Source organism: Falco punctatus (assembly GCF_963210335.1).
Source record: "Falco punctatus genome assembly, chromosome: Z".
NCBI lineage: Eukaryota > Metazoa > Chordata > Aves > Falconiformes > Falconidae > Falco > Falco punctatus.
This window is the reverse complement of record NC_137586.1, coordinates 80,371,429-80,496,374: the sequence shown is the minus strand read 5'-3', so window position 1 is coordinate 80,496,374 and position 124,946 is coordinate 80,371,429. Positions and strand designations below refer to the sequence as shown.

The window sequence follows — 124,946 nt, the reverse complement described above, 5'->3', positions numbered from 1 at the left end:
ATAAACAGCAAATCTTAATGGCAAGTGACAAGACTGAAAATGCCTCTCTCTCTCTTCAGTGGTTAACACTTGCAAGAGCCTGAGTAAGGGGTTTCATTGCTTCTTGCTGCCTGCATAGTTGTGGCATTTGGGAGAACTGTAATAAGCTTAGTCTGTCTCTTTTCTATCTTTATCAATTATCATTGTCATAATTCCGCAAGAATTTCCATTTGTATGTGGTATTCAGTGTCCAGTAAGCACCAGAATTTCATGTGTAAACGCTGGGGTTCATTAAAGAATTCACAATACAAATACTATTTCGCAAAACTCTCTTTCTGCTAATGGTTTAATGTGACATCCTTCACTAATTATCTCTTTAATGTGACAGATGAATGGCAAATGATTCTTTATGCATATTCAGAGCTGCTTGAATTATATTGGTTAGTTGTAATCAGCAGATAAATCTCATGGCATGGTTTCTGTCCCTTATTGCCTAAAGACATTTGCTATTAAGTATTTTTACAAACACCTTTGATACTCAGATTCAAGAGTCATATTCACTTGACTTTAAATACCTTTTTTCTGGAATAAAACTCACTGTACATCCAAAGAAGAAAAAACCTCCATGTTAAAAGGGAATTATTTGCTATCGTTTACTTGTGCTTCTGTAATGCAAAGCACACTTTTGAATGGGCTTATCTGAAGACCATCAAAATCATTAGAATTCATCTAGTTAACTGCACATTCGCTATTCAGAACATTAATCCTCCATGCTAGCTGCAAGATCAAGATGCAGTTGTACTCATTTTGGTAAGACTTTAATATCACTCCGGCCACACCATTGGCGAGTTTATTTAGGCTCTCTCAAGAGAATGAGGGTGAAGTTATGCTATAGGACAGATATTATATTTTAGCTGAGGACAACATGATGATTCCACCCCAATCTTGTAAGACCATGTACAGCTGTTTGCTTTATTAATGTAATTTATGGTTCATTCATAAACATTCAAGTTGCCTATTGCACAGATAACAATGTTTACCAAAGTCTCCTTCATCACTTTCCAGTTGAATTAAAATTCTTATTTTAAAGTTTCATGCTACTTGATCTATAATAACTGATTTAGAGTAAGGTTTCTATTAGAGGAAAATTTAAACATGATGTTTAGTTTAATGTAAAGTTAAATTATGTTTTTACTGCATTACTATATATGGAAAAAGCATACATTACATCTGGCTATAACAACTTCTGCCAGTTCTTTTTTTTTTCCTTTACATTTCCTGTCAGTACTGTGCCTAATATAAGTATAAAATAGATAGACACACAGAAGGATGGATAGGTAGACAGAAGGATTTTGGTGAATAATATTTGGACTCATATTGTCTGGAGGAAAAGAGGATTTCTGCAAATTTAAAATTAGTTCCCTCCATTTATCAACGACTACAGTTTTTGGTGGGATTGTTTGGGGAGAGGGTGTTGTACATATTCTCATGTAAGAGAAAGAAAAGACAGATGCAGAAAGGGCAGAAGGCCATGAAATATCAATGTGCTAGAGAACAAAAACAGGAAGAAAAAAAAAAGGAATTTTGCAGGACTTAGAAAATTCCCAAGGAATTTCATTAACTGTTCAGAGTTTTAGCAAGTAGATGTTGCAGAGGTGTGGCCAACTGTGAGCAGGGTAGGCTGAGGTTACTCTTGACCATGGTAAACTAGGAGTGAGATGACTGCAGTAGGAATTACACAAAGACAGCTAGCTACCTAGTTATTAAAAGGAATGATTATTTATTCTTGTTCAGACAATCCTTTAAAAAGTATGTGTGAAACCAAAATACTGATGAAGAGCTATTTTCCATATTTGATTTACATTTTTGATGCAAAAAGAGTCATAGTTAAAAATTAAAAATCCCTTTAGGAACAATTGCAAGCAGCCCCATTTACAAGTTTGGTTTATTTTCTTTTAAATTTTGTTTTTAAACCAGATCATGCACTAGTCTTTGCTAAGAATTAAAGGTGTATCCAAATTCCCCAAAGTAAAATGTTGATTAAATCTTCCTAATGATTAGTGGCTTTGTTGTCCCCCATCATCTGTGCTGTAGATTCAGCAGGCCTTTGGGATAGCAAATAATAGGTTTTCTTTAGTACCCCCTGCAAAACAACAGGACAAAAAGGCAATTAAATCCCTAGTTCCAGATTCTGCTTAGGCTACTAGATCAAATGGGAACTTCTTAGCTTGTGATAAAAAGAATTAGGCTTTCTTAGGTATACAGTCAAAAAGCTAGAAAGAACCCCAGAAATATATACTGTTCCTAAATTCTCACATGTCATTTGACCACAAAACAACATGACCTAAAATGAAAACCATGGTACAGCTACTAAAACACATTAAGAAAAAAAAAAAAAGGCAAAAAAAGCTTAAGTTCTACACTACCTTAGCTTACATACTAATCAAAACATAGCAATATATTGGGGAAGAGAAGATTTCTTTTTCTTCTGTCATTAAAGTAGAAGGCTAAATTAAAAAGAACAGTTTGCTTTTAAGGGAAAAAAAAAAAAATATCAAGGCTTTTCCTTTAAAAAGCCACTGAACTCAGCAGCTCAGTGTGTCCTTTGGAAGGCAGAGGAGAAAGTCTTCTTGTAGCTGTTTAAACTCAAGGGTCAGATGACTGATAGAGTGCATTGTCTGGAGACTTTCACAGTTCAGGTTAATGCTATCAAACCCTTTAATTACACCAATATACAGCTGATAAGAGGCCCTAATGGCCCTTTCATATCTGTATGGTAACTAGGACGTACACCATATATGGGTGTAAGATTGATACCTATACCGCTTTGTTCTGATAACTTGACTTCCTGTCAAATGATGCATTGCAGAAGCTTCTTCCAGCTTCTCATCTCTTTTCCTTCAGTGTTTCACGCTGCTGAGAAAAGTTCCAGATCGTTAGGGTTGTCTGTAAGCATGAAAATATAACAAAGATCTGCAGGGAATTTAGGGGAAAATGTGGCTTACTGAGGCATTCTTCTCAGCAACATATTAATCCTTAATCCTTTGTCAACATAGCTACAAGACTGCCTAGTCTTTTGTTTCACTTTTTGCAATTAGTTGCAAATTACAGTGCAGAAATTAATATTTCTAAGGATTTTAGCAGAAACAAGTGGTGGCTGTGATGCTGTACTGTCAACTGCACTGTTTACTGCGGTCATGCAATTCCTTAGTGCAGAAGACTGGCCCTATATATACATACTTAATGCCAGTTATCTTGTAGTTCCAGAGAAACTTGCAAAAGCAGATTCAGTATGTTAATTAGATTGTTTCCCACCTTGGAAAAGCAGCGGAAACAAGTGCTGGACTGAAATTTGCCCTATGAATATAAAGACAGCAGGATCATCTCCTACTCGGCATTTATGGGATGTGTGGCTGGGTAGGTAGGAGTGCCGCACCCTGCTGGGTATATTGACATTGGGCCAGAGAAATTGTGTCTTTCACCCAAGCAGGGATTTTCACTCACAGACAGGAAAAAAAAAAAAAAGAAAAAAGTGTGCTTTGAAAAATGGAGATGTTTCTCTGCATATCACAGATGCCACTTGTAGGAATACGTTGTGGGGTATGAATGCTTTTGGAAGAGAAGAAAATCAGTTCTGTAGGAAACGCTATTAACACTTCCCATTGCACCTCACTTGCAAACCAGTGTGAAATGGCATGTCCTGCACCTTCAGACTTTGGTCCATCAAAACACATTCAGCCTCTGGCTTCAATGGAGCTGTTTGCATTACTTCAACGAGCAATACTAGTGTCCTTAAAGTTAAATGTGTGCTGAAGTGCTCCCCTGGTTGGGGTCTTACAGAAGTATAAAAGCAGACCTGGCATAGTGAGTTGTTGCCATTGTGCACATGCAACAATTCAGAGGAAATATCCCTGTAAAGATATGCGAAATGGAAGATCTCATCCCCTGCTGAATGATTGTAAGGCTTCTTGCTGGTTGGGGAAGTAGCATGCAAAGCTGCTGGCATGCACATGTAAAGTGAATTATTATTGTATTAAAAACTACTTTCCCCCAAACATTTGTTTCTCATCTGGCATCAAATAGAGTTTAATTGCAAGTTGTTTTATGTCATTTTCAAAAAGATGCACAGGAGGTTCCTAAACTTCCCATGTATACACATCTCATTATATCTCAGTAGGGTTCGTGTTTGTACCACCTGCTCACAATTGGGAACACTTACCCTAATGTCTCTGTAACAAATTTTAGCACTGGGCTCCTTTTGACAATGCAGTTGTAATCTTCACTACATGGTTGTGTAAGGCATTTCCAGAAGGTTATGTTAAGAGGAGAAATATGTGAATTTCAATATTTTCTTTGATTTAAGAAAAAACAGCCCAACAATTTTGCTATTTTTATCTAATGAGCAAGAGAAGTAAAGTTATCAGGTTCAAATTTGAATTGCAGTTGGTGACCAGCTGTTTACAAAACTGAAAAGCAGAAGCATAAACCCCAGATTATATATGGGTAAAATATCAACTTTCATGGGCTGGCTGCCTCTTTCATGAATATTTTCTAGTGCTAATATGAGAGGGGTATATGTTTTGTATTTTTAGGACAGTTTTGGATACTATGCATGTTAATAATTCCAGGATTTATGTCTGTTTAGCCCATTTACACTGTATTGCCAGGATTACTTGTTTGCCTGTGGGCCAGAATAGTGAGTTAAATCCCATGTCAGGATTTGGGCTCAGATCCAATGCTAATATTGCAGTGTAATACTAGGAGAGCTGTGCTGTTAGAAGAGCTGTGCCTTGGCTAAGTCGTTGAATGAATGTATCTCCTGCTTGTCTCTGTTGACCAACCAAATGGCAGTTGAGGCCTTCCAAGCCCTTCGCAGGAGGACAGTGAGATGGCTCTCTGGGTCTGTGGACACCCAGATTGAGAGGACCCCTGCAACATTAATTCTGTTTCATACACTGAACACAGAAGCTGTCTGGTGGAAAAAATATATCATTATAGTGCAACCAAAGGCTGTATTATAGTGCACATGCGTATGCTGATGAAGAACATGACACTTCTTTCTCCTTCTTCCAGTTCCTTACCATAGGGAACCTGCCTGTGGGTGTTTCCTCCTTTCTCTTTGCCAAAGCCAGAGCAGCAGCATTGGAGAGGTGAGCGTTGAATCCAGACCAGTTTCTGGAATGTGTCTATACAGAGCACACAAGCTCTGCCTACTCTCCAAGCAAGTGTTCCAGTGTGGCATCCTCTAAAAGATAGTAATCTGTCCAGAGTGTGGTTTGAGCAGCTCTGGACCTGTTTGCTTTTGTCATCCCACCCCAGCTAGAGCATCCAGGCCGTATCTATGCTTTTCCGTTGCAGTGTGTAGTGCTGCTGCTACTGCTCTGACGCTGTTAGAGGTCTGGACTTTGATGAGCATATTCATATGCAGTTTTTCTTTTGACAGGCTGCCCATATTTTCTTGAGGGAGACAAACCACAGCAGATATTTATATCTCAGATATTTATATCTGGGACAAAGGCTCTTCTCCAGCCCAGAGGCTTTCTCCTTGCCAAACTCCAAATGTTTGTTTCCAAAAGAGGTGTTAAAACTTTTCAAACGTCTCAGGAAAGCTCACACGTATCTTTCATAATGGGAAACACTAAACAACCAAAGTGCAGGAACTGGGACTGGCTGCCCCAATAGCAAGCCCATTAGTCACCAGCTTGTCACAGACAGAGCACTCCTCAGTCTCCAAACAAAAGACTTCTATGGAAAGTCTTGAAAAATCCTGTGGAAGACAAATGCATTACCCATGTTCATACAGCCTGGAGAGACCGAAATAAAAATAAAGCGTAACCCTACGTTTTATTTATTTTGCAGGTGTTTAAATTCTTTTAGTTGCTTTGTAGATGCCTTGAATATGTTTTTGATAAGAAGCATGTTTTTGAAAGGGATTGCATCCTGGAGCAGCTCACTTGCAGACCACTCTTACAGCTGTTGTAGTCCACTGAGATTGCCATGGCAGCTATGGAGCTGTTTGCACTGAATCAGGAATATTTGTGCAGTTTTGAAGGGTTTTCGGCATTGTAGCAACTCAAAATGAGAGTTTCCTATCCAGCTTTCCCCATACAGCCATCAGCTGCTTCCTGAGCTGATTTACAGCCCAGTGCTGTGCTGTATCCAGAAAACAGCACAAAATCCTCTCTAACAAGGGCTTGCGCTAATCTAGGCTTTTCTTCAGCTTTGCTGGATGACCCTTTCTTTAACATAAAGATGAGTAGTCCCACTAACGTAGAATATATTGGATCATCGCTATCAGAAAAAAAAAATAAATTGCTAAGGTTCCCTGAAATTAGTTTATTCTTCTCGGTGTCATGTTATCAACTCTCCTTATTACTGTCACCAGAGTTATCTCACGGCCCATGCATTTGTTTTTTTCTCTCCCTTCCACCCACTTGATACTGGAGCTGTTACCTATCACCCTTCCTCAAGTGAGGAGTAAGTGGCTGCTGCTTCATGACCAGCTGGCAGGGATCAGAAGAGAAATGCAATAGTCCTCTGCATGGAAACTGTTCAGGTCATCCCACCTCAGAGGTGCTGTTTGAATTAAAGTTCTACGTTCACTGTCATGTGTAAAAAATCTTGGTGACATAAGAGAAACATATTGTTAATTAATTGCAGTCTGAAACACATGTCAATCAAATGCATTTGTGGCTAGTAGTCTTCGTGCTAATCACTTTCTCAAACACCCTGGTCCATCTGAATTATGTCTAAATTAATCTAAGCAAATCTGTACATCTTCTTTTAACCTAAAGTAGTAGTAGCCTGTGTTCGACCGTACACAGACAAACTGTCTTAGACAATTAAAGAATTGTTTGAGATTTTTCACTAAATCAAAAGTTTTTGGCTTTGGACAAGTGTGAAAAATTCCTTTACCAATATTGGTTTTTAAAATTTCGTGCATCTTTGTATATATCTGGATGATAAAAAATACAAAATTAGCATTACATGGGGTGATCCTTATAGTAACCCTAAAGGAAGTTTTTAAAATTACAAGAAAAATCTTCTGTTGATGATTACAGAAATGGGTGCCGGAGAACTTTCAGAACCATGAGATTTATTGTTTTGTGAGCTCTGATATATGTCAGCATAGAAATTCTGGATTTCCAAAATCCATCTTCTAGCTATTAATGATTCTCCCACTACTAACTATATGGGCCCAAAATGAACTGTGAACCACCCATTGTCCAATGTACAAGTTTTAAGTCATTACTAATGCCAAGAAACCTGTTGAATGCAGGGCTTAGCCCTGACATAATTAAGAAGTAATTATTATAAAGCATCAACTTGATGAAATGGTGAAGAAACACATAGAAATAATCATCTGGACATCGGTTCCACCATTAATTTGAGTAAATAAATTTTGTGCTTCATTGCAGTAGAGCTACAGATTTTTCTGCATAGGTGATCCGTATGCCACGATGCTTCCTGATAAATCCTCCCTTTCACTGAAAGTGTCACGTATACAATACAGTTCCTACAGAACGACTGAAAAGAGACCTCTGCATTTATGAGAAGTAAAAGTAAGCAAATCAGATCTCTTTAAAAATAAGAAATGCATGCAAAGAGAATATTGGGTAGAGATTTCTTTAGCTTTTCCATTATTACTATGGATCAGGCCCAGTCAACCTAGGATGTGCTTGCTCTTTCTCATGGTCTAGATGGGCTCGTGGGTTTGCAAATCGGTCTCTGAAGACACCAGGCTCGGCATTCATCTGAAGTTAAATATTCTTCACTTGAGGATCTAGTTTATCTGAACTAGAAAAACAAATTGTATTTGACTTCAGGACCAATATGGCAGAAATCCCAGAGCTCTCCACCCATATGGTAGGAACATATGTGTTCACTCCAGCTACACTCCCTTATTCTGACTCCACTCGGAAACAACTCCCTTTTCCCCATTCACTCTCTCCAGGACTGAGCCAAAGCCTATTAAAGTCTTTAGAAATGTTTTCACTGATTTCAACAAGCTCTGGATGGTGCCTTCCAGCTTCCAGTCGTTTCTGTTGTCGTTGCTATAATGACCAGCAGCAGCTTGATATTCCTCCCATTGACATCTTCAGGAGATGGCTATTCCAGTTTGTCCAGACTCCAAAAATGGATTTCTACAGGACTTTTCAACTTACAAACCTTCTTGCTCGTGATATCACATACTGGCAGTGGGTTCATTTGCTTGAAGATCTGCATGTAATTTTGGCTTAGCTCCTTTCCTGCATGCGTGGAGTGATGCAAACAGGGATCGACTCTCCACTGGTATAGACGAATGACATGTGTTGGCTGTGATACCAGTGGCTTTGTACTGTAATGCAACACACTGCGCAGCAGTGGTCCCCTAATTGCTGGCTCCCTCCATGCCTAAATGCAGTAGAACCATTGCTGGACATGCCTAGTCCTGCAAAGTAATAACTGAAAAAACCCTCCGTCTGTCTGTCCATCTGTCCCTCCCTCCTTCCCTCCCTCAGATTTGTTAATAGTGAGTGAAGACAGCTAAACTGCAGACATTGTACACCATGTAGAGGAAAGAGTTTCTGCATCTGAAGGAGGACTATTAAGAAACACCCACTCCTGGTCCTAGAAACCTCGCTTACAGGGTCAGCATCAAGAGCTTCTGCAAGACCTCAGCAACCTTGCTGGGCTGTACAGGACTATGCTGCCCTCAGTGAGTACTATTCCTTTACCTGCACAGAGAAGAGGAATTCACCTGTACTTTGTATCTAGCCTCTGGAGCTTTATGTCAATATGCTCTGCCAAATTAGTAAGTGAAACATTTCACTAAGCAGCACACTCAAAATTAATGAACTCTCTTTTTTTCTGTTTAAACAGGAGATCCCAGAGAGTCTTCCTCCACAGTCCTTTCCAACAATGCAGTACTTAGTCCTCATACAAAAACAAAATGAGAAATTTCATCCTTCTCTGTAAGTGCCTTCCTGGTTTTCCAACATAGCGATGACTTGCAAAAGCAATTGCCTCTTTTCCCGGCATGAAATGTCCAAACTGTCCAGCTCACCTTTGCAGAGACTTCTGTCTAGCAGGGACCTGAGAGGCAGCTGCATGGTGAGGGATGGTTAGCAGTGTTGTGTTACTGAGGCAGCTCAAAAACCCACACTGCAACAAGAGGAAACTTCCCTACAGCGTTTATAGCAATGCTGTTAGAGTGGTTTCTGTTTCCAGAGGAAAAGGGACACAATCTGCGAATGAGATTAATTTTTTTTTCCATGCTATGTATTTCAAGTATTTGGTACCTGGGCTTTGGATTTCTCTTTTTTAATAAAAAGCATAATATTTCCATAACTCGTATTTGGAATCATTCCTGGGCTTTGGAAGCAAATTATTAAAATCGAGCATATGGAGGTCTTAAAGTAGAACCTTATGGGAGGGGGAAAAAAACGGTTGATCAAGACTATTTTGTAACATCTTAAACTAAAATAAAATGCGGCAAAATCCTGATGAAATAAGATTTGTTCTCTGTGGAGCTCTTTTCCATCCTCCATTTTCAAGTTTATTTCACAAAGTAAGCTGAAGATTATATTGGAACTAAATTCTCCCACCTTCAAACAAGCACTTTCATGCCATTTGCATCTTTTTTTTCCCCCACTATATTACTTTAGAATATGGAAGATGTAGCTATTTATGATATTCAGAAAAGCCTACAATGATAGTGATATATAAAAATTATTTTTATGTCTTTTACCTTCCCATAGGACTGAGGATACGGTGTTGAACATTAATAGCAGACCAACCGGCTGTGTGGACCTTATCTCAGCCCATAAGCAACAGCTATTAATTTTAAGTGCTGCGAGCTTGGACCACTATAAAGGATTATGTGCTAGGCATCATGTCCAGTTCCTCAGGCTATTTAGGCATGCTCAGGTCCCAGTGTGCTCTTGAGGATAGCTGCATTACAAATGCTCCCTCTAAGCATATGTTCTAGTTTTTTTGTTTTTTTTTTTTTGCAAGCTGTGAACATGCACTGATCAAATGCTGTGTGATAGTATCAATATTGCTAAGCACAGGCAAAGAAACAATAGCTTCCGTGGTCTGAATAAACACTCTCCTCTCCCCCAAGCCCGGTTTAAGTTCAGTCTGAGGCTCCCATTTAAATGTCAATTGCCTTTGTGGCAGGTTTGTCTGCTCCAAGTCAGCAACCTCGAACCCACCACGATGTTCTCAATGTAGCTTGTTCTATCTGTGCTTCAGTAGGATCACATACGATTTACTGAACATGAACGGAGTTTGCAATGAATAAAATTTCTCAGGAAAAAAAGGAAAGGCTATGTATATTGACAGTAGCTTTACAAACTTTGGCCTTTAAAGACCCATTTTCCATCTACGTGCAGATTCTTAGGTGATGTAACATGTATCACACTGAAACCCTTTGAGTTAACACCCACTCTATCAGTGATCCTGATGGATGATGAAAAACTTTGTGCTGCACTGCTATTATCACAGTAATGTGGCAAAATGTTTCTGTGACAGAAGGAAACACTGCGGTCTGCAGTGCAGGCTGCTCGTAATCCATGTCACTCCTTAGACTTCATTGGATCTAGAGAAGCTTGGATGAACAGAAAACCTAGAGGATGTCTGGAAAAAAACTCCATATTCTGTTAGGGAGGGAAGAGTCCTGAATTCTTTGTCCACCCTAATTTCTGTGTGAAATCCATCTCTGTCTAAAAAGTGTAGGGAGAGGTCTTTAACATGGCCTTAAGTGAGCATTTATTTTATTTTTTGTTATTGGTGACAATTGGAACGTATATTTTAGTCATGCATTTCCCATTTCTTTAGCAAAAATGTTCATATAACAGAAAAAAAAAATTGGCAGATCAGTATGTAAGTGTTTGATTATTCACCTATGCTCATTTATGTAACTGAGTCAAACCTTCGCAGCATTTTGAAGGGTTCAGTTGTCAGTTACACAACTGTCAGTATGTAAGCCTTGGTTAAATTTACGTTATGAATTTGTGATCCTGTGAATAATCAGATGTGCACATACATTCGTGTTGTAGGACATAAATGCAATTCCCTCCCCTCCCCAACAGTTCTTTGTGACATCTTTCCAATTTTAATTGATATCACAGCAATCAAAGAAAGACCACAGTGAATCAGCAGTGTTGACAATGTGCCAGGGTGTTTAGAAAATAGGCATAGCTAGGGAAGAAGAACATGTCAAAATACATTTTGAACATATTGGAATATGTTATGAAATAAAATGTGTTTACCTTTTTGAATGACGGTGTTGGGTAGTGCTGGCGACGCTGAGGAGGAGGAGGGGGTGGGTGATGGAGCCCTAGAACTGGACCACGTTCCCGTTTTGTTATGCAAGGTACAAATACGCGGAGAAGGAATATGACACTATATGACAAATTGCTTCTCTAATTCATTGGACTTGTCAAACAAATTAACTTCAGCAAATCTACTCTGGTGGTAGTGGTGGTGGGAACATTAGTACGATCAAAACGCTGGTGGCTGCTTAAGTTCTGCCATGACATAGTTTATCCAGGCTTAGACAAGTTTAGACATCCGAGTGCTAAAAATACAGGAAGTTAGTAACATCTGCTGTAAAACAAAACACGTGATGCTGTTACCACTGGTAGCAATGAACTAAGACATTTGGCATGGTGCGAGAAAAGGCATCCCAGGCCCACATTTAAACATCTGAATGCAGAAGCAAAGGAAGCCCACCATAAAACAAAAACAAAACCAAAAAAACCCCAACAAAAAACCCAACAACAAAACCAGAAACTGATGAAAGGAATAACGTCCTGAGATACTTCCCAAAGAAATGCAGTTATAATGTCATTTCTCCACCCGTAAAGTGTTTTAACAGTGCCTGAGCCACCACGGCAATTAAGAATGTTGCCTTCAGGAATTCTTTGACATGAAACACTTGTCATATTTTCTACCCATCTACATCAAGGCTTGATCTTTACCATCAGAGGTAGAACAGAAGGAAGAAGTTTGTAAAATTCTTATGTTTTTGGCTCCCCTTAAATAACCAGCAATGCCAGCCATTTTATAGCCCAGATAGTCTTTTCCTACGTGGAGCAAGCATTAAAACCATCTCTTTAAACTTCCTGGCATTTTCGGCAGTTTTCCTGCAGCTTCCTCATGCATTCATCGACATAATTTGTCTAGACTGAGTCTGGTTTTAAGACCTCTTAACCTTTTAATAAACTATTGTCTTGTTATTGTCCCATCTCCCTAATTCATCATCTGTCATATTCTGTAATCTGATCCCCGATTTGGAGACACGAACACATTGGAATACATGCACCGTCTAACTGGTTGAAAATAGATATGCTAAATAAAACCCATTATTTCTGTAAACAGTGATACATGCTATTACTTCTCACTGTCTCTTTGTCACAGCTATGTTACAGCCATTGTAATTTTTTTTCTTGCTGTTCTATTTATAAAGCTCATGGAAATAATTATATTTTAAAATATTTTGACATTTACATCAGTTTCAGGTATTTTTCACATGATTCTCTCCTGCATCTTGATCCATAGTTTCCTGATGTTTGGCAAGACATGCAGATCATTCATATCCATATGCCCATTTCTGCACGTCAAAAGCGTTCAGAGCTGCTTGGCGAGACGGGCAGCATCTGCTGGAGAGAGGACGAGGTCTGGAGCAACAAGGGCAGTGTGGAGGGCAGGCTGTCGCTTCGCTGGCTGAGCGCTGGCTGAGATCTGCTGCGACACCCCTTTGGGTCAGGCTCAGAAAATCGCCTCTCGCTTTCAAGTGAATTAAAATAGCTGTTTGCCTGCCTTGTGAATGCTCCCAAGCAATGCACAAATGGGTGAGTGTGGTGTACAAGCGTGGCCAATAATGCTTAATACTGGTTAACTGCACACCTCTGGGACCCCAGAAGTCATATGTGGATCCCACCAGCTTCATTCATCCCAGCTGGGACCACAAAAGGTGAATCTTGCTCTTGCAGTATCAGACATACCGATTACCAACTGTTGTTTTCCTGGGAACAAAAACTCGAGTGTGCACCTTCTCACAGACTTAAATACAAATCTCTTCCTGAACAATGAAGGGAAAAAAAAAAAAATACCACTTTGCTCTGGAGAAACAGAACAAGGCAGGGATGAAAAGGTGGCACTGAGGCAGGGAATGGAGATAGGGAAGTGAGCCCGTTTTCAGCATCAGAATATGTTGCTGGGGGAAGAGGAGATGCCACAAAATTTGCTACTACACTTGTGAAAATCCCGAGTATTCACTTTATTTCAGTGAGTTTAAATTTGGGCACAAACGACTGATATCTGGGACTAAGCGGGGCGGGGGGCGGGGGGGGTGTGTGGGGTGGGGATTACCGGTACTGGTATCCACATCCAACCCTCTCTGCCTCTGACAAACCACTCAGGGCATTTAAATACTGGAGTACAAATAACCAAAATAAGTAATGGTATAATTATTTTAGACAAATTAAAAACGTTGCTTTCCCCCTTAGAGCAGCCTGAAAATAGGACGATTCATTGGTTAAATTTTAATGGAACAATCAAAGAGCAGTTAATTCCCCAGCATGGGGTACCCTCAGTGGGCAATTATAGGGTTAGGAATGCTCTGTCTCTGCATTGACCTGATTGGTGTAAAGTCCCTCGATGGTTCTCAATGTTTGTTAAATTGGCGATAGTCTGTACTCGGATAGATCATATTAGCCAAAAATAATAGACAGTTTGGTTGCCAGTTTTAAGTTCATATGTTGCAATCAGCAGGGTTTTTTTTTCCTTTTTATATCAGTGTTTCGGAGGTTAATCTCTGTTATCATCGCTTTAAACTCACTCTTATTCTTATCAGTTATATTTAGTGGCAGATTGCAAGCTTTCCTTATTATCTTGTTAAATCAGTAGGTGAAAGCCTTTCAAGGCATTTCTTTTTAAACATCTTTTATTAATGTTAATATGCCAGATGGGACAAATTAAAATGGTTCTGTTCTTCATGCTGCCACTACCCACAATTTTACCACATCATTTGCTGGTTAAGGAAGCATATGAAAACGATAGGTACAGAACTCCTGTAATAAAAGTTCAGAAATTGATAGTATAGCCTCTCTGGATTTTTTTTTTCCCTTCAGTTAGGTTCATACATTAAAGAGATATGATTTCTATACATGCAGCAGCTTTGATTTTATCATAGCTGAGAAATTCAAGACACTTGATCAGAGCAGTGTGGCAATACACCTTTTCTGCACTTGTGTAGGGGTCAACAAAAAACTTCAATACCTTTATCACCACAATAGCACTTGTTATTGGTGCTGTTGCCCTGGCGATCTCTGTGAGGGCTGTGGTGTCATGTGCTGGATGTTGGCATTACCATGGACCACAATGAAAATGAACCTGGCCATGGTCTCCTAGGCTGTGTCCCTAAGAAGGACAAAAGTAAAAATGTTTTTAGAAGCTGTCAGTGCACGAATGAATGTTTGTCACAGGGCAGCCTCATTTGGTTTTCTCGGTTGGTAAGGTACTTTGTGGACAAAACTCTTTGCGATGTGTGTTTTTAGTACCCAGCCAGCGATGAAAGCCCAAGGTCTCCCCAGAAATAACATTAGCACTTTTAGTAGCGGTGGCAGTAAAACTATCCATACAAACAAAAGCAACTTGTTGATAGGCAGATGCTGCCTCTTTTTTTATCTCCTGATGTAATGTCCTTATGGGGTATATGGTTCCCTTCTCTGATTTCAGTGAAATGAGCCTTTTAGCACTAGGGATCCTGTATCCCAGCAGCGGAACAGCAGAGCCCTTATATTTGTGCTTTTCACTGTCATGATTTCATCCAACTCTTTTATGACGCAATATTCCAGAACAGTGGGGCTTCCTTAGTTTGCATGGAGAGCTCAAGAATTGCTTTGCATACTCCAATGGTAACATCTGCTATAAAACCACAGACCTGGGCCTGGATATAGCAAAATTTGTGTCATAAAGATGTTTGGGTATTCCCTGTCATTAGTCAATTCATGATATTTCCTGCACTTGATCAAATTTTGCTTAGACTGATAAGCTGAGGAGACAACACTTTAAATGAACATATGCAAAGACTAGAGAAAAGAGCTCTTTCTATGAAGGGAATGTGGATAGTGTCTAGGGATTAGCCCGTCATCTAATTTTACCATAAATCTACTTCTAATATTAAAACAACTCAGTTTCTTTATCTCTCAGTACCAGCTAGAAGGATTTTAGTTTTCTCTATCCACTGCTACTTCAGGCTGCATACTGAATCTGATGTGCATGAAAATCACTTAGCATGAATATAATAGAAAATTAAAGTAGTGCTGAATTACACTTTGCTGCTAGAATTCAAGTAGGCAATGTTAGGATTTGCCCACTTAAAACATATCTGCATATTATAATCTGCTGTAAACAATTCGTATTTTTGTAACAAAACATTGTGTTGTTTAACTTTTGTTCTGGCAATTTCTGGGCTGTTTTCCCCTGTAGTCTTCTTTGTGAGCAACAGCAGGAAAAAATAAAAGCTGCTATACTTGGTATCACTGGTGATAAATGTTATATACATATATAAAAATATAAATAAAAATGTATATATATGTGTTTGTGTGTGTGCATGTGTGCCCACATAATTACATATATATTGTATCTAGCTATGTGCATGATCTTTGTTTTGGATGATAAGGTCTGTGACTTAACACGGGGTGAGAACTGAGGCTGAAGGAAGCCACAGATATAACAGGGTGACTGCAGTTTTAAATACGGGAGATGACGATTGTGCGAGATTCTGTGCAGGCTTCGTGTTTGCCGCATGCTTCAGGACTGCAGGTGGAAGCATGCAGGGTGGACTAGAAGAGCAAAAGTTCCAGTCCTGGAAATGCCTCCAGCACTTGGACATCGTGGCCTTCTCTGTCTTGCATGATGGAAGGACAGCTGAAGGGGAAATAGGCATTTATATGATTTATCTGAATTAATTCTTCAGAGCAGACTCTGTACCATTAATGAATAAGACAACAGAGAAAGATAAACGTTTCCAAATGAAATATTTTTTTTTCTTTAGTACTTCCCAATAAATAATTTTTCCCACAGCGTGCCTCTTGATACTTACGAAAAGCTTTCTTTCTTCATTTACTTCTACTGTTTTCTTTCCCTATATATTTGTCTCCATAAGAAACAGAACTAGTAAAGTATCCTAAATGGATTTTTTTTATATTGGTGTGATCTGTACAAGTTCAGACATATTCACAATTACATGGGAATTCCTGTCAACCTCCACCAGTTCTAACTAATCCTGAAGCATTTATCTGAGGAAATGGGACTTCTAAAACTGGTGAAATTTGCTAGCCAGAGCCAAACAGTTTTAGAGTTAGTACTAGTTTGTGCTCTGCTGCAAAAGTCTATGGAGATATTACCATAAACTTCAAGAATAAGATAAAATGTATAACTTTGGTTAGGCAGGTGGTTTTTTGTTACCATGAACAGGTAATATATGGATATGCATAATTTAGCTTGCCTGTTTCATCATTAGAGACCCAAAAATGATTTTGAAAGATGAGCTATCAAATTTGTTTCTACATATTATATTATCGAGATTATAGTTAAAATACGGAAATGTTTCAGACAGAGCACAGACCACTTCTTTAGGTATCAGAGTATTTGTATATTACATAGAACACCTAACACTGCAAATAAACTGTACATAGATTTCAGCTAGAGACGACCACTATGGCCATCTAATCTGCCTGGAGGTTATGAAGTTTCACCACAAAACCCATTCCAAAAGCATACAAAAGACTTGGCAAATATCTTTCAAAATATATCCATTTTGACTCAGAAACATCATATGACAGTGAATATTTAATTTGCTGTACCTATGGTTAAATAAATGGAAAACAACAACAAAAAAAGCAGCGTCTTCTACCCTGAGCAGGTTTTAGTGACAGGGGTCTTCTCATGTCTTTGCTGGATTAAAAAAACCTTCCTGGCTTTTTTTTTAATGGACTTTGCTCCTAAATTTTTTTTTTTTTTTTTTTTTTTTTTTTTTTTAAGCCGGATAGACTAAGATTCTTCAGCCTTTCATTGCGAGGCAGGTTTGCGTATGTTCGTTTCTAAATGACAGCGGTGCAGAAATGAATGTTTCTTCTAGGAATCCTCCCACTGAGGCAGACACATCTCAAAATTCAGCGCCTCGGCGGCTTGACTGCTATGACAGTACAGATGACTTAGCTTGTTGCTGGCTGAGAAGATCTATCTTAATTAAGATAAAAATAGTAAATTGCCTAAATATTGAGCACATGTAGAAGAATATATAAGTCAATGACTAATACGTGCTTTTGAAAGCCTGGATAAATGTTTAAAATGTTTCTTCAATTAAAATCGGCACAAAGTCTTGAACCTATAAATAACATGATCAGGATGGGCCTTTGTTTTCTTTTCCCTTTTTTTTCCTCCCCCCTTCTTTTTTCCAACAGTGGATCTGTTCTGTTTGGGTCTGTTCTGGCAAATACAATCACCTGATGCCCAGCATCATGCTCAAGAGAAGAAGAGCCTTTGGGAGGGCAGCGAGAGATGGTGCGCAGGGTTGGCTTACTGGAGGCATCTGGGCTCTGCAAAGGCCTGGGGAGGCAGTCTGTTTCCAGGACATCTCACTCCTATAGGTTTATATAGGACATGCATACTACCGCAGGCCATAACATGAGGAACTCTGTTACCCTCTGGTTTTAACAGCCTTCCAGTGCCTTTCCCCTCTGTTCAGCCCACCCCTCACCTTATGCTTCGCCAATGTTAACGGCAGACAGGTTTTCAATTGATGTGTGATTTAGCCAAATGCAAACCCTTATGAGCTTCTTAGGGCTGTTGTAATATGAATCATAATAAATCAGGAAATCAGTGGGAGGAGCAAGAATAGCTAGTGCCTTAACCAGTGAGAGAAATTAGGGCGGTATATGGAGGTGGATGGAGTGGTGAGAGGAATTATTATTATTATTATTACAAACATTCACCCTCTCTTGTCATTTTCACATATCCACTGAAAGTGTATCAGACAAATTGCCTCTAAATGTACTTGGAAGTGTGTGTGAGGAAAACAGGCTTGCACTTTTAAGTAGCACATCACTTCCAAGCTTGTGAAACTGCTAGCTTCACAGCATGGCAGAGTCGTTTCCCTCATGGATAAATGCCACGGAGGTGTTTACGAGATGTCCAGAGCTCACACCTAGGAGGTGAATGGAATCCTACCTAATTTTTTGCACAGGTGGTCACCAAAAAGATAAGGGGATCAGAGTAGTTTCCCCTCTCCCTTGCTGTATGCACACAGGTAAAAGCGAAGCATTACCCTTCATGTTTGTGATGACACAGCCGTTCTGCAAGTGACATGCTGTCTAAAGCTGTGTGCATTTTTTTCCAGTTTCGGTTCACACAATCGTGAGTTTCATTTTGAGTTTCATATGAAGTAAGAAACTCAAAGCAAAACTCAGCTGGAACACTCTTTTCTTGGTTTATGGTGGAAGGTATGCAAAAACAGAGACAGACATCATTTCTGCTCTAACGTTCCAGGTTTGAAATAAATTTAGCTTGGATCAAAATTTAGCACTCAGGTTCAATATAGCTTTTCAGTGAATCTAATTTGATTTTCCTGTGGTTTTTTTTTTCTTTTTTAATTTATTTTATTTTTTAAGCTGAGGGCACTCAATTAATGACCTGTTAACATCCATATAAGGCTAAAATTCACTTGGATAGCTTCTCAGTGTTTCTCTAATATGGCTGTTAAGTAGAACAATAGATACGTGAGAGAATTTTCTTGTACATAGAGAAGAAACCACATCTATTGTAAATGCATGGACTCTAACTTGTTTTGTTCACTTTGAGGAACTGGGATTTTTCCTTTGTTCTGACCTCTTCTTCACAATGTACTTAATCTCCGCATGCAGAAAATTCAGAAGGAACACCAAATTTCAGCAGCTCATTGTGCAACAAGGATTTTTAAGCCATGTTTGTGACATGAATCATGGTTGTGCTGCCAGCCTTCATGATCCACACAGTAAAAATGGAACAAAAGGTATGTCTCTACTGATACCTTGATAAATTTGAAAAGCTGCCTAATTGGTTTATCGCTTACTGGAGTATAAGAATATAAGAGAAAGTAATTACATTGGATGGACATAATACCTCCTAAACACAAGTGTACTCTAACTTGCATTGCTACAAACTCTAATTAAGGGACTTCTAGCATTCGTGTATTAAAATTCCATTTGCAGGAGCATATAATGCAACATTCAAACTTTGCTCTTTGAAGAAACCCGTATTCAAAGCGTTGGCTAGGAAACAATTCTCTTAAGTTTTTTTCAGCAATAGTTTTCCTTTACCACTACTTTATAGAAATTGTAAAGCTTCTTTAATATATAGAATTACTACTCTGATCTAAATCTCAGTGCTTTTAGTGGAATTACTCTCATCTTACACCAATGCAATATTCAGTGAGAGTCAAAATCCAGGCCATCTTGTGTATGCATAGAGGCCAAACAGAGATGTTAACTGGGGAATAAAACCAGCACATAGTATAGCTTTAATTAGGGTATAAACACAGGAAAACGCCCTAAACCCAGAGACTGATGCATGTATGGCTTCCTGGTTGCCATTGCTTTTTCTAGCTCTTCTTACTCCTTCGATCAGTTAGATCCTTATATAAAAAAGCCTTTAAGAAGCACTTTTTGAATTTGTATCTCAGCTTGCTTTTAAGTACAAAAATAACTAAAAAGTCAGGTTCAAAGGACCCCCCCCCCCAAATATTTTCTTCCTTTACCGTGTTCTTGGGAAATTATCAAAGTTGATGTGTTTCTATGTACATTTTCCAGTTTCAATTAATGTTTCCTCTCCTCCCTAAATGATTTCAGCAGCTCTGAAATATCTGGGCAATATTAGGCACAAATGGCAACCCATGGAACAATTCTGGATTTCCAGAAAAAAGAGGATTTTACCCGGGTCAGATGAAGAATCACATACTAAAGACTCATCCTGAGGAGCTTTGGTCCTGATGTTACAACACTGAAACAAAATTATAACTGTCTGGAAACAAAGAGTAACTAGTCATCATACCTTATAAAAAACCCTTAAAGCTCTGGTGGTAACATCAGGACATGTTAGAGTCTGCTAATGGCCTGAAACTGTAGCCTCTGGGAGAAGTTTATTGCCCAGTGTCTTCTCCAGCATTCACAGCCTCAACACCTAGTATCTCAGCAATGACTAAGAACACTCACCCTTCCAGAATGGTAACAACATTTTGATTTTATATTGTAGTTAAGGAAAAAAACAAAAATGAACAAACTCCTCCAAAATCAATAATCCCTCCCCCCAAAACAAACAAACAAACAAACAAACCAACCAACCAACAAAAACCCAACCCACAAAACCACAAACCAACAAAACAAAACAAAAGAGGAGAAAAACCCAACAGAAAACCAGGTTGTGGTCATAGGTGTTATGACAGTGCTGCCAGTGAGGACAGCTGAATTCAGGGACCTGAATCCCAAGCTGGCAAAGGCTTGAAGTCTGTGGGAGCAGTGCATTGAGCATCTGACAGAAAGAGCACTTTCCTAGCATGATTTCATCAACAATTGGAGCAGATTGGCAGAACGAGCCAAGCACAATCAAGCAGATCCTCTGGGTACACAAGCACATGTGTATTAGAATGACAGGCTCCAATAAACCCTAAATAATCAATATCCATTAATCTTTAATTATCTCATCCTGCTGATACAGTAAGAAAGATATATCAAGAAAGTGCCTTCCACACGCGTTCATTAGGAATTCAAAGATTTAGTAGCTGGTGGTGGTGTTAGGATAATTAGCAGCAAAAAAATGGAAGAAATGTAGGTTGCTATAGCAACACATTCATCATGATCTACAGCATAAACACCCAGATTAATTTACAAGATGCCAGGTAGATATCTGCTTGGCTGACTGTGGTACACACAGACACCACCTTATTTGCTTTTATTAAGGCTTAATCATCAACATTAGAGCTTTCAAAGTACGTGTGCTATCACTGTCAATCACAGAGGAGCTAGATGCTTTTAGGGGCAAATCCACCAGCACAGGATGTTTGTTCCTCTATCTGCTCTGCAGGGAAAAGGGAGGAAGAATAATCTTCCTCCGGAGGCACCCTGAAGCCACTGCAGTGGCCCTAGAGCTGTGGTTGCTCCTATGGGCCATCCAAGTGGTATAGGTTATATTCTCCCTCTGTAGAAAGCCAAACCCAATCCCACGAATCTTAATAATATTTTTCTCTGGCACACTGTTGGGGAAAAAAACCCTCTCCAGGAAGCAGCCTTTGGTGGTGTTCAGCAAGACAGGATGGACAAGACAGGATCCCTGTCTTGGTACGAGTGAGGATACACACTTTGAAAAATCTGAGACTCCATAAGGCCACCGCCTCATTGAAAAAGTGCATTGTCTTTGGAAAAAAACGTAAAATAGACCTTTGAAGCACCAAAGCTTCAAAGAGCTCGGTGGGACAAACAGCTAACGTGGTGCCATAATGACGTAAGCAACAAATGCAATGGAAAAGTGAAAGGAGGAGAGTCAGTACACACTGGAAAACCACAGCAGAGCTGTCCCTCCAAATAAGTAGTTCGATGAAGGTAAATTTTACAGACATGCTGCGGATAACACGGAAAAAAGTGTTCTCTATCACTGCTTTTCTTCTGCTGGTAAAGGCAAATCCTCATGTCCCAACTTGTTACCTCTTGACAGTAAAGACCCTCTGTTTCCACACTGAATTTCCAACATTATTCTATCTTGTTCTCCAAAAAATTTTGAGTATATTTTTATTATATTTTAATATATATTTGAGTATATTCTCCAATTGAGAGTATATTTTGGTCAGTGGTAAAACTGTGCTTAAGGAGCAACACCAAAGGTGCCAAGACTTGTTAGGAGGAAGCTGGTAAGACCCAAGAGTTCAGTTAGAGTTAAATGCACATCCTCGGCAAAGTTATGTGTAAAATTCCCCAGAACTGGCATTTGCTGACAGATTGTGTCCACGATAGTTACGTTAAATCATGCTCATCCCTCCTTTCACACTATGTTGCCTTACCTCCTTCACCACGAGTTGCAAGCTGCATCAACCACGCTGCCTCCCAAACAAGGATGTGTGTTTCTGCTGGTGGCCCTGGCCACCATCCCACGCTGACCCGCACCACTGCCTTCCCTGTGGCAGGTGCAGCTGTTCGTGCAGCTGTGTGGGGAGCCGTATTGAGGAACTAGTTCAGCTGCATGACTGCGTGGCTGCACAGAGCTGCAGGGGATGGAGTCAAAGCTCTCCTTATTGACCCCATGGTCCCCCCTCCCACCTGTCCATCCACAGGAGGTACGTACAGCCCTTCCTTTTAGGGGCTGTTTTCTGACACAACCCCCAAAACCCCCAAGCTCCAGTCCACTAAAGGCAATCAAAAAATACTTTCAACCAGCTGGGAAAGACATAGGAAAGCTAAAAAGTAAGGACACCCATCACGGAAATGAAGAATAAAAATAACAGGTAGTAGAATATGAGGTAGGTAAATACCATTTAGTTGCTAAAAGAACGGAAAAAATAGAGAACATGTATTTCTGAGTCATTCTCTGTGTTACAAAGCACACAGCTCACTCTGCACTGACCCCAAAGCTGGTGACACCATGAGGGCAATTTGACCATGTTGAAATGAAGAGAGTGTTTGCCTTTTACGTCAATGGTCTTATGATTTAAAGAGAAAAGGCACCAAAGGACAACAAAAAAGCCCAACAAACAACAATCACAGAAAGCAGATAACTTGATTGGCTGGGAGCATCTTTCCTCATCATCAGCCATTGCGACGTGTGAGCCTCAAGCAACACATGGCATACCCCCACATAAGTTGCTGAAAAAATGCCATATACATACACAAGCTCCCTTTGTAAAAATATGTAAACATGTCTATCTCTCTAGCATAAGCAACTAGCTGTATTAAGTTGGCTGCAGTTTACTTTAACTGTCAATATATTGTGTAGTACCTACTGGGTCCCTTTTTTTCTGGCTATTCTGAATTAAATAAACCAAGACTCAACACATGTCTTAAAACCGCTGTAGTTTATTTGTAAGGAGAAAGACAGGCCATCAAACTTTCCACAGGAATTTAAAAAATTCATCAGGGAGTCAAAGTCTTTACTTTCTTTCCATTCATATAATTTTGGTTTTGGCTTAACACTTAACACAATATTCAGTTCAAAAGAATATCCTTTGCATTTAAAGTAAACAATGGTTGTTATACAAAGACTTTTAATTTTTCTTCTCCTGCCTTTTACCATTTTATTTCCTTATTCCAAAGCTCTGCTCAAATAACATTATGCCCACTCCATGCCAGAAACAGAATCTGCTTTTCTAATTCAGCTTTTTTTTCAAACCAGCCAGTTCAAGTCATTCCATTTCAACCCTTTGCTGCTAAAGTTTCCCAAACATTTTACTATCTTAAATGGAGTTTTAAATTAGATTAAAAAAATAAGGAATTAGGAGAAAAAATAAATATAATTAAAAACTGATGTGTTCTGGTTTGAAAAATGAAAATAAAACAGGCACAGCTCACAGAAAATGAAGGAATGCTTCTCAAGTCCTGGTTCTAATCTGAGTCAGGTTCGTAGTACAAAAGTGAGTTTGATATTTTCTGTCTAATTAATAGTAGAACTTAGCCCACAAGACACCACCCCACCCTCGACCCCCCTAATTAGGAAACATTTTACTTAGCTCTTATTTAGCATTTCATAAACATTGGGCCAATTTCATCTTTGGGGTAACTTTATTGAAGCCAATGAATAAAGCCAAATATCTAATTAACTGTAAAAATTTGGCAAGTGTACAAGTATTTGGCAAGAAAATATATATTCATCAAACAGTGCTGTGCATATGATGAATTACAGAATTATGTGATAAACTGCCTTTATTATGCCAATAAAACTTTTAGAAAAAACTTTTCTTTAAGACAAATTACACTTTTGGAGAATAGATGACACAGCCGCCTGGTAAAAAGGTATTTCTGACATCTGGTCAAAGGGACCTGCCTTATTATGGCTCTGACATCTATATGAAAACAGCAAATGCAAAGTCCTCCAGCAGATTATTTCTGTCCTATGAGAGCAATTTAGCTGCAACTACACCACCAATTTGAATCCAGGCCCTATAAAAGTCAGTAAAAGTATTTATGATTTCTCTCCTAATGGTACAGATGACTACGAACAGAACAAGCTTCTACTATGACAGTTTTTGGCAATACACATAACTGAAGGCTGGGTAATAGAATATCTGTATATACTTATTGATTGAAAGGATGTAACTTAGAAGTGAAGCATATGATGAAGATAATTTGGCTAGTCTATGTTAGGTCACTGTATGGGGAGCTACTGTATATCCTGTAAGAAATTTGTTTCTAAAGCATGCCTTCCATTACCTACCCTGCAAGACCAACATCTTGAAGCAGACTTCACAGGCAGACCAAAAAAGCTGCACTGAGCTGTGAGACCGTGCCTGGGAAGCTGCCTACTGAGCCGTGGAGAAGGTCTTGTGAAGTTGCTATTCCTCCACCCAACAAAAACTGCAATGGCCATCAAAAACAGAGAAACGGTGGGCAGAGATATTTGCCTTTCCTGAAATCTGACCTGCAGAACAGCTAACGTAAAGAACTCAGTGCTATAGTGAATACAGTAATACAAACCTCTTCGCATTTATAAGCACTAATAAATCTTCTGCGTCCAGACAGACTACAAAATCTGTGGTTACTATTTTTAAAGGACTAGTGAAAAGAAAACATATACATTAAAAAGTATTAGAAGAGATTTTCCTTCTTTAAACATTTGACATAAATATTTGACAATATTTATTCCATATCTCATGCTTTTAAATAGAGTACAGCAATGTTCTTTTGGTGAGTACGTAGGGACAAACTAATATTTTATTGCCTCAGCTCAATTTTATATCATAATTTGGGCTTTATTCTGGACTATATTTACTTATTTTAAAATATTGTTTCTATGCATAAGTACTACTTTTTACTGCTGAAAGGGCTGACTTACGTACAGATGAGATGGTGGACATCCGTGTGCTGGAACTAAGTTAGGCCCCAGAGGGTCTTTCCATTGACTCCTCAGGTCTACCGATGAAAACCTTCTCGTACAGCAGGCAAATATTTTATTTCCAGCCATCACAAAGGAATATTCTAGGGTATAGAAAAGCTCCATACCTAATAAATATATGGGATTTGCATCTGTTCTGACATACAGTAATGAGACATTCCAAGGGATTCCCGTTGCCAGACACCTGCTGCTGCTTCCAACTGCTTTTTGTGCCACCCTTCAGTGGGGAAAAGGCTGAAAACGCTTGTCTGTATTGGCCTGTAGCGTCCTGATGCTTGTTCAGAGGATCCTAAACAGCGAACTGTGCTCTGTGTACCTGTGTAATGGATGCTCTTCTGTCTCCCACTAGCCCCACACAGCCACTGCAAGTCAGGGAGCCAGGAATTGTCTCTAGCAGGGATTATAGAGCTGTGCATCTCCTCATCTTTCAGGACGGGATGTGTGCTGCTTTTTTTTTTGAAGCCCTCATGTAAAATAGAATTAGGTGCTACTCAGCAGGTGCAAGGATTACACAAGCATGTCCTCACTACCCAGCCAAGGAGCAGGTCTTCACAGGAGCTGTGGAGTGAGGTGAGATCATTACACAAAAGATAATAATACGTAATGCTCTTATCACCCCCTCTAAGTGCTGTAGCTGGGCTGTAGCTCTGAAAACTCTCACAGAAGTCTTAGATCAGAAAATAAGTTACTGTGGTATCACTTTGGTAGAGCTTTTGTCTTCCCAGACATCACCTGCCATAAACCAGTTGATTTTCTTTTTTATCTAATAAGATGATACTGGTTTAGGCTTGCTATATATTTTTTCTAGTGCAATTTAAATTCCAACTTAACATAATAGTTAATAGCAACATTTTTACAATAGTAACATTCTTTGCATATAGATTCCAATATCGAGTGTATATAGCTAAGAGGTATATATAGATAAGAAGTAAAATGGTGGTAATTTAAACTGTCAGCCAGAAAACTGCATTTGAGATTCAGAAGATAAGGATTTGGCTTTTTTTTTTTTTTTTTTTTTTTTTTTTTTGTGTGTGTGAGGCAGTCCCATTCTGGAGGCAGTAAGAAAGGAAAAGTAATAATAGCATTGTGCTGCAACTATGGTATCTTTTAAATACGTTGCACAAGAATAACTGATTATGACTTGAGTGTCACAAATTGTGTTGATGAGGCACAGAAAACCAAAGCAAAACAGAACACAATGCCCAAATCCCTAATAGAAGAAAAAATCATCAGAATCGATAGGTTAGATCCTATAGATCAACAGCAAGTCCTGTGAGTGGGCATGTACCCATGTTCTGGTACTTTCTCACAGAGGTTAAAATAATTTGCTGAGTGGGGTTTCTCCCTGTCCCTTGGGTTGAACTGTGTCTGTGCTGTGGGTCTCAGGGAAGGGACTTGACCTGGTCCTGTTGCTGAAGGACACAGCAGGAGCTAGTTTGCAACTAGCGAGATGTAATTTGGATGGTATTTCAGCATTTTGGACCGATGGGAAGAGAATTGCAGCAGCCCACAAACTACGTGTCATCCTGAGATAAATCAGGTTCCTTAGCAATGCCTGGGGTAGCAGAATCAGTGCTTCACTCTCTTCTCACCTCCCTGTGCTGATTCATTTTTTTTGGCGTTGGGACCAGTGCCCATGGCTAAACTTGCTTTTTTATGCAGTTGAGTTGAGCAACTATCCACCTCACCCTTAAACAACAACACTTTTAAAAATTCAGTTCAAACAATGTATTTTGTGTCTAAGAAGTGATTAAACATTAGGTCTAGTTCTGAGCTCTTTGTTCTTTCCTCTAAATGCTAATTATTAAGGTGTTTGTCTGCAAAGAGACAAACAGTTTCTGACTCAACCATACCTCACCTTTTTCTTCTTCCTTGTCTGAAATCTTAATTCAATGTTTATGATGTTTGAAATTTTACCTAATGGCACACAGTAACTACAGACACTGCCTTGTGGAATAATTTAAAAAATAATAACAGAGTAGAAAAACAGCGTGTTATCTAGGGCAGATAATGTGCATTTCACCCACATGTAAAGTGCCTAGCAAGCTGAAGAGCTGTACAAATAAATAATTGATACTGGTAAGACTGATAATAATAATAGCAATAATGAGATAAGAGTTTAAGTACAGATATCTCTATTTTGAATTGAAAGAGGAAGCAAAAGACTTTCTTTGCAGTTTGCAATTGTAATATTTCACTCACACAGTCCCGCTTTTCAACAATCCTGGGCTTTGACAGTAGTAGATCTGTAGCCCTCTTTTAAACAGGTGACTCACTGTGTTGTATTTTCTTAATGAAAGACAAATACAAATGTTCTAAGACTGAGAGTACCTTTTCAAAATGGTACATAGGAGGCATGCACAAATCTTATTCACAAACAGGAATTGATACAGTACCACCCATGCATCACTTTGAAAGAAGCTAACTTCTTAAACCTTAAGTACCTTATTTTGCATTCTTTATTTTCTTTGACATTTTCCTACTGCTTACTTTAAAGTTAATGTATGAAAAAAGAAAGAGCTCAAAGGTTTCCTCATGTATAAAATTCATGTGTATCAGATCAGCTACAATTGAGCATTCAAGTCCCACACTGCTTTTGTAATATGTATTTGATGAATCCATGTTAAAGCCTCATAGGCAAACTTACTCAGAAAGGCAATGGAGAATTTAACAAATTCATTCATCCATACCATCATCAGCTATTACAATGCCGCTGGCTAATCCAGACTACTGAGTAATGTGAACTTTGGCAAACGGGCAGATGAAATACATAGTATACTTTTAGCTAGAATCCCAAAGCTGTTTGGGTACTGGAAAATTTGTGTGCTTGGCAGTGAGGCAGTGAACAGACAACCTGTATTTGTTCAGCTTGCATTCTGTTACTTCTGTTACAATATTAACTTTTCAAGTACTCGTAGATCCCAACTGTGTTACAGTAAGTACTTTGTACAATAGGTAAAACATTTATGCTTCCTAAGTTTTTTTTCCTTCTGATATGGACTACAAACTACCTTAAACTGAATGTTAGCCTGCCTGAATCTCATACCTGTTTTTAGTAGCTGGCTTCAGTGTCCCTCGCACAAAATTCTGGATAGGCAAATCTCAGACATCAAAGCCTTTGAAAACACACACAGAAAGGAAGCGTTTCATATCTGGGAACTTGTATGAGTGACAAGCTCTAACAGTTCCTGCTGTAACTAAGTATATTCAAGTACTGTCATTCTTGCATTTGACACTGATGTAAAGTGAAAAAACCCCCAAATACCAAAACACCACAGACACATAAAATCTATTTGTTAGAGATTCAGACCCAGGGATCTGGGAAGGTCAAAGGACCTTGCTTCCCTTAATGAATCAGAGGGATACTCCACTGAAAATGTCCCTATTTTCTGCAGAAATGCATTATACATTTGTAGGTGGCCAGCAATATTTGTAATGCCACAAGTGATTCGTTCTAGCCAATGGGCTGTAATGAAATACACTCTTTCTCTTGAAACTGTCTCTCTCAGCCAAAATGAAAATGTAAATAATCCAACTGTCTTGAGTGTATCTGTGCCAGTCTACATCAGAAAAATAGTTTGTCCATTGTCTGCCAGAAACTACCCATAGGCAGCTATAGTCTTGTCAAGAACCGGACAGGGACCTGCTCACAGTTTTGTTGGGGGAAAAAAGCTATGGGAAAATGGGCTTGCATCTGGCTTGAGCATAGATGAAGTCAGATTCCTGCATTTTCCTGCAGAGGCACTGGGAACAGTAGCAGAGAGATACACCAGAGCTCTTCATCCAGCACTTTCCGTGAGTAGTAATTGCACAAAAACAACAGAAAGAAAGAAAAAAAATCCCATGCTGAACCAAACCAAAAAAGTCAGCAGTAAAGAAAAGAAGCAGAGAAGCCAGCCATTAGAGAACCAGAGGCTTGTTGAAATTTTTATCTGAGCCTTGCAGTGCTTTTCCATCTAATGTCCGTAACAAGAAAAAATAAAGGGCACTTATACCAGTCTTTAAAATATGATTTTTATTAATATACCATATGACGGGTGTCATACTGGATAAATCAACAATAAACCATGCGTCCAATACCTTTGGAAAATTAAAAATGTGATTTATATTATTACATATTGTTTCAAAAAGTAAATAAGCACGTTATCAATGAATTCAGAAAAACGATAGAGAAAGAGAAGGGGGGAAAAAAAAGGGGAAGCTATTTTTGAAGCCTGTAAAAGCAAATTGGACATAATAACTGAAAGCACTGTTGACATGCACAAAGGAAACATTTCTTAACAGGAAACAGTGTAAAACTCAGTGAGTCAGAAACTTTGTCATGGGTTTTAGGTTTTGCATATATATCATTATTTTGTATGTAAAACAGCCTTGTAAAACACCATGAAATACCCACAGTTTCACCTAACAAGTAACACGCTTATCCAGACCTTGAATTATTGCACTGGCTATCTTTCAGGACCTTAAATATCACCCAGTGTCACTAGCCCTAGTAGTGACAGAAGGTCCAAAGTCAAATGGTTTTTCTCTGCTCTACTTTTTCCAGGCTGGACTTGTTTTTGCATTATGCAACTTCTCAACATTTGGCCCTGAACCTCTGGTAGCCTTTGAAAGAACTTAAGGATTAAAAGTATGAAGACCGAATTGCTCATAAAATTCTTTTTTTTAAAGAACACTAGAAATATATTTCCAGCATAAAATAAAATCCTAGCCTGCCATTGGTATAAGCTTCAGTCTGACACAGAGCAGGGGGCTTATTAACTGAGATGGAAAATATCTAGCAATTGCTTCATTTTCCATCTGATATTGTCACCCTCATTGGCTGCAAGCTATAAAAAATGTGAACTGCCCTAAGGAGTGTAGCCTAAGAAAAGGAAATCATCAAATTTTGCCTCCTCCACAATTCCCATTAATTTCAGGAAAAATTCTTATGAATATTTCTGAGGCCATAATCAGCCTACGTAGCTTCCACACAGAGGATTAAATAAAAGGAACTGGGGGAAAAAAAAACCAAAACAAACACACCAGCCACTGAGGCGGAATTTTCCAAAAAAGCCACTTTTCACCCAAATAATAATACTTAAAAAAAAAAAAAGAAATAGAATAGAGATGAAAACTGGAGACAATAGTGTTTTTGTGTAACATTTCAGTGTTAGCTTTCAAAAGTCCCACAGCGGCCACAGATAGCAGCGAAATGGAGTGGAGGAGGGGCAGAGACATGCTGAATGTGAAATACGTTTTGAGGTGAATAGAAATCAAGGAAATAAGGGTTCTGGTGATGCTGGCAGATGGGTTGCACAAAATTTCATCATCTCAGACATGATTAGAGGGCTGTATCTCAATCAGAAAATGCTGGATGTAGAAACAGGAGGTTGTGAGAGAAAAGTGATTCTGGATCTTTTTGTTGTTGATATTGTTGTTGTTGTACTTCTAGGTATTCTTAGCATCCAGTTAGGAAACTGGTAGGAACACTAGAAGGAACTTCAGAAGGTTTCTTGTATGGTAAAATAGACACAAAGGAGAATTTTACCTTTCCAGATATTTAGAGGTAGGATATAAAAGCAAACCCAGACGAATGCTGGTCTGTAGCAGGAATCCTTCCATACAGCCATAATACAAATAAATGCACTACAAAAAGAAGTCAAATCCTCTGCCTGAACCTGGATTTTAGATACTAACATCTTGCCAGCCATGGTAATAGTATAAATGTAAAGTAGTGGCTGGATCTAAAATCACAGTGTTAAATGTTTTCTTTAATGAGCCTGTACATCAGTTACTTCAGCTATAGGTCAGGTTAATATTTGGTCAATGAGTGACTGGTTTTTGGAAAATGTCCTGGTGCTTTCCTAAAATTGTGTAGATACTATCATGATCTAAAGCCAGGCAGACAGGTAAAAAGCAGATGTGCTTGATGCTGGGACAGTATCTTGGTAACAGAAGTTCAAGTTAATCTATTTAAGGGAATCAGTTGAATAAATAACACTGAATCTCTTCTCCACTTTTTCCTTACAAATCATCTGGTTTCCCTTTTAAAGTTAATTATCCTTGTTAATTACTTCTGAATCCATAGATTGTGTCAAACTCGTTGAACTTATTACTTTTTAATTCGTTCACGTGGGTATTGCCGCTTAGGACTGAAGTGGCAGGAGCAGCCCCTTTGCTCCTCCGGAAGCTCCGCTTGGCTGGTTTCTAGCCTTGCAGATGCCAGGACTGGGGGAGAAGGTAGAAACCTTCTTTCTTTTTGCAAATCCCATGTCGAGATCTGCTCGCATCTGCAAACTCTGGGCTTTGTGGGTGTACAGAGACTCCTGAGATGCTCCTGAAGCAAAGGCTGGTCCCAGCTGGTGCAACTCAACCAGCTTTACTTAGCATCTCCCTGACACATGCTTTTTAGCCTCCCAAAGTGAGCTGGGCAGAAAACAAGCCAGGATCTGTCATCACGTTTGCGAACAGGAGATATGCCCTTCGGATGAGCAACGCTGCAACCAACATCAGAGAGTCCCTGGGGGTGAGCGCTTATTGCCAGTTTTCCTACTTTTCGACTCCAAATGCTCTTATGAACGTGGACGATGTAAGAAGCCCCACGAAACGGGCTGGGCGGATGCAATCCCTCTGCTCAGCAATGGCACATGGATAGCATGGCATCCCTGGAGCTAAATATAGAAGGGCCAAACCCTGCCTCTGTCTCTTTGCCTCCCTGTCCCAACAGATCAGAGGCACGGAGCCTGCAGCTTCCGCTTTCACTCCCTTCACTGAGGGCCTGATTCTGCCAGCCTGGCTCATGTTTAATTGCATCTTCCTCAACAAGCAGCCACCGCTGTGTAGGAACAATGCAGCAGCTGCAGCCGGGTTATCCAGAAAGGGAAGGGGAGAAACACAGGTTTTAGTAAAATCACTGCGTGCAAAGGGGTGGCTTTTGAAAGCGGCCGGGAAGCTCACGGTGCTCCCAGAGGGAGCAGAGTGGTCCTTCGTTCACCAAGGGCATCTGGATTTCCTCTTACAGCCTGATTCCTTATGACTGGCGCTCTAAGTCTTGCCCTTCTGTGACCCTCACTCAAAAATTACTAAATTTTACTAAATAAGTGTACTATTTTTTTTCTATATATTTATGCTATTTTAAAAAACCTAAATATTACTAAATTAAAAAAAAATAAAATCATCCTGACTGTAATAGATTCAGGCTTAATTCCCTGAGAATACTGCAGAGCAGAGAGCTGGCAAACTGAGACTCAAAAGAAACAACATCAGGGCTGGATGATATGCTAAAAAGCAAACATGTTCTGAGGCTGAGGGTCACCTAAATGCAGAGGAGGAAGAGGAGGGTGGCTGTGCTCTGGTACAGCAGGCACACCTTCCTTCCGCTTGCCCAGAGCTGGGAGCATGTTGGGGAGCAGAGAGCATGTTTTTTAGGGAACATTATGGATCATTTAGGGAACAGAAGAGCAATTTCTCTTCACTTTCCCTTGGCTCCTCCCTGGCCATCCCATCTCTTCACAGGTGTGATACCTGGGGTAAAGAGGTAAAAACACTGGGAATGACTTTTTCTCCACTCTTGAATGTCCCCCAGGACTAGACATATTTATTTTTTCTAGCTGAAAGAAGGTTTATTTGGTCAGTAGAAAAGAAACCTGACTATACTTTGCTTTCTTCTTTCGGTCTGGTTCCACTCTGAAGGATTGTGATCCTGCTTTGCCTGGTACTACGCTGACAGCATCCCAGGCCATCCCTGGCACTCATTTCCCATCAGACACATGCATTTTTCTTAAAGAGCTGATGTGAAGCATGTTGGGAAACAGGCTAGCTTTTTCATTTGAGATAAGGACCTGATCTGAAAAATCATGCAAATACTTAACTTGCCTTTGATTTCAATGGGATTTAGAGTAACAGCAGAGTTACACTCCTAAATATCTTGCTCTGGGACTAAGTGACTTCAGAGGTACTCTCCAGGATAACATATCAGGAAAATCCGGCAAAGCCTTTGTAAAAATTCCTAGCCTTTAAAAGAAGAATGAGGAATAATCATGATGCTGTGATCCATACAGCTAGGCTTAACTGAGTGGATAGGAATCTGAAATGTTTTCAAAAAAAAAGGAGAAATGCAAGGCCAGAAGGGCAAATGGACAGAAAAGAGGGCTTGTGTTCTCCCACCACTCAGAATATGGATTCAGGCCATCGAATCCTTAAAGAAGGGGAACACCCCACCCCCCCCAGGATATTGTGAAATAAAGTGATTGATTTGGAAGCAATTCTGCCACACTCATAAATGAGATATTTTCCTCTGCAAGTACTTTCCTTAAATATGGTTACTAATAACTGCAGATACTATTCTGCAGAAGAGGAACAGGATCTGAATTGCGTGTCAGAGACAGAAGTGTTGCCATATTGATCCTGCTCCCATTAAAGCCAGTAAGAGTTTTGCCATTGATTTCAGTGGGAGCAAGGTCTTCAAGTGCAGCAAGAGGAATCCCTTGGAAGCAGAAAATAAAGGCACAAAAGTTTTTGAATGTCAAGGCCAAGTATTAAGGTGGAAGATCTTTCTAGCCAAGGGCTGTAAGAATTTTCATTTTATAACACTTCTGAACTGCAGGCAGCAGGGGCAAACACGCACGTTGGGGCCAATGTGCTCACAGTCCTTGGGTTCATTCAGACTTAGCCCCAGGGCAGATCTTTCTTGCTTGAGACTCCACAGTTGTAGAAATTCATCCCGGAGGAGATCCACTGGAATGTCTCAGTGACTGCCATCAGTGCCTGCTGCTACTCTCATTTATTTCAGCTGGTCGATTTTATCCCTTTCTTACTATTTGCTGGTAAACCTTCTGACTAGTCCCTTTTTCTTACAACCTGGTGGTAAGGCAATCTGGAGAGCAGCTACTTACTTACTTTGCTCTGTTTTCACTGTTTGCTTAGCTTTTTTGTAGGTTCAGCTGAGGGAGGTTTATTCTGTACTTCCTTCTGATTTAACTGAATATAGACACACTGCAGCAAGTGGCTTACATTAGCTTTGATGTATGAATATTCTTAATGTCAATAGTGTGGATCAACAAAAACTAAATTAAGAGCCGATATAAACCTTTCCATAAAACCAGTTTCATCTTTCAAGTTTAAAATGTTCACCATTTTCCCCCCTTGCCTTCATTTCTGTGTCTCAGAAGGACTCCAAAGCATCATCAGGCAATGGCAGAGAATGATCTCACGACATCAATAAAATTACAGAAATGTTATTCACATGAAGTGTTCATCTTGCCTTTGGAAAAGAAACCAACTGAGGTTGCTCAGGGACATTATTGCTTTCTTGGATTTGAATAGGGTATCTGAATAGAGTTTACACTCCAGAATTTACACTCCAGAACTGAAAGAAGGCAAATTTAAGTCAAATGAAAAACATGCATTTCAGCCACATATCTTTCATTATATCATGCTGACAAATTAGCAAAATGAAAATGTACTGGGAGACGCATTTGCCATGTTGGTATTTTAGATCACAGTGCAATATTTTTACTGATATCTGTTTATCTCTTCTAGCATAAAACAGCAGCCATGCCGTAGTGTGGTGGGACAAGTATGGCAGTTATTTTCCAGCTAAGCTTGACTGTCACCCTGCCAGTACAAGTGTCTCTATAAATCCCCCACAACATACATTTTTTATGAATTGGACTAGTATAATATAATTTTGCATAATGATTTGTTTTAAGCAGAACTTAGAAACTAATTTTTTTCTTTTAAGAAGGTACATCATGTATAGGTCAACAAAAAAAGCTGCTGTCAAACTTTGTGAAAGCATAATTCTTTGTCAGTTAGACTCCATTCATCCTAAGAATAGAACACTAATAATTTCTGCCTGCAGAGACACTTGAGGATTTGGTTCTTAATGAAAATGAACTGAAAAAAAATCTGAATATCTGGCATTTTCTTCTATTTAGTTCACTCAGGATTGGTTTTCCATGTTTAGGTCTTGGCTCAGCTTTCAGCAAAGCAAAACAAAGGAAAAAAAAAAAGTAGCTTTTCATGCCGTATTAAAAAATACAAAAATGGTATACAAATGATGTTAAAAATTTAGCTAAGAAGATTTACAAGTCTGCTACAATACACATGCAAAGATTTTGAAAGGTACAAAGATTGTGTTTGACAATCACACCCAATTTCCCCCAATTATCCACCTTATTTGACAATTTCTTATCTGTATTTCTGATCTTGCCCATCTGCAGCACAAAAGGGAAGGCTGAAAGAGTCAGGGACCTCTCTTAAGAGTAGCCAAGTTAAGTGCTCTTGTCATTATGATTGATAACAAAATTAGTCCTTCAGGAGTTGTAGGCAAAGAGCCTTAGCATCCTGCTTAGAGTAGGTTCTGTCTTTCCATGACTGGCTACTTCTCCTAAAAGGACAAGGAAAATCAAGGACACAGAGGGTTGTTCAAACTATCTAAAAGGTAGTTGGTAAAAGGCTTAAAATTGCATAATATCAAGAGTCCCCTTGAGCTCCTAGACGTTCTTTGTCCCTTTGTGGGAATTATCACAACTGAGATGGAAGAAAGTTTCTTTCCTCTTTTGTGTGCAGAGAATAGATTTGTGAGGACTCCCAGCCCATCAGACCAGAAGTTCTTTCCTCTTCCCCAGCACTCAGCATCCCTTGCCATGAATGAGTATGAAATGCAAACCAAATTAATGAAGCAGGGCTGTGCCAAGTCTTATGTCAAAGTGACCTGCAAGACCTTCAGTTGGTGCCTTATGCTTCTGATGTTGCCTAGCCCAGGTAATTTCATCCCTTTCTGTCTCATTTTCCTCACTGAGAAACACAGAGGGTGAGTGTTGCTTTCTCCTCCTTGACCCACTGCCTTTTGTCTCTCTGAACTCCTAAGACCCATTCAGGAACAAGGATCCTCCATTTGCCTAGCACAACAGAGCCAGGTTTCAAACGTTCTCCCTATCATAATGCTATTGATGGCATTCATTTCAGGGTAGATTTTATTTATTTATACATAATTACACTTTTTTTTTTGCATAAATACTGCTATTTATGCATAATAATACTAAGGCTGACTTTTCAGGATCCAGTTCACTATTTGTCTTCCGTTCTTCTAATCTGAAGTTTAGGGAAAACAGAGCACATAATACCTTTGTGTCTTTAGCTTACAAATGAGCCAATCCAACCTTTTGAAATAATAATAAGTATTGCTAATAAGCCTGATCATATAAAATGCTTCCCCGTTGAGACACGGTGGGTTGCTGTACAATAAAAACATTATATATATAAAAAACCCAACAAAAATATTTTAATAGAAATCACCCTCTTAAAACAAAAAGAACAAAATCCATATGTCAGCCACATTTAAGTCCTAAACCCATCAAAGAGATAATTGTATGGAAGCTGGGAGTCAAGGACTGAACCTAAGTCTTCTTAAAGTAATTGGAAATATTTTCACAGAGCAAAACACTGAGTGGTACCCTCCTGGGTGATGGCTGTCTCTGCTGTGGAAAGATCCTATCAGGTGTAGCATGTTTAACTCTCATCATTTTGGGGGGCTAAAAGGACTGCACAGCAGCTATAGGCTCTCATGGCCACCGATGCAGGGCTCTGAGTGTCCCCACAGGGTGCAGAAATATTTCGTTTTCCAGACTTTTGATAAGTGAGCTGTCTCCTCTGCGAAATTAGACTGGGATCATAATGAGAGGGAACTTTGTAAGACGTTAGAGCAAAGTCACGAGACATCTGTGCAGCCAAATAATACCATGAGGGAGCAGTAAGATAACTCACTCTCTCTGCCTAGTGCTGGGTAAAGCAAGATGGGGATTGAATGCAATAGGGAACAAAAGAGAAGTTCATACAGCTGTAGACTTTGAGGGTAAAAGTTCATCAAATGATTTAGCAGCCTTGGTTTGAAGAGCCTGACACAGTTACGGTGCTCACAGCCGCTGCCACCAGCTAGTGTGTCCTTTACATGGCTGGTTTCAGTACTCCTTTTTGCACTGAGAACCATGAGCTGAAATTGCCGAACTGCAGAGAAAAAAAAAAAAAAAAAAAAAAAAAAAGCTGGTTTTGTTAGGAAAACAGCCTAACATTTGCACAAAGCTCCTGAAGTTGTGAGGTTATTGAGCACATAGATTTTAGTGATGGGATAGGATGCAAAGAGGAGCCATTCTTAAAATGATATGCACAGTGAGGAGGTATGGCTTGAAAGTGATTAGCTTGTAGAAGATTAATCACAACCATTATAAGGAGGTTTAATAATTCATGCTGGAGCTTAAATGTAATATTTGTGCAAAGGAAGGCACTGAAGCTATAGCATGATTAAGTTTCTTGATATGCTTCAAAAGCTTTCTGATGAGTTGGGTTGTTTCTACTAGATCCATAAGTCTTTGGAAAGCTCCCAGAAACAGGAATATATTCTTAGTTTGAAGCTTACCTTTCTACTAAATATTCATCTCATAAACATTACAATAAACCACCAAATATGACTGCCTTTCAGGATGTCCGGATGACTAGACAGGGTTGGGGTTTTTTTATTGCCCTGTTAAATAAGCAGAAAGATGTGGTATCAGGTGTTAGGTACGCTCTTCCTCCTCTCTGTTTTTCATAGAACCATAGAACGGTTTGGGTTGGAAGGCACCTTAAAGACCCTTTAGTTCCCACCCCCCTGCCCCGGACAGGGCCCCCTCCCCCCAGCCCAGGCTGCTCCCAGCCCCGTCCAGCCTGGCCTTGAGCCCTGCCAGGGATGGGGCACCCACAGCTGCTCTGGGCAGCCTGGGCCAGCGCCTCGCCGCCCTCACAGGGGAGAATTTCTTCCTTACATCTAAACTAAATCTACTCTTTTTCAGATGCTAGCTGTTCTCCCTCGTCCTACTACCACCTGCTCTTGTAAAAAGTCCCTCTCCAGCTTCCCTTTAGGTGCTTCACCTTTAGGTGCTGGCAGGTGCTGTAAGGTCTCCCTGGAGCCTTCTCTTCTCCAGGCTGAACCACCCCAACTCTCAGCCTGTCTGCACAGCAGAGGGGCTCCAGCCCTCTGGTCATCTTCATGGCCTCCTCTGGACTCGCTCCAACAGGTCCAAGTCCTTCCTGTGTTGGGGACCCTAGAGAATGCAGCACTGCAAGGTGGGTCTCACGAGGGGGAGAATCACCTCCCTTGACCTGCTGGCCACGCTTCTGTGATGCAGCCCAATATTTTGTTGGCTTTCTGGGCTGCAAGTGCACATTGTCAGGCCATGCTGAGCTTCTTATCCACCAACACCCCCAAGCCCTCAGTAAGAGGTTTTCTATGGGCCAACAGAAATGGTAAGGAATGGCCTAAGGGTAAATGTAAACATCTTTGGTGGGTACCATCCTGAGCTGATGGAAACAGTGCACCTTACACAGACCTGTACACCTGGGAAAGCTGTCAGAAGCTATTTCTGGGGCACAGCATCCTGCAGACTTGCATGTGCACATACACCACACGTGGAGATGAGCGCACGTGATAACTGGCCTGGCTTTTGTGCATTTCTTACCCAACTTTCCGTAACCAACAAATTAATTAATAGTCTGCCGAACAAAATAACACTGAAACCCACAAATAGATAGTTTCTAAGCCTCACATTAGGATACAGCAGTTCTTTTTGGAGGGGTTTTTTTGCCTGTTTTTTTTTAAGTGGAGGCTGAAGTAAGGTCAAGCAACTACAAACCTTTTGCAGCTGATGTTGTAACCATAAGTATCACCACACACATTTTATTGGGAAAGAGTAGGGAGGAATCTTGCAAGTCTTAAAAAAAAAAAGTTCTAATTAAAGTGCACCTAAAATAATCATCGCAGAAGATTTGGATGCTGTTATTTCCTAGCACCTTTTTGTTAAACCCAGATAAAAGTAAAATAACATCTACTCTTAAGTTAATTTGGGATGCTGGTTAGCAGCTGTAATAACCTGTAAGGGAGACAACAATATTATTTCTCTATGGTTTTGAAATATGAAGCAAAAGGTGTCATTTAGAGGGCAGGTACTACAACATAACTGCAGCTTTTTGTTGAAAAGGCACCACTGCATTTTTTCAATATTAATGTCACTCTTCAGCCACTGTGCTTAGAAACAGCTAAACCATGGAGGACCAAGCTCTGCGAAGAGTGGAGCCTTCCTGCATATCTCAGGTGCCCCTCAGATTTCTCCTGAACTAAATCCAGTCAACACGGTGCGGCCTCCCTTAGAGGAGCACGTTTGGATAGCTACCCTTTTTAACCAGGGAATGGAGCTGGTGGCAGACAAGTCGCATCGCTGTCATGTGTCAGGATGAAGAAGAGGTGAGGAAGGCTCTTTGCAGGACCAGGCTGCGGAAGGTGCAGAGCCAGGTGCTGCCCTGTGACCATTTCCCCCATGGCTTGGAGTGGGGTCCTTTTGCTCATCCTCCCATGCCATAAGAGAAGGTGTAGCATCTCCCTTGGAAATTCGGGCTTTCTTGCTTTCCAGGTGTCCCTCGCTATGGACCTGTACATGCCCTGGGGTGGCTCGTTCTGCTTTTGACAGTAAGAATGTATATTTCTTAAGTTTAAGGCAAATTGTTTACTAAGAGAAAGAGGTCAAAGCTGTTATTACAGTAAGGCCTGTCCCCAGAGAGGCAGCTGATCGAAAACAAGAGGCTGAGAAACACTGTGTTAATTGAGTTTCTAGTTTTGCTTTCCCTGTGCCTTCACTCAAAGTATTCAGCTACTTCTCTTTGTTTCTCTTTTCATTCCCATTTTCATCCCACAAATTTATCTCATGCTTCTCTATTGCAAGAAGAAAAAAAAAAAATTCTCGGACTAAGCATGGGATAAAACAGTGACAAGCTAACGTTTTATTCTAAAAAAAACCCGGAGAAAATTACTTGGAAAAAAAGAAAGTAAAGCAAGTCCTGAGCTGGCTGAGTTTTTGGGAAACAAAAGAAGAGAAATGCCAGAATTTCTAGTGCTTCAGAGAGAGCTTGTGCGGCTGCATCCCGAGTTTTCTCCCAAGGCTGGAATTACTTTTGTCGGGAGAAGGGGTGTGATCTTGAAAAACCTGACCCAAAATGGAGGAGAGGAGTGCAGCTTGAGGTAGGTGGGAGGAAGAAGCTCTAAGGATAGGCTTTATTTATTCGTGCCTCAAATCTGTCTTAAAACAGCTGTTCTCTCCTTTTATTTTATTTTTATGATTATTTTGCATCTTTCTAAAACCTTGTAGCCTTGGTCATTTTTAAGGGGCAATGCTAAGAGAGGTACTGCGGTTCAAGGCGAGCAGAAAAAAGCAGCAGCAGGTGCTTTGTTGCTAGTTTTTTTTCGGGAAAGGTTGGGGTACATGTGCTCAGCTTCTGTTTCAAACCTGACAGAAGGAAATCAAAAGATTTTTCATCTTGTTAAAATGCAGCCAGCCAATGGTTTCCCTTTCCAAAATATTACTAGATATTATTACCGAATGTTCAGACTTTACATTCCTGACAAACAGGAAATATATGCTGCACTAATAGGATGTCAATCAGAAAGATAACACCAATTTTGTAGTTTCTAAATCATCCCCACCACCTGCTGAGCCTTTGATCATCCCAAACAATTAATCTAAGAGGTACATGATTAAGAAATAAATACTTCCCAGTGAACCTGTGAGCTACAGTACATATTAGCAGACTCTGATCTTGCTTTCAGTGATCACAAATCAATTGTATACAAAGAGGAATAAAAGAAAGGTGCAAATACAGTCTGCTGATCAACGCTGTTATCTTAATAACTGTGCAGTAAAATATGTCACTGCATTTGAACTAATGTGATAGGCCAGTATGCTTTAGGAATATACACTACAACCACCCCCCACCCCCGCACCCCCAATTGGTATTAGAACAGTATTTTACAGCTGTATTTATTAAAGTGCATTTCTGCTGTGTGGAACATTTTGGAAATGTTGACTTTAAAATTATGAATTGCAATGAAAATCTGGAGTTTGGCACTCCCATAGAACAGGCAAGCGCAACTGTTTCTGTTCATCAGAAAAGCGAAACTGTTAATTCAGCCTTGTCCAGACTCCTTGATGTCGTCACCTACACACCTTTGTAAAGGTATTTTATGTAATATGAAGTTAAAATTTGCTTCTAACCAGTCGGACTGAAATCATGCCTGTCTCTCCTGAAGACCATTCCTCAGTTAACAATTAGGGGAAGAAGCATGGTTTTGCCCAGGACTGGAAAAAGAACTGGAAAAAGAAAACAACAAAACCCCAACCAAAAAGAAAAGAAATGTACCCTCCCCCCACCACACCAAAATACTTAACCCCCCCCCCCCCCCAAACCTTTATAAGCGTTTACATAAAATGCCGTGGCACGCTGTGGGGATTGGTGGTTCCCTGGGGCAAGGAGGGGGCAAGGTCCCCCGTGGGGACTGAGGGCCCAGGGGGCAATCCAGCCTCGACTGCAGTGGTGGGGGAGGGCAGGGGCCACAGAAAGCTTGCAGGAGGAAGATTGTCGAGGACTCATCCACGCTGCAGGTACCGAGCGTACACGGGGTAGCATCAGCTGCCACCAGCTCCCGGCGAGGGCACAGGCTGCCTGCATGCTATCTCGCCCTCCCCGCTCTCCTCTGCAGGCTGCAACGCTTGGTTAGAACATCATGTCACTTTTAGACATTTCCCACTTAGAGGCAGAGATGAATTTTCCCTGAAATGGATCCATGCAGCAGCAGGGAGAGGGTCTGACTGTCACTCTGGGTAACCACTCAAAAGCCTTGCTGCTTGCCAAAGCCCATCCAGACCTCTGGAGTGTGAGTGAACAGAGAACTTCAGTCCTTTAGAAAGTTGTCTGGTTGGTTGGGTTTTTTTTGGTGTTTTTTTTTTTTTTTTTGGGTGTGTGTTTTGTTTTTTTTTTTCTTTTTTTCATCTGATTTGGAAGTAGTGTGAGCAGAGAAATATTTAGCTGTCCTGTGTACCTTCAGCTGCACCAGCCCAGGCTTCAAGGACATGGAGAAGAGGCACACCAGTATGTCAGAAAAAGGAGGTCTGGACAGTTCTAATTTATGAGTCTTCATTTTCAACCATCAGCTCTCAGAGCATCCTACAACACAATATAACTTAAGGTTGCAGAAATTAATGCATCGAGTCCCAAAGCTTACATCTCATTCAAATCAATTAAACAGGAGATACCTACTTAAGTGTACTCGGGGATCTGGAACTTCCTCACCCTTGAATAACATTTTAGCGGGGATCCTGTATCAACTCTGAACTCAGTCCTTAAGCCTAATGCTTGGAGCTAATGAGGAGCCTTTCAGCTTTTATTGAAATGAATGGGTACTTTAATGCTCAGCAGCTTGCAGAATTGGGCTCTGAAAAGGAAGGAACATATAGCTCACCGGATGGCTGTTTCTGTAATGCCAGATCACAGGAAATATTTCATACAGGCTCTTTACAATTCATACTTAATCATAATAGCATCCTTTTTCCTGGTTTTTATACTGTTGGATCAGTCCGCTTGTTAAAATATGTGTAAGATTTGCAGAGAATCAGAAGTTGGTGGTGTGAGGCCATTTACAACACGTGCTAGAAGACAGTGTAGTGTGGCTATAAATGCAAACTGTTTTGCATGCTGCTCCTTCAGTACCTGCTCACAAAGGAATGTGATCATGCAGCTGGAATGCTGGAAATACATAAAGGCAAAAAGCAGAGTCTCTGAACACATCACCCAAGGCTTTGGGCTCATTATGAAGCAAGTCTCCAGAAGCAACATGATTTCCAGTTCTTTCCCACGTGCTCTATGTTTTTTCTTACCTCACACTGCTGGGTACTGAAAGTGCATTAAAATCAGAGAAAAGTTAGTTAAAATTTTAATCCAAGAAAATATGAGGAAAGATTTTCCTGCCTTTGAATAACACTGATGAGATTTTTTCCTGCATCTTTCAAAGAGCTTTAAAACAATGCACATCCAGGTTCTTAAACACAGTTGCAGGAGTCAGTGTTTAGAAGCAGAAAATTATTACTGTCTTTGTATCTGCAGTCTTATCAGGTCTCGTTGCTTTTGGGAATCTGTTTATTTTTAAGCTCTGATGTCCATTTTACTTCCACTATCTCAAGAAAAAAATTTGTCCCGTGTCTAAATATCCATATGTAGTCTTTTCTGCTTGCTGCTTACATAGATAGGATATTTCATTTAGTGGAAGTGCTACACATATTTAGGAAATCAAAACTGGTTGTCACATACCACCCCACTGTCCCCTGTAGACAGGTGAGGGTCGGTCTCTTCTCCCAGATAACAAATGACAGGACTAGAGGAAATGGCCTCGAGTTATGCCAGGGAGGTTTAGATTGGATATTAGGAAAAATGTCTTCAATGAAAGGGTGTTGAAGCACTGGCACAGGCTGCCCGGGGAGGTGCTGGAGTCACCATCCCTGGGGGTGTTCAAAAACCACGTTGATGTGGTGCTTAAGAGACATGGTGTAGCGGTGGACCTGGCAGTGCTGGGTTAACGGCTGGACTTGGTGATGTTAAAGGTCTTTTCCAACCAAAATGATTCCTTGATAAGTTTGAGCAAAACTGCTGAAAGGCTCAAGCGTTCTTTTAGCAGAGCCCATAGTCTTGAAACATACAGATTCTTGCGCAGAATGCAAAGGACTTGGTACATAATATTTACTACTGCTGTGATATACTTTCATCAAGGCTTAAACATATTGACTTTCTGTTAAAAGGCTTTTAACATAAATTACAAGTGATTAATGAAATATATGGCAAAGAGACTATTGCCGAAAATGTAAAGGTGGCTTTTAAATAACATTTTTTTTCCCTAGATGTAAACTTTAGCTAGACAGTTTCAACCACCACTTATTTTTCTGTGCTTTTATTGGATAGCTAGAACCCAGTAAAGCAGCATATGGGCACGCAGGAACTGAAATAGTTTGTCTTCATTATCTGGTAGACCTGTGCAAGCCTGGAGCCCTCAAGAAAAACCACAAGACTGTACAAACTGGCAACTGTGGGTTTGTCTGTTCTCTATTGATTCTATTTCTGGAAAAAAAACATGAACCAATGTGTGAATCACGTGACTACTGAACTGAGCAAGTACCCACCAGCAGATAAAGCTGCTCTGAGACCTTTTGTAGCCTGGTTTTGGTTACTACCTCAAAACCTTTTTGTTTCTGAACCATTTGCTTTAGTCTTCTTGCTTTGAGGCTAGAGGGTAGAAAACAGCCAACTAAGATTCCCAAAAAGGTGTTGGAAATGGTAAATGTAATTTCTAGAATTGCTAACAAAATTTACCATTCTGTAATTTTATTTAAATCTATATAAGAATTTAATTTGTTATCTCTGGATAGCACAAAGCATCCACACTTCTCTTTAAACAGAGTTGTGTTAAACAAGTAGTAATGGAGACTGCTTTGCAGTTCCAGACACACTGATGAAGGGGCAGGATTGTGAGGTTAATTTTCAAAGGACCTTTGAAATCATTTTAAGGTAATTTCTGCACAAATTATTCCAATTACAGTTTTTGAATGCCACAGTGCTGCACTCAAATTTGGAAATGCTTATTAGCAAGTGGTTATTTGCACTCAAAAATGAAATTCTGTTCATGTCATCTGCTCTGCTACTATATCACAGTGGGTCCAGAATGCCAATTTCAGTTCAACACAATTCTTTCAATAAACAAATATCAAAGATTTATTACCAACAAGTACTGCATAACAATAGAACCCTTAATCCAATATATTCAGCTTTGGTTGAAGGCTTTTATGTGTGTGCCACAAATCCCACCTGCTTATTCAAAAACATTTCTTGAATCCACCATGTTCTACATCCTGCCCTCACTATTCTTAAGTTTAGTCCTATTGCGCTTTTGTAAATCTCCTCTTTGCACTCATGAAACAAGCATCTCAGCCTTCAGCACCCCATCCATTCTTTTCTTCTTATTCTTCTTTCCAATGAAAATACTTTTGCTCAGATCTTTTTCAGGAGTTGAGCCACTAAGTCCATGTTTAACTTTCCTCCCTTCATCTGATTGTGCCAAGTACACAAATATTTAAATAATTGTGAACATTAATTTTCAACTCAACTTCCTTCCAGGCTTCCTGCAAAATCTAACTTGTATCCTCTGCAACAGCTCTCATGAAGGTTTCTGGCAACCCTACCAGCTTAAGATGTGCCCTCCTTCAAACCGCCAGTAGCTTTCAATGTCTCTTGCTGTCTTTCAGGTTTCATAACTGCTTCTTCTCAGTCAAAATCACCTTTGGTAGACCTTTATCTCCATCTCATCGCCTATTAGTGTCACTGTCGCACCAGTGCTCCCCTCCTTCTGCCATGTGGGCACTCACTGAAGTCTGTGGTGCGAGAGGGGAAATAACCTTCACCACCTCCACTGAATTCTCATAATAAGCCTTATTCTTCCTTTCCATTTAAACCACTTGCCCACAAAACTTTGTGTATTTGTGTCTTCTTCAGCAGAATTATTAATTAGCTTTGAAAAATGCATCACTGAGATGAAAATCCAGATCAGAAAGCATGTAATTCTGTGCAACGCTGCTGGTGGAAGGGATTGATGCTAAACATGAGTTTTGAGGGCATCTGTAGAGTGAGCAATGACCAGATAGAAAATATCCTTAGCTCTCTAGAAGATTCTTTCACAGAGGTTTTACTCTTTATTGCAATCCCCCAAAATCCAGTGCCTTACACCTGTAATTCTGCTTTGAGGGTGGTTCAGGGCTCTGAACAGTCAGATAAAGGGCAAAATCCACCCGTGCACAGGAGACAGAAGGGAGAAAAATAATATAGAAAGACAAAGACTCTACTGCCAATTTACATGCGCTTCAAACACCCTGATTCTCTGCTACTCAGTTAAAAGAAAAAATATTTTTACCTCTAAAACTTCTCTCTCACATGTACTGTCCTTAAGGCTGTCACTCAGCAGAAGGAAACACATATGTCTCAAGAGTACTTTTGTGCTTTTCACAATTTTATCAAGGGAAAATATGTTGCACGTTCTCCTGACTTTCCCAGATTTTCAAATGCAGTTTATTCTAGTTTTTTACAAACTTTCAAAGTTCCCTGTTTTTCCAGCTTCAATATAATCACTTTCATAAATGAAAGGACAGGGGGAAAAAAAGCAGAAATGGTTGATTGATAGAATAAAGGGATTATAGATGGATGGAAGAAATGTGTGACTTGCCAGGGTATATATCGGTGTGTGTTTCTGTACTCTAGAAATGTATAAAGATAGTAAAGCCACCTACAATTCCACTGCTTTGCAATTTCTTTGGCAATAGCAAAAGGAGTAGAGCATTTTGGCTCATTTAAATAAATTCCTAGGTGCTTCTAGCTAGATGATCATGTCTATTATCACAGAAGTTAGAACAAGTTCAAAATCAAATAGAAAAGCCATGAACTCTATTCTCTTACCTAGATGATCTCCAGAATGGGTGCCCTTGCAAAAACATGCATTCTTCCACAAAACCCGAGTCTGCACATGCAAATAAGCAGTTGAATGTTTAATTGCCGCAGAACCCACGTAGGGTTCTTCAGAAATTACATAGCCCAGTTAATAGCTCAGCACATCCCAATATTTTTTCCTTTGTCACTCCAGTCTTGTGAATTGCCATTCTCATTTCTGAGTACTCTTTCTTGGTGTAAAGAGAGCATAAGGGAAAATCTAAACTAAAGAAATGTAATTTTAAAACTGATTGGGTAAAATATTATTTTTTCTTCCAGAAGTAAGTTCTGTAATTCAGGTTCTTTCTATTAATGAGTGTTGCTGGATTTGCCAGTGTTTCTCTAACTCCGGTTAACACCACAGCTGGTCCTGGGCAGTCACGGATTTAAAGTCAACCCCATATATTTTGTTTATTAATATTTTTGCTAAGTCTAGGAGAAAGTAATGAGAACTACTGAGAGAAACAACCATAGCCCATGCAGCAGCTGAACAGTACAGACCAAGGTAGTTTAGCAGAAAGTAATGCTGAAACTGCAAGCAGAAAAATGCTTTTGATATTGGGATAGACCAAAAGTGTTAACACTGATAAGACAGGGAATGTGGAAAGAGCTGGGTCACAGGCAGGCGTGTGCTCTCTGGAAAGGAGAAAACCAAGATATTGCTTCCACAAGGAGGGTGTTAAGGGGTTTCTTCCTTCCTTTCCTGCAGAAAACTAGATAATTCTGATTATCATTTAGGTTTGTCAGGAAATGAGTTGGAGGATGTTTGCTGGTCTTGCCCCTTTTTTCTATAATAAAAGTCATTGTGGAGTAAGAACAACCTCTCTGCTTTGTAGTGTAATGGTGCTAGAACAAATGCAACCCCACAGCTCATAACTTCAAAACACTTTAAATGAGTTTGTAAACGTGAAAGAATCATGCAAAAATGAAAAAAGGAGGGTAAACAGCTGTATTTCTAGAAGATGGACAGAATCAAGAACAAGATTTATTTCTGTGATGAACTATGAAGAACCACAATTTGATGTGTGTTTTAAAAAACTGGAAGGAGCTCTCTGAATTCCAGCCTCCGCTTCCAAAGGGTATTTTATATATAAAATGTACATCACAATGCCTCAAAGATACTGAGTCCGATTAAGCCAATGGTGATTTAGCTTTTGACTTGAATTGCAGGAACCAGTTCAGTGCTGTGAACAGACATTAACCAGTGGATCTATGTTATTGCCAGGACCGTGCACATGAGTGAGGCACACACTTGTGCTTATCAAGTGTGGCTGAAGTTCAGCCACCTTAATTTTTATATGCTGGGACTGCGCAGAAAGCTTCCAGTAAATTTGTAAATCGATTAGGTGGTATTTCGCTGTACTTTTTAGAAGTTGGGTATTTGGTTAGGCAGTTCTGCTAGTCAGGGAAGCATCGCATCACCTATTTGTGCTAGCCAAGGAGCTGATCCGAGTGCTTTCCTTGTAAACTGGTTGCGTCTGTTGTGTAAATCAGAGAGAGAGCCCCACATCCCAGCATGGCACACTGGGAGGTCATTGCTTAGGCTCTAATCACATTTTGGAATGAAGAAAAAAAACATAAACCAATAGAGATGGAAGAGGTTTTCAATCTGCTCTAGAAAAAAACCCAGGGATCTGCAGCCCACTTTGGCTCCTGTGTTACAGCAGAACTATGTAGCAAGCCTCAGGCTTTTCTCCTGCTTCAGCTATCTGGCTGATGTGATTTGTAAACTTAGGCACAATCAGTAGGATGATGACTGCTGAGTCTTATTTTAGATGGACAGTTTTCATGTTCAACATGTTTTTAAATGAAAGCAATTTTTAATCAGTCCTTTAAAAATAGTACTGCAGAGTATTGGCATCTGTTGTGTATTATGAGAATATATTTGTCAAGCATGCAAAATAACAAATGCTTTCAAGTATTTGACTGTCCACAGGCGATTACAAAAAATTTCTAGACCTTTGCAACTGGGTGTCAGAGAGTTTGGTAGCAGGAGCTTTGTATCACCATACTGTAGTGGGGTTAAATAAATCGCACCAGATCAATACCTTGTCAAAGCACTTCAAGGGGGGAAAAAAAGGGTTATTTCAGTGCATCACGGGAGAATCTGAACTGCATTGACACCTTGAAGTGCTTCACTATAGTGTCTAAGCACCTGGAGTAACCTGGTGCTGAACTTGGGGGTTTGGCCACTGCTCTGTGAAGTGTAAAAAAAGCTTAGATCATTTTAATAACGGTATCTAAGAGCCTGATCATCATAATGCTGCATCAAAGTGGTTGGATTACCTCAGTGCTGTATCAAAGAGCTTATCAAAAGCTTGGGGTTGAGCACACCAGCAGTGACAGCAGCTGCTATGTTTTAAACAAATTCTGACTACAAGTTCATTTCCAGCTTTCATTTCCCTCAATATTTGCAAGAATGTTGTTGTGATATACAAAAAAAACAAAAACCAAACAACAAACCGGCAACCCCATAGTGAGGCAAGTGAGGCAGCAATACAATGCTCTGGCAGTCAGAGGAGTTAAGCAAAATGCTTTTCAGATGTGACATGTTTCAGAAAGTATAAAGTGAGGGATAAGAAACAGAAAGACTATGTGATCCTCTTTTTATTCTCCTTTACTCCCCCACCTCCACCTCTCTGCCTTTCTATTGCCAGCCTTTTAAGTCTGCAAAGACTCAAAGTAATAGGAACAGGGGAGTGAAGGAGAAATATTTATGTCAGAGATGTAATACTTGGAGGAATTCAGCACCTAATAAGAGCACCATTTTTTCGGTGAGCTTGTGAAGGGTGAGAAATAACGAGGGCAGTAGCACAACAGCGGCAGTCTGAGGTTAGCAAAGTCCTGACACGAGGATATTCAACCAGCAGCAGAGAGGGAAAACAACAGCTGGCATAAGCCATCATCATATGTCTTGATCTTCACCAGGGACAGGTGGTCAAAGCAACTCCACACCCTTCTCTCATACGATGCTTTGGAGCCGGACACACAAGTATCTGGGCCTGGAATGCTGCTTTAATACACAGTTTCTTAGATCTTTTTGTTTTATTTTTGGAAATGCACAATTCCCACACTGTCGGAGCCTCTCTGGCTTGCAGCAAGATGCTGAGACGTTAGGGATGGGATGCTCTCCACCTCCGGTGGGAGGGTGTCTCCTAGCAGCCGGATGTAGAGCAACGTGGATGTCTTCATGCAGCCTCAGAAGAGCGTGGGGACTGCAGCTGCTGCTGGAGGGGAGGGAGCACAGGATTGTGCAGGGAGACAAATGTGGTCTGGGTGGATGGGGTGGGTGGGAGCCTTAGGATTCCTCCCCAGGACAGGTCTATTTATGTCTGTTCCCATCCAGCCTTCCTGTGGGTCACATTGACACCCGCCTCCTCTGGTAGTGCTGTGTGCTCACACATCTGTGCATGTCATAAGAAAAATCACCAGCCTCGCCTAATGAGTCCTGTGAGGCACACATCTAGCCTCTACTTGCGAGCACCGCGCGCCTGGACTCTGCCCTTCCACTCTGTCACCTTCCACTTGTGAAGGCAAAGTGCCCGCGTCAGGCAAGGGCACCAGGGGCGAAATGCACACGAGCACACGAGCACCCAGCCCCAAACCCACTATAAAAACACGTGTCAAATGGGTAGTGATTCATTCTCCTGGTGCATTGGGATCAACTGTTCTCCAAAGGCCACAAAAATACAGGCTGTCCTGGACATGCTGCCGGGAGGTGGCTGGTTCTCCACCGACTTGTGCAGGCACGCATGGTATCACCGAACAGGAATCACTGCGATTTACAAATGAGGAACAACAGATTTTGGAAACTATAATTGTGGTTATTGGGCAATGTCGTCTAGCCCATAGCTCAAACCTTGACACTCAAAAAACAGCCCCAACTGACTTCACTAAGGTTGTGTAATCCACCAAGACGAGAAGAAAAACCCCGCTGCAGTCCCGTGTGCCACGCTTTACACGCGAGCAGCAAATGGCAGCCGGCTGCCTGGAGGACTTCGGGACTTCATGCCAGCAGAGAGCATTTTCCATCCTAATGCAGAGCAAAACATGAGGGTGAAAATCCTGGCTGTGCTGCACTAAGTAGACGTTTTAACGCTGACGACAGTGGGACCGGGTCGTGCTCACAAATTGTTTAATAAAGGTCAAAGAAACAGGATATGAGCGCAGAAAATATTACAGTTAGAGGGGGCAGAAAGCCAGTCTGCTTTCTCCACTTGGCTTTGCTAGATTTGTTTTCCCTGGTGTTTGACAAAGCAAAAAGCGTAATAATGTGAGAGGAATAATATGTTCAAACTCATAAAGTTTAATTCATAGGTTTAAGAGGCATGTTTTGGATGAAAGCCTCAGCTGCTTTAACACACATCTAGTAAATGGGAATTTGTTCTTACTCCCAACGCTTCCAACCAAATATTGTTCTTATTAAAATGTATGTGTCTACTTATGGTTGTGCTAAAGGATTTCATTTTTTAACATGAATATCCGGTGCTGGAAACAAACTGTGCTAATATATGTCTAAATATTAAGAGATACATAGATGGATAGATTATACAGAAAATTCTGTTTAGACAGACACGGTAACTCCTTCAGAGATGTCAAAAGCTCATTATTGGTTTTCCATTTCCAGAGATTAAGAAAGATAGGCACAACAATTACACACAGTTAAGGTGAACAATAAAATCACACAGAGAACTTCGGTGTGCTAAATCACGGTGTCTAGATCACCAGCCCAACCACAGAAGCTGTTAGCAGAAATCACCACTGTTTTCATGTGTTGCTGTAATGACGGATTGCTAATTATTATACTTTATTTTATAGTAAAAATATCAGAATGGCCATACAGGGATAAGGTTCTGGTATCAGAAACAAAGCACCGGTTCAGGCCTTATGAAATCCACATTTGAAAAAATCTATCAGCCGGTCTTGGTACTTCTGAGAGGACTGACTCCATGCCTCACCGCAAAGGTACCTGTGCACGTGAGATTGTAAAGGTAAATGCAATTACCCTTGGTCAGCAAAAATTAAGGGATAGATTCTTGGAGGATGTGATAACTTGGTAGCTGAGTTGCCTATGGAGAACGTCTCATTGTGTGCTTGCTTGAGATAGCGCGACGTGACCCAACTCCTTCACAAGATGTGCAGCAGGGTTAACCTCGTGTTCTGCCAGAGGTGGTTGGTGACACTGTTGTGACTCAATTTCCTGGATTCTACACTGGGGAGCCTGGGACTCTTTCTCTAACCATAGCTGTAGGTGTACCAACCATCAAGTCACGTGCAGATCAGGACGTGATTTTTTTTCTGAGATTTCCAAATGGCATTTTGTGGCCAGTGATGTACGGAATGTAAGAATCTTCAACTACGGAAAAGAAAACTCAAGAAGAGGTCAAAGCCATGTACAGTTTAGATAGAAACGGATCTTCTTCACTTCGTGACACACATCTTATTAATGCCAGCTCTATAAAGTAAAATATGTGCTTGTGGGAAAACAGTATCAAACAATAAATACGTTGGAGAAAATGTGTGAATTCCTATGGACATACTAAATGTTGGAAGTATACCATGCAAGTTATTTACTCAGCTCCACTTGTGATTTGCCACAAGGACAGTGGGGAAAGTGACTATCTGCCCCCTCCTCTTCCACCCTTCTCGCAGTACCCAGCCACGCTATATCTGCACCTCCACTGAAACCACAAACTCCGATGGAACTCTGTGCTTCTGCTCATTGCAGCAGACAAAATTTTTAGCAAGGAGTAAGCCAAGACCCTCAAACTAATTGTACTTGAACCCAAACCTCAAGATGCACAATGTTAATTTATGGTTAATTCCACTAAGCATTTTCCAATCCCACAACACTGTTCCAGTAGCCAAGACTAACTTCACTTTATTGGGAATGCCCACTGGAGACATCTGCAGAGATTAATTTTTCAAGACAGTTGGAGCTAACTGGTTTCTGGTTGAGGATAGATGAGAGGTTTGGGTCACTGCTAACAGCAATAGGAATGAGGGCTGTACTGAAGCGATTTCAGTCATGGCCAGGGACATGGTTTAGTTTGCATAAGAGACTTTCTGAGAATATGTTCAGATGGGTGCAGTGTAAGAGTGGTGGGGCAAGAGTTCTTCAGCAGATAGAGTCTTGTTTTAGTCACTCTTCTGGAATATACAGGAAAAAGGAGGAGTCAGACCCGTTGTTGTTGTTTCAGCTTTAATAACCTTTTCTTGCTCTCAGTTGAGTTTTGCTTCCCTTTACACAGGGAAAATCTGAAGTGACTCCATAAAAGCAAAATAAATCAGAACCGTATAAAATCTAGATGACTTTAGAAACAGGCCACATTTGTGATAAAGAACCAAGCTAAGAAACAGAAGTTCTCGAAGTAAAAGCAGCAAGGTAGCAGTCCATACTCCCAAACACTTCACAAGGAACTAAAACAAGTATTTCACAGTGTTTTGCACAACAGAGGTGTCAATATACAGCTTTCAGAGAAAGATTTTAAAAGTCCTTTGAAAGTGTTTTCAAAGCCAGTGCTGCTAAAAATTCCCCCTCCACCTTTCCAAAAGGTTTTTTGATGGATTCTGTTTTCATGGTGGAGTGTTGCTCTTCCTTCTACTGCAGTGGCAAATCTGAGAGTATCACTTATAAATAGTTTACTAGACTAACTACAGGATGACCCGGTTGACTTGTGGGTCTTTGACTTGCTGTTTGTTCTGCACTAACTTTAGGAACAAATTAATAAGCAAATCCTCCCACACAGTCATTCCTTCCTTAAGAAGCATACCAAAAATCACAGGTACTTATTATCAGACAGGCTGGCAAAGAAGTATTACCTGATTTCAGTGCGAGTGGTCTCCTTGCTTACCATTTAGGGGCCAAGTAACTGGAAGATCTTGGAGCCAGAATTTTAAAGAGGAAATGTGCAACCAGGGAAAAGGCAGGTCAAATAAACAGTAATGAGCCAAACGTCACTGAGACGACCGTGTTGCTTAAAATGAGTTCACAGTTCATGCTTTGCATCAAGGACTCAGTCTAAATGCATTATGTGGCATTTAATGTAAAGAAAGGGGTTCAGAGCAGATTAATCGGCACCGTGTTCCTTTGCTGCTGCACAATGGCAGTGTTCGGGAGATAGCTCCTCAGGACCATGCGTACAATTGCCATAGCAGAACAGGAGGTTTATCTGTTGCTTTTGGTGCTGCACAAAGGAATTCAAGCAATGCTGTGTATCCAGGCCTTCCCTCAAAACAAAAAGCACTAGATTACTTTAATAATTAAAAATATTATTTGCTGAAGAAAACAAACCAAGAGAATTAAGCGTAGTTACCGTGTTTGTCTCCTACTGTTTTTAATAGAATCCTAATAAGTAAATGACCTTTAAAAATAGGGGAATTAAGTGCAACGCTTCCATAATTCATGATTTTAAAAAGAAAAGGAAGTAATTTTTTGAGACTATAAAAATATATATAGTATAGCCATCATACAGCAGTGGAAGATCTTTAGATATAAGAGGGAAGGGGAGGCAGAATTAGCCAACAATAATATTATGATTAATGAAACAGTAACTGGGAAAATTAATTTTTTTCCCCTCCCACTCTCCATATTGAGTTTACAGCCTGTGCCATTTTTCCACGCATTTACTTTCTACCCAGTACAGTTGTTACCTGACTCACTTTAGAAATGAGTTGGTGACAGGCTGAAAAACTTAGGACATTTAAATATATCACACTTAGTCTTTTAAATATTACTAAAATATTATTTATCTTTTAAAGTTCTAATTTAATGACTACTCTTTTAAAAAAATCCATAGATCTTTCTGTATCGTGTCGCTCATTTAAGAATTAAAGTTAGATTACACTTGGAATGTCACTTAATATTTATAATTTTCCTTCTTTTTAACTGTTAAGTGATGTATGAAAAACTTTTTAAAGTTATTTTTTCTTTTTCTTTTTTTCTCAATGGCTTTCTAGAGCAGCTCACAATGCCCCACAGATTGTTCCTCCTACAATTTGAACAACCCTGCATTGGGAGACAAAACTCAGTGAATTATGCAAAAAATAAAAAAGAAGGAAAATTATTAGGATGTGCTTTACAGATGGAAAAAGTGATGGTAAAGTGAACAACAATGACAACAAAAAAGCTACAGAATAATTTCTACATTAATTTCTACAAGTGTGAATAAACTTTCCCAAAATGAAATGCACTGTAGAAACAGTCTTAGGAACCCAGTATTAAAATTGCGATATAATTTCATATGGTCTAATCTCATACTCACTCCATATTCTTGTATGTAGTTTAGCAACATACATACAATACCTACAAATGTGTGTTAATCCTTTGCATGTCACTGCATATGCACTAAAGTCCTTGAACTGAAATTAATGAAAGCAATAGACTAAATATAGGACCTAAATAATTTATCACAAGTACTACACCTTTTCCAGTGCTGCTACATTTGCTTGCGTTTCTTACAGCTAGGTAAGGAGCAGCTTTTGCGGGGAGAGCCTTGCTGTAGCTGCCTGCATGCACATGAAACTGAGACAGATGGGGCCAGATCAAGACCTCCCTGAAACCTCAGGTACTGTAGGCACAAGAAAACAAGTCTTGGATGAATTGCGTGATGATTATTAACCCACAGAAACTGCATGAGCTGAAAGCCACATCATCACTGCTCATCGGGCAGGAAACCAAACACCCGTTGGAAAAGTCATGTAAATAATCCCAGAACAGGGCAAGACTGGCCTGTGCTCTGGGACAGAAACCCCAGCCGCTGTGCTGGATGATCCTGACCCTTTTTCTTGTTTCTCCCTGGCTGAATCACCGTTCAATGGCCAGTGGAACAGCTCCAGTGCAGCCTGATAAGTACATTGTTCCCTCCTACTGCAAATAGCCTGTAATTTGACAGTTCAGTTACCCTCATGAGAGATACGGGTTGGAAACATTGGAGGCCAAGAAATTAATTGAATCTGGGTCTCCCGTATGTTGAGCAAGAGCTCTAATCACTGAGCTATGGTGTAAAGGAGCGGCTACCATCTCCTCTTCCATTTGTACTTCTCAAGCAATCAGTGAACCACTCTTCTGTTGTGGCTTTTGCTTGTTTAGTTTGTTGGTTGTTCTTTTTTTTTGTTGTTGTTGTTGTTGTTGGTTTTTTTTGTTTTTGTTTTTGTTTTTGTTTTTTTGTTTTTAAAAGAAAAAGCAGCATTATAACCCTTTAGGAAAAGTTTCTGGACTGTAGCAGAGGCAACATCTAACTTGGTAGGCCTGATAAAGGCTAAGTCCCAGGATGGAGCTACTTTGAGGACACCCCTCTGTCCTCCCACTCTTGGCTACACTCAGGCATCTCCCCTCACACTTTTCAGTCTCTTCTATCTGTCTGACGTACTGACTGAGGAGCCAGAGAGGAGGATTACTGATGCCTAATTTTTACTAATTTTTTGGTGTAGTGAAGTTAAATTTACTAATCTTTCACTCCGAGTAAAGGATTCTTCTACAGACACTTAAAAATCAGTTGAAAGTGTTGAACCGAAGTGCTTTTTTCCCCTCTGCAGAATATAGAGGCCAGCCATCTGATTGTGACGGTGTTTTTGATCTGCCGGCAGCACTGGGTGGGCAATGGCCTGTTTGCTGATGGCGGAGAGAACTGGGCTTGCTGTGCCACCGAACTCTGCAGAAAGCCTGGGAATGGGTATTTCACACAGGGACCCGAATACCTGTGCTGCTTCGGCTGCGGGTGACAGATTCCTGCTGGGTGCAGCTGAGGATGAGCCGGCTATTCACATACGGGTGGGAACGCCGCTAGATGCAAGGGTCTGGGTGTGTTCACTTGCCAACACGGTTTTTGGGTGTTTGGGGAAGGACCAAAGACTCCCTGTGAGTGCCAGGAGACCCGGGGGAACGTGTGTACGCTGTGATTGCCCTATGGCAAATTAGACGCTGTTTCTGCAGGGGGGTGAGTGGGAGCGCTGAAATGCAGACGTGCAGGTATCACACTGAGATCTTAAACTGATATATGTCGGTCACCAACAAAGCAGGAAACTACACAACAACCTAACAGCTTTCCTGACTTTGTTTAAATTATATTTCTAATATTTTAAGCACTGTTTAGGGTGTTTTGTAGAAAATTTTCTTGCCCACTAGCATTAAGTGCTTGTTTTACTATAAAACTTCATGATAGCCTGTCTGAAAACAAAATAGGAACTATTGACATCTGCTTGCTTTGCATTCAAGCATGTAAACTTTCAGGCTCAGACTGAGCCGCATCTTATGAAAAATATCAGAGTAACTCTTCAGCAAGTTTGTCTGTTTTCTTTTGACATTGATAGCTGAGCTGAGAGTGCCTGCAAAACTCCGAACTATGCGGCGCGGGTAAATTCAAGAGGTTATACATGTCTAGACTGATTATAAATATACACAGCTAAACATGTATTGCCCTTTTGTAGTATTTTCATTGGTATTTAATTGTTACTCAGTTCACTGGAAAACACTGAAGTTTTTTTTAAATTTTATTTTTCATTGTGGCTCCCAAACTAAGGTTTTATTTGCCAGGCTATAGCCTTGAGAAAATTTCATGGCTGAGCTATAACTAAAGAATTGCTTTTATAATGAAAATAAAAATACACTTGAACAAAAAAGTCCAAACAGTTTTCCTGAAGATGTAGTATTACATGTATATGACAGGTTTCAAACGGAAAGGTCCAAAGCACTTAGAAGCTGAGGAAGACCCATAAGACTCTAAGGCTTAAGCCTGCTTTTCTGTCTGAATGCACTCTTTGTGAAATTCATGCCTTTTAAACAAATTCTCTGAATTTTCTGAACCCTCTCAGTATATTTGTTGTAGGGGGACTTAATGATTTAACTAGCATTTTTAATTCTGATGTGTTTGGGGCAGCAATCTCGGCCTTCCGTGTAGTGGCCAACATTCCTCTCTCCCACAGGGACCACAAGTATTTCAAGATACTCAATTTAGAAGATCTCCAGTTAACTTGAAGGGAATGTTGAGGCCAGCCTGATCCTAGGAAAAAGCAATTACACTGGAAACCTGTAGACCTGAATTCTGTTCCCAGCCTCTTTAACAATCTACTGAGCTGCCTGGGCAATTTGGTATCCACCTCATTCCTTCCCTACCCTTTGCATGTTTTTTGTTTTTTCAGTGTTAATACAGACAAGATTAATTTCATATTGTATGAGTCCTAAAGAATGGGATTAATTTTTTATGTGACCTTCCCTGTGATGATTTAATACAAATAATATTAATAACTATTGATAATGACTAATTAGGCTTTTGAATAAAAAAATATTTGTCATAAATCTGCAAACTTGAATGGCCAGATTTTCTCATCCCTACATGCTTGGGACAGGAGATTACAGTTTTTTACAGTCTTAGCGGTATTCTGTGTGAAAAGATCTATGTCTGTGGTTGAAGATCTGGCAGTGAATACTCAGCTTCCTAAATATGTGGTATGTTAACGTGCAGTGGGTTTCTTGTGCATTAGAAGATCTTGGTCATGAAATTTGAACATGAAATGCATCCCTGAAGATTTGTGAGAAATGTGAGTAACAGTTACGTCAAATATTTCCATTTTTTGGCTGTTCTTTACAAATAAAGCTTAGATCAAGGAAAAGAGGTAAAAATCACAGGATTGCTACTTTTCTAAGCATCCTCTCATCTCCATGTCTTATTGAAAAGACAGATTTACAAGAGAGCATTTTAAGGAGTAGATGTTAAACTTTCAAAATTCTTTACAGATTCAGGAGAAAGAAATTAATTTGTCTCAATGTGAAATATGATTTATGAACGGGGTAATATTTCTTGCATTAGTAACAGTGGTTAAATAACAGCTCTGAAGCTGGACTATTTATGATATCCTAACACAAACCAGAACAAAGTGCACATGAAAAAACGTGGAAAGTATGAGTACAGCAGCAGTATAAAACACATGAAGATTTTCATGAATGTAAAGGGACTTTTTTCAGTAAACACTTTTTGTCAACCAGATAAATGAAAAGCACATCAAAGTATTGTCCTGGACAAATTTATTTCACTCCTGATACTGTTTCTCTAGAATCTAGGAAATGTCAACATGCAACAGCAGATAAACAACATCTCAATATACCAGATACCTTCGTAAGAAAAAGCTTGGTGGTATCTTGAAATCAGTAATCGTACCATTGATTTTAGGCAAAAACGCACAACCGAGAAAAGAAAGTGGCACTTGGAGTATTTTGCTGTTGACATCACTGGTTTCACACTTCTAACCTTAGATCAGTTCTTAAATCTGGAGGCATGAACACACTGTGTTTTCCCCTTGGTGGTTTGAAAGTTTCACTCTTCACTAAACAAAATGCTGGAAGAGAAAACATAAATAAGGAAGGAAAAAGAAGGGAATTTGAGATGTACTGCTATAAAACTCTAACATCCCATGCAGTAATTGTGTGTTGTGATACGGTTTCACGCTAATTGTGATGATACTGGATAAAGAAACTAATTCTCAAAGTTTTCTCAAGTCAGACAGAAGCAGTTTTTGGATGACTGTTGTATAGGGTAGTCAGCTTAGGGTGTCAAATGCAGATTTAATATGTGACAAACAGAACATTTGACTTATTCCTCTGTCTGCACAGCTGGCGCACAGCACCTCCATGAAGAACGTGAGTATATGGGACTGGGCTGGAGCACCATGCTCCAGCAACGGGTGCATGCTGTACCCGCTTCTGCTCTTGCCCTTTCTAAAAATACCAGTTGTCCACAGGGAGATGGAGAAAAGAAAATTTCCTTTCCTTGTCATCATTTCCCCCCGTTTCCTCCTTGCTTCAATGATTTATTGTAGATTTTATTAAGTATTAAAATATGACTTCAATGCAAACTTTAAAGCAAGCCCTTTACAGTTACAAAGCTTAGCCATTAACAACAGGCGTGGGAAGCTAAATTCTCAGCAGCTTTCTGCATTGCCCTTTACACAAGACAAACTGTAAAATGATATGATCCAATAACAAACGAAGAAGTGATCCCAGCGGCCAGAGTGCAGACACGGCTTTCCGTTCGGTAATGCATGCATGAAAGGAGAATATGGTTAAAAACCTTGGCGGCGGTGAGTTACAGGAATAGCTGGCACTTCCAGGAATGAGAGCATTCCTAATAAATCTGTGGACATTGCGTTTACCACAACAACAGCAGGTTTTCTTACATGCATGTTACAGACCATGAGAATGTGCTTTCTATTGAACTTCCACAAACCCCGCTGGTGGAACAGGACCACCAGACAGCAAGAAAGCACTCTGAGACATCACCTCAGAAACACCACTGAAAGGGTATTTGTGTGTTTAGGGGACACTGCGCTTCCATTTGCCAAATATAATTTTGTTAAAGGATTTGAGGAGTGCAAAAATATAGTCTCTAATAACACGGCCATGCGTTTGCTACCTTCCAAAACTAACAGTACCTGCAGAGAATCCTAATTTCCTCCTAGCTCTGCTTTACTTTCCTGATTGTAGTAAAAACATACAATCCTAATGGTAAGGTGTTTCTTTTTTTTTTTTTTTTTTCACTGCTCATTTACCAGTTTTTATAATCTTCTTGTGGATTAGCACTAAGTCGAGCATGCAAAAGTATCTTTCCACAGGATGTAATCTGCTTAAAGACTGAATGGCTTTGGCCTGTGGCAAGGGTTGAAAAGATAGCACAGCCTTCCTCAGGCTCTCACATCTGGCTTGTACTCATGGAAAAAAAAATAAACAAGAAGAAAAAAAAAATCCCAGAAGTCTAGCTGCCTTGTTTTGTTACTAAATAGTGCACACTTAGAAGCCACCTCATCTTAGAACTTTACAAATATGTTAAGACTGCCTTCAAGAGCTATACATTTAAGCCATTTATGCCAAAAATCAAAACAAGTTTCACAGTAACTATTTAAAATGCCACTTCTTTCTATAAATCATGGTTATATCCTGATTCTGGGCAGTAGGGGATAAATGCTCATGATGCAGCTGTATCCAACTTAATTTGGAAACAGATCAAGCGAGCATCTGACCCTGTTTCTGGCACAGATATGCCATCACCTACATTATAAGAGTATTCAGTGCTATTGAAAGCCTTCACTGAAGCATTGGTAGCTTAATTAGTAGAGTTTCAGTCCAGGGTATGGATACATTTACCTTCTTTCCTCAATTTTGGCAGCAGAGGCAAGCGCACGTTAACCCCGGAGCTGATTGTAAGAACCATAAACAGTGGTGGAAATACCAGTTCCTCCAGCTCAGGCAGATCCATCACAGCTGTCACCATGGCCCCTGTGCCTTCCCACCCCTCTTGTGCCGAGTGACACAATGGCGCCAGGATGGACCTGCAGTCACACGCCTGCCCCCGAACAGCCAGGCAGAACGTGTCCTTCAATAACCAAATTATACAACGCTGATGAATACACATTTATCACCGCACCACTCCAATGGTGCTACTGAGTCAGCTTGAGACCACAAACAGTAAAGCCCTGTTTTAATGGCCAACGCCAGACATAAAATTTATGCTTCTCTGGCTGCCTGTGGTTGCTGTTCTAGCTGCTGAATAAATGGCTCTATCTTCAAAAGATCTGGTTGACCTGCTGATTTGAAACCGCTTCCCAGCAGCAGTTAACAGTGGACCCCCAGCTGAGATCAAAGATGGCCCTGTCTGTGTGCAAAAGAGGCCTTTTGAGGAGGCAGAGACATGAGCATCTCTGCTGGGGAAGTGTGTCCTGAAAGCATCCAGGCTGCCCATCTCTCGCAGCAAATAATTAGGGTTTGAACCACCACCCTGCAAAGTCCTGGGGAAGGCAATTGCAGAAAGTGCTGCCCTGGCCCCCTGGTATTGCCTGCAACGTTTTCTTTAGAAAAAGAGGCACAGCTCACCCGTCTTTCAGCTGTATTAATTTACAATCCTTTCTCCAATGGAGATATGAGATGACCTCATTTTGTTCTGTTTTCCATTAATGCTGCAAAGACCAGGTCTTCTTCAACAGTGCCCTAGCCCCTTATCTCCTGTGGACCCAAACCCTTCTCTGAACTCGGTTCTTGGGAAAACTATGTGGCCTGCAGTCGGCAGTAATCTGGGTGTGTTAAACTCAGTGCTTTTTATGAGAGTTTTATTTTAACCCACATGCAATTTTCTCTAGCATAGTTTGCACTGATACATCTCTCCCCTAAGCAGGTCAGCCTTTAGCGAGTTTGGTTAATTCAGATTTTTATGAATCTGGACATGTTGCTGTGGAGTACAGGAGCAAGAGGAACTAAATGTCTTTTCTTTTTGTGGAACATTTTTGTGAAATACCTTGGGTGAAATTTTGCACTTTTAAGAGCTAGCTGACAAATACAGAAAATAATCTCAAAATAGTAGGAAATTAAAAAAAATATCTAACCCTTGAGCAAGGCAAAAGTAACCTGCAGAAAAAAAAGAAAAGAGTCTGTTCTGCCTCTGCCTTAGTCAGAGGTCACAGATAATCAGAAGAAAGTGTGGGATGCAAACATGAGTTTTCTATTTGGCTGCAACTACCCAGTACAAAACCTAAATGTGTTTGTGTGATTGTACATGCGAAAATCTTTTATTTTTCATGGCAATCACCAATGTCCACTTTATGGCATTTCTGAATGTTGGAATGAATTCCTAACGGAAACGTTTAAAATTATGTAGATTCTAATCCCAATGTTTCCCATGACTGACTTTGGGACAGTTACCTCAGTAAACCTCATGTCTGAATATTTGATGAAACCGACCTCTGAAAAAATGATACATTTTATAGCCTGTCTCCGGGCTGAGGGTGTCAAACATAAATAAACATCAATGCATACAATATGCCCACTACCCACTTCTAAAGTTGCCACCAAACCACTGGCCTGATTTACTTTCAAGTGTTGTGTTTATTTTTATTTCATGGCCTTTTTATTTATGGAATGCTATAAATATGATAGCTCAGGCATTAATTAAAAAAAATAAATTACTCAATGAATGATTTTTTTTGGAAAAGTTTTGCATTATTTCATAAAGCTATAGAAATAGAAGTAACTATGGCTCAACTTTCGCCCTAAAATGAACCATGAATGAAAGTATTCTCTTATGAACGTTCATGCATGTCAGGAGGCCACTAATGGGCTGCTGTGACTGCCTCCTCTGATCATGGGAAGTATTGGACTAATGCTAGCAGAAGAATTGTGAAAGAGGGACACTGTCATTTCTTGTAAGACCTAGGGGCACACGGACTATACCTTGCAGAATGCGCAGCTGTTTCTTTCTGGGGTTGGTGGGAGTTCCTCCAGTGAAAGAAAGAGCACAGACTCTGGAAATGAAGATGAAGTGGCTTTGAACATTTATTCACACCATCTTGCTGTAGCCCTCCTTTCTAAACAATGGAAAGATTTTCCAGTAGCACTTGTTTCTGGAGCCCAAACCTTGCGGTACATGGGTCCATTTCTCATGAGTTGAAGATCTTTCAGTCCGGTGTGGTGGATAGAAGAGTGGGATCTGCCTATACAGAGTGGAAATACAAACAAGCAGAAAAATAGTATACATACTGAAAACAAAGGAAAACAAAGAATACAGCTGTGCCACTTGGTTTCTTTTCCAGACAAGAGATTGTCTGGTTTTCATGCAGTGTAAGTGTCCACAGGTTGTGGTTTTAATTAATATGCAGCTTGTACCATGAAGGTCATGCTCACAGATCACAGCCTGACTGGCTTAGTTACCTTTGTGACTTTTGTGATAAAAGTGGCTGGTGGACCTTTCAAGAGGTACCACCTCTGCCTGCTTCCAATTCTTGAGATGTACCACCTTCAGCAAAAAAGTCCTTAAAATGCTCAAAATTATTAATAACTCTAACTACAAAATAGAACAACAGGATCTTTGACCCATCAAAATCAATGACATTTTGCCATCTAAAGAGGGTAGGAGAGAAAAGAAAACGTGTATGTGAATATAATCAACAGTTGTATAATTATGGGCCAAGCATTAAATTGAAAGGTTCTTGGAATAGGTGCTTATATTGGAAAGTGTTAGACAATTTATAATGGAAAGTATTAGGCAACCTTTATTATGTGAGACACTGCCAGCTCCTCCCGGAATAAGAGCTTAACCTGTCATATTTACTCTCTTTTCATAGGAAGGTTTCAGCTGGCAATGTGCCTTGAAAGTCAGGACACTTGAGCTCTCTTGGACCAACGGAGAGATGGAATCCATCACTGAGGCTGCTCCATGGACTGCTCTCTCTCTCTGGTCCCATCAAACAGACAACGGTCACTCGATTTTCCTCACCGAGAGCACTACCGCTGGGTGGAGTTGGTGGAGGGTTGAAAAGGGAGGTCTTTTGAGAAGGACAGCCAAAATCTCCACTCGTCTAGTAGATATACAGCTAAGGAAGGTGCCTCTCTGTGCTCCTCTGAGGAAATTTTGCTGGTAGCTTTTCAGTTCTGCCATCAGTCTTTTTTTTACAAATGCACCTGTTTAGGTGCTGGTTTTTCAGTGTTTATAAGGCATGCCCTGCTTAGTGTTTGTCGTGCTCCACAGAAACAGACAAGCAAACAAATAAACTACCTGAGTGTTGCATTTCAGCTTGACGTTATTCTCTCAGGAAAGTGAGGCCCTGAAGCAAGGAGGTGAAGAGAGGGTCAGAGGAATCTTTCTTGGATCTTTACCTTGTTGAACGTAAGGTAAAACCTTGCTCCTTTGCTTCATTGGGGAGATCAAGGATGAGTCTCAGAAACTGTGTTTAGGAGATGTTACTTCTGCAGATCATCTTCTTATGAGGTTTTTTATGGGGTTGTTGAACTTCTTACCGCTATTTTCTCATCACCCTTATTTTTTGTGATAAATGCAAAATTCAACAATGACAGCTTTTGTTAAAATGCTGAGACTTGAGGCACAACACGTGAAGAGATAGGAACCCCAAAATTATATTCCCAAGGCTCAGACTTGTATAATAAGAATAAACATATTGAATCTATTGAAATGTGAGACTGGTGCTGTTTATTTATTTATTTATTTACAGGTAAGACATCTGTGAACTCTCTATGGGTGGACAGTGCAAGCTCTTGTATGCTTAGCTCATTGGAGCCACCCACATTAGGAGGGTTAATAATGGGTAAATGTATGCAGAGTTCTGTTCTAAATTTGAAACAGTATAACATAAACTAGCTGACGTTAACTAAACAGTTAGGCAGTGGGTCATTTTTCCCCATTTGCAGTGCGGTTGCTGGAGAAACACCACCAACAGCCTAGCTACCTGAGGTAGGATCACCTATTCAGTGATGACTGAATATTGGGATCCTCAAGCCTACACATACTTTACCACAGGAGCTGTAATTTCTCACCGTTTAAGGCATTCGTTTTCATGGGTCAGTGACGTAGAGGAATGATATTCTCCTTGTTTTATATATGGCAGTCTACACAGAGGGCTTATAGGCTGGATTCAGTAAAAAAAGACTGTTCCAATGCTGCCTAGATTTGGAGGCACCTGAGCAGTTTAAGTGATTTAGTTTTCTTTGTGGCTCACTCTTTAGTTGCCAGTGAGAGCCTACCTTGAGCAAAGCTAGACTTAGGCATTTCAATGCTTTGCTCGCCATGCTCAGATGCGTGCCCTTTCACGCACAGAGCCTTCATAATGAAGAACCAGGCCCCCATCATTGCAGTCTGTCATTGACTACATCATCTCAAGTGTGCAATAAACCGTGGATCAAATATTTTGTGTGACAAATTTAATCACAGTCAGACTGTAATCAAACATTGTAGATAGCATACAGAAGTTTATTCAAGTAAGTAGAAGCAAGCATGCCCCTTGCCAAGACAGTTTCGTTCATCCGTCTAAACAATCTGAATCATTTCATCATGACAAACAATCCCAAGTTGCCTTTATCTGCATACTTACAGTCTAGTTAGACTTGTTAACGTGGATATCTGTCAGCATACACTGCACAACCGCAGCATAAAGCATTATAAAGTATAACATGACAATGATGTGTTCTACTGAAAAAAAATTTAAATCTTAGGTTTTGGATGAGCAGCCATGTATTTCTGTGGAGAATATTAACAATTTGAGAAAGCCGTGATGCAATTGTCCTACTAAACTTATCAGTTGCTCTGGGTAATTAAACAATATTACTTCTGCCTTCACACATTCTAATAAATGCAAATATTTCTTTAATATTCTTCTTGGGAATACTACAAATACTGAGGCAGTGTGAACTTGGGGCAACTTGAACATGTTACTGTCACAGTAGTATGTAGAGACCACCTGGTGTTAGGCAAACCTGCCTAGAAATCTGTGTTTCCAATTTGCAAGAAAAGCTGTTTCTTTTTGAAATATCATTTGGTCCAAATCACACTAAAACCATTTTTATTAATTCGAGTAACAAAACAAAGTAACTGAAATAAAATAGCTCCCCAGATCCTGCAGCTGCTCAGTAAAACCCAATATTCTTATCTTTTTCACTAGTGCTAAAAGTGGGTACTCACCTCACAGGATCTGGGGCTACCAGCCTGTTTGACCAAGAGGGCCAGTGACAATCGGATGATCAAATGCTTTTTGGATTGTCTGTGGGATCTTCTGACAGCACTGAATTCTTGATTTAGGAAAAATCCACCAAACACATCTCAGGAGTGAGGACCTGTAAAGCCAATGATGGAGTAATTTTCCAAGCGTATAAGCATGAAAATGATACGGGGGTTAAGGCAAAGTTTGTTGCAGTATTTTTAATCATGTAGCATGGGTTTGATGAACCAGCATTTTCTAATAAAATGTTTTATCAGACTAACTGTTAATCCTGCTTTGTAAATGGAGACTGCATGATAACTTCCCAAGATCAAAAAAGAATGTATGATTTAAGGATAAGAATGGCGTGATGGTTCTGCTCCCATCCCCCTGAAATGCAGGGGTTCCTTTTTGGATACCTGTATGCATCCAGCGACAGACAAAAGGCTAGGCTCAGGGTGACTGCCCACAACCTCACACAGTTGTTGTACCAGACTATTTCTGTATACCTGGACACAGGCATTGCCAGTTGTGCTCTTTTCTTCAGGTAAGCCTAGAGATTCACCTCCTCCATGGTGAAGGTCGTAGGTATTCAGATTATTTTTTTTTCCCCTTTCACATAGCTATAAGATCTATCAACAAAATTCCAAATTTTGTTCATTTCTTATGGAATTTTTTCCTGCATGTGGTACTGGTCACAAAACGCAATCAACCGAGCAGTTACTGATTCCTTACTATGTTTTAACCTGATATTGCCTATTTAATGCTCTGACAAAGGGGAAAAAAAGCCCCCAACAAACAAGCAAAAAAACCAACAGCCAAATCTTGACTTAAACTTTAAAACCTATTCTCTGTACATTTTCATTCTAAATGAGACACAGCCCCCCATTCTGATCTACTCAAAAAGCATTGTGACATTCACAGCATCAACAAAAATGGCTCCAATGCTGTGAGAATAGAGCAAACAAAAATAGCAAGGTGTTACATGGCCAGAACTACTGTAATTTTTGAAGGGGAAGCCATGCCAGTCAACCTTGCTCTTTGAATGGCTGCCAAAGGAGAGCTTCCTAAGGGAGGAATCTCCCACCTGGTGTTGAGAAAACTCATTCGCTTTAGTGTTCTTCCCTCCAAAACGATGCCTGGTGCTACTGGAGGGCAGATGTAATTTTGCCTTCTTCAGGGCTCAGAAGTCAGGGTCTCCCCTCAGTTCCTGATAAATCCGTTTGGCAAGCAGAGTAATGGCATGACTGCATCGAACATTTTACTAATAGCGTGCAAGTACAGCATTTCAGGTGCTTGCAGAATTTATGCTATGCTTTATCCTGGCCAAGATCCCTCACTCAAACAATCGCTGAGCATGATAAACTGCTTTATAAAAAAAGATCTTAAGTTAAATAACACAGAGCGAGATGAAGCTTATGAAAGCATTTGGAGGAGGATTAGAATGACATGAAAAGATTCGAGGCAGATCAGTACTGACATTTTCTAGCCAGCACTTGTTGTGTAATGAAGCACTCTTGGAACTTGCACAACTCAATAAGCATTTCTAATCAATAAGTAAAATAAATATGGGAATTACAAATATATATTGGAGCGGTGCATTCCCTCCTAAATCCTTCATACCTTTGACATTATATCTTCATTTCAAGTGTAACTCAAGTATATTTAAAATGATGAGCAGGATGAAAACTTTTTATAGCGACACATTGCAGAGTGTGTTAGAAACAATGCTTCACAATGCTCTTCTAAATTTGCTCCTTTTTTTCCCTGACATTCATTATATCTTCTACTTTACATATTCTGCATATATATGGGCAATAGCATTAAACTGCTCACTGCTGTAGTATTTTGTCAGGTACCACGCAGAAGCTCAGATTCAATCACATTTAAGCAAAAAGCTCACACTGGACAAAAGTCCAGCAGAAGAAGTTTTGGTTTTGTCAAAGCAAAATGTACCGAGTCTTTTCTTACACAACTGTCAAAGACATGAAGACCTTTCAAGCACTGTAGCTCTCGTAACTATGGGAGCTTCACTAACTGAGTGCATACTCTCAGGAGGCTCTGTTAAAAAAGCCTCCTGAACCTGTACCGCACTAAGGAGGTGTATTTTCCAAATAACTATGACGGAAGAAGCAGGAGTTAAGCTAAGATTGGAAGAGAAGCCTCAATAACACCCCAGAAGTCCTCAAATATTCTTGCACCAAAATAAAATAAAATTAAAAAAAAAAAAAAAAAGCCAACAATCACGACAGAAGGAATATGACTCCACGATTGCTCCAGTAAAGCAAATCGTAAAATGGAAGAAATGCCCTGTGTTTATTCCCTGTCACAGAACAAGTAATTACACTGAAATACCAAAGCAGAAATCAGAGCAGAGGTGGAGTCAAGAGATCCAAGACTTCTGTTTTCCCCTGCATTGTGCTGGGATGTTCTTAAGGCTCCTTAAAACATCTGTCATCACCGAGCAGGGTCCCAGACAGCACAGTCAGTTTTAGATAGTCATTTCCTCATCGCGAATGATATTCTGATTTCATTACTCAAGAAAGATTAAAACACTTCCCCTTTTTTCTGCCTATTCAATGAATATTCATTGCGGGAAAGTATTTATTTAGAAATTTATTCAGAAATCACAGACTTAATGGCCTGTCTCTTCTAGGGCTGCTCTAATGAACCTAACCAAGACTCTTTAGCTGGCTGCAAAAGGGTGAGTTAACCTAAGGTTAAGGGCCGTGGACACCCAGAAGTGACTTGCTATAGCCATCTTTTTTAGTTGTGGCCATTGTTATGCCATGCAGTATTGCTTAAAAAAAAATAAAATGTAGGAGTGAAAAAAACCCAGCATTGTTAAGTGCATGCATATGAAGTGGTTGTGTTCATTCAACCTGGGAATGGGTTGAGGGTCATGCAATAACTTGACCGCTGGCACTTCCTCACTCTGACTCACTGGCCTCCATGCATGGCTCCACAGATGTTTTAATGGAAGAATCACTTAGGATGCCAGGTTTACGTGCTACACAAACATAACTGTACAGAAGTCTGCTCGCTGAAGGGATGTGCAGCAACATCATAACTGTTCTGGTCTGTATCAGCATGGACAGAGACTATTGCCATGAGAAAATTGGCAATAGTTTGATGCTCGGTTGAAGGATCCCCAGTGAACTCATATGTGATGCACAGTGGTTAGGTGACCCAGTTCGTATACCTCGCATTGAAGGATGTACTTCCCAGAGATTTTGGAAATGTTTTAGAGTGTTTAAATAATGTTGCTGGGAAGCGTATTTCCCAACTTCTCTCCATAAAATTAATGTACTTTCCTAAGAGTGCAGCTTTATTGGCCTTAAGTTCAAAAAAGGAGAAGTATGAGTAATAAATGTCAAAAAAATCTACAAATGGCCTAACTCAGCTTTTCCCTACAAATAATGGCGCTACTTCCAGCTCCTTTGCTTCCCAGTAAGCTTCGGGAAGAGACAGCCGAACACAGAGCCCCTGCAAGAGCATGTTATGGATGTGGCAGATTTCTACAGGGGTCGAGTGGGCACACATACTCCTACACCCCCATAAATAATTTAATTACTGGTGCCCATTCTCTACGCTACAAGAAACAGCCGTGTTCCATACTTTAAGTCCTCTCAGACCTGAAGCAACACGGTTTAAAGTCATAAATTCACTGTTTAACATCCTTACAGGCCATCTTAAAACTAGCAAGCTTTACCAAGGCATATCAATTACCAGTGCTTACTACAATTTGCAGAATTACAGTTTGCTTAGTGAGATGGTTCTTAATTGCAGACATCACGGAAAGAACAATCCAACAAAAAATACAGTTTCTGCAGTCATTCTTTTTAAGCTAGAAGAAAGAAACTGGTGGAGAGGAAATTAGTTTAGATAACTTATTCTGGAGCTTTTTCAAAACAGCTGCCATAAGGGAGCCCTGATGCTCTGTCTTTTTGGTGTAAATCAGGAGCAACTCCCCTTGTCAATGGCGTTACACTGATGTAAAACCAACGTATATGAGAATAAAAGTGAGATTCGTCGTTTTCAAACCAGGAGATCATTAGTCAGTTTTGCTATATGATGTGTTGTGCAGGTCTACTTACACTGTAGTAAATGGGACTATCCTTAGCATCGGTCACAACAAAGTTGGTCACGGGTTTTCAGAGACAGTTGTTTCTGTGAAGTAATCCTCCATGGCCAAATCCAACAGGAAACTTCAGCCATCAGGTGTGACTGCAGCCTTGGAAATCCTCAGCCCCTGCCGAATTTCACTCATCTCAAGCCCGTGCTGGGTGACTGCTGAGGCACACACAGGCTGGATGTGAATGCTCCCATTTCCTCCTGCTGAAAATTACATGAAGAACCCAAGTCTGTTCAGTATAGGACAGAAAATGCCACTTTGAGTTTGATTTGAAAAGGGTAAAGAAGATGTAAGTCTTCAAAAAATATCTTCAACCATTAGCCTGGAGGAGGGGTTGAGAGTGGTGGGACCTCGGGCACATGGAGACTGCAGGAAAAGATCCCAAAGGAAGAGCACAAGCAAAGAGTTCTGAATGCTCAGGTGGTGTGCAAAATTGGTGCCTTATATGAACTGGGTGGACACCCTGTACTGGAAGTCACCCCTTACCAGTAGCAGTATTCCCTGCTGCACATTACAGCCGGAGAGCCAGATGTGTACCCTGTCCCACCACTTAGACCAGACATGACAACCAACCTCCTCTAAAGTTTTATCCCACCTGTTCCTCTCTAAAATACTTGAAGAGCTTCATTACACGGTGCACGACATCGGTGTGATATACTTTACCTTGATCCTGAAAGCTTCTTGTGGGAATTTCAGAAATAATTTGCTGCTGATCACATTCCTCCATGCAGAAAAACTGATTAAACCCAAGGTGAGACTAGCAGTGGAAAGAGGGTTTCTTATGTAGCTGTGAAATGCCTGCGTGACAGCAGGAGAACACCTTAGCCATTGGATAAATGCTCAGGTCTCTATCAGAAATGCTGCTGGAGCACAGAAAGACAAGTGCACGAGATACGGGCCTTGTGAGTTTAAATTCTTTTATCCCTATCCATTGAAATGCTTGTGCGCAATTTTCAGCAATCCTAAAAGAAAAACTAAGGCTGAGGTGGAAAATAAAAAAGCTTGGCATTGTTGCGTAGGTGGTTTTGATTAGAGTTGGCAGCAATTTAAAACGAGATGCATCTTCCAGAAGAAAAGACAATTTTACTCAGGGAAAATACACGTGATACATGAATAAGACCTTTGACTAGTGACGGGCAAATCTACTGAAAAATGTAAGTGCTTATTACATGCATTTTCAAACCTTTGGAGATCTCCCTCAATTTCCCTCCTCCTTCTCAGAGGCAGTATGGGGATTTTCAGGTGGATTTTTTTTTTTTCTGCTCTTCCTACACCCACAGCATCACTGATTACAGGTGATTATTTATGCCAGAGTGCATAGAACATTCAAAAGGCTGTTGAGAAGATTCAGGAAGCACAAAAGTACCCCATGTACATGAAACGGGTATGGAGCACTTCTAGATATTTTTTTTTCCCTGGCCTCCTGCTGTGAGGGGTTCCTGAAACCTGGACCTAGCTCTCTGCACTCTTTTGGCTACATTAAAAATAAAAAACAAAAAATCTTTGCAAAGATGTTTGTCTTCAAAAGCAATGTGTCAGGGACCCACTGGAATTTTAGATGAAGGAGCCAATTTATTCTGGTGAGTTCTACACCTTTCAGACAATTAATCTTTTTCCCACAGTGACATCACCGATTATTGACACAATTTAAAAATTATCTTAAAGCACTGATTACGTGCTTGCAGGTGCATACACGGAAGCAAAGGATGGGGCTTGTCGCTGGTGCAGGTGGTGCCGATCCTGGTCCTGAGCAGCAGAGGATCCTTCATCCCCCCTGCTGTTCGGGCATTCCGGGCAGGCGCTGCCTGCACCCGGTGCTCTGTGGACGCTGTGTAGCTGCAGTAGCGCAGCGCTGAGCCTGAGCAAACACGTCCTGCCGTCTCAGCAAGGCTTATTAGCTTGGGCTGCGTGCCTGCTAACTGCAGCTACATGGGTCCTGGTCCCAGGCCAGTTTGCGTCTGGCTGGCTCAGAGCACAGGAAGAGCAAACTCGCGTCTGCTCGCGAAATATCTTGTGGATGTTCGATCTCTCAGTTCAGCGGGGGAAAAGCTAAGCGTAACAGCTGGGGCCTCACGCAGCGCCCTCAAAATCAGAGAAGGATCTGACCCTGTGGACATAGAAAGAAAAGGAAACCAGGGAAATAGGTATGTATCCTGGAGAAATTTGGCTTTCAGGGGATGCTGCAAACTTGCTTAACCCTTCCATTATCTGAGTGCTTCGCTGCATCCCCCTGTCCTTCCTTCCATATCTGGGAGCCTATGTTACACTCATATTGCACTCCCACTAAATGCCAAGTTGCTGCAAGTCGAACAGCTCTGGCACTTACACCCACATACACCTGTTTCCTGACCGACAGATACACGACGTGTAACTTACACCATTCCTAACTCATGATTGAATTAAGTTGTGTTTTCTATTTATTTATTAATTTTTTTAAGTACTCCAGGGTCAACATAAACGCATGTACTCCCCCATTCCGGCCTCACTCCGTTTAACCCCCCTTTGCTGCCGGCTAGAGGTGAAATGGCTGGGTTTGCAGAGTCTCACAGGGACGACAAGACAGATTGTCGTGGTTTAAGCGGGACGCAGACACTGCTGCTGTGGTTTAACGGTGGGAGATGTACCGTTCATGGTTCATGAACGTATAACATGGTTCAATACGTACAACACGAGACTGGAAAGCAGTGCTGGTGTTTCCATACACCTGTGTGCAAGTGGGGAACTAGGCTGGCCAGTTCAGACATGTGCAAATGAAAGTTGGCAGGATTGAAAAAACATGGGAATTGGTTGCTGTAACCATATAGAGGAGTGAGTGTGAAAAAATGCAGTTCCAGGAACATCTCCTGAAGCAGGACAAAGTATGGGACAGGCTTGGACAAAACAGAAGTTGTGGCAAGAAGGTGGGAAAAGAATAATCTTAAAATGTCAAATCCAAGAGTTTGTTTTATATAGTTTATATACAGCAAACAGCCTTACTGTTTTGTCTGTTTTGTGTCTTACCATGCTTACAATTTTCCATTCATATGAGCATAATGTTTCTGGAATGGATTGGTGCAATCTATTTAAAATAATTTTCCAATCAAGCTATATCCTAGAGATGGAAGTTAGGTCTATATTTAAAGAAAAGGATTTGATATTCATCAGTGCATAAAAAATAGTAGTTCCTGAAATATATTTTAAACTGAATTGATAAACTTCACCTTTCAGACCCAGTTGAACAGCCATGAAAATGGATATTTAGCTTTAATTTTTTTCTGCATAATACCATGTGAACTCTGTATATAGCAATACTCACAGGTTAATACACAAATATACATACACATCTAGTTGCGGGTGTGTAAGTCTAGTGCAGGTCATCACAGATTGCATGCTGCAATGGCTTTTACTGTTTCACCTGTCTTGTTTCTGAAGGGCTTTTAATTGCCTCTTACATTTCTTCTGAATGGAGAAGAGTTATCATGGTCATCAAAGTGAGTGAGATTCACCTAATCCCAAAACATTTTTTTTAAATTTTTTTTTGTTGTTTTTGTTTTTTTTTGTTTTTAAGTGAGAGACAGAAATGCTGCCTCAGTAGAAAGAAATCTTGGTAAACAGAGAGGTCAGATCCCTAGGTGTGCCTGAGCCAGCTACAAAACATCAAGCGGAAATATGGGAAGTTCTTCACTCCCTTCACAAATCTGGTTACAGCCCAGGGGGTGAGCCTGGCCTCCAGAGCAGAGCAACCTCAGCATTTCCCTGGTTTATGGGAGCTGAGCAACCACCTAACTGTTGCTCTGTTTGAATCGTGTAAGCATGCCATATTTCAGATGTGGCTACTCTCCTACAGATATGTTTACTGCATCTCATTCGCAGTGCACTGCAGAAGTAGGAGGGATGGATCTGGCTATACCAGCTCCACACCTTAAGTGTGTTCTTCACATGGTTGTAACTCCCCTTCAGGCTGATCGTATCTACTGGTCCCTTGTTTGCTGGCCCTAAACTGCCTTTAAGCTTGATGCCACCTCAATATATGCACAAAAGCTGATTTCAGCTCAGACTGTCTAGGTTTCCCTCTATGGTCAATGTTCTTTTCTGTGACAATGAGCACCCAACACAATCACCCCTGGAGGAGACATTCTCTCTCTTCACTGCCTGGTGAGAAACAGGCCTCCTCCAGGCTAAAGTTATCCTTTGTGAATATCCTTTGAAGATGTTGATGCCAATCAGGTAAATGTAAGGGGCATCTTGGATAATTATACTTGTTATCACTTTCAGAAAAAAAAAAAGTATCAAAACTGGAAAGCTATTTTACTTTATTTTGTGCAAGGATCTCTCAAGAAAATAGTGATTCAGCTCCTTAGCCCTTTGAAAGAGAATACTGGCAGACTAAAATTAAATGCAAAAATAAATACACAGATTGGATCTGAAAAAAAAGATTTTTTATAAACTCCATGAAAATACTAACATGGTTCATAAAAAAAAAGATGTGAGGCCGTAGCGACTGTTTGCATAAGCCCATGTGATGAACGATATCTGCTTGTACTGGAGTTACATGCTATAATCTTGCTAGATCATGCACTGAGTTGTAAAGAGAGGTACAAACGTGCTGATATGGCCCTGAGCTAGGAAGGCTTGCTTAGACACAGCCTAAGCTTTGCTGCCTGTAAGCACCATGTGGTGGTGGTCGCCCAGCTCTTGGCTTATTTGAAGCCCGAGCAGACCTGAGCAGACCTCATGTGCAGCTGTCTGGAGTGCACAGTGCAAAGAAAAGCGGTGCCAGGTCGGCAGCACTTCTCAGCACGCACAGACAACCCTCAGGCATCATGGTTTCCTTCTTTCTGGAAAAAGCTGTCACTGAAGATGCACTTTTGAAGGGAGGTTCAATAGCTCCCTTGTTCTGCCTGCAGCTGGGCAATAGGGGAGCTGGAAATGATGGGAATAAAATCAATAGTCATGGAAGCAATTTGCAGACCTATGAGTGTTATGGAATTCATGTTTATGACCGGGTCCTTATGTTGGGATTGTCTGCTCATGCTTCATGGTAAGTGCATTGAGGCTCTTCTTGCCCAGAATGTAGGATGATGGCAACAAACAAGGGGCTGCAGAAACCCCAGCACATGAAGCAGAAACGGAATATCTTGGTAGTATATATTTAGAGGTTGTTTAATAAATTATAAATTACAAATGTTTTAAAGAAATTACAAATTACCTCTCCTGCTGCTGGTTTTGCTGTTACAATTTCTGTTGGGTTTGGTTCAATTATACTTGGCATGGCAAACTTTACAAGTGTTTCCAATGTGTAAAAACACATGGACCCTTTGGATATCTTTCAGCAATAGGTTTCCATTGAGGACAGCACTATACGATCTGTTTGGGGTTTAGTTCCTACAGAACATTAACATTGCCCCGCTCCAGGTCAAATATATTCACCATTACTTCCATGCTGGTAATAAACTTATCCCTGACATTATGCATTAACCCTCTTCCATCCTGCAATCTGACCCACCACAATTCAAGTCCTATCCTGTTATGAAAAAGGAGAAACAGACAGAATTTTTTCAAAATCTTGGCTATTACTGGTTGCTCTGGCTACAACTTCGTTGTCTGTCAGAGATCGGACAACCTAATTGGCAGCACCAATGTGACAGGCAAGTTTGCCAGAGGAGAAATACAGCAAAACTCACTATTCTCAGAATGTTAATGGTCACCTTTTCAAAATTTTTCAAACTGGTCTTTTTACCCAACATTGTCTTATTACTGTATGCTCTGATATTTCTGTTTGATGAAGGCTATTTTCTCCTGTACTGTTGTTTACATACTCAGGAATCTCTCTTTTTTACGGTTAGGTATAGTGTGTTTTTTTGACACCCCACCCCCCCCACCCCACCCCCACCCCCCGCACGTTACTCCAATACTACAGTCAGGCTCTTACATTGGCTCTGTCAGGAGAACTGATACAAAGGCTTATTTGCCAGAGTGTTTCCTGATTTGAAGCCCCTTCCATGTAGAAGGTGAAACTTCCAAATATAGTCCTGCTGGTGCGGGGATCAGGGAGAGCAGGCTTCCCTGAAACGGGAAAAAATGTCTTGTGGCTTCAGCCTCAGGTGCTGAGAGCATTCATACCATGTACAATCAAATGAGAGGCAACAGCAGCTAAGATACGCACGTCTTAAGGAAAACATGTGTGCCTTTCAAGAAAAGAAAAAAAAGAAGAAATCTAGTAAAATAGCATCAGAACAAATTAGATTTATCACACCTATGCAAACATCTGTAGCCAATTCTGTGTAAGGATGTGACGCACAATATTCTTTTGTGAATTGGGGATTTTTTATTCATGTATTAGTTTTGGGCAACAAAAGGAGAATGACTAAGAATTATTCAGGGAAGACTGGGACTTGTGTTTATCCTGCAGAATAGGAAGAAGCTAATAATATTCTCTAAACTAATATACAGTGTTAAATCAGAGCATATCAGACCATCTTCTAGAATTTAAGTCTCAGTGAAATAATTACATCATCCTTTTTCCCAAGCAGGCAACCTAGACAGAAGAAGTTGATTAGACTGCTCTCTAGTCAGACAATGAAACAGTGGCACAGCAGGAATATAGCTCTGTAGTCTTAAGATCCATGTACATACTCTGGTAATTGGATCAAACTCCATGAAAAACACCCAGAAAATGAAACAGAAGTAAGTTAGGTCTTAACTCCGTGCATGTCTGTCAGCTGTATAACTCTCAAGTGCACTCCTTGAAATTAGCCTTTTAATTTTGTTGTTAGTTGTAGCATTTTAATTCTTCCCTTCTTGCGCTCTCTGAGCATCCCTGCTCTGCTCGAACGGATCTTTAGGCAAAACAAAACGAGAACAATCTTATAAACCATTTAAGCCAGCCAAAACATGGAGAGAACAACAGAAAGCATTCCAAGATCCATTTGTACTAGACCCTTCTTGTTTCACATCTGAGATTGTGCTTAGCCCAGACAGCTTTGCAGCAGTTCTAGTTCACTCTCTCTGCACCTGAAAAATGTCACCAGGGCTCCTCTCTCCCCCAACATGTCCCTGTGATCCACAGGCATCTCCATGAGCTTACAGAAAGGAAATCCATCCGCATTAAAGAATACACAGAATAGATCCTCTTTGCGGTGCCTTTTCTTCTTGTGTTCTTTCTTTTTTTTTATTTTCTTTCTTCCCCCCCCCCCCCCCCTTATTTTTTTGTTTTGTTTTGTTGTGTTGTGTTGTTGGTTTTTTTTTAACAAGAAAATGCTATTGCCAGCAAAAGTATTTCCCTCACTTGCACAGCTGCCACACAACCTGGCAGTCCTCTCATTCTCTTCTTTCATATTAAGATTCTTTTGAATCTGAAGTGATGGAAAAGCACCTTTATACCAGAGGTTTGACACTCCATGAAATTGAACCCCAGCAGCAGGTCATTCATTCACTGTGTAAAACCAGCCTTTATAGGGTGTGCTGCCGAATCCTCTGCTTTTAAATGACCTTACAGATCACTGTGCCTTCACTGGCTCTGGTGCGGCTATCCAAAAACATGACATTCTGAAGGAAAAATGACGTTTTGAAAAATGGTGTCTTCCCTCCCCGACCCGTCCGCCCCGCAACCTTTTCCAGCTGTATAGCAAAAATGTTTTCTGTTCAGAAACAGAGAGGAAACTGTGGAAAAAACCCATACTTTTGTTACCACTCTCTGTCTAGACATAGACCAAATTGAAGATAATAGATAATCATTTAAGAGTTGACATAGACTTAGCAATTTGGTGGCCTGAGAAGCATGTGTGTTTGCACTATCACTTAGGACAAGCCGTGTACATTTTGCTGACTGCTACATACAATTCTTTGTTTAAGGATGATAAAGCACGGGCTCAATCCATACGTGAACAAGTACAGGGCCATAAAAGCAGAATGAAAGTAATTGATCCCCATTCAGGAGGCATTTCACAAATTACACACTGTCCAACTCTGGGAAAGGCAGTTTGATGACCTACCCCTTGACCTGATTGCATGAATATGGAAAAAAAAAAAAAGGGGAAAAAAAAAGATGAGGGCTGTTATTACAAAACCATATAAAGCCAAGGGCCAGATCTGCAAAGGGGAGTCAGGTAGCACAGTGCTTAGTGCTGTAGCACCTTCCCTCATGGGTCTAGATACTTTGTGGAGTTTCTAATCTCCAAATTAAAAGCCCATCCAAATTAAAAGCCCAGGGTGAAAAGTCAGTGGTTTGGGTTGTTGGGGGGGGGTTGTGGTTGTGTTTTTTTGTTTTTCTTTTTTTTTCTTTCTTTTTTTTTTTTTTTTTTAATAAGGGCAGAAAAAGCAGAAGGTCATGATGCCTTTGCTGGCCAGTGGACGCAGGATGTGGAAGACCTCATTTCAGTTTCCTGCACTGTCTAAACCACATCTTCTCTTCCACCCCCAGAAAACCCTCCCTCACCACCAACATGGTTTTCTAACCACTGGGAAACTGCCCAAGATGTTAAGGGCACCATCTCCTCTTCCGACTGTGAATAGCGTGGAGTTCAGGCTAGGAGATGAAATTTAAGCATAAGTGAAAACAAGACTTGTTTGGGAAAAGTAATTGGGGAAAAATGTAGGCAGTGAGCTCCTTGCCCTTTTCATTCCCACCACATCTGCAGATAAGCAGGGAAGTAGCGCTCACTTGCTCTGATGGGACTTTACTTACAAAAACACGGGCGTGAGAAGACTTTAAAGACCTCTGGAGTGGCAAAACGTTACCTAGTTCTGAGGATTTGAAATGTGAATGGAAATTGGAAAATTGAATACTGCATTGACCTCTGAAGCCCCCAGCATAAGAAGGACATGGACCTGTTGGAGCGAGTCCAGAGGAGGGACACGAAGATGACCAGAGGGCTGGAGCCCCTCTCCTGTGCAGACAGGCTGAGAGAGTTGGGGTGGTTCAGCCTGGAGAAGAGAAGGCTCCAGGGAGACCTTACAGCACCTGCCAGCACCTAAAGGTGAGGCACCTAAAGGGAAGCTGGAGAGGGACTTTTTACAAGAGCAGGTGGTAGTAGGACGAGGGAGAACAGCTAGCATCTGAAAAAGAGTAGATTTAGTTTAGATGTAAGGAAGAAATTCTCCCCTGTGAGGGCGGCGAGGCGCTGGCCCAGGCTGCCCAGAGCAGCTGTGGGTGCCCCATCCCTGGCAGGGCTCAAGGCCAGGCTGGACGGGGCTGGGAGCAGCCTGGTCTAGTGAAAGGTGTCCCTGTCCAGGGCAGGGGGGTGGGAACTAAAGGGTCTTTAAGGTGCCTTCCAACCCAAACCATTCTATGATGAAATCGGTTGTAATCAGACATTTTGATCTCTCCACCCATATCTCCATAAACTGAGCAGCCAAATAACAGTGAAAGGCATTGCAGCCCTGGATAGATCCCTAGGCATTGCATCAGGTTTTTATCTTACTTGACCCCTGCAGAGAGCAGTGAATAAAGCTTTATTTTTGCAATAGATCCATAGAGGCATGCTTCTTTCTCCTAAATTCTTATTCTGAGTTTCTTCAAGTGCTATGGTGGGGCAGGGGAAAGAAGATTTCTTGGGAAACATCCACCAAAGGGGACAACAACTGGGCAGAACCATTATCATTCCCTTGTGTCTCACGGTCCCTGCAGCTGAAGAAGTGGGGTTGTCTCCAAGAACTTCACCACAACTTTTTTTTTTTTCTCGGTGTAATTAGGTATATTGATCTGCTTTTCAAGATGATTATAGAGCTAGTAAACATGGTATCTTGGGTGTAAAACAAAATACTTGCTCTAATAGAAGTCCCCTTCTAATTGCATTTCTACAATTTCTATGAATATGAGGCATTTCTCATTTATGCATCTTCGATGTTTCTTCCTTGATCTTTCACCTACCATTTTCTGCTACTCTCACCTGACCAACAGTCATGTGCTCTTTAGCCACGTCTTTCTGGGAAAGTCTTGATTAAGAGGTGGGCCTTACAATAAACTTTAAAGATGATTAGGCTTAGTGTTGTTGTGTTTGTTTAATGAAAGCTGTCAGAATTTCTGCTGTTTGATCCACACAACCATTTTTGAAAATGTTTTGCTGACTTAATGGCTGCTGAGCAGATGTCATCAGCAAATGGTAAGGCTTATTTCCTGGCCACCTTACTGAAAGTCACTTTCAACTTGCATCATTTGAGGTTGTTCACAGAGTAGTTAAGGTTGGAAGGGACCTCTGGAAATTGTCCAGTCCAACCCCCCATGTCCAGGACTGTGTCCAGGTGGCTTTTGAATGTCACCAAGGTCACACAACCTCTCTGAGCAGCCTCAGTCAGTGTTTGACAGCCCCCACAGTAATTTTTTTTTAATCTTAATTTGAAACAGAATTTCTTGTATTTTTAATTGTTCCCACTACCTCTTACCTTGTTACAGATTACCTCTAAGGCTATGGCTCAATGTTCTTTACTGTTCTATCAGGTATTTATATACTTTAGAAGATCTCCATGAGCATCGTCGTCTCCAAGCTGAACAGTTCCGTCTCTCTCAGCCTCTCGGTATATATCAGATGCTCCAGTCCCTTTGTCATCTTTGTGGCCCTGTACTGGACTCTATTCAAGAAGCCTGTATCTTTCTCTACAGGGGAGCCCAGAAGCGGATCCAACACTCCAGATGTGTCTCACAAGTTTTGAGTATAGTTGAATCACCTTCCTTGACCTGCTGGTAACACTCTGTCTAATGCAGCCCAGGAATCTGTTGGCTTCTTCTGCTGCAAAGGCACATTGCTGGCTCACGGTCATCTTGGTGCCCCCTAGGATGTCCAAGGCTGTCTCCACATGGTGGCTTTCCAGCCTACTTGCACCCAGTGTGCATGAAGTTGTTTCCCCCCAGGTGGAGGGCTTTGAACTTCCTCTTGTGGAACTTCTTGAGATACTTCAGCCTGTCCAGGTTCTTCTGAATGACAAGACACCCATCTGGTGTATCAGCCACTCCTCTTAGTTCTGTATAGTCTGCCAACTTGCTGAGGGTGCACCCTGTTCTATCAATGAAGATGTTAAAGTGCAAGAGTCCTGGATCCAGCATCAGTGTCTGGGGCTCATCACTGACAGCTCTTCTGCAGCTGGACTTTGTGCTGCTCTTCCCAACCCTTTGAGCCCAGCAGCTTAGCCAGTTCCCAATCCACCTCACTGTCCACTTATTTCAACTGTGCTTCATCACTTTTTCAGTGAGGAAGCTGTAAGAGCGTGTCAAAAGCCTAACTGAAGATCAGCAACACCCTCTGCTCTCCCCCCCCCCCCCCCCGTTCTCCAAGCCAGGCATCTCATTGTAGAAGGCGATTGGATTGGTATTCACATACCTGTAGCCTGACTCACTTACCAGCCTTTTTCAACTGAAAAAAAAATAATCCTTCTGTGTTCTGAAAACAGCAGACAATCCAAGAAGTCAGAGAATGACTTCCTCTGGAAGCAAACTGACTGGAAGAAGATGGTCTGACTGGAGCGAGTGAAGGTTAAGGCAGAGCCACAGCACCCTCCCACCACAGTGGGAGGTGCAGGAGCACACCAGCAAAACCAGTCACACAGAGAGGCTGACAGCTCAGGAACAGCAGTATGCCTTTATTCCATGGCCACAAAGAAACCATCGTCCATCAGCGAACAACACAGCCTGTGTCTAAAACAGTCCAGAACTCTGGCTTCAAGAAGGCGCTTCTGGGACTGGAATGCCTGCAGACCTAATGGTTGGATACAGTGACAAAGTATCAGTGGCATCTCAATGATCGATGGAATTTCATCAGCAAGTTCTAAATTGCCGGTTTCTTATTTGAAAGTGATGACGGGTGGTGGAAGTCTTAGATTTTCTTTAGCAAAAGGATGAAAGATGTGGCATTTTAGATCTGCCTAATCACTTCCAGAACCCTTTTCTCTTTAGCTTAACTAATCTGTGTTATTGTTTAAGCCAAGATCACTGAATTCAAACTGCTGGAGATTTTTTTTTTTATTTGATTGCTGTTATTAGCAAAATAAAAGCATATCTGGTTGACAGAAATAATGAATAAAATTTGTAGAAGGTAGCTGATTAAGTAGTTCACATTTCAAAACTATTTTGAATCTTGATTTTTCAATATCTGTGACAATTGTCTGACTTCATTTTAGCACAGCATACTTGTGAAAGTTCCTTGCTGTTTGTGACATTCAGAGCAGCTTTGTGGCCAAAGCTGCTCCAGACTTTTTAAAATGTATTCTGTAAGATACTAATGACTGAGGTTGGTGTTGTGCTGATGAGATAAAGCAGGCATGCAGAACTAAGTGCAAAGGAGAAAAGATGTCTGGGAATTGATGATGTTTTCATTTTACATGAATAACAAAAGATGAGTTTAACATTTTTTATTTTAGGTCCCCATACTGATCCCCCCAAAATGATGACGTTGAATAAAGATGTAGGTTCCATTCCCCATTAGATTTTGTTGACTGGAACAAGAGATTTCACACTCTCCTATGAGACAAATGTTTTTCAAAACCCAAGGTACAGGATTTGCCTTGAAGGCTGGACTATGAATCAGTCGTGCCCTGTCTCTGGCGATGGCTGAAGGAAAGAAAAGCCTTCCACAATCCACCAACCTAACAATGTGCAGTTCAGAGGAGGTCGGGGTGAAAACTCTGCTGCTCCTTTTTAACCATTACTTTACACCTTGAAGAAAGAAGTTTCCTACACGTAATCTGGAGTGCTATTGATCCGAGTTACCCAATATTGTCTTCCCTCTGGCCTGTAGAGCACCGTTTACGTGGCAATAGTGAATTTTACATGCTGAAGTAGCGTGCATACAATGAAACACTGGGTATACAATTAGTGTAAAGCCAACCACTGACTTAGTTTGATGGAGCACTTCTGTAATGCCAGGAGAAGCCTAAGCCTTGTCTTCATTGCCAAAGAGTAAAACCTTGATAAATGTGGGAGAATTTGTATTTTTCACAGAGTTAGCATTTTATTGGCTAAATTATAATCCTAATCTGACAACATGGACGGATTAGCAAAATCAAGCCAGTAGTGCCAAAATGGATCTAGGTGGGATTTTAATTGAGGCGAGTAAATTAAAGAGGAAAATGCCTGTTTAGTCAGGGCTGGTGAAAGGAGCTCAAGCAACAGGTCTGCAGTGCTCCCAGCACCTGTGCTGCGGCGCTCCCCTTCTGCACAAAGACGGTATGCCATTTGCTCACACTGGAAAACAACAAACTTTCTGCAGCACTTTCACAGATGATTAATCACTGTTGTTAACAGGGGTGCTTCCAGCTGTATTTCCTATTGTTTTCCTTCCCTTAATTGTTTATCAGAAGCAGAAAGCTCCGGTATCAATGTGAACTTTAAAAGTTTGGAGTTCCACAGATTCTTGGTACCAACTGTCTGCTTTGTATAAAATGAAAAGTGTATTTTAAAAGTAGATTGAAATAAGGGCTGTGTTAACACCATCTTGCTTCTGTATGCTTCCTATTCATGTAGAGACAAAGGAGAATGGTTGCTTTAGTAAGTCTTTTTCCGTTTTTCACAGTGTTCATTCATTCTATGCTTCACCAGATGTGCTATGTTTCATTTCCAACCAGGTTCCCATCTGTCCAGAAGGCTGGAGTTTGAAGGATCTCATTATTGTGAGGATGGACTACTTCTTATTCTGGCCATTTTGACTAAAAGGTAAGAAAGGGTGAAAGTGGGAAGCAAAGTGGAAGTAAAAATACCCACCCAACCTCTTTTAAACATTTTAAAAGTGAACGTAGATGATTGTGAGCAATATTATAGGGAGACCTCAAACAATATATGAAATTAGGTGTTTGGTCTGAATTCAATGAAAGATAATGAAGGGTTTTGATATGATAATCCCATTAAATGATTATAGAGTGGGGGGTGTATGTGTGTGTGAGCTGTAAGGGGAGGAGGGGTGTTACAATAAGCTAGCCAGCCAGTTCTGCTCTCAGTAAAGTGTCAGATCGGCTGTTTTACTAAAGATAAATTTTTCATGTTCCAAATATTCTGAGAGAAAATAAACTATACTAATAGCAAGATGTGTAGTGATTTGCACATTATCCAAGCCATTGAGTTATTCCTGACTGTCCCTATTCTAGTTCTTGATTTGCAGGCCAGCTACGCTCTGCAGCTGGAGCAAATTATATCAACAGAAGTGCTGATGTGACCACAAGTTGACAAAAGGACATGATTTCTAGTAGCAGAAAAGCAACTAGATTTTATGAAATTGTATCTAATAATGTTGTTTAACTCATGGATCTTGCATCTGACGTCTACTTTTTATCCAGTCCTTTCAGCAGCCCTTTGTTAGCAGTCACTCAGAAGAGGAAATAAAATGTAGCCATTGAAATAAAAATTGCTCTACGCTTTTTAATAGCTCAGCTGCAAGCTCTATTGTTTTATTTAATGGATTGTATAACTGAAGTCTTTCCTCATGACTATACTCATTTGGCTTCCTAGTTTCCAAACTAAACTACAGTATCTCGGGGTTCCAAAGTAAAGGATTGAGAGGGAGAGAGATGAAAGGATAAAAGGGTCTTTATATGTGCAGAATGCAGACTGCTGGAAGCGATGTGGATCAGGAGTCAGAACAGTGACCAAGAGTCAAGAATTTCTACACTGCGTTTTCATTCCTGACATTGACTTGCTCTGTGCCATTGGTTATTAAACTCAGGCCCTCCAGCACTCCATTTACCGGTCTGCAAAGAGGTGTAACAATATCTACCTGATCCAAGGACGTGTAGTGAGTTTGGGTATTTGCACTTCAAGAGCCTTGTGTAAAGGAGAGTCACAGAAAAGCCACGTATTGTTCCATTAAATTCCTACATCACACAGGAAAAGTTCTCTCATCACCCAGTGTTTGTCCAGCTAAGCCAACGGTATCACACAGTTAAAGAAACAGGATGAAAAAGTAAAATAATGGCCAGACAAAGCATAGGATTACTGTTCTGTAGCCACTTAACTGTAGGTGCAGGAGACCTAAATTGCTCTTACAAGTCTCTCACTGCTCCATTGTGCAACTTTTCCCACACCTGTTTTTTTCCCTTGATGATTTCCTAGGGGAGTGTCATTTGCAACTGTACAGAGCCCAGCACCATGACTCTCAGCTCCACACAAGACAGCAATCCAATGGCAAGCAATATCAAGAATAATGTTGGACAAGGGGCAACGTGTGAAGAAGAAACTTACTTTCTGTGGCTGCATAAGCGGTCATCTGAGTGCAAAAATTCAGGGAGCTCTTGTAAGCCAAAAGGATTCTGCAGCACTGCTGAGAAGAGTGAAATCATTGCCACCGGTAGAATATACGATCCATTTTGACACAGAACTGAGAATGGCAAACATTCACCCAAGATTTGTAAAGTCATTTTCAGCCAAGTAACCCAAAGCAGCTTAGAAGTTAATTGACAGTTCGTACGGACTTCAAGTGGTGATGAAGTAATAAAACCAGAGAGAATCAGCCATCACTTCCAATATCTTCTGAATTGGCTTCAATTGTCTTAAAAGTCAAAGAATTTTGGGTTATCTCTGCGGCCTTTTGAGTCTGTTTTTCAGAGTGTGTCTTGCACATGCTCTTTAAAGAATTTGGGAAAAGCTTTCCTTTTGCTGTTGTCCCAGATGTACTTGTGCCTTGTAGGCATGTTCAGTGAAATGGAAAAAAAAAAAAAAGCCTTATTAAATCATCAAGTGCTAAGAAGGCTTTCAGCTGTGGAAGATACGCAATGTACACTGCAGTTGAAACAAATCATACAGTATAACCTGTTAAGGATGTAATTGAGATACATGTAATCATTAACCTTGGAACAGTCTGGGAATCAGTTAATGAATCAAATCAATACCCTCTCCACTGATCCATAATAATTTGAAAGAAATGAAAAATTTAACAGTTGCTGTATGGGAGGTTATCATGGGCTGCAATTAGCTAGCCTCTGGGAGATTATGTTACCTAGTTACCAGAGGGTAAGTGTAATTTCCGTAGATCTTTTGGAAAGATTGTTATAATGACAGGTGCCAGACAATGAAATGGGTCAGAAAGAGACTTTAGGCGCTGGCTGTAGCTAGGTCAGCTTTCTGTCCCTCCAAGCAGCACATCCTCCTCCTGACATTCTGCACTCCCAGCTGCCTGATGAAGACATTTCAATAGACTCTCAGCTGAGTGTATCTGTTATAAAAACTAATGGAATCTTCGTTTTATGTGCTGCTGCCTGTCTGCAGCTCACTGTTTTGTGCTTCTCCCAAGGTGTAAATGAAGGCTACGCTGTACGCTTAGAGGTGTGCAGTTTCCACAAAGAGAGCGAAGCTTTTAAATTTCTGGGTATGTGGAAAGACACACTGGCCAAAGGAATAAGTACAAATGAGAAACGAGATTCAAAAATACATGTGGAATATACGTGCCTAGATGGCAAATGTTAACGAGCCTATTTTATAACACTAAATAGGGTAGAGGAAGGAAAAAACTGTTGTTTGCCTCCACAGCATGTACTCAGTGATACCCGTGCACAGTAGGATAGTTAGTTAGCTACCACATGCAAAGCAGAAAGCAGATGGTATGGTTGATATAGATCACAGGAACGTGAGTATCTGTGAGTGTGCATGTCTTTGTATGTTCGTGTGTAAATCAGCAAGGAGTTTGACATTGACATACTCCATCAAGTCTAGTTTATAAGGAACAAGTAGTGCAACATTCTGTGCATCTGGCAACATAACTAGCTCTGTCAATCTGTGGATACTGCTGACATTGTACTATTAGCGTCACTTCCATCTGTTTTGTTTATATAGGGCTTGATTTACTTTCACCATGTGAATCGGTAGTGGGTAGAAATGTCCAAAAGTCTCTGGTTCCAATTAAATGTGCAGTGTATTGTGTTGCACAATATTATCAGAAAAGGGAGCGTTATTGCAAGGTTTATCACCTGTTTCTTAATGGGAAATATCAACGCACATTACAGAATACAGAGGCATGTAAGTAGAACATAAAAGACTGTTTCACTAAGGCAAATTAAGTCCTTGTTCATTTTTCTGTCTTCAGGGATAAGGAAATTGTGTTTGAGAGAGGAGGCTGTTCTGGTAATTCGTAGTCAGGTTAGTCCAACCTGTGTCAAATGCTTTCTCCTCCCTTTACCTCCTTTGTGCCACTCGTTGCTTTATATTATACTGTGGACATGTTCTCTCTGCCGGATCCTGCTGCCCACAGCCATGATTGGAGAATCTGGATCTCCTTTTCCTTGTCTCCTCCGCTGCTCCAAGTGCAAGCAGATAACAGGAGTGCTCTAGTTTAAGCAGAACTACCCTAGGTGTTCACTGCACCCGCCACTGACTTTAGCTACCTCTAAGGAAAATGAAATGTACTGTTTAGCGATACAAATAAGGACAAAAAATGATAACATGTTATACAACTGAAATCATGAGGCAGATTAAATGGGCGTATTATGATATTAATCAAGCTGGAATTTGAGCAGGGTAGATAACCTTCGTTATATGTCATAGGATCTCTTCTGCACAGGCATAGTCAGGTTTATACTTTTATAGCTCATATAAAGAAACAACCACAATCCTATTCAGGAGAACTAATTAATTACTTACTTGGAGGGCAGGCTGACATCTGCTGAGAAAAACCTATTCTCTGTGGTACCCGATCCTTGGTTAAGCAGCATCCTGTTCAATCCCATCTTCAGAATTCTACAATGTAACTTATTAGGAATTTTGCTATGTAACAAGGTATTTACTGGAAACCCTGCGATACAATCAATGCTCTTGATCTTGAAAAGATGGATTCAAAAGGAGCTGTTATGAAACCAACAGGTTCCCTGTGGTATTTGGTGACAGGTCATGGTCTGGTGTCAGGTCCCGACATTCAGACCTGACTTCCTGCAGCCTCCAGGTTCAGTAAGTGCTGGTTAGCTGCCCAGGCATATTCTGCAACACAGAATAAGAAGCCGGCAAGGATAACTTCAAGAAGCCAAAATACCATCTATTCTGAAGAATAGAAATGAGTTACTTGTCCTAACTCTGCACGTGATCCCCAGTTTACCCGGAGAAACCGAAGGATTTCAAACCATGGCAATAAAACCCTCTTATTTACTGATTAGGTACACTTAGCTTAACAGAATAACCTTCTGTCAGAATAACCTGCTGCCTTTTCTCCCAGAGGCAAACCACGATGCCATCCAGACCAGCTAGTTCAGCCAAGTGCACACACAACATACCTTTAGCCCAACAGTCAATACTAAAGATGTGTCGATGCTCTGCTGTCATAGTTCAACCAAGCAACCTGCAGGCAAAGATCATGGCTTTCCTCTCTGTCCTTAGAGGAAGGAAACAACAAGGCCTTTTTTTCTATGGCAAAAAGTTTCTAAATCTTCAAGCTTCAGACACAGCACTCCCAGAAGAATAACATCATATTTGTTGCTGAGAATTTGGAGTGAGTTATGATTATCAGTCCAAGGGGCTAAAATCATCACTGTGAAAATTATCACAGAGGGAAAAAGAATAAAACCCGCCCTAAACCAAAGGTCCTTAATAGCTCTGCTGAAGTCCTGTTTAAAATATCAGGAGGTGTTCAGCTTGAGGTCTTTCATGGGTATAACAAACTTGAGATCTGGTACTCATGCGAGGTGTGCTAACCCAAAATGGAAAAGACAGGTTAAGTGCAGGAAGCCCAGATTGCATACGTTTAGATATCTAAACAAGATTATATTGTTTAAAATGTTTAATTTTATTATTCCTGTGTTTGAAAGCACCCAGAGCTCCCACTGTCTCCATTTCAGGCAGTGCAATGTAGTATGACAACACTGGGACAACGTTTCCTTCTGGCTGTCAGGTATCACACCAGGCAGGATCCTGATTTCCTTGGATTTCTTCACTTAGTCATTATTTCACTTTAGCTATTCACAGAAACTCTTCAGCAGGAAAGACAGCCACTGCTTTGACTGTCAGGGCATAACACAGTTAGTGTGTGCTCTCTCCATCACTCCACCATCAGCTATAATGGGGTGGAGAGAGAAAGCAGATGCTTGGTGGGTTTTACTTTATAGGCTTGTTGTTGATACCTAATGGGCTGGAGGTAAAACTTCCCTTCTGCTTTTTTTGCACTTTATGATAATGCACTTTAGCCTTATGCATGGTAAACACAACTTATAGGGGCCCCTCTCCACTGGCATCAATCCTTTCCCTTTTCACAGGTAAAACATTGCACAAACAAGAGCCTAATTGCATTATTCAGGAATCTTGTTTGAACATTTACATGTACAAAGTGTTCGGAATCAAGATAGGATTTTCAAAGTATTTATATATATATACACACATACATACATACATATTTACACAGCTCACATAGTGCCTAAGCTTTTACGAAGATGGATAGTTGATTTTATTTGTTTCTGTCATGTCCAACACAATGCCTGAAGAGAGTATTTAAAAAATGTTTTTCCATCTGAATGAGAAAAGGAAAGCTCAAACATGTATGGAATCCTTAGATACTACACGTAGGTAAATCTGAGACATCCATCCTGGTAGCTGGATGCAATCCATGCAACGAAACAACAGGTATTTAATGAGACAGAAGGACATCATATATAGTTTAAAACACTCACTCTGGGATGAAGGTCATGGGTTGGGACTTTGTCCCTGGACCTTCTGTTTATTGTTCTTCTCTGTATAGAAATATACAGCAACTCTCACGCACTGTTTTCCATCGGCAGACCTGAAAGCACTTTGAAAAGGTGGTCAGTAATGAGGCAGGTGATATTCCTGCATTTCTGCTAGAGAATGGAGGATATTGCCATCGCTGAGCTACTGCTGAAGCTGTGAGATTCTGAGCAGGTGTACAATGCCTGGCGACCTCCTCAGATCAAGAAGTCTGACTGATGGGCTTGGGGCTGTTCATGGGAGATACACATACACCATCGTTGTCCTATTTCCTAGTATAGTTCCTGTGTACTGTGCAAAGTATATCTGAGCAGGACCTTCTTCAAGCGTACTAAGTAGTGGTCGAGAATGTTCGGGATATGGCTGTTGTGTGAATCCAGGTCCTAGACTTCTTGGGTAGAAGCTGCAAGCAGTGGGGAAAAAGGTCAGACAGCGGGACTTGACTTCTGCCCACTTTTGGAATAGCTAACTATTTAAACGGCACCTGAAAGTAGAGTATATTTGCTGTGTTTTGTTTTCATGGTATTTCACTGAGTTGCAAGACAGAAATCCAGCTTATCTCAACCAAAATCTTCATATATTGCATATGATGTGACACCTTTATTTTTTGGATGCAATACCGTCACGTCTTCACAGCTGTATGTTTGGGTTTATTTTGTTTGTTTGTTTGTTTTGTTTTGTTGTTTGGTTTTTGATTGTTTTTTGTTTTTGTTTTTGTTTTCAGAGGGGACAGACAGCTGATAATTCAATAAAGCTCAACTGAAATACAAACTTAATTAAATATATTAAGAAATACAGAAGGTTATAACTCTCTGAAAAGCAGATAGTAGCTTAGTTGGGGCACCTAGGACTGCAGGCACTTAGTGTTTAGGGAATCACCAATAAATTTTCCCTTTGCAATTCCATACATTTCCTATATAAAAAGGAAAATTTAGTAGTCATTCTACGTCTCTGAGTAGTAAATGATCAATAAAACTGTTTGAGGCCCATAGGTAAAAGCTAATCTAGGAACCCAACAAAATATTTTTATTGTACCATTATCGGTTTATTGTGTATTATAGCCAAAATAACCACTCATAATCTGAAACTAGTACAGAGTTATTATTTTTCATGATTTAATAATGATGATGTAGAGCATATGGCCAAAAAAGGCAAGGAAAACAGTTTTTGTAAAAACATTGCTCTGTAGACGCACAATATGGAGTTTGTTGTAAAAAAGAGATGTGCGTCCTTGTGGTTTCTAAAGCATGAACTCCAGGATTGTATTTATTCATCTGTTATTTACTCCTATTACAAACCACAGCGTACCACTAACCTGCCTCTACTCCTGCGTAAGGGTATGCCATTGCTGTTGTCTGTCCTCCACAGATGGTTAGTGCAGAGATGAGACATTTGGCGAATGTTTCTGCTTTCTTCTGAAAATGAAGAAAAGAGAAGCCAAATACCTTCTGCAATAAATAGCTAAGGGAGCAAAGCGCGCAACTCAGGACTGAGACCTCCAGTGTGAGTACCCCTAATTAGTAGACTACAAACTACAGCAGGCCACTGTGCCTCAGTGGCACATCATCATGACCAGAAGTGCAAAGTGTCTTTCCAAAAAGTGCAAAACGTACCATGAATAGTGTGTGATGATGATCAAGGCTGTCCTTGAGGAGACAGCAGTGGAGTTCCTTCACGAGCTAGATCTGGTCTCCCAAGTGAAGGGAGTCTTCCCCCTGAAGTTTCTCTTCTGACCACATTTTGGAATAAAGTGGCAACAGCCCTACATTTTCTGTGGTTTCTTGCTGTCTTTAGAAAGACCTACTATGTTTTAGCCCGTAGAAGGAGACAATTTGCTTGTAGTACAGGCTTGATATGGGCAGCCAGCTACTTACTCCTGAAAGGTGGGAAGTACTGTACCTACTCAGAAAGACTTAATTATGTGGACGGAGATATAAAAGGTAGTTCCATGGACTTTACAGCTTGATATTTGCCAAGATGACAATGGCAGCTCCATGCAGGCTTTTTTGAGGTACTGTGTTCTTGCTGAAGCCTCTGGAAGAGACTGTTGTTGGGAGAGTTACAGACTGAAATTTTCCTATCTATAACAATACCTTTGACATTGGAAATGTGTGTATGTTTCTTTCAAAGAAGAAAGACATGGTGGTTACCTGTAACTGGAGCTGACTCCAGAAAAGCTCTTAAAGGTCCTGAAAGATCACAGGTAAATTAAAGTGATAACATATGTCCCAGTTCTAGAAATAAACCATTCACTTTAAAGGCATGGAAGTTTGCAGAGCTCCTGTTGATGGAGAAAAAAGTTATGGCCAACATGCCAGCCTCTGAACCTGGTGTTCGTTGATGAGGGGCAGGAATGGCTGGCTGCTACCACACCTGAGTAGTCTGAGCCGGAAGATGTACGGGGACCTGGTGGCACTTGGCCTCTCGAGTGAGCTCCTGAGTTCCGTAGACAGGTAGGATGGAAACTCATGCATCTGTGAATGACTGTTTAAGCTGTTTGAGCTGGTCATGTTTAAGCACACCTGAGTGAGTCTGGATGTCTTCAACATTAAAAAGAATAGATTCTTGAAAGGCTGATCCAAGCTGTATCTGGAGACTCCTGATGTTGCTCTGATGGATAACAAGGGTGCCTGCTGCCATGGGCTCTGCAGCTTTCTGTCTGTAACTAAAACACCTTTTTGGTTTGTCTTTTTTTTTTGTTTGTTTTGTTTTGGTTTTTGTTTTTTTTTGTGTTTTGTTTTTTAATTTTTGTTTTGTTGTTTTGTTTTGTTTTTTGTTGTTTTGTTTTAGAAATTAGTAGAAAGATCTACTGCATCGGACTGATCAGACTGTACTGTAAGTGTGTGTGTGTGTGTGTGTGTGTGTGTGAGGTTTGACAGCAATACAAAGTGTTTCTGGGCAGTCTGGACTTTTGACTTCATGGCCACAGGCATGAACTGTTAATAAAGACACCAAGTTGAACCTCCAGTCATATTGTAGCTATTTGAAACAACCAAAGCTCCCTGCAACAAACACTTAGAGACTCTGGAAGATGGCTCTCAGGTAGTGTGGGCACTAGTTACAATTTGCTCTGGACATTACTTCATAAGCTAGAGTTACTTTGATTTTTCCTGTGATTATAGTACAAGTTCCATAACAGCAAAATGGCCAGTGGTTGATAAAAAACAGGTTTTACCTTGAGTTTCAACCACTTAAACAGCTGCATTGAAAGGTTATAAACAAGCCTCCGAGTTCAGACAGAATGGGAGCATGTAGGAAATCAGTTCTGTCTATGGGCTTAAAAAAAAAAAAAGAAATCCACCCCTTTCACATTACCACTGCAAGGTGACTAATGACAGGGGCAAAAAGGAGGGTGTTGATTTTATCCTTTTATTTGTAAAAAAAATCTAGATTAACTTAAATATATTAGAAGACTATCTTTCCCTGTAGGTATAGTTCATTAGTTCACAGAATTTGTGTTCAGCAACAGCAGCCAACCTCTCTTCAATATGTTTAGAAGTCTTTCTATGAGCAACAATGGACAGACCACTTTCAGCATTTTTCACTTTAACAAGTCAACTTGCACTATCTCTGAAACTTTAAATGCATCAGTCTGGTAAAAGTGCTTCCTCTGACGAATAGAAGAAATAATTCTGAATTTCTGTCACTTTATAATTGTTTTTATATAACGCATTTTATGAAACATTTGTAAAAGTTTTCATCTTTACAACACACTTGCAAGCTTTGGACAGACTTGTTCCTGGATGTCTGCAGTATTTGACTTCAGGGACTCTAAACTCAAAAATTCCTCTGAAAGAATGTTATGTGGGTATGTGTAAGGTATTGAAGGGAGGAGTTCTTTTTAATCGTATAAATTCACTGGTTGATTAAATCTAAGAGGGTGCTTCAGTAATTTTGGATCATGTTCTCCATTTACAAACAAAGAAAAAAGTCGAATAACTCAAAATTTTAACTATTAATTGAAACATAACTTATCTACTTTATAACTGACTGTCTTAGGTCTCGGATTCGCCACAGTGCAAGCAAGAATATGATAACCCAGCCTTATTCAAGCAAAGCAATGACCATTCTGGCTATTTCTAATGTACCTAATCTGATGACTTCACTAGTTACTTCTTATTCACTTGATTCATTTCATTGAAGTGCATCTTAATTTGGAACCGATTCTCATTTTTCTGTTCATTAGTGAAATTGTGTGAATTTCCGTATCCATAGATTTTATTCACTGACATAGCTACCAAGATAATCTTTCATTCTTAACAACTACAATCTGAAACACTATTTTCTCTTTTGATCATGTATCTGTTTTTTTACTGAGGTTTGGATTTTGAAGACACTCTAGAGATTCCCCTACAAATATACTAAGTTATCATAAAATTCTCATTATGAATTAAAATGTCTTGACTTTGAAGTTTGGTTAAAACATGATCATGAAATATCTATGGTGTTAAGCTGAGATTCCATCTGATTTCCTGATGATCTCCCTAGTTTCTTGACAGTGTCTTGATCTACTGTTAGGGATCTAAGGTATGATCCATAAGAGATGGCTGGATTATCCCAACAGCCTCTCCAGTCAAAACCTTCCATATGTGAAAGTGTCTCTGAGGTTCTTAATTCTATTTTTTATAAAATTAACAAGAATTCAAAAAGAGGCACATGGCTCACCAGAAGAGTGATCACTCAAATTAGCTACTGGTTGTTTAAAAAACAGACCGTGGTTTCTCCAGTGGGATCATGCTCTGTCAGTCCAGTTGGCAAATGACTGGAACTTTTGACTACAGGCGAAAGAAGCAAGCAGACAGCTCCCTCTGTTCTCCGGCACTAAACTGACAGTCCCACCCTTTGTTTTAGACCAAGAATTCAACATACTCTCAACGTGTGTGTCATATGAGTGTGAGTTACTTCTCATTTACACCCACTCATACTTCCTTCCTAATAGCAAGTTGTTCCAAAATATCTCATCAGCAGCCCCTTTCCTGCTGCTTAAAGGAAAAAAAAAAAGGGGGGGGGGGGGGGGGGGGGAGAAAAAAAAAAAAAAATTGAATCCGTGGTCCGTTGGTTCATTTTACCCAGTGAAGTTGTTTGCTTTGCCCTTACAAGGCTAGGTCTGCTTCCTGTTTGTGAATGAAACACTCATCAGCACAATGTAATGTGACTTCATTCAGTAGCAGCAGCTGCAGAAGCAGCCAAGAAGGGAGTCTGGACATTCAGAGGAGGACTGTGCAAATATTTGGCTTTTGAGGTTTAGGAAGAGGAAAAGAAAATTCTCTTTTTTTTTTTATTTTTCTTTTTTTTTTTTTTCTGGGAATGTTTTCATTTCAACACATTTTTTTAGTTCCACTTTCTGCATCAAATTAAAAAAAAAGAGAGGAAAATATTTTGTTTGGGTTGAACAAATCACATCATCTGACCAAGAGGAGACTTCATCTATTTTTAAATTTAAACTCACTTAAAATGCAATGTAGCTAAATTTTATGTAAGTTCAAAGCAAAAAAAACTGTTCTACTTAATTTTGAAAATATGCAGGTATTTCCAAATTCTGTTCTTTCTATTTTTCACTCTTTGAATTACATGAACAATTGCATCTGCTGTAATAACCCCTCAGTACTTCCCGGTACCACTGCATGGTGCTATATAGTATTACATAGAGTCAACTTTGAAGCAAAATAGTTTCACTCATTTTTAATTTGCATAATTATCTAGTTCAAATAGTACATTGGAAAATGTCTTTTGTCACTCCATTACTTTTATCCCAAGGTTTCTTCATTTCAGACTTGCCCTACAACTACCTTCCTTTTCTCTGCCTCTGCTTGCTTTGCCCTTTCAGTATTTTGATTCCAAGTATTTTTCTTTCCAATTCCTACCCCTCTTTCCAACTTAAGTAATCCTCCTGTTCCTGCATTAACAAATTAACTGACACAGTCTGCCATAACATTGTTCATATGGGTTGCACCAAGCCAATATATCTGCCTTGTCTGCTTAGACGACACAGTTCAGCTAATTAACGTATGTAGGTGTCCAATCCCGTGGTTAACCCTATGGCTTCAGGGTAAATCAAATGCCTAAATTCATGAGATTTTGTGTCTCAGGTCCTTTGGATAGGGGTGATCTGAACTGCTTTGTTTGTGCAACAGTTTTTGAAGCCGTGATTGATAATAATTGTCACCGTTGTGTCACCATCGTTAACACCATCGCTTAGTGCCAGACTCAAGTTGAGGCAAGACTCTCACATTTTGTGAGATGACTCCACAGACAGGCACAGCTGGGGAAAAGATTTTCCTTCCAGATGTGCTTCATATCGCGATTTCTATAAAGTGACTGTACCATGATTTGAAGTTTCCTGACAGCTGTACCCTGAAACACTCCAACGACCTCTCTTCTTACTGGATTTTAGATGGGGCTTCTGCTGCTGCTCCACGGCTGAGCCGCGTGGACATACTGTCCACTAACTCTGTTTTCCAGACTAATGACAGCTGTCTGAATTCAGCAGTGAGAGCTGGGATCACCATCTTACTTTATCATTTGCCGTTTTGCTCCTTTAAAAGTTCATGTCTGAAAGTTGCTTTCACTAGTCAAACATAGAAAACATTCTGAAATCTCATATTGGGAAAAGTCAGCTAATTTAGCCTTTCTTGTAACCACACGCATCACAGTGCAGACCTCAGGCCCATTCCTGTCACCTGTACCCAGACAACCTTGCCTTCATATTGGTTTTGCCTGAATAAAATAAGTTTTAATATTGTCCAAATAATGCAATGAAACTAGTGTGCCAGGGGAAGAATAATTGCCCTGTTTATGCCATTTTCACACTCTTCTTTATTTTGCATATTTTCCCTTTTCTGTGTATTTGTCAAGATTCCCATTAACGCTTTTGAAATTCCTATATTTACTGGACAAGCAATAGCTCAATAAATCACTTAAATAAAAAATTCTTGACTTTTAAAATTAAACTATCATGTAATCAGGTTTCTGTATTCTGAATATTTATTCAGATCACGTTACAACCAGCATGGTGAAGAAGCATACATAAAACTTTCACGGCCATTTTCTCCAAATTATGTTTGCAATAATGTAAAAAGTATCTACAAATCCACCATGAATAGAAGACCTCAGCACAGATTCGGGTACCCAGCACTCTCACGACCAGTGCACCCAGGGAAAATGTGTTTTTTTCAGCAGGCTGAGAAGCATCTTCGACTTGGATTGACTTTTTCCACGGATGTATTCATGGCATAATTGTAATCAGAAGAAGCCGCTGTGCGTTGTTCCCACTGAAGCAGAGCATTTATGGCATTGCAGTTAAGGAGGTTTTGTTGCTAGTACACTGGGCATTTGCTTTCTTCTGCACGTTTAATGGCACTTCACCGTGTTGTTGAGTTCAGGAAGGATGTGGAACACCTTTCCAAAAACACAGTGCATTTCTTCAAGGACTTCTTCAAATATCTGCCAGCTTCAACGCAAGGGGCCAGACACCCACCTTCCTGTGGTGAAATTTCATGTCAGCTTAATAACACAACCCTTCTCCTAAGCTGCACTGTGTTTCAACAACTTTTTGCAGTCACCCTGGCAAAAGCAGGTTGTCTCATTTTCCCATGCCACCTGCTTTCAAAGCACAAATGTAGTGGCTTTCTAGGCTGAATGGTAGAAGTTTTCCAGTTTTACAAGAATCGCAGCAATTTGGAAAACTCTTTGTGCCTCAAATCATATCAAAGAGTAGAAAGCTCTGGCAAATAGAGAAACTGTGGAAGAAGGGGAAAAGTGGATCGTGCACAATGCAGTAGCTCATCTTGGGCTTATTTTACACATTCTCATTCTAGAATAATTTTAATCTGTTAAAAAGTTGCTCTTGTCTCTAAGAAAACAAAACTTGTTTAAAAAATACTAAAAAATTAATCTCTGGGTGATTTTTGAGGCATTTTTAATGGTTTCCCCATAGGATTTTAAACAGGAAACACGTTGCTTGTCTGCAAACAGATTTATTTCAACAAATTGCCATTTTCCTTCCTCCCTAATGTGTTTAACTGAATGATGTTACAAATGCTTCGTTATGCAGTATCATTATGTAGGCGGGGGGCCACTTCAGGTTTCCTGACGTTGAAAGGGAGCCTGGAAGTACCTGGATGTCCAGCTTGTAGTTGCATTGAACAGCACTGCCGCTGGATTTCGTTCCCTGGCAGAATCATGTACTGAGGACCCAAAGCATGACAAAAATGGTGATCAGGTAGGTCAGCCCCTGTTCAGCACTCTGTGTTTCCTCACACTCTGCACATACATGCAGTGCAAGCCCATCTAATAGCTGCATAATCTCTGCTTCAGCGTAAGGGTGCCACCAGAGAAGAAGACCCATCTGAGCCCAGGCTATTCAGGCATATTGACTGCTTGGTATTTGTCACTCCTACATAGCTGCATCATTTCTTGGTGCTAAACTCATTTGTGAAGATAGAGGTATGGTGGGAAATGACACCCACTGTTAGCAGCAAGTGGTAAAATTTGAAAGGGCTTTCGTTTACTCATTTTGTAGTCTGATGTATTTGGGTTATGTTAAATTATTATGTTATATTTTACTTATCTTCTATTTTTAGAGGAGGTTTTTCTTGCCTCTGCTGCTATGTAATTCCTTAGCCCCCTTCCAGATGATCTTTGTTCCTGTGACAAGCAAGTAAGTCACAGTAAAAAAAAGGCAGCTGGCATGAGTGCTGGTTGCCTCCCACCTCCCTCAGCCTCAAGTTGGGTTCATTCTGGGTAATCAAGGGAGTTGCAAGGAAAGGTTTGTGAGCAAGGATCAGCAGGGCTCGTGTGGCATTGGGTCACACTGTCACCTTTCCCTCCTGAGTTGTAAGTGGTCTTCAATTTGCCAAGAAGAATGATCTGGCCTGCCTTGCAAAAATGAGACCCAGAATTTATTGCAGCTGCTGTTTGATATCATCTTTCAATGCTGTATCCACAGCAAAGAAACCCAAAGAAAAAAAAATGTAGACAATCTGTTATTTTGTACTATATATATATATGCATATTTTTTTCTTAATTATGTAGCCGTTACTTTAGTGACACATACTTGTCCAGCATATTCTGAGTGTTTACTACTGATGGGCAACTGGTTGAGTCCAGCAGTACCATGCACAGAGATGGGTGAAATGAGGAATATGCATACAGAGGGCTAGATTTAGGAAGAAATTTTTGGGAAGGTCAATGCACTGGGCAGCACACAGGGAAGCAGGGAGGAAAAATAGAAGACGGGCTGGTTGTATTGAAGTGTCAGCTACAGCTTTAAGGATACGTTTGCGTGACAGCAGTCGTTTTGCATCCACTACAGTTCCTAAATCTACAGTGATCTAATATGGTGTAACTCTGTGTTGTCTTTACAAAGCTCCTAGTTGTAGGACCTTCTGAAACTGCAGTTATCTCATTACTATAGCATCCAAACACTTTTTTCCTTACGATTCACTACAGCATGGGGAAGTGTTTGTGCTCTGTCTGTGCAGACAGGGAAGGTCCCTGAAGCACTGATCAGCTAAAAGAAGGGAATGCACAAAAGTTGGTAAAAAAGATCTAACCATTCCATTCTTACTTAACATCACAACCTAGATTCTCAAACCTCCCACTCATCCTCAGCCAACTGACAGGGAACTTAACCTTTTCTGTCAGCAAAAATCTGGGCATCTTCAGAACTGCCCAAATCCTAATCATGGTCGGCAACTATAAAGCTATCATATGCCTCAACAAGAGATCTGTCTGCATTTTGCCTCATTATCTTCTATGGTCTGCTCTGGGCCCTGTCCAATTAAAAGGTAGAGCAACATTTTAATTCTATCAAGTGTGTTAGTGGCAAGAATATTCACCTACATGAACTGGGGAGAAAAACAGATAAAAAGAAATAAAATTGCTCCTTCTTTGGATATGTTTTACAAGAAAGGGCTGGCTCTACCATGTATTTTCAGGAGAAAAATCACAACAAAAATCTTAACAGAAAACCACTACTTCCTTACAGTTCTGAAAGAACACATCCATCTGGCCAAAGTTACCCTACTTGACACGCTTATTTGGGTAGATCCTATGCCTAGGTACACGTTCTATCAAAAATGCCTGATCCACTGCAGCAGCTTCCACCGGGCAGCCAGACTGACTTTATTTCGCAGCCTTGTCACTTGCCCAGGGTTATGCAAGCTGGCTATGATGGAGATAAGAAATGAACTCAGCTCTTCCAAGCTCAGTCCAAGCCCCAGAGCATCATCGCTGCCTTTCCCTGCTGGGGTTGGAGCTGTGGTTACTCTGATCACTCCGAAACAACCTTCCTGCCAATCTTGTCTTGGAGTTTTCAATACAAAGAAAGCTCTTTCAAAAAGGTACAGGCAGGGTTATATGGGCAGGGGCAGGGGTGGCATTTCTGTTGCAAAACGACACAGGAAAATGCATTTCAACTGGGAAATGGCAGTTCCCCTAAAAGTTTTGGGCACAACTAGAAAATAAAACATTAAGAAAATTCCAGTGCAGTGAGAAACCTTGGGATGCAGGAGCTAGTAATTCACTGGTTTCAGTGATGTCAGTGTTGTTACTCTTGAAAAGGCCTGTTACCTGCAGAAAGAAAGGTTCAAATTTTAAAAGACAGGAAACTCTTTTCATTTGCTACTGTTTTGAACAAAGGCTGATGATCAGGTGCATATATATCTTAAATAACTTGGGTTTTTACAGGAAAACAGGAGCTACCACACTGGGAGATTAAAAAAAAAAATAATACAGAAAACCACGTTGTAGATTATCCTTGCCTGCATGTATAAGTGAATGCATGTGGATAATCTTGATGTGGTTTTAAAACAGCACTAACAAAACACCACATTCAAACCCCAAATCACTTCAGTTGTTAACAAAAGAGCTGAGATCCATGATTTCACACAATGACTTGTTTCTTGAGCAAATACAGTCATTTTTTTAGTTTAAGATTATTCTGACTCTTTTAAGGGTTTTCAAGCTTTCTTATTTGTTTGCTCTCTTCTTCCCCTCATTTATACACTGGCAAAAAAACATGTGAAAAATTCGAGTCAACCCTTAAACTCAGAATAAATGGCTAGCCTTGGAGCATTTCTCATCAATGCTAGAAATTCAGTTTAGGACAGTGAAACTGACAAGTCACTCTCCGTGATGACAGATGAAGACTTTGAAAACAAGAAGAAAAAAGAGCTGTTTACCAAGCTTCTTTTTTTTTTTTTTCTTTTCTTTTTCTTCCTTTTTTTATGTAAACAAGAAGTCATGTCTTTTTAGCCTATATGGGCATTCATTCCAGTCATGATCTCAGCTGTGAAAAGGTTACAAAGAAGTACGTATGGGCAGGAATACTCACTGTGTTGTCAGGCGAATGGGAATAGCTGAGCTTATATTTGATCTTTTGTTGCCCATCATACTTCATACTTTTCATCCCTGTCATGCCACATCACACCAACATGACAGAGTAAGCTGCCTGAGCACCTTGACCTAGCTATTGCTGTCCCTCTGCACTTCCCCACCCCGGCACTGACAGAGACTTTCCAGAGGTACCATAAGCAGGAATCTTTTCAGCCAATTCTTCATGATGCTATTTATAGAGCAAATTGTTACAAAAATAGCTCTGGAGCTGACATGTGTTTTTCTTCTCTAAGGTGGAAGATGACCTATCCCTCCCAGCAGTGCTCTTCGTGGGCTGATGCTTCCTGAACTGCTTCTATATAGTGCCATTCCTGGACTCTAATCTAAGTTTTACTGTATCAGACAGAAAAATGCATATTTTACCCTCCACAAGCACGTCTGGGGCTGTTCCAGCAACTAGTCTCTGCGCTTGATGGAGGCAGGACAGGCACATGTTGCTGTGTGACTGAAACAGTTGATAGCTATGCTCTCAGAGAGACAATCAGGAGGGCAGCACTTTGTAACGATGTTTTTGATGCTAGTCTGTGAGGTTTTTTTATTTGCTTCTTTAGTAAATTCAGGGATTTAAAGTCTTCCCAGCTCCTCCCTACATTCAAAGGCTGTTTATGGAGTCTGCTTCTGAATAGGTATGAAATGGCTAGGGCAGAAGGACTTAGATGTGAAAATAAGTTACCGCAAAAATTAGACCCAGGTAATTTTCCTGTTCAGGAAAGACATGCTGGGCGAGAGCAAGTCCTATTTTACTTTTCGCTGACAGTACTTGGATGGTCCTTACTGAGTGGTGTTACCTGAAGCAAAATGTGTCATGTTATCAGTCTGATGATAGACACATAGACACACATCTGTGTGCTAGATCCCATTGAAGAAAGCAACACCTGCTTCCCAATATTTTTACCAGGCATCTGAAAACCAGTAAAACATTTCATAGTGGAAAGATTTACTAGCTCCAGAACCCTTTTTCTTCTGATGAGTGGAGACCCACATATGACAGCTTCAGATCATATTGATTTGCTTGGATCTTACTTAGCTGTTAGGAACAAGTCAAAGGGTCTCTTTAAAGCTCTGAGATAGTAAATTAAATTAATCTGAGCTACACCACTGTTCGGGTTTTTTGTTTGTTTGTTTGTTTTAACTTTCCTAGACACAGAGAATCATAGAAGTGTTGGTTGCATGGGACTTTTGAAGGTCATCCATCCCCCACTTGAAGTGGGACTATTGCCAGCACTAGATCAGGTCAGTGATGGATTTGTCTAGCTGAGTCTTGAAAATCTCCAAGGGCAAAGATTCCTCAGCCTCTCTGGGTCACTTCTAACCTGTACTTACATTCTGATGAAGTCTTCCTAATGTCCAATATGAAGCCTCAGACCCACAATCTGTGGCTGTTACCCTCTGTCAGATAGCCTGGCACTACCTGGAAGAGTTTGGCTCTCTGCCCTTGTAACACCTCTTCACACAATTGTTGGCTGTTATTGGACTGTCCCTTTGCCTCCTCTTCCCCAGACCAGCCAAGCTCAGTCACTCATCTTCTCCCCAAGTGTGACCTCCTCCAGGCTTCTGACTCTTCTGGTGTCTCTCCACTGGGGCTCTACAGCCTCTTCGCAGCCCTCTTGAACATGTGACACATGACCAGACATAGCATTCTGCAGCCAACCTGCTGGCTACGCTCCCCCTAATGAAACTGAGTATGGAATTAGTCTTATTCATGATGAGGGCTCTGTTAGCTCACCTTTGATTTGGTCTTCACTGCAACCCTCAACTTCCCTCCAGCAAGCAAAAGGAAATAGGATTTGTCCCTTTGCAGGACACATGGGCAAAATCCAACAAAATGAAATAATCTGGTGATCTCTTTTGCAAGAGTTAGCATTTAGCTCACTCTTACTTTAGCTCACTGTTCTCCCCTCCCCCTGTATTGTGCACAAGAACTAATTTTTCTGCCTTGTTTCATCCAAGCATCAATAGTGCTGCTGAACATGATCTACATTTACTTCTGTTGTAGTCTGGGAGTAGCTAACCTGCTTCCAACATGTGGAGGGACCATGCATCAGCTGGAGGTGCCAGCAGCACCGCCGCCCTCTATGTGATGGCAGCCACATCCACGGACTGCTGAGGAGCCAGGGCAGGTCCATAAACAGCACCAGATCCCAGAGGCTTCTTTTTCTGGCATCAGTATGGGAAGTAGTAGTAGGAAGGGTCTACACTTTCCTGCATGATCACATCTGGTGTCTGCACGCTGTGTCGGTGCTCCTCAGACTTTTTGTGGTCTTTTGTCTTGTAATGTAATTAGGTTGGGTTTTGGGGGGACTTATAATTCTGCATACCTGATTACCTATTCTTCGTGAATGGATCTGCTTACTGATGGGTCTATTTATCTACCTGTTGGAAGGCTTTTACCTTCCTACACCATGGTGTCTGGACAGGGGTAGAGAGCTGTATTCGGGTCTAAGAGAACTTGACTACCAGTGAAATTCCAGTGAGGATCAATGTGGCTTTTGTGAGTGCAAGAAGGAAATTTTAGACAGTAAGATACATTCGTGTTTCCCAACACAGGTTAAAGTGAGGACTGAGTACATTCTGAATTATTTCAGAGTCACGCACTCAGCTGAATGCCATGTTCTCTTCAAGCCTCAAATAAATGTTATATGCAGAGCATACCTGTTCTTGATATTTTTTCATTCCTTTCTTTCTATTCCTTTTCACAACAAACTTTAGTAAACATAGAAAATGGGGTTCGTTATACTGTGTAATATTTTTTTAAAAAATCTAGCTGAAAGGCTTTCTATATTTACGGTTCTATGAAAAAATGTGGCTAAAAATAGAAATGGTTTCCTCTCATCAAGGAATGAATCTGCCAAATGTTATTGCTATAGGAAATCTAAGTCACATTGGATTACCACCTGGCACTATCAAAGCTAAACTACTGTCAACTTTAAAGCAAGAAAAAAAAATGATCAAATTATCATGGGTTTATGAAATATGTTTAGAATCACGTTAACTCCTTTCAATCCTTTCATAGCACAGTGGAAATGAAAAAGTTCTCTTTAGTGGAGGAATTTTTTGTAGCTGAAAAGGAGTTAAAAATGAAGAAAATCAGAAAAGTTCAGATTCACAACTCAAAGATCAAGGACAGAAGTTGACAGTGAGAAGAAGAGAAAGGAGTTAGCATTACAATACAATTAATTATACAAAGCATGAATGTAATTTTGGGGTATACTTGGGATCGGGTTTCTAAATTTACAGCTAATTTGACCATCAGATGAAGTTTTGCAGTATGACCTAACCAAATTGTAGAAGTCTACGATTCACTAAACTTAGAAGAGCAGCTGTGCCCTTTCGAAAGGCCTCTGTTGATCAAAAATCATTTGCTTAGATGTGATCCTTTTTGTACACAATTTACATAAATATTGTTCAACCAATTTAGATATCCAACCTGCTGGGAAATCTTCATGAATGAGAAATCTCAATGCATAAAATAGAAATAACGTGCCCTATATTTACATATATGTGTGTGTATGTATGTATGTAAGTAGAATTGTATTTATTATATAAATTAAGACACCAGTTTCAGAATTCCTCAGAATCAGTTTTAAGTTTTTAGCACCCACCAAACCATATGCATGTGGTCTTTGATTCATTCCTCCAGTTTCGTCAAGACGTCTGCATTTGGCTAAAGCTGAGGAGCAGTGTCTGCATTTTCTAAATGCTCAACATGCCCTTTGTTTATTTGGACCCCCTCTTGGCAGATGGAGAGGCTGCCTCAAGTATCTGGAGAATTTAAGACAGAAGCTGGTGTGGGTGTCTCCATGAGTTCTGGGAGCTAATGCAGCATGAAAGGGTGGCCTGAATTTGTTTTATTGTTTGTAGATCTCAAGTTATTACCACCTTACTACCTCAGTTAGGAGCAAGCACGGGCAATCAGGCAGCATCCTGGCCAGTTAACCATGCCCCTGATATGAATTCTGGGACTGCATCACATAGCCTCCAGCCTAGTAACCGATGCCTGAGAAATAGGAGAACATGTTTTTATTCTGGCCTAAATCTATGCCTGAAGCAGCATGGTGGGACCAATAGCATTTCTGCAGGGAGAATATATTTCATAGAACAGGAGTGTTAAATACAGTGTCCTGTCTGCTGGCCGCTACCACCATCCCAGACAGACCAGCATAAAGGTGAAGCAACCTCTGACGTCTGATGCAATACCTGGAGATGATCCATGAAGCTCTAGGACATGAGAAAAGAATGTTGGAAAGCATGTGTTGTGTATTATGGTGCTGCAGTTCAAACTCAAAATTAACTTGTGTAATTTTGCATATATACCTGTTGCATGGATCCTGTCCCCACTTCTGTCATTGGTCTAATACTATATGTACTTATGCAAACCACTTGAGAGCATTTTAAAAGCTTTTATGCAATTTGCTTCACAGAAACTACAATCTCCGTTATTATCATAATTTTCTGAGATGCTGACCTTCTACCTCTCTTTAATTTTTTTCAAAAAACCTGAACTGTTTATTTAGATGCCTATGTAATAGCATAATGCCTGGTTTCAGATTTGCCACACTGAAAATATGGCATTGCCTTGAAACTGGAGAGGTTGAACTAGTTTTCCTATATTACATGCTGGTAAAGCAGGAGCCAGCCCAGGAAGATCGTACTGAAGGAAATTTTTCAATTTGCAACATGAAGCTGAGACCTTCTTACTTTATTGGGGCAAAATAAGGTTATCAGAGCAGCTGTCCTGCTTGTAGTTTCCAGCTTTTCCCATCAGGCTGGACAGTAATTGCAACCTTATCATTGAGATACCACCAAAGAAAATCCTTCTAAAGAATAAAACATTAAAGGGGTTGTTAAGTTTCCTTTCCAGCATAAAAGCAGAGGGACCATCTTTCAAGCCATTTTACCTCTATGGTACCAGTTTAAAATCAACATGATTTTACATGGGTCAAAACACATCTGGAAAGAGCAAAAGGGACATTTCTGATCCCTGCTGGCACTCCCTCATTTGCGTGGTGGGAAAAAAGCATTTTCCAAGCAAGCCCATGACACTTCGGGGATCCAATTTTATACAGTTTTTACTGCGTGGAGAGTAGAGGAGAGGCTGTGAGTTAAAGTGTGCCCCTACAACACTATTGCCAACGTAATTTTTAAATTACATCACTTGAGCCCTGTTTACACACTTACGCTTTACCAAATGAACCTCTGTGAATCAGAGACAGCCTGTCTTTCACCGCCTAGCATACCCCACTGGAATGCAACTCTCCAGTTTTAGCAATATACTTTTTTAATTTCGTTTTTAGCATCAGACTGAATGTGATCAAATCCCCTCCAGCTCCCAAATGCTCCTCTAGCTGTTCGCTGTGTTTTCCTGCTGAAGCCACAGCCCGATGCACATTCTCAGACTTGCTGATGAGTCACCCGACACAGGAGGATGCGGGGACGGAGCCTGCCCACTGGCCCGCGCAGCTGAAAACCAACACTAGTTGCTATTTAGATCAACAGCAGAAATGCCAGTGTATTTGCAACATTTTTAAGGATGCTTCAGGAAGCGAGAAGTTGAAAAAAAATATTCTCCTTCCCCAGTTTAATGCTGGATTTGCAGTGTTTACAAACAGCTGTTGCAACAGCCTCAAGCTCTGAAGAAATATGTGACACATCTGAGAATCTGACAGTCAAACCCAGCATTTGTTCCAGTGCATCCCTTCTAAGGCTCGGTGTAACAGGAGACGTGGTCCTCCTGGTATTTGTCACTGTGGCAGCTGTGTGCATGGCAGTGGCAATAGCTATGTGGTTACTTGCTCTGCTACTTACTGCAGCGAGTAGAAAGTGAGTCCACAGACACGGGAATTCAGAATGTCTTTGCCACAGCCAGCAAAGGGTGAGGAGCAAAGACCACTGCAAAAATAATTCTATAAATAAAGGTATAAATACAAGGGTTCAGCAGGGGTCCACATAGCAACTGGGGTATTAGAGGCAACAACACAGGGCTTGAAAACAAGTGTTGCAGCAGCCCCGTTTCCTGCTTCTGTGAGGTTTCAGGGAAACAGCAATCCAACGTTGACTCGCACCCTGCACCTCTGCCTCACCATGGCTGTTCCTCCACCCGCTTTCCTGCTCACTCTGACATCCTGCAAAGAGAACTGGCTTTTGCAGTCCCTGCTGGGGCTGCAGGCGAATGCAAAGACCTCAGATCTCTCCCCCAGAGAGGTACGGTACAGTGTTAGGAGCAGAAGCAGCCACAGGAGCAGCACACTTTGCTTTGAGAAAACATACGACACAAATGATGCAAAGTGCACACAGAACTACATGGCAGCTGATTGATTAAGAAAATGCTTCAAAACCACTGAGCTGTGTTCAGGCAAGGGATGATTTTCATTGCACAGAACATGTCAGGAGGGGAAGTGGCTATGCACAAAAAATATTACCAGATCTCTCTCCGCTGTCCCCAGCAGCTACTGGGTCAGACTTTGATGTTCTTATAGGATAAACTGTTGTTCCTAAAGCACTCCACATTAATTGGTGACAATGTCCTCTGCAGGTACTTTGAATTTTGCATTTTGTGTTTTGGACAGGGCTTTTAAAATGCCATCTTAAGGTTACGTTCTTTATATAACATCAGTGGCTTATGTTTGCACTACTAATGAAACACTATAGCTTTTAAAACACATGGAAAAAAAGATGCCTGGCATTTTTTACATAACCAAGGTTTAGAGCAAATAGATGTCAGGACTCAGGGATATTTTCACTTTTATCCCGTTAAACTTTACAAGTTTTAGCTGTGCTTCTGAATTCTTCAGAGAAGCTTTGAAATTCACAAGTTCATACAATTCGCAGAGCATCTGTTGTGAAAAATAAAGAGATTGTGACTTCTAATTTAAATAACTAAGATTTCCATTATTAAAAATAAAATCCTTGTTATTTAAAATAAATACCAGAGTAGTCAACATGGGAGCAATGTAAAAAAATCTAACTTTTACATTTCAAGATAAGCAGGGAACTGGTATGAATTGGAGGACTCTCTGTAGTCTGTCAGAATTATCTCCATGTATATGTGGATCACACAATTAGAAATTAGGTGTCTAGTTGCCGTTGAAGCCTGTAGGAGTTCTGCACCAAGGCCTGGATCCCTAAGGTGCCCAGGCACCTATTAAAGTACCCTTTAAAGTAGCTAAATTCCAACAAAAGGAAAACAACCAAATCCTTTTCAAGATCTGTGCCTCAATGATCTTTTGAGATTCTGAAAATCTTCTATTTGGAAAGCGTTTAACCGGGTGTCAGAAGAAAGTCTTGAATAGATGGAAAGCATGAGGGGAGAAGAGGGTGAAAGCAGGGAGCTTGGGAGTGGGGGACAGAGGACGTGCTCTCGGCAGAGGAACCTTCTGAAGAGGAGACTAAAAATCCTGAAGACGTGGGTGACAGTCGATGACATGGGGATGCTTCAATTGCATTTGAGGTTTGTTCAACCCTTTGTGCACTGAAAATCAGGAATAAATTTGCATGCATCAAATTCAGTGTGAATTTTGCACAGCCCTGGTTCAATAAGTTTCCTGAAGCTCGCTTTTGTTAACAGCCTCTTGTTGAGCGTCTTTCATGCGGAGATCTCAAAGCTTTATAAACGATGCTCTGTGAGGCTGGCTTCCCTTGACAGATTGCAAACGGGGACATAAAGTGGTGTGGGTTTGATCCTGACTTCTCCCCCAGCAGCCAGAGGGAAATGGCACAGTTGGGATGCTGCCCTTCCAGTGCCTCACAATTACCAAATACCACACCAACATGGATGTCCTCCCAACAACATATATTAGGTAAAGTGTATTCTCATTTACATATGCAGGAATAAGCCCAAAATAAGATAACAGTCTTGTTAGAATTCCCATGTCCTGGGGTGAATTAACAAGTAGGAGGTCCCTGTTATTGCATTATTCTTTGCCAGCCAGGCTGTTCTCGTATATTTCTTATAGGTAAGAAGAATCAGGCTTTTATATCTGTTTCACCCATAATATTTTTATTCTTTCTTAAACACTCCTGTATTGCCAGCTGTTTTAGCCATGCTAAGGGAACATGTTGATTCAAAATGAAGTGATGCTCGGGAGTGTCACCTTAGGGTGACAGTCCCAGGGACTGCTGGCTTAACAACACAAAGACTTTAGAAAGGTGTTTTAAAGGTGTAAGTGGGCTGAGGAAAGCGCCACCCTAAGAGGATGAGGGAGAAGGAACTTGTGGTCAGCTTAAATGCATCTCTAACTGCAACCCACCTTCTTTAGCAGACATTTTTTAATCACCCAGAACACTCCCCACCCACCCACCCCCAACCACAAAGACACTTACCGTTTGAAGACACAATATTTAAATAAAGGTTCCAGGCCTTATCGCCTTCTTTTGTACTTCTGCACTGTGTAGAAAAGATTCCCTTTAGCTGCTACATGAGCAGCAAATTAGGCGAAGATTTTTCCCCAAGATTTCAGGGACATCGCTGTCTCTTCCCTATCTCTACCAATACTTCCTATAGTCAACCTATAGTACTTTTTGCTATTGCAAAGCTATGTTGCAAGCGTAGGCCCCGGCACCTCCATAGATGTTCCATGTCTCACTCAGGCCAGGTGCCCCCAGCAGAGCACGGTCCATTTGAGTTGCAGGGTGGTTTTTTTCAGGTTTAAGAGATAAACTTTAGCTTCTCAGGCTTTGGGCTTCTTCATTATTGCTTCCTAAGTTGTCATGGTTATCATTTGACATTCTGTCTAAATTCTTTTTCTACTTAACAACTCTTGTACTCTCTTTTTTGTACCCTGAATAAACAGGCTGCTTGAAACTGGAAGAGGGGGGGTGGGGGGTGGGGGGGTGGAGCAAACATTTATGTGCAGAGGAAAACATTCACAAGGGGCTGAAAGACATTTTTGACCCACAAAAAAACCCCCACAGACTAATAGACTGTGTGCTGTGACCAAAATGTCACTATTTTTAAGGTGTCTGACTTATACCTGCCTCACATAATGGTTACTCTGAAAAGGGGTTTTGGCAGCCAGTTGCCCACTAAGTATGAAGCTGATTTCTGTATTATTTTTATTTGTTTTACATTGTGGTTAGGCTTTCAAACTTTTTTTTTTTTTTTTGGGGGGGGGGTGTGGTGGTGGGGAGGGGGTGGGGAGGACAGGGCGAGGGAGAAAAAAAGAAATAACCCAAAGAGATGCAGAGAGATAGAAAATTAGAAGGATAATTTACACACACAGACAACCCACACAGGCACACCAGAGAATTCAAAAATAGGATAGCAGAGAGGATTCATAAACAGCCCCTTGAAAACGCGCACTCCCTTTTCCTTAGGAAAACACACCGTCTCTCCAAGGAGTATCCTGAGCACAGAGCGCTGCAGATCTGTCATGACAAGGTGTGCTGGTGCGGCGGCTGTCTGCAAGCTTGGCTCCGGCACTGCTCAGCCCGGCTCCTCTCCCTGTTAGCTCAGCAATTTCCCAGTGGTCAGCCCGTCTTGCCATAATCACACGCTGGCGCCACAAGTGCGTTTCTTAACTGTACGCTGTACCTTGTAATGAATGCATACTAAAATACACTAAACTGCTCCGATTCTGGAGCAGCCATGACCTCAGACTTGACAGCTCAACACCATATTTGCTTATATAGGGTACCTGATAAAAAGGATGCCAGATGCAATGAATGGAGGGTTTTTCTCTCTGTCTCACTCCCTGTTCATTTTATGGTACATGGAGTATGAACTATTTCATTCTCATTCTGCTCATTCCATGGGTTTAAGGTGGGTTACCAGGAGTCAAGAAGATGGTCTGTGCAAGATGTGGCTGGCCAGAGGAGATAAGGACAGGCGTTTTGGAAAGTGTTTCTCTTAGGCAGAGGAGAAAAAGTTTCTATTTCTTCGACAGTTACACACTTGTCCTTCCAGCACGCGGCTTGTCATGCACCCAACAAGGAGTGAGCAATGTTAAATTATGTAAAGACCTGATTTTGCTGTCAGACTTTGCTGTAACTTATAAATGAAGGTGCTCTGAGCTTTAGAGCCCCCACCCCAAATGTAAATTGCGGTTGATTTTCCATTTGATAAGGGCTCACATTTCACAAGCCTCATTCAAACTCGGCAGGACTGTCTTTTTTCCCATTGCTTTCATGTTATCAAGTGCAACAAGCCACAATATCAGGGCCTGCATCAAATGTAACAATTGAAGAAAATCCACAAACAAAACACACAAAACACACAAAATCCGAGCAATGATGTGTAGGATGACTGAGGTTAAATTCAAGTAGTTTTCCGCAGCTGTTCTGTCATGTTTTGGATGCAGCTAACATGAGGAAACCTTGAATCTAATTTTCGAAGTATTTATCTTTTTTTTTCTTTCTCACAGCCACCTGATGGTTAAAGAGCCATAATTCACAAGAGAAGGTTCCTAAAAGCACCTTAGATTTTGGTAGTGTTAGCTGTAGCTGCTATTATCATAATTCTACTACAGCAGGAGTGATTTGTCATCATTAAAAAAAAAAAAAAAAAAAAAAAAAAGGTTAAGGAGTCCTTACAAACCTGCAATCATGGTATATTTTGCATGATAGTTTTACCTAGCTTTCATGGAACACTCAAAATTCATTAAGTATTTTTCTTTGTCTTTGTTTTGAAGAGCAAAGTAATTTTCCAAGCTATTTTAGGGGCCTTGGGGGGACAATGCTTGCAGGGTTTCTGGTCAGGTGGATCACTGTGTGGGTCCACACTGCCTCGCCTTGGCAGACCACCTTGCTCCCCATAAGAAGCTCTTGTAAACATTCTCCACTATAAAACGCACAGCTAATTTTTTTTTCCCTTGGTGAGACCTGTAGGTTTACTGCCAGCCCTTTTCAGTTTAGATGCATTAGATGCAGTGTCCTCCTCATGTAAAATCCTTATCAGATATCTGAACTATGTTAGACTGAGCTATGACCTGACTCTTTTAGTTTTTTCAGAAGGTTTTATAGCAGGGATATTCCTCTTAGTTTACAATTGCGTACAAGAAAGAGTTCAGGCTGGGGACCTTGGTGTGCCTTGGCATGACCCCAAAGGATGAAAGCAACGCAGTTTCTGCTGGGGTGGCATTGCCTTTGGGTCTGATTGCAGTCTATGAGGTATGAGTTTTCCCAGGCACAACTGGGAGGGTTGTCAGCCTTTCTGTAGGGTGTCTCTGGCCATGGGGGACAGCTGAAGTTGAGTCACCTCTTGCCTGGAGCCACCTGGGTGGAACATGGGCTGGTGGTCCACGTTTTTCATTCCACCAGTGCAAAGATGCTGTAACTCAACCGAATTGGCTTTAGAGCTTCTTTGTATGTGGAGGCAGATGGTGGTAAAGAACTGTTCTGGCTGCCTTTGTTCATTCACCCAGCCTGCCCAGGTCAGCAGAAGGACTGTTTTGGTGAACATAACTTAGGGCAGCCTCATGGTGGAGGCAGTAACCCTAACACTGACCTTCCCTGCCTGGCTCCTTTGTGCAAGATAGCTCAACTGCATCTTATGAAAGGTTGGAGCTTTTTTTTTTTTTTTTTTTTTTTTTTCTCCTTTCTTATTTAGATGCTGAATTTAGGCAGCACAGCAGAGTGAATGACATTTATGCGAAGTGATATTATTTCTCATATTTTCCCTAAACTTGAAAATTCTGGCATTGATTCCTTGCTCACTTCCCACTGCACTAAACTGGTACTTCTCAGATACTGACAGCCATGCACATAAGGTGAATGAAGATTGAGACAATTGTCAATCTATCCGGTAGAAGTGCTGGTGCCTCAAAGTTTTTTGTGCAGACTCTATTCTGATGCTGGTAAGAATTGCTATTACACTCAATTAAACATTTTCCTGACTGGCTGCTTTCTCTTTGATTGCTTTCTATTTTAGGGGGGGAGGGGGGTATAAAGTAAAAATAATTATAAAGTATATTTTAAAATTAACACAAGCAGCTCTATTTGCATGTGAAAAATTATATACTCAGGGGAGAAATAGGCTGAGGTTTGCATTGACAATCTATTTTGGCACAGACCATGTGAAATCACATGGAAGAAGTTTGTATCTGTAAAGGAAAATTTTATAGACACACCAAACTCAAGAAATTGAGTTAAATACCCACAGGAGAGATGCAGAAAAAGCGCACTGAAGACATCGGCTAACAAGGGCCTTTGCAGGACACGGTGACTCTGCAGCTGGAGGAAGAGGAGCAGCACGAGGATGCCAGCATGGCCAGTGACACCAGCCTTTTGAAATACTGACTTCGGCCAACATTTCCAAAGTCGAGGGGTCTCGTTCAGCAATCTGGAACAGCTACAGCACCTCTAAAAAGCCTGCAACATGTTATGCAGATGGATCTGCATGAAGTTAATGCTGAATTGAATTAATTTGCATAGCATTAGTTCTCACAGACTAGTAAGTGTTTTTCCATTCCTTTGTACATTGTAATTCCAGCCAGACACTTTTTTTTCTTTTTTTTCTTTTTTTTTTTTTTTTTTTTTTTTCAGCTGCAACTTCCCTTCGACACAGCCATGGCTCCATGTCCAGCCATCATTCTCTAATAAACTGCAGTACCGATCATTTCTATAGTCAGCAACTGGGATCAGAACCCTGGACAAAATCTGGACTTTGCTGTGTGGTTTCTGCTTCCTTTATCGCACATGGTATACGGTGACTGCATTACCCTTAATAAGTGTCCCCCTCAGCCTCAGGCTGATGTCCTTTTAACAAGGCACAGCTAGATAGACGTGTGGATCTGCTCCAGGAGAGACAGAAGGAAAGGGGAAGAAATGAGAAAAGAACAAGTGAAACTTTCTGCACAGCCGAGCAGCAAGTTACTTCCCCTCATGCAAAGCACAGGAGTGGGCCCATAGCTGGCTATGCTACCCTGCCAAAAATTAAAGGGAAGGAGATTAAAGAGAGACCCAAGCCCCTGGACAGAGCTGTCGGGGTGCTCCTTGCACAAAGGGTGAGCAGGGATGGGCAGTGAGGGCAGGGGAGACGTCCCAGGGAGAGGCAGCCCATGCTGGATGGGAACATCAGGCTGACAGGGCTTCAGGTCAGAGCTGCAGAGATGCGTCAAGGAGACAGAGGTGCCACCCAGCTGCCAGAGAGAAAGCCACCTCCTCAGCAGCAGTGGGGAAGGGAGAAAGCTGCTTTAAAGTCATGGAGGCACAGAGGAAAATATTTGGGAAAAAACCGAATTGCAAAGGACCAGATGCTATTTCTCAAGGAAAATGGCTTTAATATTTTCAACAATCCCTCTAAAAGGCTCTAACTTTGCTGGTATACAACAAACAGTTATTTTTTTCTGTGTGCAGCCACCGTGTTTGTTAGTAAGAGAAAGAGGCATCGAGTATACGCCCTTGGGTACGTACTACAGGCTATGAAATAGAGATGACTGAACTGATCAGAAGGATCTTTAAGAGGACACTGAGAAACAGGATGCTGGTTGCCAAAGCTTGACCAGTATATACAGGATAACCTGGATGCGTGAGGATCAGTATCCAGGCAGAGAACCACGCTCCCTCCTTGCTTTCCAAGGATCTGTCATAGCTGCAGTCAAGGCTCTGCTGTTGCACATGGAGTTGCAAGACAGGTCAGCGAGAAAGCTGGGCTGGCAAGGTCTGTCGCCAGAGCTGCAGGGAGCATCTGGCAGACGAGGTGATGCAGGACATGATGGCCCATCTCTTCGAGGAAGGCAGCCATTTGAACCACCCCCACCCCCACCCCCCCACCCTGGGGAAAAACTGAATTAGAAGATGTGGGAAGTCAGAGAGGGAAAGTCAAACAACATAAAGAGAGGGAGAAACAGAAGGTTATGCCTCGTGCCAAAGGGAAGCAAAAGACTAAGCCTTGAGCTAAGAAGGGGGGAAAGGCCAGGTCTGTGTTCACAGGGAAGAAAAAGTAAAAGGTTTGAGCACAAAATCAAAAGGAAGGGAAAGGACAAGCTGAAAGCCAGAGGAGGAGAGAGGGCAAAAATAAAGTCAGAGAGAAGAAAGAAGTACAGTGTGTTAACAGAGAGCCTGCTGAATAGGAGGCAGGATAATTCTCTCAAAAGTAAAAAATTTGATCTCCTCGTGTTTTCAACATAGCCAAGCATTTCTGTAGTTAAAAATGGGAACTGGGCTAGAACACACAGAACATGTTATAATCTGCTTATCTCAGTGCACTTGAAAGCAAAGCAGCCGTTTTTGTCACTTGCGTGACATTACTAATACCGTGCCTTTTGTACCCACAAGCAAATCTTGGTATGGCTTGGCTCTGACTTGCAGCGTGGACACGAGAAGAAGAAAAACCTGTTAGGGCTGCAGACACTCAGAAGTGTGAAGAGTTATGTTTCTAGAAACCTGGCTTTTGTTGGGGTAGTGGCAATGTGCTTAGAGTAAAATAGTAATGCGTCATAGTGGGAAGAATAAAATCTCGCAGAAGACAATGGTAACTCAAATATTTACAGGTGAAACAAGTAATGAAGGTGGAGATGTTGTCAGATCTAAAGATAAACAGAGAACCAACAATTTTAAGTGACTAACATAAAATTACAAGAGTACACATTCTACCTAAGGAGTCTAAATTCATCTGCTATAAAGCCAGGAATATGTGAGTACGTAGTGCACATGCTACTTATGAGGGGTCTATTACACCCAGGAAAAGAATACAATAAAGTTCCTAGATGCATGATTTATCCTGGCAGAAAATAGAAGGACACATAGCTCCTCTGGATGTTTCTTTAGAAGATGACTTTGGAAACGGTTTAACGAAGGCATGTTAACCATCAGTTTCATTTGCTGCTCTGCTGTGGAGCACAGTGGACAGGCTGCAGCATTAGAGTGCAACGTACAGTAGGCTTCACAAGAAATGTGCCTTTATCTTCAAAGTAGCAGATTTATTGATTTTAATAAATAGAAAATATCTACCCGGACATTAGACAAACACAGACTCAACACAGACTGAGAAAAAGCTGATAATTGTATTAAACTGACTGAGTTTTTTGTTACATGTGTTTGGGAAATTTCCAATAACACAGAGTGCCAAAAGGCCTGCTTGTGAGTCTGACAAAAATCCCACAGAACTAAACAGGATAAATATTATATGATTTTTCTTAGGCACAAATTGTGCTGCACTGCGCGAATATAAGGGCAGGTTTCTGAGCCTTGCTTGGGCAATGCAACACTCACCTTTGTAGGCAGTGCTGCTGTTACTGGGACCGATGTCAGTACAGCAGATGCGCTACCTGAACGCCTGCAGAGCACAGCCCATCCGTTGAGCTGGGAAAAAACGCTGTCAGGTTGTCCCCCAAGAGCAATGGCCATGGTTGCAAGGTCTTGTTTCCTTCAGGGTTCTAGGTCTGTGCCTAAAAGCAGGCTTGATGGGATTAGCACATTATAAAGCTCTGCAGGGATAGATAATGAGGATTTCTGCTCACATTTCCAGTAAGTAATAAGAGTCTAACAAGGTTTACGGAGCTAGTGCAAGTGGAATTTTAGAAGCTTTTGCTTTAGTGCATGACCAGATGGTGGTGAGAAGAAGAGTGGTCGGGCTTCCGTGGTGGAAATTGTGACTGACTGGGTGATGAAATAAAAGCATTTGGGAAAGGAGAGTGGGAAGGCACCGGACTGCGATAGCTCGGAGTCGGAGGAGTGAGTTTGGGGTAGAGGCAGAGAAGTCTGCACCACCACAGCAAACTTCAAGCAACTGCTACGTGTAGGAGCTCTGTTTCACTGGTGGCACAGCTAGAAAGTATGTACTGCAGAAGGCACAGCTCTGAATTGTGGGAAGTGAGGGAGGCATAAGGACACACGCAGAGCAAAGAAAAAACAAAACGTCACGAGGCTCATCATTAAATAAGCATCCTTCCTCTGATCTACTAAGTGAAGTGGAAGTCATATGAAAAAAAAAAAAAAGAAAAAGAAAAGTGATCATGCCATTAAGTCAGTACCATAATGTGTCTATATATACATCCAAGGGGACTGAATTCAGTGTGCATAAGGTGCCTAAATTCTTCCAGCACCTCACTGATGATCATTCAATACTTTGAATATCATGCTTTTCATGAAGCTTGCATGAACGTGTGTGTATGCATGTGTAATTAGGCGTAAAGTGAGATCCCTCAGAGACACAGAGGGATCTTTGAGAGCTGATCCAATTGTTCACAAGATCTAGTTCAAACCTCAGGGCTGATTCTGTGCCGGCAGAAATAAAAGGGAGTGGGCACAGTTACTGATACACATATGCCATTGTACTGGGGTGTCTAAGTCAGCAAGAGTGGGGTCTGCACACCGAGGAACCTTGGCTTTTGATATGAATGCTGGGATATTTGCCCCAGAATGTTTTTCAGAGATGTGAAAACATGGTGTAAATGGAAGGAAGTTTAAATCCAAGTGTTTCAAAGTGAAGGGTGACTCTAATCTTAACTCCTGGCTTTGGTGGAGGGAGGAGGCCAGATGGTGTGATTAAAGGGCAGAGAGTGTCAAGGTTATCCATAATTACCATAATTTTGCATTTCTTGAGCTATTTTAGTTTCTGTCATGATGTTAATGTTATTTAAAGTACACTCATTTTTTTGCTTGTTTGTTTTAGAAAAGAGATGAAATTGCAAATTTAAGAAATATATCCAAATTCCTGCAGTATTCAGAGGGCTCCAGACCTGCAGCTCTGAGCCAGCCTCCGAGGAGGCAGGGCCAGCAAGGCAGGCAGGCTTTGAACAAGGCTCTGCTTTGGCTTTGTACTTCCTCTTTTCTTGTTTCTCTCACGGCAGCACGAGTAGTGGATAGGGTTCTTTCTTGCTTTTTCTTTTTATTTCTTTCTTTCTTCCTTCCTTGCTTCTTTCCTTCTTTCTTTCTTTCTTTCTTTTCTTTCTTTCTTTCTTTCTTTCTTTCTTTCTTTCTTTCTTTCTTTCTTTCTTTCTTTCTTTCTTTCTTCCTTTCTTTCCCTCAAACAACAGAAACACTTAAATAACAGCTGGTTGTTTTCCAGGGCTTGCTCCTTCTACACATTCTCTGTTTGTATTTTAATGCATGTAAAACGATTACAAGTAACACTTGACATGAGCCACAAGCATGTGCACCTACAGTTTGAGCATCTCACGATGCTTGTCATAGAAAATAGGTTTTACAGCTTTTTCTTTTTTTTAGGTACTGGTAACTTTTTCTGTGGTGGTGTTGAGATATTGGAGCAATGTTCAGCATCCTTTTGTGTGAGCTACCATGCCTGTCACAGCAGTCCACCGTTTAGCAGACGGTGGTGAGCAGGACGAGTGGCTGCAGAGCGCAATCCACTGGTCTTACTTAGGCCAGGAAGACTGTCTGTGGGTGGAAAGTGAAAATGGTGGTCTTCTCAGCAGAGTAAAGGAAGTCTCACCAGAGGACAATAACTGAAAGGAAGTGCATATGGAAACATCCCATCACCCACACTGAACTGCAGTAAAACCTCATGCAGCTGAAGGAGGTTTATGGGATCTTTGAAGCATAGCCACCCACAACTGTCATCAGACCAATCTGTGTGGGTTTTTTTTAATAGTACTTTGGTTTTTTTCCCTCCTTTTTTGATTGGCATGCATAAGCTCTAACATTCATGTATGTGTGTGTATATATATATCCATAAAGAGAGAGAGAAAACATGCACGTTTTTGTCCTTCATCCTGCCCATGTTCCAAAATAAGATAAAGAATATGTTCCAGAAAATAATTTTGTTCACCCAAAAACTGAATAAGAAAGTCCCCAAAGATATCTGACAAGTGGGACTCCCATCATGGTCGCACATTTAAGAGGAGTTGTGTCACGGTCATGGTTTAGTGTATACAGAAGTCATGATCTTGCTCCCTTGAAACTGCTAGCCTAACTTCAGCTAGCATCAGCAGAAATGCAATCAAGTTCAAGTGACATTTCATTTTTATGGTCTAGGGCCAAATCCTCATTTGTTCTTGTTTCTTTTTCAGTTTTTATTTAAAAGCTGACCCTTAGATGTCTGGGTATGGGGCTCTGGGGTTGAACCGCTATAGCTGGATGAAATATTTTCAGCTAGGTGCATAGCTAGCCTGCTTTAGGTTTCATCTGAAGAACACCACTCAGATGCAGTTTTCAGATAACTATAATCCCACCTTTGATGAATTTGAGTGTGGTAAACAGAAAGCATGAGTTGTTGACATTTCTTTGAAAGATCTGCATTTTATTTAATATGTTTTGCCCCCTTCCTGCATGATTTTTTGTGTATTTGCATTCGCCGCAGCTTTATTTACATAAGGTCCAGCTAAAAATGGATTTTTAAGTCATTTTCTAAGAAACTGTTCCTGTTCAGTGGAATGAGCAAGTAATGAATAAATGAAGTGCTTAAATCCAACAGGTATGTACCTTAGCTGGCTTGTTAAAAGAGACGTGGTCTCAAAAGCACAGTCATAAAGAAGAAACACAGCATGTTTCCATCCATCCAGAGACCAGGAAAGTTGCCATCTGACAGGGATGCCTAACATATGACAGAAACAGCTACCACTAACACAAGCCATCCTCTTCTCTCCATCCTTTCCAAGTCCCTCTGTCTGCCATTGCACATGCCCAGACACAACCCAGGTCCTCGGTGTGGGCCACATCGGTTCTAAAAATTTGCTCTGCTTAACATGCCATAGTGCTACATGGTTTAGGCAGTAAGGGGAGGCCACTGGAGTCATCTGTTAGGGGATGGAAATGCATGATGTGGGACAGGATAGCAGTGGGGCCAGGGTCATGCCTTAGAGATGTGCGTAGAAACATGCAGTCTCATCAGACTTAACACATGTCTGAAGCCCTTCTGATATGACACAGTACAATCCATGCATTGGGCTGCAAGGGCTGAAAGACACCATTAAAGAAAGTTTTTCTTCATTTATTTAATGTCACGTCAATAAAGGCACCCAAACCACCCAAAACTCCTAACATGTTAGGTCACTCCAGTTATCCTAAGACAGAATATGAGCAAAGCAAGGGAATGCAGCGTTCAGGATGAGCCTCCATTCTCCAACACGGCAGTCGCCTTGCACCCCACAATCAGACCCAGTCCACAGCAACATATGTGAGCCTGTCCTTCTCCCCTGCCGTCCGCTTCCTTCTCCTCCCACCGCCCACACGTGCCCGTGCCCCGATCTCCCCTGGCAAGGGATCTGGTGATGCAAGCAAGAAGAGGCAGGTTGATCTTTTGAAGTGGGGGGTGGGGGTGTTGGGGGTAGGAGGCTTGGGGGGGGAAAGAGGAAAAAGAAAGGTCTTCCAATTGCTGCCAATTTTCAGTTTGCCAAGCAATAAACAAAACCTCTAGAGCATCCAGCTCCTTCAGAATTGCCATTTTTATCCACGCTGCTCCACCAAGCTGCTTGGAGCGGTACCCGCAGTACCCTGACACTCAACCACAGGAGGGTGTGGCTCCTGTTTCTGCTGGGCGCAGAACAGGGAAGCTATTTATTTCGGGTGCATCTCTGTTCAATGAGTCATGTTTCGACTGGAAAATTGGCCACAGCTTTCTCGCAGATCTTTGTTGCCAGCAAAGCTGGCATGTTACCCAAATCCTCCCAGCTCCCTTTCTCCCCCCACCCCCCAACTCCCTTCCCCAGCTTGGGCTGCCTTTACATTGTTAAAGACCCCGTTTAATAATAGTCATTGTTCCATGTTAACCTTGAGAGTCAGGGAGAAAGGACAGTGAAGGGCGTAGCTGTGTGCTATAATGAGCATTTGGTGCTATAGCAGGTGGGAAAGGCTTTGGGGATCTGGGCAGATTAGAAAGAGAGGGGGCTCTAGCAGATGTTGAAGCAGGATGATGTATTGCTGTTCACTCTGGGATTCAGACAATACCAGCACAAAAGTAGAACAGGGAAACGGGGAAAAAAAATTGATCCCTTCTGATACAAACTGGGCTAGAAACCAGACATGCTTGAAAGTGAGCATTTAAAAAAGACAAATATGTTTCCAGGCCCAGCACCTTCTCCTCCCTGTAACTGCCAGATTTGTCTTTTAAAACACTATCTCAGATTTGATTTATTTTACATTAACTTAAGCCTTGAAGCGTTACATACACCTTGTCCTTCCTTCCCCCTCCTCCCAGGCAGAAATTGGAAACGAATGCACCTGAACTTCATCCTCTGCTAGGCAGCCCAGACAGGACACATGCAGCAGCTGTAAATAAGGTCTCACCTACGTACCAAAGGTCAAAGGCACTCAGAAATCCAAATTCCTTTCTTCAGCTCTTATGGCAACATGGCAAAATCTTTCCATGGCGTGATTCCTAGTCTCGTTATCCCATAGAGCAGTCAACTTCAAAAGTAAGCGACACAAAATTGCCCATGAACTAGATACCCATATAAAAAAATGTACATTCAGAGGACTGAAAAACAGATCTGAAATGATGAAACTTTGTCCTATGGAGGACTAACACCTCAAGAGGCAGTGGTGTATCTTTTGTAATAAATAATCTGCAGAAGATGAAAGAAAGTCAGGCTTAGCTTTGACCTTGATTTTCTGGAATGCAAATCAAAGTTGGATATTGGATGCACAGCACATTGAAAAGTGAAGTTTTTTAAGGCAGATACCTAAATATGGATATAGGACCTTAGTTTTAGAGTCCCACTAGAGTTGAAAATCTAGGCCTAATTTCTGTTTCTGTTTGCAAAAATGTCAAGAAACTCGCATCTTTCTGAAGTTTATTAGATAATTAAAATTGTTCTCTGTGAAATAATTTCTGATCAGCAGATCATCCACTTTTGCATTCTTTACATGTGAGTAATACACAAAATCTGGGTTACTTGGTCTTGCCTGGCATGGCTCTGTGCACCGACTAATGAACGCATCTGAAATTGTTGCTGTGAAGAGTTTATCTTCAGAGCATCCCATGGACATCTGTGGGTCGGGACAGCGGCAGCTGAGAAACAGCTCAGGCCAACGCTTTCCAGCACCCTGGAAATCCTTCAGCCCTCCCTGATTTCTGACTCCGTAAGACTGCCAAAACCCCCAGCAACAATAACTTATATAATATAATCACATAGCAAGAAATAGTATAATACAATAACAATAACAAGAAACACGATAAAACAACATAGGCTATTACTATATCTATTATCCTTCATGGGGCTGCCTATTAAAGGGGGAAAGTGTTCTGTTTCCTACAGGCATCAGCTTTAATATTTAGATGGCTAAATAATGGCATGCCGCAGGAATACATGAAAACGAAAGGAAAGTACACCCTTTTGGTAATAGTTCATAGTGATCTCATCCACCTGTAAATCCAAGGTTGAGCTTGAATTAACAAGGGCTTTTCTGATAATCACCAGCCAAAGCTTTCCTTCTCCAGCAGAAGCTCTCTGCTACTCTCCTCAGTAACTGCTGGCCAGGGGAGGCTGTGCCAGGGGTCTGGCTATTGTTCCTGCCCCTGAGGCTCTGCAGGTGATGGCAGAGAATGTCCTCTTCCAGGCTCCTCTCGCCTCTGGACAAAGGGATGCGGTGTTACTCTCCGGCAGGAGCTGGGGGCAAAAGTGCAGGTGAGGCTTTCTCCCTTGTTACATATAGACGCTTAAATAAAATATATTTTGTGAGTTTACCCGGCAGCAGCAATCCCTTGCCTCAATTAGTGGATTCCAATTTAATAATAATAATAATAATAATAATAATAAACCCAGTTCAGAGAAGGTCCTTGTCATATTCTTATTGAATGCCCTGTTCACCACCCCACCACCCCCCATTCCCACCCCGGTAAATGTCAGTGCAGGGAAAAAACAACTCTCTTCCTGCCACTCATCCCTTTTGTGGGCACAGGCACTGTTTACATCCCCCTCTGTTCTCACATTGTATAGGGTTTTTTTTGTTCATGTTGGGGAAAGATTACCGAGCATGAAAATGAGGTAAAATAGTAATGCTTAATAATGCTTTACAAGTCAGTCATGCTTTTTATAAGCAATTGCATTGCATGATGTGCAGCACTCAAAGGCGCAGTCTTCTGAAGACTCTGTGCTTCTTGCTTCTTGTCTAGACAGACAAGCCCCAAAATAACAAACAGGATACTACATACGGGGCACTGAGGAGTAGCCAAGTACCCATGAAAGATTTTAATTTGTGTCTTCTTCCTGTATCTAGAGGCCTTAGGTTGGACCGCAGGTTTTGCTGGTATAGAGCAAATCTCATTGCATCAAAACGGGAATGATGGGGGTAAACGATCACCACATCTTGTTCTAGTCATTGGCAATTATATGGCTTCAGGAACATCACTGCACTTTGGTTTAGGCACCAAAATAGAAATCTGCTACTTTCTGTCATCGTACATCCACTGAATATGAGCCCCAACAGGGCTGAGGCCAAGCACCTCCTTCATTCCAGACCAGATCACCATCATTGCTGGGCTCCAACAGTAAAGAAGGAACACACACAGACATTCGTGGAGGTGGGTGAGCAAATAAAACCAAACAGTTTGGAGCAAAATGGCAAGAGGGGAATTATGGACTCCATTGTCATAGCAGCTGCACGTTGCATGCACAGCTCTTTCTGCAGTCAGTGGTCCTTGGACATCTGTAGAAGTCACTATTTAACAAAGAGAAAAGAAAAAAGGGAAGAGGTGACTAATGATGATTGTTAATTGGATCTGTGGACACAGCTAAAATTTAAAAAAATGCTTGAAATATGGTTTGATTTATTGGTATGCAGGATAAGCTTTGAGCAAAATAAAAAAAAATATCTCTGAAATGAAAGGGAAATATGTTTCACAGTGGAAAAAAAAAAAAACAAAACAAAACATAAAACAATCTAGAAGTGCTGACTGGGAATAACAACAAAAGCCAGATGGCATAAAATGGCATCTTTAGGGATTATGTGGCATAAGGAGCTGTGCACAAAAGCATGCTCTGAGTCCTTAAAAATCTATCACTGCTTACTGGGCATGCTCAGTGTCCTTAGATAGCCACATTAACTTACTTAATGTGCTCTGGCCCTAAAAGCTGGACAATCATCTCTACTATTTAAGCTCCCTGCCCTTAGTTATCCTCAGCAGTTCATCAAGCTTCCTCTGCTGTGCTGTTATATATCCTCAGCAAGCCAGGATATTCTGCATTATCAGAAACTTGAAAAAGATTCCTTTATCATACTTAACAACACAAACCAATCCCCTATAGGCATAAAGCTCCCCCCACTATCTTGTTCATTTATTGGGAATGGAAATGAACCTTTAAGGAGTTCACTTAAATTTCTTCTAGACAGATCTGCAACATTACTGAAATGTTTTCCCATCATATGAACATAAAGGGGCAGGAAACTTATTTTCATCTACCCACCCAAAATTCTGCTCTACTGGATGTGAGTGCGATATTGAGTCATTAGTGAAACATCCATTTAAACAACTCATTAACTTAATACCGTAACCAGTATTGAACTTCACATTTGTCAAAACTGAAGTTCTCTGTGTGTTTAATTCCAAGAAGACCCTGCCTACTCCTTTTCATCTTTCCACCAACAAGGAAATGCTCTAACTGCAATCAAAAACAAGCCCAGTATCATTTACATTACAATCATAAAAAGTCCCATCACTAGTTCAGACATCTAGACACCATATTCCATTTGCTTATGGAGATTTACAGAAATCTTCTTAACAGCAAAGAAGATTTCTCTCCTCAGACCATCAGCTTCTAAACTCAGCCTTTTCTCCTTTCTTCAGTGCAGGATTTATGCATATAAAAAGAAATAAATGAATCAGCTTTTTCTAGTTACACAAGAACCCAGCGCTTATTTGGATCAAATCTCTAATAGGAGTGCTTGCTGTCCTGTAGGAAACCTCTGCAACAAGTCTGTTGATTTGAAGATCTTTCTTTAAACATAGCACATTATCTTACAACAACGTCTTCTGTAACACTCATTGCAAGACTTTTATTCCTCACTTATGAACACAAGATGTGCAAATATGGTGATCCGGTTCCACATGCAACTTTC

General features: G+C 40.8%; 1 long non-coding RNA gene across 1 annotated transcript; it reads left to right on the top strand.

Moving 5' to 3' along the window:
* The first annotated feature begins 19,744 nt into the window (after positions 1 to 19,744).
* LOC308056326 lies at positions 19,745 to 122,635 on the top strand. Its single transcript, XR_013924784.1, has 2 exons — positions 19,745 to 31,609; positions 54,928 to 122,635. It is a non-coding gene; the product is annotated as an uncharacterized lncRNA (long non-coding RNA).
* Positions 122,636 to 124,946: the final 2,311 nt, after the last annotated feature.